The sequence below is a fragment of the Eptatretus burgeri genome, chromosome 1, assembly GCF_056783735.1.
Source record: "Eptatretus burgeri isolate ZD-2024b chromosome 1, Ebu_testis_v1, whole genome shotgun sequence".
NCBI classification, from domain to species: domain Eukaryota; kingdom Metazoa; phylum Chordata; class Myxini; order Myxiniformes; family Myxinidae; genus Eptatretus; species Eptatretus burgeri.
This window is the reverse complement of record NC_140961.1, coordinates 6,894,216-7,038,394: the sequence shown is the minus strand read 5'-3', so window position 1 is coordinate 7,038,394 and position 144,179 is coordinate 6,894,216. Positions and strand designations below refer to the sequence as shown.

The 144,179-nt window shown below is 43.9% G+C and overlaps 1 protein-coding gene and 1 long non-coding RNA gene across 2 annotated transcripts in view; both read left to right on the top strand.

The window, feature by feature from the left end:
- The window catches only part of LOC147033812 (uncharacterized), an 11,870-nt gene extending 10,832 nt beyond the window's left edge, over positions 1 to 1,038 (top strand). Inside the window, exon 3 of the long non-coding RNA XR_015058912.1 lies at positions 871 to 1,038. This is a non-coding gene — a long non-coding RNA (uncharacterized LOC147033812). The remainder of the gene's footprint in view (positions 1 to 870) is intronic.
- Positions 1,039 to 22,982: 21,944 nt separating this feature from the next.
- Positions 22,983 to 118,144, top strand: GABRP (gamma-aminobutyric acid type A receptor subunit pi; the record flags this gene model as incomplete). The annotated part of the gene is made up of 8 exons (XM_085883102.1): positions 22,983 to 23,055; positions 29,668 to 29,735; positions 37,992 to 38,209; positions 42,567 to 42,649; positions 66,101 to 66,238; positions 106,956 to 107,108; positions 108,622 to 108,815; positions 114,287 to 118,144. Coding segments are annotated over 8 exons (1,206 nt in total), but the record flags the coding sequence as incomplete, so codon positions are not given.
- Between the last annotated feature and the right edge of the window lie 26,035 nt (positions 118,145 to 144,179).

Below are 144,179 nucleotides of genomic sequence, written 5' to 3'. Positions count from 1 at the left end.
ATAATAGATGTAGCACATTTCAAGGAACTTAAACACAGGAGGAAGACATTTGGCCAAACAAGGCCGACAACACTATTGCCAACCTCTGGTTGTTTGACCGTGCTCTATCCAATTTCAATTATGATTGCCATCAAGAAAGCAGCACGTACCATTTTAAAAGTCTTTGGTGTTCGAACCGCGGCCGAGTCACCACCGAGCAGTTGCTCCAACCATTACACACCGAGGCTGTACATGGACAACGTTTTACACATTCGTGATTGCCTTCTCGCTATTGATTGAACGTGGAAATTCAAGTCAATAGTAACACGTCATTGTCTGTTCTGGAACATTCTTAGCAATAACATTATTTCTCTGTGATCGTCCCAAAGGTTAGTTCGGTTGGCGAGGGTTAAACCGGTCGGTTTATCTTCGCCTTCACAGCAATAATTATTGTGTCTGATTATAATCGGATTATAATCGGATTATAATCGGACACTACCTCATTTCGTCAGGAAAGGAATTTTGAATTTGTTTGGTGGTGCTGGCAATAACTCATTCACTCTCAGGAAAAAAAAAACAAGAGACACCATCAGAGCTTGAATTGGCATTCACCAACTAATACGAGCAGATGGGACATCCGGTTCAACGGCCATCTTTGCGACGCACCGCCCCGCCTGCAACGCACCAATCAAGCCGTTTACCACGAGGTTGAAAATTGAACCCACACTAAACAGCACCAAGGTACGTGCGCTACCTCTGAACCATCCTATCAGAATTAGCAACTACCACACAAAAACATGAACCATCGGCCTTGAGGCCATAATTTTTTTTCGAAGATGGACGGAGGTTATGTTCTCACTCCTGTTTGTTTGTTTGTTTGTTTGTGACCAGGATATCTCAAAAAGCGATGGACGGATTCGCACGAAACTCGGTGGACCGGTTGGGTGTGTGACAACAACGCGGCGATTCGATTTTCTTTCACGTCTGGATCGATCCAGATCCATATATCCAGAATAGCAGTATCCAGCAGTGGATACGAAACGTCCACTGTTCAACCTGGTGGAGGTACGTGCTCTATCGAGTACCGTTCTACTTCAAGATGTATCTTCCACATTTATCTTGCGCAGGAAGAGACATCCTCACTCATCCCCCTTATGATGGTTTGTTTTGATGAGGACCACCACCCCCCCCCCCCCAGCCAATCACCATATTAACATACTCCTCTCCTTCATCATCTAAGCCTGGTGTTGGCTTAGTGGTTAGGATGGTGGCTTGGGATCCCAGGGTCCTGAGTTCAATCCCTGTTGGCTACTGAATTAACACCAGGGGGTTGACTCAGCCTGTCATCCATCTGAGGTCGGCGAAATGAGTACCAGTGTACTGGTCCCGGTGTATGCCCCGGTTAGAATAGGTGTACCATATCCCTGTGTGTCGTAAGAGGCGACCAGCGTTGGCGTCAGGAAGGGCATCCGGCCATAAAACATTGCCTCAAGAAAAAGCCAAACCCCTGCACAGCAGGGAAAAATGGCTGTAAAAACGGTCATTTTTTTTTCTCCTTCATCATCTGTAACACACCTCAGGGGAAACCCCTCGTTTGTCTCTGAATATTTGCCTGGATGATATGAATCGAATCAAATATGATGATATCGAACCGAATATCTTCCCGATGAAAATTCTTTGAGGCTTCCAGGACAAAATGGAACCCCGGGACAGGACAATAAGGTTCTATTTTGAGCATGATTTTATCATAAATAAGCATGTGTTGCATTCCTGGTTTTGAAAGAGGAAACTTCCTGCCAACTGTCCCAATTTAAGGTAACAGGTATTTCTCTTTGAAGGTATATGCGGGGTTTGTCTTCACCTTGATGTGTCTGCTTTGCAGAGAGTGTCAACTTCGCGAGCTGTCAACTCTCTGAAATATGATCTACATTTATGATTCTATACATCCAGGCAATGATTGCTTTTAGCATATTTAACGTTTCCTGCAATTTCCACTGACTTTTGCGATGTTTTGTCACCATTTTCCCATCAGGCATTACACCCCTGAAAGCTGACTGCCTCGTTCGATGGGTGCCTAATTTTCGCTGTCCTGCAACTTTAACGTCTTGTTTACATCGTAAGCCATTCTTTCAGCATCTTGCACAAAATCAATCCCATGATGATGATGATTATGATGTACTCGCATCACATTCCTGTTGTTTAAAGATGCAACAGTTGGCACACAATGGTACATAGATAAAGTGCAATGAAAGTGTGTAATGTTTGCAGCACTCCAACACGATTGCATGCTCAACATACGGATGTAAAGTCACCGAAGTCCACAGGACGGTCAGCGTTTGAACGAGGTAGTGCATTCTACATGAACATCACTGCTTCGATCTCTGCAAAGCAGACACATCAAGGTGAAGACAAACCCCGCATATACCTTCAAAGAGAAATACCTGTTACCTTAAATTGGGACAGTTGGCAGGAAGTTTCCTCTTTCAAAACCAGGAATGCAACACATGCTTGTTTATGATAAAATCATGCTCAAAATAGAACCTTATTGTCCTGTCCCGGGGTTCCATTTTGTCCTGGAAGCCTCAAAGAATTTTCATCGGGAAGATATTCGGTTCGATATCATCATATTTGATTCGATTCATATCATCCAGGCAAATATTCAGAGACAAACGAGGGGTTTCCCCTGAGGTGTGTTACAGATGATGAAGGAGAAAAAAAAATGACCGTTTTTACAGCCATTTTTCCCTGCTGTGCAGGGGTTTGGCTTTTTCTTGAGGCAATGTTTTATGGCCGGATGCCCTTCCTGACGCCAACCCTGGTCGCCTCTTACGACACACAGGGATATGGTACACCTATTCTAACCGGGGCATACACCGGGACCAGTACACTGGTACTCATTTCGCCGACCTCAGAAGGATGACAGGCTGAGTCAACCCCCTGGTGTTAATTCAGTAGCCAACAGGGATTGAACTCAGGACCCTGGGATCCCAAGCCACCATCCTAACCACTAAGCCAACACCAGGCTTAGATGATGAAGGAGAGGAGTATGTTAATATGGTGATTGGCTGGGGGGGGGGTGGTGGTCCTCATCAAAACAAACCATCATAAGGGGGATGAGTGAGGGCGTCTCTTCCTGCGCAAGATAAATGTGGAAGATACATCTTGAAGTAGAACGGTACTCGATAGAGCACGTACCTCCACCAGGTTGAACAGTGGACGTTTCGTATCCACTGCTGGATACTGCTATTCTGGATATATGGATCTGGATCGATCCAGACGTGAAAGAAAATCGAATCGCCGCGTTGTTGTCACACACCCAACCGGTCCACCGAGTTTCGTGCGAATCCGTCCATCGCTTTTTGAGATATCCTGGTCACAAACAAACAAACAAACAAACAGGAGTGAGAACATAACCTCCGTCCATCTTCGAAAAAAAATTATGGCCTCAAGGCCGATGGTTCATGTTTTTGTGTGGTAGTTGCTAATTCTGATAGGATGGTTCAGAGGTAGCGCACGTACCTTGGTGCTGTTTAGTGTGGGTTCAATTTTCAACCTCGTGGTAAACGGCTTGATTGGTGCGTTGCAGGCGGGGCGGTGCGTCGCAAAGATGGCCGTTGAACCGGATGTCCCATCTGCTCGTATTAGTTGGTGAATGCCAATTCAAGCTCTGATGGTGTCTCTTGTTTTTTTTTCCTGAGAGTGAATGAGTTATTGCCAGCACCACCAAACAAATTCAAAATTCCTTTCCTGACGAAATGAGGTAGTGTCCGATTATAATCCGATTATAATCCGATTATAATCAGACACAATAATTATTGCTGTGAAGGCGAAGATAAACCGACCGGTTTAACCCTCGCCAACCGAACTAACCTTTGGGACGATCACAGAGAAATAATGTTATTGCTAAGAATGTTCCAGAACAGACAATGACGTGTTACTATTGACTTGAATTTCCACGTTCAATCAATAGCGAGAAGGCAATCACGAATGTGTAAAACGTTGTCCATGTACAGCCTCGGTGTGTAATGGTTGGAGCAACTGCTCGGTGGTGACTCGGCCGCGGTTCGAACACCAAAGACTTTTAAAATGGTACGTGCTGCTTTCTTGATGGCAATCATAATTGAAATTGGATAGAGCACGGTCAAACAACCAGAGGTTGGCAATAGTGTTGTCGGCCTTGTTTGGCCAAATGTCTTCCTCCTGTGTTTAAGTTCCTTGAAATGTGCTACATCTATTATTCCTGGTATAAGTACAATTTTAAATGGCATGCAGAAACACCATGAGAACAAATAATCAGATCATTGTAATTGAGGAATAAACGCCTGAACAAATTGATGTTAAAATCGGGTCAAGTCGAACGTGATGCCTGCTTAGTCTGTTGGTGAAATTCTTCGGCCAAACTCCCGTCTTCACAATCCCAGAACAAAGTCAGATCATTTGGGGTCATAACCCCTTTGAACCCTAAGCTACTTGAGCTTTCGGCTCCCCCAACCTGGGCTCGCTGGAGAAAAATCCGGCCGCTTGGGCATGTGTAGGTTTGAATAGCGGTCAGTGAACCGGCCACTCAGGTATATGGAGGTTTGAATAGCGGCTGGTAAACCGGCTGCTCGGGTATGTGGATGTTTGAAAAGCGGTCAGTAAACTAGCCGCTCGGGTAGAGGGAGGTTTGAATAGCGGTCAGTAAACTATCCGCTTGGGTGTATGGAGGTTTGAATAGTGGTCAGTAAACTCACCGCTCGGGTGGAGGGAGGTTTGAATAGCAGCTGGTAAACCGGCCGCTTAGATATATGGAGGTTTGAATGGCGGTCAGTAAACTAGCCAATCGGTGTCAGGAGGTTTGACTAGCGGTCAGTAAACTAGCCGCTTCAATATATGGAGGTTTGAATAGTGGCCAGTAAACTAGCCGCTCGGGTATATGGAGGTTTGAATAGCTGTCAGTAAACGCCGCTCGGTATCTGGAGGTTTGAATAGCGGCTGGTAACCTGGCTGCTTAGATATATGGAGGTTTGAATAATGGCTGGTAATCCGGCTGCTTAGATATATGGAGGTTTGAATTGCGGTCAGTGAACTAGCCGCTCAGTATCTGGAGGTTCGAATAACGGCGGGTAATCCAGCCGCTTAGATTATATGGAGGTTTGAATAGTGGCTAGTAAACTTGCCGCTCAGATAGAGGGAGGTTTGAATAGTGCTCAGTAAACTAGCCGCTCGGTTAGAGGGAGGTTTGAATAGTGGCTGGTAAACTTGCCGCTCAGGTATATGGAGGTTTGAATAGCGGTCAGTAAACTCGTCGCTCAGATATATGGAGGTTTGAATAGCCGTCAATAAACTCGTCGCTCGGGTGTATGGAGGTTTGAATTGCAGATGGTAAACCGGCCACTATGGTTCAAAGGGGTAAAATGAAAATCGTACCAGTAAAGGCTTCTTCCCAGAAATAAAATTGTCATCAGAGTGGTGAAGACTTTACAAGGAACCTCAAAAGCCTGTTGTTGGCTTCACAGTTCAGGTGGTTAGCTAAAGATCTTCAGGTCTTGAGTTGGAGCCCCCTGTCCTACCGTTGAAATAACACCAAGTGGGTTGACTCAGCTTGTCATCCTTCTGAGATCACCCAAATGAGTACCATCTTACTGGTAACAGGGGCACCGTATCAGCGGCACAGCCGCCACAGGCTGAATTTGAAACAACAAGGAACCTCAATGCAGAATAGTTGACGTATGGATGGTTAACTACTCTCTTATTAGAAAATGAAGATAAATGATTGGATAATGATATTCGTTTCTCCAGGGGATGTGAAAAAGAAAATGTGGGAATTCTATAATTCACAGCTATCTTCTGTTAATATATATTTTTACTTTTGATGTAGTTGAATCTCCTGTTACTCTTGAGTAGATAATTTCATTAATTAAAAGACCTTTTCATTCTTCCTGATTTCAATATCCTCGGTTCAAAGGGTTTACCCTGAAGCGAGGAAAAGCTTGTCAAATTAACTGTACGTAAGAATTATTCCAGAGTCGGACACGATGGGACCTGAGGTGGTGCACTCACCTTTTGGCTGCCGAGTCTGGGTTTGAGTCTCAACCTGTCCGACTGGTGCTTCGCGGACAGGGCGTAGCATCAACGAGCATTCCGTCCCTCGGAGGGACTGGGATCTGTTTGCTCGTGGTACTGAGTGGACAATGGAGATCCAATGGTGTCTTTTGACAAAGAGTAGGTGACTTATCACTGGTGTGACCTTTTCCAAATTTCTGCCCTATCTCAACAAAGTCCGATCCCTGAGTCAGGGCTCTGGGCCCACGTCTCACACCATGGACCAATGGCCAGGATAGGTAACCCCACGTGAATTATATCAAAATTATATACAACTTGTAAATATTTCCACCAAAGTGTCATCCTGAAGAGCAAATTAATCCCTGGTGAGAGTTAAATCCAAGGCTCTTCCAATTATTGGTATCTCTTGGCATAAGGTCAAATCACAGAGTCCATTGTGAGCAGGTCGGTGGCCTTTCAGTTTTCAAAAGACCTCTCATCAGGTCTTGCTCAACACGCGTACTCTTCTTTCTGCTCACCTACAGCCCACCGCAGGTCTTCCATGATGTGCTTCCAAATTCTCACAAACCTCATTATCCTGATGAAGTCCGAGCCCGACGCTCATCGATCTTTCAATTCACTTCTTTTACATCTTTGCAACTCCTACTCTTTACTCCGTTCCTTCAGGACTGCTGCTCGCCATCACTTCGTGGTCTTTCCAAAAACCAGTCCAGATTTGTCCTGCTCAACCTGACCCCTAACTCCATTTTCCTCGATGACATTCCCCTGGTCATGATGTAAACCTTCCCCCAGTGATGAACGATGTTTAAAATCCTATTTACATCCTACATGATGATGATGACGATGATGATTGTTGATCAAAACAGAACATGGATGGAAGGAAGCAAGGAAAACATCCCGGAGAGGGTTTGGAGAGCGGCCCCGTGCACTTGCCGAGGACACAAAGTTAAGTATTTTCTGGAGACTCTTGAATGATATTGGTTTGTAACTTGGAAGCCTTAGTTTACCATGTTAATCATTCGAGGAAATAATATTTACCTGTTTGTTGACCTCATTGGACGGGGCATTACCAACGATATCTGTGCCACTTGAACGACACCTATTAAAGTAGATCTACATGTACGTTGGCACAAAGTGATTACAGTGGTCTCTCCCAAACCTTCAAACAGGCGAAAATACATAAGTGGGATATATGTCGTTGACCGGCTTTATGCTAGCAGATGGGCCAGCCAGCTTTATGTGCATCTTAGGTATGGTGGTGTGTTTTGTGATGTAACGTCTGCATGTGAATCACTAGTCCGGCAGTTTACAGTCAGGTTGGCAACCAAACCCAGACGTGACAGCACAAAGTGATTTGTGCTCCCTCTCAGATATCCTGTTGGACGAATTGTCCCCAACCCAGCTCTGACAAAGTCGAAGACGGGAGGGGACATTGAAATTATGTCCGACCGATCATCCGTCCATGTACAACCAAACCCATACGTGACAGCACAAAGTCATTTGTGCTCCCTCTCAGATATCCTGTTGTACGAATTGTCCCCAACCCAGCTCTGACAACCTCGAAGACGGGAGGGGACATTGAAATGATCTCCGACCGATCATCCGTCCATGTACTTTTGTGAACGTGATATTTGAAAAACCGTTGAACATTTGGCTTTCATATCGCAGATCACTGTTCCTCATGACATCATCTCAACCTGATTAGATCACGGGTGTGATTGGCTGAAATCTGTTGCCATGGCAACCGTTTCGGTAATTGGGCTTGGGTGCAATATTTGTGAGGCTCTTCTTGCCTTGTCCCTTGTTAAATAGGCTGTGTAATGTGTATGTGACGTGTGACAACACCCCCAAAAGGTGGGAGACCTTGAATATTAGCTCCTTCATAGTTGCAAAAAGAAAACAAAATCAGGATTTGAAATGTGACATATGACACACTGTCGTTGACTAATAATTGTAATTATAAAAATAGTTTTAATGTGTGAAATGACATGAAGAATGAATGGTTCCTTGTGATGTATTATGGTCTTTCATTATATATATATATATATATATATATATATATATATATATATATATATATATATATATATATATATATATATATATTGTTGTGGGCCAGGGGGTCGGGTGAGAAGACCACTAGTTGGGGAAAGCTATGTCGGTTCCCAACAGGCTCCCCGGAATTGTAGGCAGTCGCACACGGATAATTCCATGATGCGGCGGGTCGCTTAACTGACCTTGGACGCCAATAACTCCACCGCGTGACCTAGGGTCCTCGCGTCTATGGGTTAATCGAGTTACCTAATTAATCACGTGGTTTAATTACCAGGGAACATGACCTCGGTACGCCTTGTCCGAACCAGATCACTCTACCGGACCAGATCACTTTACCGGATCGGATGCAGCCGAGCGACACTGCCCAGGACGTACCGGCTAGAAGGAACGGATTATCGGGAATAAAGACCTTGCTAAACTTAGATCCGAACCATGCTGGACCAATGGAGGAAAAGACAAAGACGAGCTGGGAACATTTCTACAATTATTTATTTTCAATAAAGCGAGGAAAAGCATGTGGTACAGGAACAAGGTTTATTCGGTATGTTACGCAGGAGAGGATGAGAGAGGTGTGATGCGGCAATTCACAAGCAACTTACAAAAGAGGACACAGTGCAGACTGAACGCGAGACTAATAAAGCAACAATCACAACAATAAAAAAAATCTTAAACAGATTTACCGAGCGGACAGGTGCCAACACACTCTGACACACACTCGAACAAAATAAACCCAATGAAAAGAAAAAGGTCTTCTGCAGCCAGGGTGGGAGGGAGTTGAGGACACCGTTTAGGGTACCTGAGCATTCTGGGGAAAGGGATGCTCCGTGGTGCGGCACCGGACAAAAGCTGTGCAGTTCAGTCCACAGCCGCACGTGTGGTAATCGTGTCTGGTGGAGTTCAAAGAGGCGAGAGATGAGTAGAAGGCAGGACCAGATTAGAGGCTTGGTCGAGGTCCTTCGCATCCACCAACTCCGACTTTTCCCTTTCAAAAACCAACCGCGACCGGAAAGGTAGTCGGTAGTTGGTAGAGTGATCCGGTTCGGACAAGGCGTACCGAGGGTGTGGTTCCCCGGTAGTCGAAACCGCGTGGTTAATTAGGTAACTTGTTTCTAGACAGGAGGACCCAACGCCACACGGTTGAGGTATTGGCATCTACGGTCGGTTCAGCGACCCGCCGCGTCACAGAATTATCCGTGAGCGACGGCCTACAATTTGGGGTGTCTGGTGGGAGTCAACGTAGTTTCCCACCTTGTGGTCGTTCTCTCCGCCGGACCCCCGGCCTGCAACAATATATTTAGAACCACAAAAGATACGACACCCTGTGCTTTATGCGATACAGAAACTCATAAAGTTTTTTGCACCACATCGATACACTTCAATGTGAGCTCAGTTTGTTGTGCACAGGTCATCAAGGCAGTACACGAGTTCTTGCCATGTTCCGCACAACATATTTACGTCCACCAGTGCGCATGCGGCTATGATCAGAGAACGAAGATTCTGAAGGTTTGCCACCTTGGTGTTGTTGCCAACATCTTTGACAAACCCCGACAGAAAAATGATATCGGGTTGCAGGTCTTCAATATTTGTGACGGCAAGTCCTTCTAACATGTTCATGTAAACTATTAAGATCACTGTATCCTCTGCAAAGAAAAACGGACTGACCAAGCAGTCGTGGAGAAGGCCACACCACACATTAACCTTTGGACTGTCACATATGTGCTCAAAGACCACGTGGGGGGTTTTCAGAGCCCCAGATCCTCACATTGTGTGGTTGACCTTCCCCGATACATGAAAGCAAGCTTGTCTGTGAACATGACCTTTTTCAGGAAACCCTCGTCATCCTCAATGTGACTGAGCATTTCCAAGGCAAACGCCTTGCATTTGTGTCCATCATTGCTTTGACTTCCTGCAGAATCTGCACCTTATAGGCACAAAGCTTCAGTCTTTTATGTAAAATCCTGTGTACACTGGTGGTTGGTGGTCCCAGTTCTCTGGATGCACGTCAATTTGATTTACTGGGACTTTGTTGAAATGATTCACACACTCGTTCAACGTCAGCTGTGTACTTGTGTTTGGTCGACCGGTACTTTTCTGTTTTTGACAACTTCCAGTCTCCTTAAACCTCTTGTACCACTCTCCAATGATAATCTGCGATGGCGGATTCCTTCCATACCTTGTACAGAAATTACGCTCAACTTGCGTGTCGGATCTCGTTTCAATGAACCATTCGATGGAATGAGCTTTCTTCTGTGGAGTCGCCATTTTCTTTTATATTAAACCACCAAACCTGAAAATACAGAAAACTTTATGAGTTTCTGTATCATATTAAACAAAGGGTATCATTGTATCATTTGAGGTACTAAATATATTTACAACCAAAGTCGTCCAGGTCTTTTTGGAACAAACTGTAGATCTCGTACTCGTCTGTTATCATCTTCTGTTGACTCGCCCTCTGGGATAGGATACCAAGATCCGAGTCGTAAGGTCCGGCATCATTCCCGTTTGTATTATTACCTCGTGCACACAAAGCGAAAAGCGGGGTTAGGCAATTTGTTCATGTCCGTCCGTCTGTCTGTCTAATTCAGTTTATGATCGAGGAATAGCTCATTTAAATTGAATGTTATATTTTGAACACAAGTCCAAACATGAACAGGTAGACAAGTTTGCCGTTTTTGGCGACAATATGCTGGCTGATGTGGAAGAAAAATAATTATATTCATGCACACTCAATTATAATTGTTGCTGGTACTTTATATATTTAATTTTTTATGCTACAAGTCGAATTGGCTGTCAGTTATGTTTCCCTTTACCCAAGAGTCTTTTGACCTACATATTTCTAAAAAGAATGTCTTACTTTGAAACAGGGTGACCTGGTTGATAACACTGCAAACTTTTGCCATGATTGTGTCATTCTCTCCCTTACACCCAAAGTGGACACGTATTGCAGTTTTGAGTTATTTTGCCTTATGCTTATCAGCTAATCCTGAAGTTGAATTGACAAATGTCTCACTCTCCCAATCTTTGGAATGTCAAATTGTGTATAAGAAGAATTGCTTCAGGCTTATGTTTCAGTGAATCATTCAATGTTCTTCCTCCGTATATACGAAATTTAAGATTCTCCTTTGGTATGCTGATCCAACTTGTGGAAATTGAGTTATTTTACACCACAATTTGAATTCATCCTGACCGCACATGTGCAGAGAAGAGTAAAGGTATAACTTTTACTCTGTCTGTCTGCTTGGCAGTCAAACAAAATTTAAAATCATTCCAAACTGGAAACCTAATGTTATTAAGTACGTTATAAAGGACACAAACAACACGCATGGAAAAATAATTTGACATGTTCGATGGGGTGTTGTAATAGTCAGTGGGGAAATGGCGGTGAAACCTGGAATTAATTTATTTATACACCTTTAAACCTTTATTTGGATTGAATTATAAACCTGAAGACTGGAAAACACAAATTGTCTTTGAAATACTTCCAAGAACCATTCTATGTACCGATTATTTCACGTGAGTGGGCATGGCATGTGAGAGGGTGCAGTTTCAGGGTGAAGAGGACGCCGCCAATATGGCTGGGTATGATGCCGATTGACGTGGTTGATGCTGCATCAACGAAGCCTCCATCTCCGAAACGTGTATAAGGGTGATGGATAAAACTGCTTCAGTAGCGCTAAACTTCTGGATTTTTTTAACCGATCTTTAAAATCATTACCATATTAAAATTGCGGTATATACTAAACACTGTGCGGAGTGTCGTGTTCTGTGAACTCTCTTGTTTATTCTTAAGCAAAAAATTTGAACTGATTTTGTTTATTTATAAATTACTGTGTTTTGGAATCTGGTTCTCAGGTTGATCTGCAGGAGGGTGTATCTATTCCAACTTAAACGGTCATCTGCCACGGTGCCAACAGAGGACATTGGATTGCACAGATTGTTGTCAGTCTGTCAAGGACATGAATTTTGCTGTCTGGTCTGTTGTCACTTGTTGTGATAATTATCAATTATAATGTGTCTTTCAAAAAGAGCATACCTTTAGACTAGTATACCTTGTCTAATGCTTCCTCTCTCCGGTCCTTCAAAAGTGCTGCCCATCGTCACCTTATGTCTTCTCGTACACCTTTCCCTGCTCTCTCTTTGTCCCATCTCAACACCATACCTGCCCACATTCTCTCTCTCTCTCTCTCTCTCTCTCTCTCTCTCTCTCTCTCTCTCTCTCTCTCTGTGTCTCTCTCTCTCTCTCTCTCTCTCTCTCTCTCTCTCTCTCTCTCTCTCTCTCTCTCACATGTGCTGTCTTTCACCTGTGCTCTCTTCTATTATCTCTGACCCCTTCCTTCTGCTGCTTTCCTGTTTGCCTCCATGTTCCCTGAAATCCTCTCCCTGTCTGTGAACTTGCTCTCATCTCTCATCCAGCACCTCCATTGCTGTGTTACTTCCTGGTTTTCTTCAACTTGTGCAGCTTGGCTGCATCTCAGTGTTGATGTAAGCAGGAAGCAAAATCGATTGTTCAATGTAGCTCAAATAGAGTCTGCAGCGCCTTGTTTGTGCGAAAAGCATCACTTTGAAAGGATTTCTTGATCTGAACAAATCTCCGTTTTTAATCCACATCGTAACAATGGGAAATCATCATCATCATCATCATCATCATCATCATCATCATCATCATCATCATCATCATCATCATCATCATCATCACCGATTTTCAGCCCACTGCTGGACGAAAGCCCCAGCATGTTGATGCCATGATGTCACCTTGGGAAATGGTACCGCAGAGATAATCTTCTTACTAAAATACGCAATTTGATGTCCGTCTGTCTTTCTGGCTGTATTTTTGACTGTGATACATCCGGTCGTGACTTATCCAATCTCAACCAAACTTGACAGGAGGAATAAGGATCACATGATGGAGGTTGTAGCGACTTCATTTGCCCCTTCCCCATGGGGGTTTTCCGTCATGGGTGAAATCTGTGTTAAGGTGTATATCCATGTTAAGATAGCTAATCATGGCATTTTTCCAAGGCACTTCTAATAACAAAGGTAATAACAAGAATCATAATATCATAATATTAATGTTATTACAAAACAATATTAATACAAAAAAATATGACCACTGGACCTGTAGCTTTTCTGGGCCCTGTCCTCATGTTGAAACCCAAATTTGGTAGCATTCTGATTGGTGGGTCTGGAAAAGATTTTTGAAGGAATTTACTAAGTCCGCCATTTTGATCTACTACTGCCGTTTAACACTGAACTGACATAAATCTGAAGGAATCCCGATGTTCTTGATGCATTCTCTGCTTATCACATACGCCACATACAAAGGGACCCGAGCCAAGACCTACTGTAATCTCCATACCCCACAGAGGACAATAACATGACCGTTCCTGCCGCTTCTGCAGGAAATGGGTGTACTAGTTCAACAAATGTGGATACTTTTCAGATTCACTGAATCAAAGAAGTGTACTCAGAACACCTTTGGGTCATGCCTGAAGGTTCGAGTTCACTTTAATTGCGGGTCGAACTGAATGTGACCGTAAAATTACCTGTTCGTTCAGGTGGTTAAAGACCAAGGTACTTTATCATTGGTCGCAGTTCAATTCCAGTATCCACCCACCAAGAGGGCACTCGTACAGCTCGGCACAGACAACGACAGTGAAAAGTGAAATCAGACACCATGGCTTGGACTGCACAACCGATATTTTGTTCATTGTCAGTGTTGTTCCAAATTTGCATCGCAAGCACGGTGTTGTAAATCCGATGATAATGCTTGCAAATGTTTATTTGTAAACCTCTGTTTATGGCGGCTCATTTACAATTACCAGGTGTGAGGAGAGGACAGCCGAACGAGCAGTTTCATGAGTACGGTGTGTCCAAATTACACCCCTGTAGCACAATGAAGCAGTGATTGCGTTTCCTTTGTACGGATTACAGCGATTTGTGGGGCTGGTTCGGCGTGTGTCCACTAGCTCAAGCGTGCCTTGACCAGTGCCAAATTCCGCCGTGCTTCGTCTTCCGTGCAAATGTTTTGCAATTCAAACCAAACCCGTGAGCCACCTTTCTCCAGGCATGATTTAAGGCGGACATGTTGTTTGTCTGCAAATGAAATTGAGAATCGGTTCGGTTTCTGTAGTGTGAGACGCGCAAACCCCACAGGGGACGCGGCTTGCGTGCCCTAAAGGTTGGCTTCGTGGTCGCATTCCATAGAAACACATAATAATCCTTTATCAAAGTATGATGTCATCATTAGATACATCATTGTGCCCAATTGTTTTCTCTCATTGTCTTCCTATTCTCAAAGATTCTGCGTTATGCGTCTATTGGCGACCCCCTTCTCAATGGCAACCCCATTCTCGACGATGAGTCGATGATCCATCCGAGGATCATGTGATGATGAAACAAAACACGGTGGAATATTGAGCTATTATTACGATCCCTACACCGATCATTACCTTATCTGTGGAGTCACTACAAGGAGGTCCACATGCAGGACGCGGGATGAGATGGTGCGAAAAGATGTCCGGAACAGTCAACCTTGTGACTTGAAGATCAAGCTGCAGGTGATCTCCGGCACCTTGGTGGAACTCTGTTGGCGGGAAAAAAACAAAACAGGGGACACACGTGTCCCGAGCTCGTGGTGCGAGAGTGGAGGGTGGAGAACCCCCAACCAAAGATCCTGTGGGTCCCGTTACTATTACCCCCTTCGACCCTCGTACGTCATGCGGATGTCGGGAGCTCGGGAGCATCGGCCGTGCTGCGCGCGTGCGCACGTCCGTGCTGGGCACACTCGGTGCAACACAAACGGACGGCGAGCACTGCACTGCAAGACACGATCGGGTGAGCACGGAATATGAGTTCAAGGAGAGAACAAATTTAGCACCGCAAAGCAGCGTACCTGGTCATGCATCGTTGCACCTGTGCGCAGGTGGGAGGGGCGATGGGGTTTCCCTGCACGGGCGGATGGTAGATCAGTTTGCGAGTGAGGATACTGCATAGTGTATAATGAGTGCAATGGAAAACTGTGGCAGGAGGTGGTTGGGAGGGTGCGTGGTGTGTGGAGGTAGGTAGGATGTCCGACATAGAGTTTTTCATAATACGGTGTCTGACCAGACCAAGTCCGACCTGGGGATTGTCCTAAGGGTATTTTCATCCACATCCTCAGCCTTTAAAGACCCTCGAAGACCCCAAGGATCCCCCCCATAAATGCTTTCACCATGCTTCAGAGATTATATCACATGCTTGAGAGAAGATTTTTCACATGATTGGGAGATACAGTCGTGGCCAAAATTATTGTTTCTCTTTTTTTCAAAGAATTCACCATTTCTTCCAGAAAATTGTTGAAATTCAAAATCTTTTCATGTAAAATCATCCACAAATGTATTTCTTTGTTTTGCAGTGGAAGAAAGGGGGAAAAAAAATCTGAAAAGATAACTTCATTTTCGCTTATTCCACACAGAAATCCTAAAACGGCCCTGACAATATTATTGTCACCTTTTAGAAGTTGTGAGAAATAATTAGATTTCAAGCAGGTGATTCTCCTTTACTTTGGAATTGAACTCACCTGTAGTGAGTTGCAGGTACCTGCAATATAAAAATCATTCATTCAACCAGTTTTAATGGAGAAAAGGAGTCATTCTGCTGTTTTGTGTCACTGTGTGTACCGCAACGAGCACGGAAAAAAGAAAGGAAACCAGGGAATTGTCGGAGTAGGTCAGACACAAGATTGTAGCCAATCATGGACAATCTCAAAGTTACTAGTCCATCTCCAGAGACCTTGACGTTCCTGTGTCCAACGTACGCAATGTAATCAGGAAGTTTAAGCCCCATGGCACTGTAGCCCACCTTCCTGGACGTGGCCACAAGAGAAATCGTGATGGAAGATTGCAGCGAAGGAGTGTTCAAATGGTGGAGAAAGCACCTCGAGCAACTGCCAAACAGATTCAAGCTGACCTTCAGACACAAGGTACAACAGTTTCAACTTGCACCATCCGTCACCAACTCAATGAAAGGGGGTTCTATGATAGGAGACCCAGGAGGACCCCACTGCTGAGAGAGAGAGAGAGAGAGAGAGAGAGAGAGAGAGAGAGAGAGAGAGAGAGAGAGAGAGAGAGAGAGAGAGAGAGAGAGAGAGAGAGAGAGAGAGAAAAGAAAAGAAAAGAAAAGAAAAGAAAAGAAAACATCACTGGAGTTTGCCAAAACACACCTGAACAAGCCAAAATCATCTGGGAGAATATCCTGCGGACAGATGAAATCAAATTAGACCTTTTTGGTAAAGCCCATCATCTCGATGTTTACAGACAACAAAATGAAGCCTTCAAAGAAAATAAAACCTTCCAGACAGTCAAATATGGAGGAGGTTCAGTGATGTTTTGGGGTTGCTGTGCTGCCTCTGGCACTGGGTACCTTGAATGTGTGCATGTCATCATGAAATCAGGAGATTACCAAGGAGTTTTGGAGTGCAATGTTCAACCCAGTGTCAGAAAGCTCGGTCTCATTCGAAGATCATGCGTCTTGCAGCAGCACAATGACCCAAAACACCATAACCCAAACCCAAACAAAACGGTGGACTGTTCTGAAGTGGCCAGCAATGAGTCCAGATCTAAATCCCATTGAACACCTGTGGAGAGATCTGAAAACAGCAGTTGGGAGAAGGAACCCTTCAAATCTGGGAGAACTGGAGTAGTTTGTACAAGAATCGTGGGACAAACTGTCAGGAGAGAGGGGTAGGATGCTCATTCATGGCTACAGGAAGTGCTTTACTGCAGTTATTTTAGCCAAAGACTCTGCTTCCAAATATTAAGTCGAGGTTGTGAATATTTTTATCAATGCCATTTATTTTTATTTTCTGATTTAAAAGGACATATTTAGTTCTGAATCAAAAACCAAGGTTCTGTAATATTAACAGTGAAATAGAGAATTGTGCAGACAAAATACTTTTGTCAATTTTAACTTGTTTTTAGAGAAAATTGTAAGTTATTTGAAAAAAGTGCAAGGGTGTCAATATTTTTGGCCAGGACTGTAAAACCCCTTAACATCCCGAAGGCCCCAAAGACCCATAAGACCCTCAAGACCATTGAATTCTCCAAACACCATTAAAACCCTTTAAAATCTCGAAAACCCCAAAGACCATTAAAATTCCTAAAGACACTTTAAGACCCCTAAGATCCTTAAGATACTTTTGATCCTCAAGACACTTTTAGACATTGAAGACCATAAAGATCCCAAAGACCCTGAAGACTTCAAAGACCCTTATGAACTGAAAGACCCCAAAGACCCTTTAAGACCTCAAAGACCCTTAACACCCAAATGACCTGTAAGACCTTTAAGACCTCAAAGACCCTTAATACCCAAATGACCTGTAAAGACCCTTAAGACCTCAAAGACACTTAAGACCCCAAGAACCTTGAAGACCCTTAAGACCCCTTTATCTACTGGAATTCCCATAAGACCCATTTACCCAATATTGTTCCCTTAAGACCCCTTTATCCACTGGTGTTCTGGCTCTCCTGGCCCCTACAAGGTTTCCCCCTCACCCCACCCCGTCGATTCTCATGCCCCTGATCTGCCTGCCCCATTCTCAGCCCTGCCAGCTCTCCTGCTTCTCTCAATAACCTTGCTGGTAACACAATACTTATTAAAAGTGCACTGAGAAAATCTCCGACAATTTCACATCTGCGATGATGGGATCTGCGAGAAATCTGATGATGTCATAATCTCATCGGTTGTCTTTGTACGGGTGTGGGGTTGGGTAGGGAGGGGGGAGTTACCCTTTAGCTCTAGTATGTCGATGAAAAATTTTGATGGTCCAATCACCGGATCAAAATCTGACTGAGTGGTTCAAAATAGTTGAGCAACAATTTGTTTAGTTTGGGGGGATAGTTCCACTTGGATCTCGATGCAACCAACACACACAACCTGTCATCCTGATGTTCAAAGGGGAGTGCATTGCATCATGTAGTTCTCTGTTGAATGATGGATTGCTATGGGTAGTTGGCTCGTCTTTGGGTTGTCTGCTCTTGGTTCTGATTTCTGCTCGAATTTGAACCAACTCAACATACTGTCTGCCGTCTGATGTACCGTGGTCTGTGGCACCCTCGTTCTCTCTGCGGAAGCCTAAAGCAATAGTGGGACATTGATGGGAATGCACATCGTGGTCAATCAAATAAGTTATATTCTCAGCAAGGAAAACAGATGCTGCCAAACTAGCTTGCTGGGCAAGGAACATGTTGGGTGGGTTGCCATTGCCTCACCGGGAGATGCCACGGGAAGAGAGTTGGATAAGGTACCGCCATAAAATGGCCTTCTGTGTTCCTCAGGCATCGTGGGATTCTTCAATATCCATAAGCAAGTCTAAGCATAGAAAATAACTGACAGGTGTAGGGAAAGTGATTGTGGACATTAAAGGATCCCATGTTACCTTCGGAAGTCGAGAGCAGGCCATCCTCCCACATAACACTGGATAATGAAAGTGATTGTGGCCATTAACGCATCCCACAATGCCTCGAGAAAAGAGCAGGCCATCCTCCTACGTTGCACCGCAGAGGGAAATTGATGAAAAAGCCAGTTGATGCAAATGTGTGTTATCAGCAGCTGTGTTGGGGTGCGTTGTCTACTCATGAGCAAAGCTGCATTTTGTGGGAGAGAGGTTCAAAGAAAACCATCAGATGACACTCTCAAATAATTTGTAGTTTGATTCTCCCAAATAAGAGATTCCGTTCAAATACAAAGGGAATCTAGAATGGCACTCGAGAGAGCGCATACCCGCGCTAGGTTGGTTGGTTTACATTTTGTATCCCACTGATAGGCCGGATCTGGATTCGGATCTGAACTGAAGTTTAATCGGCTTGTTCTCGTCACACAATGAACTCATCCACCAAGTTTTGTCCTAATTCATCCACAGCTTTTTGAGATATTTTGTCAATAAAAAAACAAACAGACAGACGGGGGTGAAAACATAACTTCCATCCACCTACGGTGGCCGAGATAACAACGTATTTACCGTTGCAAACAAACAGGTTCGTTGTCGCTTGGTCTTCCACCACCTATTTTCTGGTGTTTCATTCTCTGGTGTTTCTGTGCTTTGCCCTCCATCCTCTCCCCCCTGCCCTTCCACCACACTCCCCCAAGGGTTTCAGCAGGGCGCATGCGGTCCACCATCAAACCCCTTCTCGTGAAACTTCCAAAATCCAGAACCAACACTAACCTTCACTCATTAGTTCCTCTGAGTTACCTTTGCCACCGAAAGTGGACGAAGGTGATTGTTTCACCCCTGCCTGTTTGTCTGTCTGGGAGCAGGATATCTCAAAAAGTTGTGGACGAGTTATGACAAAACTCGGTGGATGTGTTGGGTCGGTGATAAGAACGAGGCGATTGGTTTTTTTTTTTCGGGTCCGGATCCAGATCTGGCCTATCGGCGGATACAAAATGTAAACTGTTCAGCCTGGTGGAGGAATGCGCTCCACCGAGTGCCGTTCTCGTTCCCACCTGTGAAACCAACTTCCACAGTCTCTTCAATCTCATTCGTCCCTCCAGGTATTTACGACAACTGTTCTCCACCATCTCAGATCGTCCCCAATCCAAAACCATGATCTTTGCTATCACCATCAACCTGTAGCCTGGTGTTGGCTTCGTGGTAAGGGTGGTGGCTTGGGATCCTTGGGTCCTGAGTTTGAGCCCCATTGGCCACTGAATTAACACCAGAGGGATGACTCAGCCTGTCATCCTTCCGAGGTCGGCAAAATGAGCTCCAGTATACTGGTAATATGGGCACTGCATCAGCGGCATAGCTGCGCCCCGAGCCAACGATGCAACCAGCAGCCAAAAAGGCAGCACACGATGGGGACCATCAACCCTCCCCAAATTTAGAGCAGTTTCAATGGAAATGATATGCAAATTTTTGCTTTTAATCCAATATGGCTGCCATACAATGTGACCTATGACCCTCATAAATTTAATTCTTCGCTTACATCGGGTCATAGATCAGATATATGAAGTTTCAGAATTTTCAGATAAGGATTTTAATTCAACCAATTATGTCTGGCATCACTGATGACATCATCGTTATCACCCTATATACCCCATGGGGAGTTGATCACATATGCCAAGTTTAATTTTTTTTCGTTGAGCGGTTTCGGAGAAAATGATGTCCAATTCTTTTTTCTTTAATCCAATATGGCTGCCATACCATGTGACCAATGTTGTCAGAGTAAGTAATAAAATTTTCTCCATGGGGAGTCCCTCCTATGTTTAAAGTTTTGCATCGATCGGAGAAGCGGTTGCAGAGAAAACCATTTTTAAAGCGAATATGTACATATGGGGGCACACACACACACACACACACACACACACACACACACACACACACACACACACACACACACACACACACACACACACACACACACACACACAGCAATCGTTTATCGTCTCACATTCCCTTTAAGGGTGAGGCTAATACAACGCATAACGGTTGATAGAACATTCAGAAAGCGGAGTGACCATTCAAATCGAACGTGTTTCCATTCCTTTCATCATTGTTTTTTTCATTATTATAATGCTCAAGGGACAACTCTCATGAGATGAGTCACCTGTCATGACTTCCTCATAACACCTGTAGTAACATTGCATGGACATCTGTCCATCAACAATGCATGCCTTGAACGTTTGCCTTCCACCCAAGGTGTACTGTCTCATTAAGGACATGGTGCTATGTCATATTAATACCCTGCCTCATCACCTCTGGAGTATACAACGGTGGGAGGAAAGAGGCACAGACTGCCCCCACCCTTTCCCCCACCCCGAGACAGCATTTTGGCCAAAAAAAGGTGTTTCTTCTTTGTATTGGTATACATGGTCGAGGATTATGGAGGAGCTAGTACAAGTACACTGAGCGGATCAAGATACAGCAGAACAAAAGGAACAACAGAGAGAGAGCTGGGGGAGGGGAGGGGGTATGCCAACAGCAGAACCGAAAGCTAAGACAGAGGGGCGGGGGACAAACAATGGGTGTAGAAAGGAATTGGGGGCAGGAGAGGATGCATGGGGTGGGCAGGATCGATGCAGAAGGAAACTCTTAGGAGGGAAAAGTGGAAATTTTGGAAGGAGGGATTGAGGTGGGAGGAGGGTTAATGAGGGTAGAAAAGATCATTGTTTTGGATAGAGGACGATTTGTGGTGGTGGTGAGCAGCTGTCTTGAAGACCTGCAAGGAAAAATGAGATTGAAGAGACTGTGGAAGTTGGGGTGGGGAAAAAACAGGAACAAACGAGAAGGGCACTCAGGAGAGCGCGTCCCTCTGCCACGTCATGCCTGATCCACGAGAACATATCGGACCGAATACATTTTTGAAATATCATTCTATATATTGTTTTTGGCATGATCTCTCAATGATGAAGATTCACTTTAAAATTAAATAATTCTTGTATCTGGATCCGCATTTAGACCTTCACCAAAATCGAATCAATTTGTCTTTGTCCAACACCCAACATGTCCACCAAGTTTTATCCGAATCGGTCCACAACTTTTTGAGATATCCTGCACACAAACAGACAGACAGAGTTGAGTGAAAACATAACCTCCACCTTTGGTGGCAAAGGTAATGAGTGTTGGTGAGCAGTGATCCTGGATTTTGGTCGTTTCAATTTCAATATTTTTACTATTTTGTGAAACAATTATCATTTTTATATCCATATTTTCTTTTAATCACTATTGAGAGTTGCAATCGTATATTGACCGATATCTAATTTTTGTTCCTTTTTCTGATTATTTTCACTTTTCTCTTAGTCCCAGACACCTTCCCTTTTGACCCCTGAACCCTGAACCTATCTGTCAAAGTCACCCATTCTCATCCCCATATGATCCACTCTGACCCACCCACTTCTGACTCATTCCGAGCCAACATTAACCCTCCCTCCCACCAATCATCTCCTCTCTTTCTCTTTCTCTTTCTCTTTCTCTTTCTCTTTCTCTTTCTCTCTTTCTCTTTCTCTCCCCTCTCTCTCTCTCTCTCCCTCTCCCTCTCCCTCTCTCTCTCTCTCTCTCTCTCTCTCTCTCTCTCTCTCTCTCTCTCTCTCTCTCTCTCTCTCTCTCTCTGTCTCCTCTCCCTCCCTCTCCCTCCCTCTCCCTCCCTCTCTCTCCGCCTCCCTCCCTCCCCTCCCTCTCCCTCCCTCTCTCTCCCTCTCCCTCCCCCTCCCTCCCTCCCTCTCCTTCCCCTATCTCTGTCTCTGTCTCCCTCCCCTCCCTCTCCCTCTCCCTCCCTCTCCCTCTCCCTCCCTCTCCCTCACCCTCCCTCTCCCTCCCCTCCCTCCCCCTCTATCCCCCCTCTCTCCCTCCCTCTCTCTCCCTCCTCTCTCCCTCCCTCTCCCTCCCTCTCCCTCCCTCTCCCTCCCTCTCCCCCTCCCTCCCTCCCTCTCCCCCTCCCTCCCTCCCTCTCCCCTCCCTCCCTCCCTCTCCCTCCCCTCTCTCTCCCTCCCTCTCCCTCCCTCTCCCTCCCCTCTCTCTCCCTCCCTCTCCCTCCCTCTCTCTCCCTCCCCTCTCTCCCCCTCTCCCCCTCCCTCCCTCTCCCTCCCATCTCTCTCCCCCTCTCCCCTCTCCCTCCTCTCTCTCTCTCTGTCTCTGTCTCTGTCTCTGTCTCTCTTCCCACAGTGGTTCGTGCACCAAAATCAAAATTCTGTTGGTTTCAACCAATTAACGGCTGCCATATTTTGAGTAGCTTTGCAGGGTCTTGATGGAAGAAGCAGGTAACACTACCTGCAGTGAGTTTGAGTAATCCAAGCACAACATGGTGAGGGCATGAAGCAGATTTTCATCGGTTCTCCAATTTAAGCACAAGCATATTTGTGCAATTTTTTTTTTTTTTAGATAGAAGGGACAAAGCAAACCATTGCGTTCATGGTGACACACACATTAAAAACCTTCACACTTCCGGTTCCGGGTATGGCGTGTCTGCACGTCTCCTTCACGGCTCCCTTCTGATGATCTCAGTTAAGTTTATGGTCGTTATCTGTTCCGTTTTAACTGTTTATTTTCTCACCTACATATTACTGTGTTCCTAGTTCGGTTTTGTTTAAAAAAATCGTGCTATTTTGTGAGATTTCGTCGAACTTGTCTTTCCCGGTGCTTGAGGCCTATCTTTGAGGCTTGAGGCCTACCCGTTCCCCTTGGTGTGCGATCGTGTTTATCTGTTTTTTCTCCCCATTATCTTCAATCTTTATCTTCCCCACTTGCTGAAAGTCCCCCATCCCTCCCAATTAATCTCTCTATTTCTTATCTTAAATCCAAAAAAAAACAAACAAAAAAAAAACGCTACCTTTCTCTGATTCTTCCTCTTCCTCCTCCTCCTCCTCCTCCTCCTCCTCCTCTTATTCTTCTTCTTCCTCGATTTTTTTCGACAACACTTCCATTACCTAATCTGTTGAAATCTCTCTCAAACATTAATAGTAATAACAAAAACGATCTCTAATAATGCTTCATCTTCCTCTTTCACTCGTTTGGTACTGTTTACTGTATCATAATGCACTATTCTACTATTTAAACAGACTGCTCTCAATTCGTCCTCTCCTTCATACCTTGCCTAAAAAATCCAACTGTGACAGCATTTCTTCTCTCCATTCTCTGAATTCGCCTTTATTGCATCCATCAAGAAATGTGTTAAATCGCATCTCTGACCTAAAACTTTTTAAAACCCCAGTTTGGTATGAATGTTCGCTTTCCATTAACCATTCTTTTTTTCCAACTTCAGTGCCAACTCACCCCTCTCACCCCTCACTCTCAAAGCAACCATCCCACTCTTCTCCCTCCAAGCTTCCCTCTCACCTCTCTCAAAAACTCCCCCACTCTTCTCCCTCCAAGCTTCCCTCTCACCTCTCTCAAAAACTCCCCCTCACCTTTCTCCCACCATTCATCCCCTCACTCATCCTTCTCAAAGTTCCCCCTTCCCATCCACAAATCTGCCTCCTTCCACTGCCCTCTCACCTCCATCTCTGCACTCCACCTCCTCAAATCCTCAACTGCCTTCTTCCTTGTCTCTTGTCCCCATTCTCCCCCAGCACCACAGAGCCTTTTCTCCTTCTCATTCAGCCCCCTCCCCTAGCTATTCTGCAATCCCCCACCCTCTTTCATTCACCCTCCTTACCTCCCCCCTCGTCCCTTGTCCTACCTCCTCCTCCCCTACCTCTTCATTAAAAGTGTGGACCTCAAATATCCGGGGCCTTCGCTCAAACCTTTCAGATCTTTCCATGCAGGTTGCCACTGACAAACCAGACATTATCTGCCTAACAGAAACTTTCCTCTCCCAAGACGTGTCTGACTCCCAAGTATCTCTCCCTGGTTACTCCCTCTTACGGTATGACAGACCTGAGCCTCGTCCTGGTGGAGGTGTTGCTCTCTTCATCAAAGACTCTATTCCTCACTCTCCATGCACTGCCCTCACTCCCCCACACACCCAGGAATACCTCTGGCTACGGCTTCCCTCCACTCCCACCTCATGTTTATATGTGTAATGTACCGTCCACCAAACAGTGATAACTCCATCTACACCTCGCTATCCGGAAACATGGACCAACTTCTATCTTCTCATCCAAACTCTCTCTTCCTCATATGTGGTGACTTCAATTGTCATCATGCCAGTTGGCGAGGTGTGGGTACCTCTCTCACCTGTCATGGCACCTCAGCAAAAGCTTTCTGCGACTCATTGGGACTGACTCAATCGGACAACTTCCCGACCCAGATCTCAACAAATGGTACTCAATCTCTTCTGGATCTGATTTTGACAAATTTCCCTGACAATATCTGCTGCTCTTCCCTCCGCTCCAATCGGTTATTCTGACCACGTCCATGTCAAAGTGGACATCTCTCTGGCTATTGTCAGAGAACCACCTCACCGCCGTCGAGTCCGGCATTTTACTCAAGCCGACTGGCAGGGTCTCCAAGCAGCCATGAAACTTATAGACTGGTCTCCTATCGCTACTTTCTCCAACATCAACTCATCCTGGGAATTATTTCAAAGAAACTTGCTCTCCCTCATGCACAGATTTATCCCCTCTCGTCTTCAGTTGTCCTCCCCTTCCTCCCACCCTTGGTTCACTGAAGCTTGTGGTGAGGCAGTTGTCCTGAAATAACTTGCCTTTGCCTCATGGAAAGCAAACCCAACTGAGGGCAATCTCAGTTCCTTCCATAAAACTCGGAACAAGTGTGTATCTACCCTCAGGAGAGCCAGAAAACAACATCTTATTATTCTCAAGTCTGAACTCTCAAACCTATCTCCCTCCTCAAAATCCTGGTGGCATCTTATCAAATCTGTTTCTGGTGTATGTTCCCCCTCCATCCCCTCCCTTACCTCAAATGGCGGCACTGCAGATACCGCACGTGAAAAAGCTGAATGCCTGAACTCGGTGTTTGCAGCTAAATCTTGTGTCCAAAACCCGTCACTTTCTCTACCCACCTTACCCAGTCGCACCCAACTGTCCCTTGACTCTTTGTCCTTTTCTCCTGACAAGGTGGAGAGCTTGCTGTGAAATCTCGACTCAGACTCTGCAACCGGTCCAGACGGCATCAGCCCACGTGTCCTCAAAGCCTGCTCTTCTGCTCTTGATCATCCTCTCTCTGTTCTATTCACCCTCTCATTTGCTCAAGGTCATCGGCCATCTGCTTCGAAATCAGCAAACATCACTGCCCTGCATAAAAAAGGTGCAAAAACAGATCCCTGCAACTTCAGACCAATCAGCCTTCTCTCGATCATCAGCAAGGTTATGGAATCCATCTTCGCTTCAGACATTAAATCCTCCTCTTCTCCAATGGCCTGATTTCCGATCATCAATTTGGTTTCAGATCAGGTCACTCTGCACTGGATATGCTGTTTCTGCTCTCCCAACAATGGATGGAGGTCCTCAATGCCAGACAGGAAATCCGAGCCGTATCCCTGGACATATCACGTGCTTTTGACACGGTCTGACACCCTGCCCTGCTCACCAAACTCTCTTCCTATGGTATCCAAGGCCATCTCCACTCATGTTTCGCAGACTTCCTCTCATGTCGCAGTCACCGTGTGGCCCCAAATGGTGTTCTTTCATCCCTTCTTCCTGTCCAGGCTGGAGTTCCTCAAGGTCGCGTTCTGGGCCCTGTTCTTTTTCTGGTTTTCATCAATGATCTCTCTGATTCTCTGGAAAATCCTCTATATCTCTTTGCTGATGACGCCACCCTCTGCCGTACCATTGGTCATCCCTCAGACCGGCAAGCAGCAGCTTCTTCACTTACTGCAGATCTGGATAAAATCACAAACTGGTCCAACATGTGGAACATGTCTTTCAATCTGGACAAATCTCACACTCTCACTTTGTCTCTTCGAAAGGACTGTTTTGAAAACCCCCCCATCCACTTTCTCAACAATCCTCTGGAAGAAGTCCTTTCTTTCAAGCTTCTGGGTCTCACTATCTGCCATGACCTTTCCTGGGAAAGCCACATTTCAAACCTCGCCTCCAAAGCCAGTCGCCGACTGTGAATCCTCCATCGTGCAAAGTCCTTCCTCGGCCCACCTGAGCTCCTGACCACTTACAAAGCTTTTGTCCACAGCCTGTTGGAGTACTGCTCTCCCCTCTGGGCTGGTGCTCCTGCCTCCCACCTTTCTCGGCTTCACGCTGTAGAAACCAAGGTATTTCGGATCACTGGCATCTCCCGCAATGAGGCTGAGTCTTTGGGCCTCTCACTCAATCACCGCAGGTTGGTCGGTGGTCTTTCTGTCTTCTACTGTCTCCTCTCCATCCTCGCCCCCCCCTTGCTCTCTCTCTGTGATTTGTCCCTACCACATTTCCACAGGGCGCTTAAGGTCCGCTAACGACCCCCTTCTGGTAAAACTACCAAAAATCACGAAGCACTGCTCACCTTAACTCTTTCATTCCTCTTTTTTCCCGCCTTTGGAATATACTCCCTCACTCTATTAATTCCCATTATTCCCTCCAGGCCTTCAAAACAGCTGTTCACCACCACCTCTTATCATCCCCCATTCAAATCCTCAATCTTTTCTTCCCCCGATAATCCACCCAAGCCCACCTCCTTCAAATTCCCTGCTTTCCTTCCTGAAAGTCCCTGTAATGTCCATCTTGTATTCCCCATGTTCCCCGTCCGATCCCTCTCCCTTCCACAGATCTCCTAATGTCTCTGTTCCCCAGTGTTTTGTCCTTCCCACTCCCCCCCTCTTGTCTCATGCCCCCCCTTGCTCTGTGTTGTGTGTTCGCTCTACACGAGCCTCGACAAGGTATACAAAAAAAAAAATAAAAAAACCTGAGATCAGACCAACAACCATTCGTTTTACTGCTTGGTGTCAAAGGTGAAAGAATATTCACCTGTTTAACCTTGTTGCCCAAAATGAAAACACGGTACAATGTTTCATCCATTCTGGTTTCCGCTATGTGGATTTGAATGTCACCACAATAATATTTTTGACGTCAATTGACAACAGATGAAATTGTTGATTGTGTGGGAAACTAACTTGGGCCCATGGCCTGAATGCTGAAACCCACTTTTCTTGTTACTCACCAAAGTTGGCCCATTTCCCATCATGCACAGACTTGAACATCTCAATAATGTTGTTGTTTTTTTTTAAATAATTTACAGTTTTCATCATTTTGCATGATTTGTGCTTATTTTTGTAATGATGTATAATCATGTGTGCTGGATATGGCCGAGAAGTCTCACCTTTCCTGCACTTTGCATCCACCGGGTCTCATCGGTCCTCTGATGTGAGGTAAGCACGTTTTCTGACAAACTACACACCCGCTTGTTTTGAAGATACGTACCTGTGTGCTTTCAGGATATATTTTGCTGATACGTGTGTGCAAACTTGACTCCATGGTGATGTTCAATCCCATTCTTCCATCCGTGGCTTCAAACAGGCAGTCATTACCATCTCCTGTCATCCCCATCCCTTCCCGTGATCTTATTGACCCCTTTTAACACGATCTAACCAATCCTCTTACTTTCAGGTCTCCTCTCTGTCTCTCTGTCTCTCTCTCTCCGTCTGTCTCTCTCTGTCTCTCTCTGTCTCTCTCTGTCTCTCTCTGTCTCTCTCTGTCTCTCTCTGTCTCTCTCTCCTCTCTCTCCTCTCTCTCCTCTCTCCTCTCTCCTCTCTCCCTCTCTCCCTCTCTCCCTCTCTCCCTCTCTCCCTCTCTCCCTCTCTCCCTCTCTCCCTCTCTCCCTCTCTCCCTCTCTCCCTCTCTCCCTCTCTCTCCTCTCTCTCCTCTCTCCGTCTCTCCTCTCTCTCCTCTCTCTCCTCTCTCTCCTGTCTCCATCTCTCTCCGTCTCTCTCCGTCTCTCTCCGTCTCTCTCCGTCTCTCTCCTCTCTCTCCTCTCTCCGTCTCTCTCTCTCTCTCTCTCCGTCTCTCTCCGTCTCTCTCTCCGTCTCTCTCTCCGTCTCTCTCTCCGTCTCTCTCTCCGTCTCTCTCTCCGTCTCTCTCTCCGTCTCTCTCTCCGTCTCTCTCTCCGTCTCTCTCTCCGTCTCTCTCCGTCTCTCTCCGTCTCTCTCTCTCTCTCTCTCTCTCTCTCTCTCTCTCTCTCTCTCTCTCTCTCTCTCTCTCTCTCTCTCTCTCTCTCTCTCTCCCTGTCTCTCTCCTGTCTCTCTCTCTCTCTCTCTCCTGTCTCTCTCCTGTCTCTCTCTCTCTCTCTCTCTCTCTCTCTCTCTCTCTCTCTCTCTCTCTCTCTCTCTCTCTCTCTCTCTCTCTCTCTCTCTCTCTCTCTCTCTCTCTCTCTCTCTCTCTCTCTCTCTCTCTCTCTCTCTCTCTCTCTCTCTCTCTCTCTCTCTCTCTCTCTCTCTCTCTCTCTCTCTCCCTCCTGTCTCTCTCTCCTGTCTCTCTCTCTGTCTCTGTCTCCTGTCTCTCTCTGTCCCTGTCTCTGTCTCTGTCTCTGTCTCTGTCTCTGTCTCTGTCTCTGTCTCTGTCTCTCTCTCTCTCTCTCTCTCTCTCTCTCTCTCTCTCTCTCTCTCTCTCTCTCTCTCTCTCCGTCTCTCTCTCTCTCTCTCCGTCTCTCCGTCTCTCCGTCTCTCCGTCTCTCCGTCTCTCCGTACAATAGAAATGTCCAGTCGAAAGCAAATCGTTGGGGTGCCATGTTGGTGTTTACATGGGTAAATTGACCCGGAGGTGCCCATCTCCTCTCTGGACTTGGTTCGGGCAGGAAGTTGGAATTTGTTCAGTCTGCTGGCGATAATTCGCCTCCTCTCCATCGATCTTTGTCGTTGACCATCGATCAATGTTTGAGGAGGGGACCCAAGCTTAGCATTCATCCTTTGGATGGCACACTCTTCGACGCAACGTCCTGCCCACGAAGCACCAGTCCGGCAGTTTATCACGTGCTTGAGAATCAAACCCAAGTGAGATAGCTTGGTGGCAAGTGTGCTGCCTTTGCACCATTCTTTAGGACCTTTGAAAGTTTAATCCTGTACTTTGAAATCTATTCCAATTGAAGTGACTGTCAAACAAAAATTGAGTGCGGTTCCATCCTGGGAAACCTTCCCCTGCTTGGTCATTTAAAACAAGCTTGAAGTGATATTTGCTACTTGACCAACAACTAAATATGATTGTGCTACATTTGGTCATGTTTTGTTCCAGGTGAACCAGTGGAAGTTGGAATGAGTCTTGATATTGCCAGCATAGACACCATCTCAGAAATTAACATGGTAAACTCTTATGTAATCTATGATGTCACAACATAAATGTCATTAAAGATGACTCGCATTGCTTTTTTTTTTTTTAAACAAAGTCAAGGCTCATGGAGAAGCAAAACCAACAGTCAAATCGACAAACAAGCGGAACAAGGAGACAACAAGTACAGCAGCAGAGGTGAATGGTAGCCCCCGGCAGCTTCCTTCACCACCGATTACATCATAGATTATCAGTGAAATATGTTAATATAAACATATTAAAACCAGAGGCTAAATTTTGAGAAAAAGGATCAGAAAAAAATTAAGACATACCTGGCAAGTTGGAGGCCACGAAAAGTGGGTTGGAAGGAATCAAAAGCTGGTTTTATTAGTCTTGCCCCAAAGGGGATGAGGGGCTAATGCATCGCCACTGTCTGTCTGTCTGTCTGTCTGTCTGTCTGTCTGTGTCTATATATTTCTGCGATAAAAATGCTTTTCTCTGCAACCGCTTCTTCGATCGATGCAAAACTTACATAGGAGGGACTCCTCATGGAGAATTTTTTTTTTTGCTAGCACTGATGTCATGCATCACATGGTATGGAAGCCATATTGGATTAAAGAAAAAATAATTGGACATCATTTTCTCCAAAACTGCTCAACGAAAAACAATGAAAACTTGGCAATGTGTCATCAACTCCCCATGGGAGATATAAGAGTGATAATGATGACATCATCAGTGAAGTGGTATTCCAGCCATAATTGGTTAAATTAACTTGGGGCTTGCGGAGGAATGTGGGGGGGGGGGTTGAGGACTTGAAGTCCCATTTTACATAACACAGAATTTCGGTCAACCATAATTGTTCTGTCACTAAAGGCAAAGCAGACTCACTGAGATATAGGAAATACGAGAAATATCTGTGGATGAGAGGTGTCGGGTTCGTATCATTTCCTGTTAATACAAATAGTAATCGGCGGCAGTGGTTTTTACACACACACACACACACACACACACACACACACACACACACACACACACACACACACACACACACACACCCTTGTAGATGGAGAGTTCAGGTGTGCGAAGGAAGGACTTTGTATTTTGTATGACTGAGGATGTACAGTCGGCGGCTACCTTTGGAGGCCAACGTTGAAATGTGGTTTGCCTAAGAAAGATCATGGCTGATGCCAAAACCCAGGAGTATGAGTAACTGAACTTCCTCAACAGGATTGTAAAGACAGTAGATAGGAGGGGGTTTCCAGACAGTCCTTTCAGAGAGAGACAGTGAGAGTGTAGGATTTCTCAGGTTTAAAAGACATATTGCAACTATTTGACAAGTTTGTGATTTTGTCAAGGTCTGAAGAGAGGGAAGAGGCTGCAACCTGCCCGTCTGAAGGAAGAGGGATATCACGGCAGAGGGTGAAATCATCAGCAAAATAGATAAAGAGGATTTTCCAGAGAGTCAGAGAGATTTGAACAAATGTCATCACTTCGAAACAGTTTCCTGAAATCCTTTCCTCTTTAAGTGTTTGTTACAAAATTCTCAGAGTCCCTCACAGTGATTCAGCAATGTTGGAACCAAAGTGTTTTTGATGCAGGTGATGTCAAGCAAAATGATCCCAGGAATAATCATCTTTTACTCCTCCACAATGACTGTCCAGAACCTAAAGAAGTTTGTATGCAGCATCCAGGGTCACCATGACAGAGTGTGACACAGATACGATCTCCTAAATTATCAGGCATATCATACTGTGGACACGTGATAAGATTGTCAAATCCATTAAATCTCATGAAATCACAGGATATTTTGATAAGCGAACACATTTCTTCATCATCGTTAAATCAGGAGTTTTTGGTGTATCTTGCAATTGAAAGAAGGCTGTGCTTGAATGTGTCCAGGCTTCGCATCCTGTTTGATTCCACATCCTTGGGGACAAATTTCAAAGTAACAAGGAGCTGATATTCCAGATCCTCCGCCGTTTGGGGAATAGATCTGTGTCCCATGAAAGAGAAATCTTGAACGTTTTTTGAAATATTACGTACACAAACCAAGTTACTGATATGGAACATGGACGGATGATCGGTTGGTCGGGTGGAGGTCAATTTAATGTCCCCTATCTTCGACATTGTTGGAGAGGCTGGGGACAATAAAATAAAGGTCTACCAATGTTGAAGGTGTGAAAAATAGCCTCATGTCACTAAATGTTCATTGAGGTGTAGATATCAGTCCTGTTAAGCAGTGGCATGCACGCACGCGCGCACACACACACACACACACACACACACACACACACACACACACACACACACACACACACACACACACACACACACACACACACACACAAAGAAACATCCTGATTAGCACTTGATACAAACTCTGAAGAACATAACTCGAAGGTGATCTCTCTCTCAATATATATATATATATATATATATATATATATATATATATATATATATATATATATATATATATATGTATATATATATATATGTATATATATATATATATATATATATATATATATATATATATATATATATATATATATATATATATATATATATATATATATATATATATACAGATGTACATTGACGTCATAATTCTGGTTCGAACTCCAGCAAGAGAACCGGATTGAGTGATGTCATCATTTGCATTCGCACAGAGACGTCATAATCCGCAAATGCATCCCAACCATGTGATCTGTGAGGTCACAATCAGTGGGGATGTCGTAGGAAACACCGGATCATGTGCCAAACAATCGGTCACATGACCTGCCCATTGTTCTCACGACGATATAATGCCCAGAAGAGGGAAAGAGCAGTCACTTCTTGTTGAGCTCTATTGTTCGGTGCCCCTTTCCGGAACTTGGGAATTGATGGGCTGGTGGCTTTGTAAACCGTCCTGGTGTCTTCACACTCTTCTCGGACCTACTTGGCTTATCCTACTTCTTGGAGCACAGTTTCAGTATCCTTCCATCCTCATCTTGCTAACGAGTGGTCGTGCTTCCTCATCTTCCCCATTGATGGTGGGATGAGTTGAAGGCCCTCCTCTTTCCTAGGATATAAGGGGAGTATATATCTATTTCCTCGCATGTCAGGAGGTAGAGATGGTTTATTGGCTGTGTTCTGCCTTTCTGCTCACCTGTGTGCTGTATTTGTGTGCTAACCTATTTGCGTTTGTGGCTTCTCTCCTTTCTTTCTTTTGTTTTTGTCTTTGTATATGTGTGTTTGTGTCTCATACGTGTACACTGTACATGAATGAATATATACACGTTTTGACCCCCATGGACCGTTATGCCCCAAAGTGAAATTGAGGATAATCAATCTATATATCTCTATCTCTATCTCTATCTCTATCTCTATCTCTATCTCTATCTCTATCTCTATCTCTATCTCTATCTCTATCTCTCTCTCTCTCTCTCTCTCTCTCTCTCTCTCTCTCTCTCTCTCTCTCTCTCTCTCTCTCTCTCTCTCTCTCTCTCTCTCTCTCTCTCTCTCTCTCTCTCTCTCTCTCTCCCTGTCCATATATATGGTGGTGACATCTGAACCGTGGTTATGTGCAGGCAGGGTATGTCTCCGTACGTGTCTGGATTGGAGTTTGTCTCTGGACGTGTCCGGATGTCATTTATGTCCGAATGGGAGTTTGTGTCCAGACATGTCCAAGCGATGTTTGTCTCCAGACAGCTTGGCACCCGACGTGTCCGGGTGGTGTTTGTCTCTGAACGTGTCCAGGCGGTGTTTGTCTCTGGGTGGTATTTATAGTATGACTGGTAGAAAATGTATTTGAGACATTATTTTGTTTCCATCTTCACTGTTATTCGATGCAGAATAATTGTTATGCAGAATAATTCACTATCATTTGATGCAGAATCACTTCCTCTCACCTCTCGCTGCCTTCCCTTCCCCTACCCCTCCTCACTCTCCTTCCCTCCTTGCTCCCCCACCCCTTGACACTTCCCCTTCTTCCTCTCTCTGTCCCCTCTCCCCTCTCTATATCCTTAATTTCCTCCCACTCCCCTCTATCTCCTCACTCTCCTACCACCCCTCTCTATTTCCCCATCTTTTCCCCCCCTCTCAGTGCTCCCATTAGCGAAGTGAAGGGGGGGCAGGGGGGACGGGGGGGGGGGTATTTGCCAATATTTTTGGAAGAAGCTGTGTGCGTTTGGTTGTTAATTTATGCTTTCAGACCTTGAAGGATCCAGTGCAACCAAACTTTGCATGGCCTCCTCTTTCATCCAGAGGAAGGTCGATGGCTGTTTGGATAAAAAAAAAATAGAACAATAAAAAAAAATTTTAACCACATAATTTGCCTTCAGGTCTCGATCAGGTCTTGTGTCGATACACTGCTTTGCTTTTCTTTTTTTTTTCCTGCGAGTGATCGAGTCATATGTTTTGTGAAGATCATATGTTGAGGTTGTAGTGATTTGTTGTCAACAACACAAATTGAATCAATACTAGACGACCGTGAACCCGTTGGGTTCCCGTTGTGACAGCAGTTGATGAGAAAAATCATTTCAAGAAAAAAAATAAACCAATGTCACCCGCATGGTGACCCGTATCTTGCCAAAAGGTGACCACGTGTGACTTCTTTAAGGTCACACTGAGGTGAACAGAGCTGCTATCCACCAGGAGCGACTCCTTGAGGAATATCTGCCGACGAGAGATTCCGATGAGAATCGTTCTACAGAGTAACCATGAAATATATGCTTTTGCCTCATAACGTCACCAAATGACGTCATAATGTCTCAAGCTTGACATATCTAGAAAGCACTCATAGAGGTGTTCAATTTGAGGTACTACACAATATGGTTCCTAAAACTTGAAAATTTGACCTTGGGGTCAAATATGTTTGACCTGAGGCGCTAACCATGAAGGTCAAGGCCAATCGCCACCAAAAATTAATCAGCTGAGCGCCAGACCATGAACTATATTCCCACGAAGTTTGAAGACGATCCGATCAAAATTACTTAAAAAATAAGGGTTTCGTCGACTCCCCTGATTTGCGACAAAGTGACCTTGACCTTTGACCTTGACCTTCAAATTTTTATGCGCTGAAAGGGACTTCTATAGGCCTCTGATATGCGAAGTTACAAAAATTTCCAATGATAACTGTGCTCTGCAGAGTGATTTATATGGGATTACAGACCAAAAAAAACAAAAAAACACATGAAGGTCAAGGCCAATCGCCACCAAAAATTAATCAGCTGAGCGTCAGACCATGAACTATATTCCCATGAAGTTTTAAGACGATCCGATCAAAATTACTCAAAAAATAAGGGTTTCGTCGACTCCCCTGATTTGCGACAAAGTGACCTTGACCTTTGACCTTGACCTTCAAAATTTTGTGCACTGAAAGGGACCTCTATAGGCCTCTGATATGCGAAGCTACAAAAATTTCCAATGATAACTGTGCTCTGCAGAATTTTTATACGTGATTACAGACAAACAAAAAAACAAACAAACAAAAAAAAACATACAAGCTGATGAACATATCTTGCAAAAACTTCGTTTTGGCAAGATAAAAAAGATAACTCCAGCGAACTCTACCGCTGAGGTTGTTTGCATTGATCAATTTCTCTCAAAGAGTACTTGACTGAATCGGGAATTGACTTTTTAATTATTTTTTCGTTGCCTGATTTGAACGAAGCTTGATACTGCACACCACTGAAGAATGGTGAGTAAGGTGTCCCTAAAATGTTTGCGCTATCGTTTACCGTTTTGGCTGTATTTCGGGAACATACATACATACATACATACATACATACATACATAGAGTTTTAGTAATATATAGATAGTGCTTACACGTGCACCTGTTATTAAAAAGATTGCTTTACACAGGTCTGTTATAACACCTCTGTGTTCAGGCCTCGAGTGAGTATGTTGCTTACGCACTTCCTGGGGTTTTCCCGGAATCGCTCGAGTAATGTGTTTTGTGAAGATCGTATGTTGAGGTTGCAGTGATTTGTTGTATTTTTAAAATAATATATATAAATATATATATATAAAAAGAAGTTAAAATAAGGGAAAGTGGTCCAAGCACATTTTGCAACACCAAATATTGGTAATTCATACGAAACCATTAGGTCAACATTCCTCAATTTGTCATGCAGGAAATATTTAAATACATATTTCATAGAATTTCCCCAGACAACGCCATGAACTTCAGCTCGTATGTTTATCCTGTCGGACTCGGTGCAGGTTCATGTACCTTCAGGGGAGATACGTTCCTGAAAAATGCCGCAAATTTTGAATCCATGACTGTTGGGGCATTGTTTTAATGGGGGAAAAGGGGGGATAGGTTCCCGGCGGTTCATGATTAAAAAGGGAAAATCAAAAAAACCGTGAATATGCCCAAGAAAAAAACTGCAAATACGCAAAGCACAAGGCCGTAAATGTAGAAGCAGGTGAGAAAAATGGCGAAAAACTGCGAATCCGTGAAAAGTATGATGACCTAATTCTTAGTTGTCCTCACCTCCAACATTCTGCAACAGAGTGGAAACCCGTCCATGGCTGGTTCTCAGCCACAGAAATGTACACCGTTTGTCATGGTCGTCCTGCTATGCTCCGTGTACAGATGCTCGTGAGTGTGCGAGTCCACTTGCACACCTAATTTCATGTTAGTCGTTCATTCTCAGATCGATTTGGAGATTATATATTTCTCAATGGAGGGAAAATAGAGCAGTGCATGTACATGTACAACATAATCCTGATGTTATTCTAACAAAGCATTACTTACTGTCTTAGTATTTGTCTGTACTCCATATCGAGTATGACCAATCTTTTCACTGCACTTAATTGATTGAGTAAATATTCAGGACAGTATCTGATCAAAATATCAATCCTGTGCGAAGCTTTTTTAACTTTGTCAAGGGCATGTATTCTTAGCTGCATGTCCCACCAAACGATAAAGCTTGCATTAAGAATTCCCATTGTCGAATTGTCTGCAGATTTGTCACATGAACTATTTGCTGTTGATTTTATCATTGACAGTTGATTCAAAGGCCGCATGAGTGTTTTGTTTCCAGTGCTTATTCTCGCAGATATAAGCTGTCACAATAACCAATGATGAATTGAGGGGAACGTAAATCAGAATGCATAATGGAGGGGCCACCAGGAACACATGAAGAAGGAGACGAAGCACTTTACAATGCAGAGCCTTGATGGAATGCGTAGGTGACAATGTCGATTCAAGTAAATCTGCATGTGGACACACACACACACACACACACACACACACACACACACACACACACACACACACACACACACACACACACACACACACACACACACACACACACACACACACACACACCACATTCCACCCCTCCCCCCTAGGTATCGCACTAGGTGATGAGTTTGTACCAGGCCACCCACAGAAAATCACCACTTGGACCGAACCACACAGCACGAAGCGGTATCATGAGTCTCCAGCTTTGCTTTGATGTGAACCACAGGTTCGCGAGGTTGACCGAGAGAATGAACACAGATCACATCCTGATCACTCCTCTGGACCCTGGTTGCTCCATCTAATAGTATACCTTATGTTGAGACTGGGTGAATCATCAGTGCATGAGCACCTTCCATCGGAAGGACATTAAGTCGGTGTCCCCATCTTCTAGCATTAGTTTGTGGATGCTACAAGTCCCACTGTGTCATTCATGAAAGTTAGGCAAGTTGTCACCAGAGCCCTGAACAAATTACAAATTCTTCTCCAGTCACCTTTGGTCGAACATCATTCCTGGCTCGCCAATTCATGAAAGATTTTGACCAAAAACATTCCCTGACTCATCACACAACAAAGAGGCAGTTGGGGCCATCAAAGTAGTGGTCATCTTCGAAGACAATGCCACCGCAATGAATGAAATACATCTGAAAGTTTCTGTTTGTTTTTGACCAACATGGATGGACACCATCAGTAATATTCAGACGAGTAATTAACATAAACTGTGTTCGATTCAGGTGAGGTTTTTGGAATCCTAAACAGCAACTCTTTCCACAACGACTTTTCGTCTCTTCTTTTGAGCGATGGTTCAATACTTATCGCTTGTTCATATAAAACACACAATTTTGGAAGAAATTTGAACCCTTTACAACCAAACACATATGGAGTTAACTTACACTAAGTACATCACAGTTGGGGATGGGAGGATTTGGTTATTTTATTTTATTTTAGTTTTTGTTGGACAGCATTAATAAAAAATAAAAAATAATTTTTTTTTGGGGGGGGGATAATCAATCAAAGGGATCAATAAGTATTTTGTGTCCTTATATCGGAACAGGATTACACGGCGACCATCTTTTTAAGGCAACGTTGGCAAGATGAGCGGTTACTTCTCATGGGAAACAGAAGCCTGAGTGTGGACGGGCGCCTAGTCGAAATGCTCTGGGTTCCAGATACATTTATCGTCGACTCCAAGAAGTCATTCTTACATGACATCACTGTTGACAACCGCCTCATCCGGATCTTTCCCAATGGAACGGTCCTATATGCCCTAAGGCAAGTATCCAATGTTTAAAGTGTGAACCTCTGGCCTACAGATCTGAGACTCTTCATACATGGGTTCACTCTTGCTGTGAGGAAGGAAGACTGAGCATGGGGTTATCCAGCTAAATTGCTTTACTGACTGCACTGGCACAGAACCGCGTAGCTTCTTGAGCAGGAATGTCACCTAGGCGGCACTCTGGAAAAATGCTATGAGACAACCTGCCCTGATTAAATTTGAAGCAGCCATATTTTTGATTACCGTGACTGCTCCAGTAAATTTCTCCTGGAAACATCGAAGTTGCTAATTTTGGTTCCGACAGCTCCATGCAGAGCATGGACCACATGGCAATGCTTACAATTTGTAATGCAAGACATGGGAAGATTTTGAGTGAACCAGCGGAATATTGTATTATAAGACCTTGGCCTTCAATGATCATCTATATTCTATATTATAAAGCAGAAGTGTCTGTCTGTCTGTCTGTCCCCGAAATACTCCCTCAGTTTTGGGGCTATCCCAGTCAAACCTTATTTGGAACGTTTTGGGGTCCCAGCGGTTGGCCTCAGGTGGGTGGAACATTTCATAAATACCTGAATGCAATTGTGATTTTGACTTTTGATCTGCACAAGGCTGCTCCCAATCCGGAAGTAAACACAATCATGGGTTCGGCCGAAACATTCGCTGCCTTGATAATATCTCAACACAATCGTGATTTTGAGTGGTTCCACCTGAACGACCCCACTTTTATCCATTCTAAAGTGGGAGGGAGGTTTCATAAATTTCTCAATGCAATTATGATTTCAATATTTGTTTTGAATGAAGTGTTTTTGTATCCACCTTTTCTCGTCGGCAGATTTGTCTGTATTGCGTGTCACCTGAGAACGGCATCTTTATTTGTTTACATCACGAGTGTTTGTATTTTCTAATATTAATGGTATCGTATACATTTGTGATTGGAATGATGTTGTTTGGAATTAATTAAAATATAGAGGGATAGAGTTTCAACCAGAATGAGGGAGGAAATTGTGTGAGGGGTTGCGGATTGACATTTGCGGATTCAGCACTGGCATACACCTTACTGCTGTTGGAGTCAGCTGCAGTAAGATTCTTTGCCAAAGTCCTTCACGAACCGGTTGTCCAGCCCCTTCCCGTGCATAGTACGGGTATCTTGATCGTGTTTTTATCATACAGGGTGTTCCAAAAAGACCTGGACAACTTTGGTTGTTAATAGCGAACGCAGTGAGCTTCATACTTAACACGTGCACATGAGAAAATAGGAAAGAACAACAACAACAACAACACAATACCCCTGACAATTTCGAATCCGTGTCGTTGGTAATGACCCTTTTGCTTCCGTTTTTTTTTTGCTTCCGGTTTTTTTTTTTGCTTCCGGTTTTTGTCATGGGGAATGATGCATGCTGGGAGATAAAGGCATCGTCGGAGACATGAAAGACCCAAATAATATCAGACACGGTGTATAGTTTCCTCCACTGATTTTAATACAGATATCTCCCGCATCATCAAAAATAATTTTTAATCGTGATTTACGTTATTTGATCGCTGATCCCGAATCCAGGCCGAAGTAACCGGAAATTGCATATACAGTTGTGAACAAGTTATTGGAAAAGTCAGAAGCGAATGTAAGAAGAATTCTCCGTTCGCTTCTCGTATTCATTTTTTTACATGAGATCCTGTTCCAGGCGGTGTAGTTGTTGTTGTGAAGATAATGTTGAGGTAATATTTCTTTATTTTTTTTAGATGCGATCCTGTTCTAGGTGGTGTAGCTGTCGTTGTGAAGGTAATGTTGAGGTAATATTAATTTTTTTACATGAGATACTGTTCTAGGTGGTGTAGTTGTTGTTGTAAAGGTAATGTTTAGGTATAATGTTAAGGTAATATTTATTTTTGCAGATGAGATCCTGTTCTAGGCAGGGTAGTTGTTGTTGTGAAGGTAATGTTGAGGTATAATGTTAAGGTAATATTTATTTTTGCAGATGAGATCCTGTTCTGGGCAGGGTAGTTGTTGTTGTGAAGGTAATGTTGAGGTATAATGTTAAGGTAATATTTATTTTTGCAGATGAGATCCTGTTCTAGGCGGTGCCATTGTTGTTGTGAAGGTAATGTTGAGGTAATATTAATTTTTGCAGATGAGATCCTGTTCTAGGCGGTGTAGTTGTTGTTGTGAAGGTAATGTTGAGGTATAATGTTGAGGTAATATTAATTTTTGCAGATGAGATCCTGTTCTAGGCGGTGTAGTTGTTGTTGTGAAGGTAATGCTTAGGAATATTAATTTTTTTCAGATGAGATTCTGTTCTGGGCAGTGTAGTTGTTGTGAAGGTAATGTTGACGTATAATGTTGAGGTAATTTATTTTTTTTAGGTGAGATCCTGTTCTAGGTGGTGTAGTTGTCGTTGTGAAGATAATGTGGAGGACTTTTTTTTTTCAGATAAGATCCTGTTCAAGGCGGTGTAGTTGTTGTGAAGGTAATGTTGAGGTATAATGTTGAGGTAAGATTAATTTTTTTAGATGAGATCCTGTTCCAGACGGTGTAGTTGTCGTTATGAAGGTAATGCTGAGGACTTTTTTTTCAGATGAGATCCTGTTCGAGGCGGTGTCGTTGTTGTTGTGAAGGTAATGTTGAGGTAATATTTATTTTTGCAGATGAGATCCTGTTCTAGGCGGTGTAGTTGTTGTGAAGGTAATGTTAAGGTAATATTTATTTTTGCAGATGAGATCCTGTTCTTGGCGGTGGAGTTGTTGTGAAGGTAATGTTTAGGTAATATTTATTTTTTCATAGCAAAAAGACTTTAATTTGATATAGTTAAGAAGCGAATGTAAGAAGAATTCTACGTTCGCTTCTCAGCTTTGCCTATTCCATATTATGTTTAGTACCACAAATGATACAACAATACCCTTTGTTTTATATGATACAGAAACTCAAAAAAGTTTCCTTAATTTTCAGGTCTGGTGGTTTAATGTAAGAAAAGGAGCTCAGCGCGTTAAATGGTTCAACGAGACAAGATACGACAGGCAAGTTCAGCGTAATTTCCGTACAAGGTCTGGAAGGAATCCGCCATCGCAGACTGGTATGAGAGAGTGCTACAAGAGATTTAAGGAGACTGGAAGTTGTCAGAAACAGAAGAGTACTGGTAAACCACAAACAAGTACAGCAGATGTTGAACGAGTACGTGAATAATTTCAACAAAGTCCCCAAAAATCAAATTGACGCGCATCCACAGAACTGGGACTACCAACCACCACTGTACACAGGATTTTGTAAAAAGACTGAAGCTTTGTGCCGATAAGGTGCAGATTTTGCAGGAACTCAAACCAAATGACGGACCCAAACGCAAGGTGTTTGCTTTGGAAATGCTCGGTCGCATAGAGGATGACGAGGGTTTCCTGTAAAAGGTCATGTTCACAGACGAAGCTTGTTTTGATGTCTCGGGGAAGGTCAACTGACACAATGTGAGGATCTGGGGCTCTGAAAATCCCTCACATGGTCATTTAACACATGCTTGATAGTCCAAAGATTAATGTGTGGTGTGGCCTTCTCCATGACCGCTTGGTGGGCCCATTTTTTTTCACGAAGGAGACAGTGATCTTAACAATTTACATGAGAACATGTTGGAAGGATTTGCCTTCCCACAGATTGAAGACCTGCAACCCGATATCATTTTTAACGGGATGGCGCTCCCCCTCATTGAGCCTTCGTCACTCGAGCCGTCCTGAATGAAAAATGTTCAGGTCGCTGGATTGACCGAGATGGACCACCGCCTGGTCCCCACAATCACCAGACATAATGCGCCTTGATTTTTACCTGTGGGAGTTGTCAAATATGTTGGCGACAACATCAAGATGGCAAACCTGCAGGATCTTTGTTCTCGGATCACAGCTGCATGCGCACTGGTGGACGTAAGCATGTTGTGCCGAACATGGCAAGAACTCGTGTACTGCCTTGATGTCCTGTGCACAACAAACAGAGCTCACATTGAAGTGTATCAATGGTGTGCACAAAACTTTATGAGTTTCTGTATCGTATAAACCAAAGGGTGTCGTCGTATCTTTTGTGGTTCTAAATATATTAACAACCAAAGTTGTCCGGGTGAACTCGAAATACCCTGTACATAACTGGAGACAAAACAGCCGGCTTAATGGCCCCCAATGTAAGCTAGCATACTTCAAGGTGCTGTCACTACTGTCAGGAGAACAGAACATAAGAAGTTATAATGAGGATATGACTCGACAGGAAATGGAATCCATTACACCTCAGAGGAAAGCATAGCATGACCTGTTACACATTAAATGAAATGAAATAAGACCGGTTTTGCTTTCAAAATAAGATGATTATATGCATCTCATTTATTGCAGAATCACAGCGACTGTTGCGTGCAATATGGATCTCACCAAGTACCCGATGGACAGGCAGACGTGCACCCTGCAGCTCGAGAGCTGTGAGTTTCGCTTTTCATCAACTTTTGGTTTGGCTTGGCTTGTCATGCTACCAAGAAAAATCATAACAGAGGAAGGTGCATCATGAAACTTACTTTTCCTGTGACATTGATTATTATGTGGAAATTTTGGGTGATATCTAATATTTTAAAAACACAAGACAAAACTGAGCATTTGGCCCATCTAAATGTGTGCGGCATTCAAAAAGTTTTTATGAAGAAGTTACTCACAGCAGTCCAACATATTTTTTTCCTACAGAACTTCTGAAGGGTAAAAGGTGGTATGTGGGGATGCAAGGGGATTTCAGGGGGTTTAAGAGGGGGAAAAAAAGGCAATGAACGGACAGTGAGTCGTGGGGCCTGAGTTGGGAAAACAGGCAATGAAATCCATGAACAGGAAACGATAGAGGAGGGAAGGGAAGAGTAACCTGCAAGTGAGAGAGAGAGAGAGAGTGTTTGGTTTGGTAGGGTTAATGGGGGTAAAAAGGATCACTAGTAAGGATGGGGGCAGGGGTGAGGTTGGTGGGGGGGGGGATTGATTACATGAAATGGTGGTGAACTGCCAACTTTTGAAGACCTGGAGGGAAAGGTGGGTTTGCACAGACTCAAAAGGCAGCTCCACAGATGGGAGCAAAGGGGAACAAAATAGTGGAGGTGTGCAGTCTGTCACGTTCTCTCAACCGTCAGTCAACTACTGGACGTGTGCGGAAACTGGTTGGCAGACGTTTGTCACACTATTCCCTGAACTGCTCTGACCACAGTGCATTTGCACCACCAAATGCATGGTTCCTGGCAGGCCATTGCATGGGCACTGCATCACTACATGTGACAGGTTGACTGGGAGGAAAGGGGTGGGAGGAGGCATACACACCAATGAAGGCATCCAGTGACCTTGAAAACTGGTACACAGCACACACCTTCTGTATGGACGATACATATCTACATTCTTAAACAACATGTTTTTATTTCTCTGCAAAATGCCCAATTTTAGCCACCTTTTCATTGTTCTCTATTGTAGTTAATTTCCACATCAGTCATCAAACCCATAATTAGACAAGTTCGAAGCCATCATGCTAAAGAGTCATTAAGCTATTACTGATCTGATGTGGTTGAACGGCTTACAAACAGGTCAATAAAAAAAATGAAGCAAGATGCAAGCAGTGATGAAGGAATGTCAATAGGTGGCATACCTGGCTGCATTGCAGAAGACAAACCTTGTCATCATGGCAACAAAGTGTAACAATGCAAAAATATGTCTGTTCATCATACCTGATGAGATCGTTGTCAAACTTCTCACTGATCTCATGATAAATTAATTATTGGAGATTTTGTAAGGTTAACTGAAAGATGTTTTTTTGTAATCGTTACTCCAAAGAAACTCGGGTGATTCATGAGGCCTTCGAAGGGTTGGTGATAAAATGTAAGCAAGTGTTTTACCAGGTGATCCGGCTGGATATAACATCATAAAACAAGAATTTCCTCGAGTTGGATTTCATGTTCCAGTTTTCAGGCCGTCTTTAATCTCACCTCAAGTTTGCTGTTACTGACAGTGATGCTGGTTGACTGCCTCTGCAATGTTTTAAAATGCAGGACAGAGTCATCCTCGAAACAGAATTGAGGGTTTTCAAAGGATGTTGACAGGTTGGCAATGCACACAGGAAGTTGACAGATGGCAACAACACAGACATATGATGCTATCATGTTGAACACTAACACCAGGGGAAGGATGGAAGAAAACAGACCCTCAAGGGCAGGACAATGCTTGTGAGTGTGGAATGAGGTTATCCTGAGTTGAGTGATAGAGTTAGTCTGTCTTAAACATGAAAAACAAGACAACTTCCTTGTCATTCTCCACTTTAGGCAAGCAAGGTGAATCCTGTATGTTTCACCTGACATTGGATTATTTCTTGCTTTACGTGTTTAATTTGTAACATGATTGCTGTAATCTTGTATCGTTAATGCCCCAGTCTCATTGAAAATTATATAGGATTATTTTGGTGAATGGTCAAGACCATGAAAATCTTGCTCATTCCGGTTTAGTTTACATTGTATGAATAAGCTGTTATGTTTTGCATAATATTAGCATTTCTCATCAATAATTGCAAGAAAGAGAAAACCCACTTTCTCCCACTGCAGGGTAGGTTGCAAAACTTTTATTCCCTTTACCATTAATCACCTCCTACACACTCATCAAAATTATGCAAAACTTGTTTTCCACCCTCACATATAATGTAATATAAAAAGCTCTTTATGATCACTCATTCACTGACTGACTCACTGATATGTGTTTTGTAATTTATAGATGGGCTTGAATGTTGGATTTTTGCATACTGATGTAACTCGAAGATGTGATTCCAGGAAAAACTAGAATGGCACTCAGGAGAGCACATACCTCCACCAGGCTGAACAGGTTATGTTTTGTATCACACTGATAGGCCCAATCCACATCTGGGAGCACATACCTCTGCCAGGCTGAACAGTTTACATTTTGTTTCCCACTGATAGGCCAGATCTCCATCCGGACCTGAACCAATATCTAATCAATTTGTCCTTGTTACACATACACGTCCACTAAGTTCCGTCCGCATCTGTCAATAACTTTTTGAAATATCGTGCTATATATTGTTTTTGTTCCCATCACTCAATATTGAAGAATCACTGAAAAATTCTCGGATCCAGATCCGGATTTAGATCTTCACCAATATCGAAGGAATTAATCCTTGTCAAACACCCAATATGTCAACCAAGTTTCATTCAAGTCTGTCTACAACTTTTTGAAATCCTGCTCATGAACAGACAGACAGACAGGAGTGAAAATGTAACCTCTATCCATCTTTGGTGGTGGAGGTAAAACTCACAAAACTCTGTAAGCAAAAATATCCTGAAATAGAAAGTCAGCTGGTGAAACTTTGCTCTCGTTCATGGAGGGGGGAGGGGGATTGGGACCATACTCTGTGCAGAGTGTTGGTGCTGCCTAAGCAGTCTCCTTGGCTATTGGGCATAATCCTGGATGAGTCGCCACTCCGACACAGTATACCAGCATGCTGGCACTCATTTTGCCAACCACGGAAGGATGACAGGCCGAGTTAACCCCACCTGGTATTAATTCAACAGCTGAGCGGGATTTGAACTCAGGACCCTCAGATCCAAAGTTCGCCACCCTAACCATTAAGCCAACACCAGGCATGTTCATGGAGGGTCATGTGTCCAATGACAATGCGCCTGCAGTAGATCACTGATCCAAAAGTTTATTGTCAGGTCAATAATTGAATCCAGCCCACACATTGAAAATAGCTATCTCTCTTGCAGATTCTTACCCAATCATTACTAATCTAAAGTCAATTAATGTGTCATAAAGGAAAAATGCTAACTTACCACGATGATAATTCAAATTGGTCTGCTCTTGATGTGCATTGTGTGAACAGCAACAATAATATAACAAATACTGTTTGTTACTGACTTCAGTTCATAAGCTCCACACATCAATGTTTGTCTTTAACTTAAAAATATAAACTCTGCCCCTTGGCATAACCAAGAAACCTAAACCAATGTAAACTAAAGTTTAATTTCAGAACTTTTCACCTATTTACATTAAAATTACTGTTCCTGTAAACTGCTAAAGAGCTCATTCTGATCACTCATTCTTGATTTAATTGATTTGTTTATTTGTTTGCAGAACACAACCAAAATTCACGACATCAAATTTATAAAGCTCTCTAGCAATTCCACTTCATCAAATATATAAAACTCTTTAATTCCATTTAATCAAATATATAAAAGTCTTTAACAAATCCATTTCATCAAATACATAAAACTCTTTAACAATTCCATTTTTATCAAGCTCTTTGACAATTCCATTTCATCAAATATATAAAACTCTTTTATATTTCCATTTCGTCAAATATATGAAACTCTTCAACAATTGCATTTCATCAAATGTATAAAATGATAGCAATTCCATTTCATCATACCTATATTGCTCTTTCACAATTCCATTTCAACAAACATATAAAACTCTAACAATTCCATTTCAACAAACATATAAAACTCTTTAACAATTCCATCTCAACAAACATATCAAACTCTAACAATTCCATGTCATGAAATACATAAAACTCTCTAACAATTCCATTTCATCAAATATATGGAGCTCATGAACAATTCCATTTCATCAAATATATAAAGCTCTAACAATTCCATTTCATCAAATATATGGAGCTCATTAACAATTTCATTTCATCAAATATATAAAGCTCCAACAATTCCATTTCATCAAACATATCTTTAACGATTCCATTTCATCAAATATATAAAACTCTTATAAAACAATTCCATTTCAACAAACATATAAAACTCCAACAATTCCATGTCATGAAATACATAAAACCCTTTAACAAATCCATTTCATCAAATATATGGAGCTCATTAACAATTCCATTTCATCAAATATATAAAGCTCTAACAATTCCATTTCATCAAACATATATTGAACGATTCCATTTCATCAAATATATAAAACTCTTAAAAAATTCTATTTCATCAAACATATCCAAACTCTTTAACAATTCCATATCATCAAATATATAAAACTGTTTAACAATTCCATTTCAACAAATATTTAGAGCTCATTAAAAAAATCCATTTCATCAAATACATAAAACTCTTTAACAATTCCATTTTTATTAAACGTCTAAAGCTCTTTAACAATTCCATTTTATCAAATATATAACTCTTTAACAATTCCATTTCCTCAAATATATAAAACTCCAACAATGCCATTTCATCATACCTTGAATGCTCTTTAACAATTCCATTTCAACAAACATATAAAACTCTAACAATTCCATTTCCTGAAATATGTAAAGCCCTTCAACACCTACAATTCATCAAACATATAAAGCTCTTTAACAATTCCATTTCATCAAATATTTAGAGCTCATAAAAAAATCCATTTCATCAAATACATAAAACTCTTGAACAATTCCATTTGTTAATCAAATTTATCAAGCTCTTTCACAATTCCATTTCCTCAAATATGTAAAGCTCTGCAACAACTGTAATTCATCAAATACATAAAGCTCTTTCACAATTCCATTTCAATATATGTATATATATATATATATATATATATATATATATATATATATATATATATATATATATATATATATATATATATATATATATATATATATATATATATATCCAACAATTCCATTTCATCATACCCAGAAAGCTCTTTAACAATTCCAGTTCAACAAACATATAAGACTAACAATTCCATTTCTTAAAATATGTAAAGCCCTTCAACAACTTCAATTCATCAAACATATAAAGCTCTTTAACAATTCCATTTCATCAAGTATATAAAGCTCTTTAACAATTCCATTTCATCATACCGATATAGCTCCTTAACAATTACATTTCAACAAACATATAAACTCGAACAATTCCATTCCTCAAATATGTAAAGCTCTTCAACAACGACAATTCATCAATCATAGAAAGCTCTTCAACAATTCCATTCCATCAAATATATAGAGCTCATTAACAATTCCATTTCTTTAAATATATAAAGCTCGAACAATTCCACTTCATCAAATTTATAAAATTAATTCCATTTCATCATACTGAAATAGCATCAAATATAAAACAATTCCATTTCAACAAATATGTAAAAGTCTTTCACAATTCCATTTTTTATCAAACTTACCAAGCTCTTTAACAATTCCATTTCATCAAATATATGAAGCTCTTTAACAATTCCATTTCATCACAAATATAAAACTCTTCAATAATTCCATTTCATCAAATATATGAAGCTCTTTAACAATTCAATTTCCTAAAATATGTAAAGCTCAACAATTGCAATTCATCAAATATATAAAGCTCTTTAACAATTCCATTTCATCAAGTATATAAAGCTCTTTAACAATTCCATTTCATCATACCGATATAGCTCCTTAACAATTCCATTTCAACAAACATATAAACTCGAACAATTCCATTCCTCAAATATGTAAAGCTCTTCAACAACAACAATTCATCAATCATAGAAAGCTCTTCAACAATTCCATTCCATCAAATATATAGAGCTCATTAACAATTCCATTTCTTTAAATATATAAAGCTTGAACAATTCCACTTCATCAAATATATAAAACTAATTCCATTTCATCATACCAAAATAGCATCGAATATAAAACAATTCCATTTCAACAAACATATAAAAGTCTTTCACAATTCCATTTTTTATCAAACTTACCAAGCTCTTTAACAATTCCATTTCATCAAATATATGAAGCTCTTTAACAATTCCATTTCATCAGAAATATAAAACTCTTCAACAATTCCATTTCCTAAAATATGTAAAGCTCAACAATTGCAATTCATCAAATACATAAAGCTCTTTAACAATTCCATTTCATCATACCGATATAGGTCCTTAACAATTCCATTTCAACAAACATATAAACTCGAACAATTCCATTCCTCAAATATGTAAAGCTCTTCAACAACGACAATTCATCAATCATAGAAAGCTCTTCAACAATTCCATTCCATCAAATATATAGAGCTCATTAACAATTCCATTTCTTTAAATATATAAAGCTCAAACAATTCGAATTCATCAAATATATAAAACTAATTCCATTTCATCATACCGAAATAGCATCGAATATAAAACAATTCCATTTCAACAAACATATAAAAGTCTTTCACAATTCCATTTTTTACCGAACTTACCAAGCTCTTTAACAATTCCATTTCATCAAATATATGAAGCTCTTTAACAATTCCATTTCATCACAAATATGAAACTCTTCAACAATTCCATTTCATCAAATATATGAAGCTCTTTAACAATTCCATTCCCTAAAATATGTAAAGCTCAACAATTGCAATTCATCAAATATATAAAGCTCTTTAACAATTCCATTTCATCCAATATATAAAACTCTTTAACAATTCCATTACATAAAATATAAAAAAAACTCTTAAATAATTCCATTTTATCAAATACGTAAAGCCCTTGAACAATTCCATGTCATGAAATACATAAAGCTCATTAACAATTCCATTTCATCAAACATATATAACTCTTTAACAATTCCATTTCATCAAACATCTAAAGCTCTTTAACAATCGCATTTCATCAAACTTCTAAAACTCTTTATCAATTCCATTTCATCAAATATATAAAGCTCTTCAACAATTACAATTCATCAGATATTTAAAACTAACAATTTCATTTCATCAAATTTATAGAGCTTATCATTTCTGCATGGAAGATGCTACTATGCTCCAGGTTATTCCAGAGATAATTGTGCCGATATCAGTCAAAGGCAAAATGGCACACGGACCGTAACAATTTGATGATTGGACCACATGTGCCCACAATGTTTTTGCTGTAATTTTTGCCAGAACAAAACGAACAGTAAAGGAGAGGAAGGAAACACACCAACAGCAGGGTTGAATGACAAAATAGAGGGAGACTTGGAGACAGAAGGGATGTGGGGAAGGATGAGAGTTAAGGGAGGACACACATGATGAACAAGATGGGTACAGAAACAAACTCTTGAGAAAAACTGGAAAGAAGTGGCTTGAGGAGGGTTACTGATTTTAGAAAAGATCATGGTTTTGGTTGAGGGATGATCTGAGATGGTGATGAACAGCTGTCTTGAAGATCTGAAGTTAAGAATGGGATTGAAGAGAATGTGGAAGTTAGTTCCTCAGATGGAGAAAAAGGAGGAAAAAGAGAAGTAGAGTTGAGCAGTGATTCTGGATTTTGGTAGTTCCACAAGAAGGGGGGTTGCTGGCACACCATGTGTACCATACAGAAACCTGAGGTGGAGGGACGAAGCAATAAAAGAGCAGAGGGTGCAAGACCAGAAAGGAGGCAGTAGAATACAGAAAGACAACTGACTTGTCTGCAATGTGGAAGTGATATGCCCATAGACTCAGCTACATTATCAGGGATTCCAATGATCTTGAAGGCCTTGGTTTCCACAGCATAAGGCTGAGAAAGGTGAGAGGTGGGAGCTCCAGCCCAGAGAGGAGAGCAGTATTCCATTAGGCTGCAGATGAAAGCCTTGGAGTTGGTGGATAAGTGTTCACGTGTGCCAAGGAAGGACTCTGCACGATGGAGGATGTCCAGTCTGTGACTGACTTTGGAGGCCAAATTTGAAGTGTGTCTTTTCAAAGAAAGATCATGTCTGATAGTGAGGCCTGAAATTTGAGTGATGACCAGTTTTGTCCTCATTGAAGCTCATCAGGGCAACACAGCACTGCTGCAGCTGCTTTATATTGCAATTTAGGTTTTACATTCAAAGATGACAGTAGAGATGATTTTCAGAATTTTTAATCTCCTATCTTCGGTAATTGCTAAAGGGAGGGATAAGTAATTGAGGGAAGTGTTCTCAAAAACCACCTTGTCATCTCACTGTTCTGGAACATTCTTGTGAAAAATAATAAGGCAAAATGAATGTTTGATTAAAGATAATGAACATGCATTATAAGCTGGATGTATACATGCTGACCATGTAGAGGTGGTCTTTGAACAAATCATGCAGCTAACAATGATCAAAATTGATGCCAAAGACATATTTATGTTGATGTTATGCAATATGTTAAATTACATGCAAGCGACATATTTTAACCAATTTTGGAACCAGGTAGATTGTGATCCTTTTTTGTAGATATTGTTACATTGCTACTTGGGGGTTGGGGAGTGGGGTGTGGGAAGGGAGTAGATCAATCTCAATAATGAAGTACAATGAAGGGTAACCCTGACTTCCAAGGTAAGGGTTCAGCAAAACCATGCCCTGGAAAATCTTGTGAGACCCTTTAATGGGCCTGGATTTCCGAGCGATTAAAATGTTCAATGAACTACTGTAGTTACCCTGGAAAAACTGCTACACTGCCAGTTTAATGTTTAATTTTTTTTTTTTTTTAGATTTAACAGCAGAAATGACTGTATGTGACCGAAACTTATCAAACTGAATCTTATCCTTAACAAACAGCACTTAACTCCACAAGAGCTGTGGAAAGCTCTCTCAAAATATCCAGTCCAATACTTGAGGTTCTGAGATAGTGGCTAAAACCCAACTGGGAAGCCAGAATAAAAAGGGAATAGAAAATCAAATGGTTCTTTGAAAGCCTCACAGCATCATGTGCGACAGTAAAAGCAGTTTCAACTGAAGCATCAGCAACCAGCAAAGATAAATGACGAAAAGGTATCGGAGGATGAAAATGTATTTTTATTTATGAGACTGCAAAGAGAGGGTTCAACCAACACTTTGTAAAGACTGGTAGTGGCAAAGCATGTCAGATGAAGGCCAGACAATGATGCTTTCCATTCGCCTCGTGTTCTGCACCCACGACAAAAAAGAATAATCTAGAACGGCACGGGGTGGAGTATGTCCCTCCACCAGGCTGAACAGTTTATGTTTGGTATCCCACTGATAGGCCAGATCTAGATCTGGAACTGAACGAAAGTCGAATCAACGTGTTCTTGTCACCTATCCAAGTCATCCACCAAGTTTTGTAATAACCCATCCACCATTATTTGAGATGTTGTGCTAGATACTGACCCCCCCTTCTCTCAATGGTGACAAATCACCTTGTCGGTGGATAAGAGCATTCAGATCTTCACGAAAATTGAATCAATTTGTCCTTGTCACCCACCCAACCTGTCCACCAAGTTTCGGCCAAATCCGTCCATAACTTTTTGAGATATCCTGCTCATATACAAACACACAGACAGACAAGCACATAAACGGATGAATACGCAACCTGCATCCATCTTCAGTGGTGGAGGTGAGAAAAAAGAGAGAAAGTGCCCACATCATCGCTGGAGAACAATTAATATTGAATACTGTGCGTCTCCATACAAGGCCACTGCAACAGTGCACAAACGTCATCATCAGTCATGCTGACCACCTGATTGGTCCTCGGACCATGTCCAAAAGCCTGTTCAACATGGCGGCTGCAATTCCAGCAGCTGGCATGTTCATTCTGTACATTTCATTTGTCTACTTGGTTTAGGTCACACATTGTCACACGAGGCCACCCCACTGATGAAGAGATTTCATATAAACAAGGCTGATGATGTACTTGGTGCCGTGGAGATACAGTATGTGTCTGGTCACAGAAAGACATTAAATTGCAAGGGGTTTGCCAGATTCAAAGGAAACGCCAAGGCTCCGAGAAAAGCTAATCAACAGAAACTAAACGGCTATGACACAAAAAAATATACAAATAGAGAAGTAGTGCAGAACATGTGTCATATACACCATAAAAGTCAACAAGCATACAAATAATTCTTGGGAGGAACAGGGTATTAGAATCACATGTGATGGTTATGAGCTGACACCTTCAAAGATGAAAGTAAAGAACATGATTGGACAGACTATTTTTGTGGAACGGGAGTTGGGGGGAGAGGGGATTCAAGAGGTCAAAGCAAAAAGGGGGGCGGGGGAAACGAGGAAAGTTCAGCAAGTGCATGAAGGTAATGTTGATGTTGACTTGTCATGGGTTATTGCATGAACATGCATGGTGTGATATGATTATGATGGAGATTGTTCGGGTCAGACTGAAAATAATGATGAGGATAATGGAATAGCAGAAGAACAGGAGGCAATGGTCAACCAACAAAATGGGGCAAAGAAAACAAACGGTGGGAAAACAACTAAAATATCCACTACTTCACGAAGAGAATTGTCAGGAACAGGGTCTCAGCAGGTGTAGCAAAGCTCAGTAGTGGAAATGAGAGAGACCATAATGTCGTGGTTCTGTTCTTGCATATGGCAGCTATCATTTCTTGGAAGCACGGCTGTGCCCCTTTACCAGGATACTGGTACTCATTTCGCGAACCTCAGAAGGATGGTAGGCTGAGTCAACCCCACCTGGTGTTGATTCAGCAGCCAATGGGGCTTGAACTCAGGACCCTAGGATCCTAAGCCAGCCACCCAAGCCACTTAGCCAATACCAGGCTTAATGCAGTGGTGAGCAGCAAACATGAAATCCTCTATGGAAGACAATGGAGTCTCAGGAAGACAGTTGGACAAGTGAGAAACGAACGTGATGAAAGTATGGAAGCAAGTGTTGAATTTACACTTGGTTATGGATCAAGCAAATAGTTTCTGGCAAAATGCATGAAACCTGGAGGGGCTGGTGCTGGGCATGGAAGCGAGAAGGCAGGAGAAGGAAGAGCAGGAATAGAGAAAGTAAAATAACTCAAGGCCACCAACCTGCTTTTAGAAATCCAGGACAAATAGGGCAGTTTAAGTTAAGTCTGACCCTGTCAAGTACAAGATGCAGACCGACAGTGAAATGACAAGTAAAATACCAACAGAGTTGTCTTGCAGTTCCTATGAAGTCTTCTGCAGACAGCATAAAGAGTGCATCTCTATTACCAGAGCCAAATTTAATGGCCTGATAGGTTTAGGCCTCAGGCAGGCAATGCGTAGTAAAACAGGTCGAAAAATAGCTGGTATCCCATGTTGTAGGTTTGCCTTCGTCAGCCAACATCAAGCAGATTGGTGCCGGTAAGACCCCAGCACCATAACACTCACATTTCACTGTAACCTAAGGGCCTATTTACTGATTTGCAAAATGTTTCAGACTACATTTGGAAAGATTCTAAGTAAAAGAGTGTAATGTTTATGCCTGAGGGCCATTGACATATTTCATATATGTGGGGTGGAGAGGCAGGGGATATGAAAGAGAATAATGAGGGATGTAACAGATGAAAGAGTTGGGTAAGATGGGGCGAGGATGGAATAAATTATTTCTGTTTAAAACTTGCTGCATTCCTCATTAGAAACCAACGGGCAAAGGAGCAATTACATTTAATCATTAACAAACAAGTAAAGGTCAGAGTTCAGGATGCACAGCGTTATCTTCATTCCCAACCAAAATTATTTTGCATTTCTGGTCTTTAAATAAATCCAACCGTGGAAGCTTGGTATTTCGGCTTTTGCTTTGTACTTTCGCTAACCAAGTATCATGATCGGGCATGCATTTCCTCATTTGCTGTGAAATGTGCAATCAAAGTGTGACATTGGAAATGCTCATTTAATTTCTTCCCACAAATCATTTGTCTCAAGGTGACACTGTCCTTGAAACTTACTGCGACTGAGGACAGTGCCTCCAGAAAATGTCAATCACTTATGAGCTGAACTACCCTTGTGAATGGAGATCGTTTCCACTTACTGTGAATCAAACATCAAGCACAATCATGACTCGGCTCAAACCTCTGTGTTCGACCGCCCCAAAATGGCTTTATCCCTCCAAGGTTTCTGAAGGGCGCACACGGTCTGCCAGTAACCTCCTTGTTAAACTCCCAAAATCCAGGCTCACTGCTCACCTCCTCACCTGTTCCTCTTTTCTCTCACGTGTGGAAGCAACTTCCCCAGTCTGTTCAATCCCATTCTTCCCTCCCGGGCTTCCAGCTGTTCACCACTACCTGAATTCATTCCCCATTCACACTCACGATCTCTTCCACCGCAAATTATCCCATTTCCAAGCACTGCCTTTTCCAGCTTGTATGCAGCTTGTTCATCCCCATGTATCCTTCTCCAGTTCCCATAGAACTCACTATATATATATATATATATATATATATATATATATATATATATATATATATATATATATATATATATATATATATATATATATATATATATATATATATATATATATATATATATATATATATATATATATATATATATATATATATATATATATGACAACGTTTTACTTTTCATTCTAGTGCAGTAACTACAACACAATGCTTCAACCTTTCAAATGAATTAAGGATTAAACTCAAGGGAAGACTTCCAGGAGCTGACTGTTTGGTCAAGTGGTTCAAGGCTTGTTCCTTTCTCAACTAATGTCAATTTGATTCCCATGGCTGCTCACTCTCAAGGACCTGAACATGGCCAGCATGCAGAGGGTACCAAACACCTCTTAGGATGAGTTGAGGGAGGCCATTGCCTTGCAGTGGAGGAAAATATATTGTTGCGGGTAGGGGGTCAGGTGAGAAGACCACGGGGGGGGGGGAGGGGGGGAGGGAAGCTATTTCAGGTTCCCACCAGACTTCCCAGAATTACAGGCTATCGCACATGGATAATTCCATGACGCGGCGGGTCGCAAACCGACCGTGAACGGCAATAACTCAACCACGTGACCTCAGGTCCTCCATCTATGGGTTAACCGGGTTACCTAACTAATCACATGACCTAATTACCGGGGGACACGCCCTCGGTACGCCTTGTCCGAACGGGATCACTTTACCGGATCAGATGTAGCGAAGCGACGCAGCCAATGACTTACCAGCTAAAAGGAACGGATCATCGGGAATAAAGTCCCGGCTAAGTTAGGACATGGACCATGCTGGATCAATGAAAGAAGAGACAAAAACGAGCTGGAAACATTGATACCAATAATTCATGAACAGGCAGGTGAGGAAAGATATGTGGCACAGTGAATATAGCTTTTATTGTTGTGTGTGAGCAGAGATAGGAAGAAATATGAAAGGTGCGGCAATAATACAAGCAACTTACAAAAGCAGACATAGAGCAGAGTTATCCCGATATAATTCTTTTACAAACTTAACTTAAGCGAGGATCGGTGCCATGACACCACACACACACACACATGCATGCGCATGCGCACACACACACACATGCATGCGCGCGCGCACACACACACACATGCATGCGCGCGCGCACACACACACACATGCATGCGCGCGCACACACACACACACACACACATGCATGCGCGCGCACACACACACACACACACTCACACACACACACATATACACACACACACACACACCAATGAAGAGGAGTTAAGGAAGAGAAAAAGGAGAGATGAGGTGAATGGTCTCAATACCTCACACGATTTCCTGACCGCGCTAATAGTACGTTTTGGGGAGATGCTCCACTGGGCAATACCTCCCTGACATCTGGCACATCGTCTCTTGCTTCTTGGCACTTCTTGCAGCAGGCGTCGGTCCAGAGAATGAGAAGCGACCATCGGGCGTGAAGGGAGGGACTTGGGTGGAGTCAGAAATCAGTGTGTGGAGAGAGGCGGAGTCAAAAGCCAGGATCAGGTGGGTGGGTAGAGTCAGCGATGAGGCGTTGAAGAAAGGCGGAGTCATCAGACGACTTGGTGAAGAAAGGCGGAGTCAGCAGGTGAATTGTTGAAGAAAGGCAGAGTCAGCAGGTGAATTGGTGAAGAAAGGCGGAGTCAGCAGGCGAATTTGGTGAGAAAGGCGGAGTCAGCAGGTGAATTGGTGAAGAAAGGCGGAATCAGCAGGTGAATTGGTGAAGAAAGGCGGAATCAGCAGGTGAATTGGTGAAGAAAGGCGGAATCAGCAGGTGAATTGGTGAAGAAAGGCGGAATCAGCAGGTGAATTGGTAAAGAAAAGCGGAATCAGCAGGTGAATTTGTGAAGAAAGGCGGAGTCAGCAAGCGACTTGGTGAAGAAAGGCGGAGTCAGCAGGTGAATTGGTGAAGAAAGGTGGAGTCAGCAGGCGACTTGGTAAAGAAAGGCGGAGTCAGCAGGTGTATTGGTGAAGAAAGGTGGAGTCAGCAGGTGACTTGGTGAAGAAAGGAGGAGTCAGCAGGTGAATTGTTGAAGAAAGGCGGAGTCAGCAGGTGAATTGGTGAAGAAAGGCGGAATCAGCAGGTGAATTGGTGAAGAAAGGCGGAATCAGCAGGCGAATTGGTGAAGAAAGGCAGAGTCAGCAGGGGAATTGGTGAAGAAAGGCGGAGTCAGCAGGTGAATTGGTAAAGAAAGGCGGAATCAGCAGGTGAATTTGTGAAGAAAGGCGGAGTCAGCAGGCGACTTGGTGAAGAAAGGTGGAGTCAGCAGGTGAATTGGTAAAGAAAGGAGGAATCAGCAGGCGAATTGGTGAAGAAAGGCGGAGTCAGCAGGTGAATTGGTGAAGAAAGGTGGAGTCAGCAGGTGAATTGGTAAAGAAAGGAGGAATCAGCAGGCGAATTGGTGAAGAAAGGCGGAGTCAGCAGGTGAATTGGTGAAGAAAGGCGGAGTCAGCAGGTGACTTGGTGAAGAAAGGTGGAGTCAGCAGGTGAATTGTTGAAGAAAGGCGGAGTCAGCAGGTGAATTGGTGAAGAAAGGCAGAATCAGCAGGTGAATTGGTGAAGAAAGGAGGAATCAGCAGGCGAATTGGTGAAGAAAGGCGGAGTCAGCAGGTGAATTGGTGAAGAAAGGCGGAGTCAGCAGGTGACTTGGTGAAGAAAGGTGGAGTCAGCAGGTGAATTGGTGAAGAAGGGCGGAGTCAGCAGGTGAATTGGTGAAGAAAGGCAGAATCAGCAGGTGAATTGGTGAAGAAAGGCGGAATCAGCTGGTGAATTGGTGAAGAAAGGCAGAATCAGCAGGTGAATTGGTGAAGAAAGACGGAATCAGCAGGTGAATTGTTGAAGAAAGGCAGAATCAGCAGGTGAATTGGTGAAGAAAGCCGGAATCAGCAGGTGAATTGGTGAAGAAAGGCGGAATCAGCAGGTGAATTGGTGAAGAAAGGCAGAATCAGCAGGTGAATTGGTGAAGAAAGGCGGAATCAGCAGCGGAATTGGTGAAGAAAGGCGGAGTCAGCAGGTGAATTGGTGAAGAAAGGTGGAGTCAGCAGGTGAATTGGTAAAGAAAGGCGGAGTCAGCAGGTGAATTGGTAAAGAAAGGCGGAATCAGCAGTTGAATTCGAGAAGAAAGGCAGAGTCAGCAGGTGACTAGGTGAAGAAAGGCGGAGTCAGCAGGCGAATTGGTGAAGAAAGGCGGAGTCAGCAGGCGACTTGGTGAAGAAAGGCAGAGTCAGCAGGGGAATTGGTGAAGAAAGGCGGAGTCAGCAGGTGAATTGGTGAAGAAAGGCGGAGTCAGCAGGCGAATTGGTGAAGAAAGGCGGAGTCAGCAGGCGAATTGTTGAAGAAAGGCGGAATCAGCAGGTGAATTGGTGAAGAAAGGCGGAATCAGCAGGTGAATTGGTGAAGAAAGGCGGAGTCAGCAGGCGACTTGGTGAAGAAAGGCGGAGTCAGCAGGTGAATTGGTGAAGAAAGGCGGAGTCAGCAGGCGAATTGTTGAAGAAAGGCGAAATCAGCAGGTGAATTGGTGAAGAAAGGCGGAATCAGCAGGTGAATTGGTGAAGAAAGGCGGAGTCAGCAGGCGACTTGGTGAAGAAAGGCGGAGTCAGCAGGCGACTTGGTGAAGAAAGGCGGAGTCAGCAGGCGACTTGGTGAAGAAAGGCGGAGTCAGCAGGCGACTTGGTGAAGAAAGGCGGAGTCAGCAGGCGACTTGGTGAAGAAAGGCGGTGTCAGCAGGTGAATTGGTGAAGAAAGGCAGAGTCTGCAGGTGAATTGGTGAAGAAAGGCGGAGTCAGCAGGCGACTTGGTGAAGAAAGGCGGAGTCAGCAGGTGAATTGGTGAAGAAAGACGGAGTCACCAGGCGACTTGGTGAAGAAAGGTGGAGTCAGGAGGCGAATTGGTAAAGAAAGGCGGAGTCAGCAGGCGAATTGGTAAAGAAAGGCAGAGTCAGCAGGCGAGTTCGTGAAGAAAGGCGGAGTCAGCAGGTGAATTGGGGAAGAAAGGCGGAGTCAGCAGGTGAATTTGTGAAGAAAGGCGGAGTCAGCAGGCGAATTGGTAAAGAAAGGCGGAGTCAGCAGGCGAATTGGTCAAGAAAGGCAGAGTCAGCAGGTGAATTGGTGAAGAAAGGCGGAGTCAGCAGGAGAGTTCGTGAAGAAAGGCGGAGTCAGCAGGTGACTTGGTGAAGAAAGGCGGAATCAGCAGGCGAATTGGTGAAGAAAGGCGGAGTCTGCAGGCGACTTGGTGAAGAAAGGCGGAGTCAGCAGGGGAATTGGTGAAGAAAGGCGGAGTCAGCAGGCGAATTGGTGAAGAAAGGCGGAGTCAGCAGGCAACTTGGTGAAGAAAGGCGGAGTCAGCAGGTGAATTGGTGAAGAAAGGCGGAGTCAGCAGGCAACTTGGTGAAGAAAGGCGGAGTCAGCAGGGGAATTGGTGAAGAAAGGCGGAATCAGCTGGTGAATTGGTGAAGAAAGGCGGAATCAGCAGGTGAATTGGTGAAGAAAGGCAGAATCAGCAGGTGAATTGGTGAAGAAAGCCGGAATCAGCAGGTGAATTGGTGAAGAAAGGCGGAATCAGCAGGTGAATTGGTGAAGAAAGGCGGAATCAGCAGGTGAATTGGTGAAGAAAGGCAGAATCAGCAGGTGAATTGGTGAAGAAAGGCGGAATCAGCAGCGGAATTGGTGAAGAAAGGCGGAGTCAGCAGGTGAATTGGTGAAGAAAGGTGGAGTCAGCAGGTGAATTGGTAAAAAAAGGCGGAGTCAGCAGGTGAATTGGTAAAGAAAGGCGGAATCAGCAGTTGAATTCGAGAAGAAAGGCAGAGTCAGCAGGTGACTTGGTGAAGAAAGGCGGAGTCAGCAGGCGACTTGGTGAAGAAAGGCGGAGTCAGCAGTTGAATTCGAGAAGAAAGGCAGAGTCAGCAGGTGACTTGGTGAAGAAAGGCAGAGTCAGCAGGCGAATTGGTGAAGAAAGGCAGAGTCAGCAGGGGAATTGGTGAAGAAAGGCGGAGTCAGCAGGTGAATTGGTGAAGAAAGGCGGAGTCAGCAGGTGAATTGGTGAAGAAAGGCGGAGTCAGCAGGCGACTTGGTGAAGAAAGGCGGAGTCAGCAGGCAACTTGGTGAAGAAAGGCGGAGTCAGCAGGCGAATTGGTGAAGAAAGGTGGAGTCAGCAGGCAACTTGGTGAAGAAAGGCGGAGTCAGCAGGCAACTTGGTGAAGAAAGGCGGAGTCAGCAGGTGAATTGGTGAAGAAAGGCGGAGTCAGCAGGCAACTTGGTGAAGAAAGGCGGAGTCAACAGGCGAATTGGTGAAGAAAGGCGAGTCAGCAGGCAACTTGGTGAAGAAAGGCGGAGTCAGCAGGTGAATTGGTGAAGAAAGGCGGAGTCAGCAGGCAACTTGGTGAAGAAAGGCGGAGTCAGCAGGTGAATTGGTGAAGAAAGGCGGAGTCAGCAGGCAACTTGGTGAAGAAAGGCGGAGTCAGCAGGCGACTTGGTGAAGAAAGGCGAGTCAGCAGGCGACTTGGTGAAGAAAGGCGGAGTCAGCAGGCGACTTGGTGAAGAAAGGCGGTGTCAGCAGGTGAATTGGTGAAGAAAGGCAGAGTCTGCAGGTGAATTGGTGAAGAAAGGCGGAGTCAGCAGGCGACTTGGTGAAGAAAGGCGGAGTCAGCAGGTGAATTGGTGAAGAAAGACGGAGTCACCAGGCGACTTGGTGAAGAAAGGTGGAGTCAGGAGGCGAATTGGTAAAGAAAGGCAGAGTCAGCAGGCGAGTTCGTGAAGAAAGGCGGAGTCAGCAGGCGAGTTCGTGAAGAAAGGCGGAGTCAGCAGGCGAATTGGTAAAGAAAGGCGGAGTCAGCAGGCGAATTGGTCAAGAAAGGCAGAGTCAGCAGGTGAATTGGTGAAGAAAGGCGGAGTCAGCAGGCGACTTGGTGAAGAAAGGCGGAGTCAGCAGGCGACTTGGTGAAGAAAGGCGGAGTCAGCAGGCGACTTGGTGAAGAAAGGCGGAGTCAGCAGGCGACTTGGTGAAGAAAGGCGGAGTCAGCAGGGGAATTGGTGAAGAAAGGCGGAGTCAGCAGGCGAATTGGTGAAGAAAGGCGGAGTCAGCAGGCAACTTGGTGAAGAAAGGCGGAGTCAGCAGGTGAATTGGTGAAGAAAGGCGGAGTCAGCAGGCAACTTGGTGAAGAAAGGCGGAGTCAGCAGGGGAATTGGTGAAGAAAGGCGGAATCAGCTGGTGAATTGGTGAAGAAAGGCGGAATCAGCAGGTGAATTGGTGAAGAAAGGCAGAATCAGCAGGTGAATTGGTGAAGAAAGCCGGAATCAGCAGGTGAATTGGTGAAGAAAGGCGGAATCAGCAGGTGAATTGGTGAAGAAAGGCGGAATCAGCAGGTGAATTGGTGAAGAAAGGCAGAATCAGCAGGTGAATTGGTGAAGAAAGGCGGAATCAGCAGCGGAATTGGTGAAGAAAGGCGGAGTCAGCAGGTGAATTGGTGAAGAAAGGTGGAGTCAGCAGGTGAATTGGTAAAAAAAGGCGGAGTCAGCAGGTGAATTGGTAAAGAAAGGCGGAATCAGCAGTTGAATTCGAGAAGAAAGGCAGAGTCAGCAGGTGACTTGGTGAAGAAAGGCGGAGTCAGCAGGCGACTTGGTGAAGAAAGGCGGAGTCAGCAGTTGAATTCGAGAAGAAAGGCAGAGTCAGCAGGTGACTTGGTGAAGAAAGGCAGAGTCAGCAGGCGAATTGGTGAAGAAAGGCAGAGTCAGCAGGGGAATTGGTGAAGAAAGGCGGAGTCAGCAGGTGAATTGGTGAAGAAAGGCGGAGTCAGCAGGCGAATTGTTGAAGAAAGGCGGAATCAGCAGGTGAATTGGTGAAGAAAGGCGGAGTCAGCAGGCGACTTGGTGAAGAAAGGCGGAGTCAGCAGGCAACTTGGTGAAGAAAGGCGGAGTCAGCAGGCGAATTGGTGAAGAAAGGTGGAGTCAGCAGGCAACTTGGTGAAGAAAGGCGGAGTCAGCAGGCAACTTGGTGAAGAAAGGCGGAGTCAGCAGGTGAATTGGTGAAGAAAGGCGGAGTCAGCAGGCAACTTGGTGAAGAAAGGCGGAGTCAACAGGCGAATTGGTGAAGAAAGGCGAGTCAGCAGGCAACTTGGTGAAGAAAGGCGGAGTCAGCAGGTGAATTGGTGAAGAAAGGCGGAGTCAGCAGGCAACTTGGTGAAGAAAGGCGGAGTCAGCAGGTGAATTGGTGAAGAAAGGCGGAGTCAGCAGGCAACTTGGTGAAGAAAGGCGGAGTCAGCAGGCGACTTGGTGAAGAAAGGCGAGTCAGCAGGCGACTTGGTGAAGAAAGGCGGAGTCAGCAGGCGACTTGGTGAAGAAAGGCGGTGTCAGCAGGTGAATTGGTGAAGAAAGGCAGAGTCTGCAGGTGAATTGGTGAAGAAAGGCGGAGTCAGCAGGCGACTTGGTGAAGAAAGGCGGAGTCAGCAGGTGAATTGGTGAAGAAAGACGGAGTCACCAGGCGACTTGGTGAAGAAAGGTGGAGTCAGGAGGCGAATTGGTAAAGAAAGGCAGAGTCAGCAGGCGAGTTCGTGAAGAAAGGCGGAGTCAGCAGGCGAGTTCGTGAAGAAAGGCGGAGTCAGCAGGCGAATTGGTAAAGAAAGGCGGAGTCAGCAGGCGAATTGGTCAAGAAAGGCAGAGTCAGCAGGTGAATTGGTGAAGAAAGGCGGAGTCAGCAGGCGACTTGGTGAAGAAAGGCGGAGTCAGCAGGGGAATTGGTGAAGAAAGGCGGAGTCAGCAGGCGACTTGGTGAAGAAAGGCGGAGTCAGCAGGCGAATTGGTGAAGAAAGGCGGAGTCAGCAGGGGAATTGGTGAAGAAAGGCGGAGTCAGCAGGCGACTTGGTGAAGAAAGGCGGAGTCAGCAGGGGAATTCGTGAAGAAAGGCGGAGTCAGCAGGCGACTTGGTGAAGAAACGCGGAGTCAGCAGGCAAATTGGTAAAGAAAGGCGGAGTCAGCAGGCAAATTGGTCAAGAAAGGCAGAGTCAGCAGGTGAATTGGTGAAGAAAGGCGGAATCAGCAGGCGACTTGGTGAAGAAAGGCGGAGTCAGCAGGCGAATTGGTGAAGAAAGGCGGAGTCAGCAGGGGAATTGGTGAAGAAAGGCGGAGTCAGCAGGCGACTTGGTGAAGAAAGGCGGAGTCAGCAGGGGAATTCGTGAAGAAAGGCGGAGTCAGCAGGCGACTTGGTGAAGAAACGCGGAGTCAGCAGGCAAATTGGTAAAGAAAGGCGGAGTCAGCAGGCAAATTGGTCAAGAAAGGCAGAGTCAGCAGGTGAATTGGTGAAGAAAGGCGTAGTAGGCAGGGGAATTGCTGAAGAAAGGCGGAGTCAGCAGGCGAATTGGTGAAGAAAGGCGGAGTCAGCAGGCGACTTGGTGAAGAAAGGCGGAATCAGCAGGCGAATTGGTGAAGAAAGGCGGAGTCAGCAGGGGAATTGGTGAAGAAAGGCGGAGTCAGCAGGCGACTTGGTGAAGAAAGGCGGAGTCAGCAGGCGACTTGGTGAAGAAAGGCGGAGTCAGCAGGCGAATTGGTGAAGAAAGGTGGAGTCAGCAGGCGACTTGGTGAAGAAAGGTGGAGTCAGCAGGGGAATTGGTGAAAAAAGGCGGAGTCAGCAGGTGAATTGGTGAAGAAAGGCGGAGTCAGCAGGCGAATTGTTGAGAGAGAGAGAGAGAGAGAGAGAGAGAGAGAGAGAGAGAGAGAGAGAGAGAGAGAGAGAGAGAGAGAGAGAGAGAGATACCCACCTTTTATAAACCCCGCGGTGCAGAGTGGGGGCGCCACCCCGAAGCTATGTGTCGTCACCTAAATCGGGCACTCTGATTGGCCCCGGTCACTGTGCAGCCCGGCCGTGATGGCCGGAATTGGAGTGGAGCCGCTTCCGGCAAGATGGTTTCAATCTGCGGAATTGTCTCGCTCCGAACCCCATGATATGAATCGCCTTGCACCGCAATATATATATATATATATATATATATATATATATATATATATATATATATATATATATATATATATATATATATATATATATATATATATATATATATATATATATATTGTGTTCATAAAGCATAACATTTTCTCTCTGCTAACTCCGCTCCCCCCATCTCTCCCTCTCTCTGTGCCATCCTCGCTGCGCCCCCTCATAATAGAAGTTCAGCACCCTGCCACACATCTCTCTGTCTCTCTCTCTTTCTGGACATGTCTCAGTGGTGTTTATGTTTGGCGGTGTTTGTCTCCAGACATGCCTGGGCAGTGTTTGTCTCCACACATGTCTGGGCGGTTTTTGTCTCCAGACATGTCTGGGCGGTGTTTGTCTCCAGACATGTCTGGGCGGTGTTTGTCTCCAGACATGTCTGGGCGGTGTTTGTCTCCAGACATGCCTGGGCGGTGTTTGTCTCCAGACATGTCTGGGCGGTTTTTGTCTCCAGACATGTCTGGGCGGTGTTTGTCTCCAGACATTCCTGGGCGGTGTTTGTCTCCAGACATGCCTGGGCGGTGTTTGTCTCCAGACATGCCTGGGCGGTGTTTGTCTCCAGACATGCCTGGGCGGTGTTTGTCTCCAGACATGCCTGGGCAGTGTTTGGCTCCAGACATGTCTGGGCGGTGTTTGCCTCCAGACATGTCTGGGTGGTGTTTTTCTACAGACGGCTTAGCTCCGGACACGTCCATGTGGTGTTTATCCCTCGACGTGTCTGGGTGGTGTTTATCTCGGGACATGTCTGGTGGTGTTTATCTCCGGGTGGTATTTATAGTATGACCGGTAGAAAATAGATTTCAGACATTATTTTGTTTCCATCTTCACTGTTATTCTCTGCAGAAGCATTTTGATGAGACAGTATGAATCGTAATTAATGCTTCACCACATGTCTCCATTCCCTTCCCTCATCTCACTCTCAATCCCTCTTCACTTTCCCTCCCCCCTCTGTCTCTTCCCCACTCCACCTCCTCACTCTCCCCTACCCCCTCTCTCTCTCTCTCCCCCTTCTTCCCCCCCTCCCCTCCCCCTTAGTCTTTCCGTCAGTAAAGCATTGGGTGGCATTTCCTGGTTTATAATAAGTCTGTGCCTCTCTCCCTCAATTTGAAATCGGTGAACCTGTCCTCACTCGGTATGCTCGAGACCTCCATTATTGTTTTCACCACACAAGTCAAGCTCGGGTGACCCGGTCTCATGAGAATAAATAACGGACACTCAAGCAGGAGTGAAAAGGGCTGCTGTATGCTCCCCTTGCAGGGTGAAGGAGCGGTGCCCTCTGGAGGGATCAGGGGGTGAAGCGTCCTGAAGCGATGGAGGTTTTAACTATATAAATAAACTGTGAGGTTAAAGTACTGGATTTAAATATGCCTGAGATGACTGCGAGAGCTTGCTGAGATCACACTGTGTATGTACAAGCCAGCCATGTCATGGTAATCGGCATCATGACCGAAATAAGCCAAAGTACTAAGAAAACGGCACAAATGGCATCCCAGGAAGCTTTGAAACGAAACGCAAGACACTTCACTATAAAACGGGACATTGCCATAAAATATGGGATGGCTGGTCACAGGGAGTCAAACAGGAGCACACTGAATATGAAGAACATTTGTACTTATCATGCCATTAACATGTGTAACTTCATCTGTTCAATGAATCTCTGTGCCTGCAGTGTTAACTTGGTGAAGACATTCCTGCAGGTTTAATTTCCACTATATATCAGAGGAATATGTCACCATTGCTTCACATAAATCTAATCAGAATGAAATAAGATTGTTCTTGTATGGCATTTTAATGCGGTGGGGTTGGGTGTGTTTAATATTTCATGACGTGGCCTCATGTTCTTTTGCAGGGGGTTACAACACAGATGACATGGTTTTCTACTGGACACGGGGGAATGATTCCGTCAGAGGTTTAGACTCCCTGAAGCTGGCCCAGTACACTGTTGAGAAATTCTACACATCCGTTTCGGAGGCCGTGTACGAGACAGGTAACGTGAACATCAGGTGACATTTACGAGTGGAAATTACATATGGAGCATCTGCTCCTTAGTGCTATCCCATGGATGACATCATCTTTATTACCATTGTTGCATCCCTTCAAGGAAGAGCTGCTAAACCAGATGTCTCATTTGCAGTGTGCACATCCATCAGTCTTAAGGAACCAATGGTATCGTTTACAAGAACAGGCTTTGAGCTGGGACTTTGTCGAATTTACATGTACATTTATCAGTAAAGTTTTGGCACGCACATATTTGTCACCTGAAGGCTTTTCCGGTTTTTAAACCCATGTCATGTGACCTTATTTAGCTTTCACAATAATGAGCCTCCAACAGGAGCTCAGTTTGGATCACCGCTACTCTATTCTACGGTTACACGTCCCTGCTTTCTTCTGTGACTGTAATGACCAAGCATCTAATTATATTCACTTATAATCACAACTGCAAATGGGATAACACTATCCTTCTGGTTTTTATTTGGTTTATGGGGATTTTGGGGTGGAACTGCCTTTTTCTAGGAAGCATTTTAATGGCCAGATCAAGTAGCCCCGCCATGGTGACATGAAGTGTCAAACAATATGTAGACTTCTTCATTCGTAAGCGAAGCATCATTTGCTGGGGTCACAGCTGTGATGATGATGCAGTGCCCCCTATATGTTCGAGTAGGAAATTAGAACTTGTTTATGGTTCCAGCGATAGCTTGCTTACTCTTCTCAAAAGACAGCATGGCAAATTTAACGTCCATCTCATGCCAGCAGATGGGAAGCCCAGTTTAACGTCCATCTCAGGGCTAGCACTCACATCGATGACTCGCCCTGTCTGAAAAACACCAGGATGAGAGTTCAAAGTTGGGCTGAAATTCAAACCCAGGCTAGAAAGCTCAGAGGGGAGTGTGTGTATACTCCATGGCTATCATTCCAGCCCCATGTGTAGACTTTAATCACATGTAGACCATGTAGGGGCAAGGCAGATCAACCCACTCCCTGAAGGTTATTGATGATCCAGCTGGGTTTTTATTGACAATCCAAAAGCAACTTGCCAATTCTCCTATGACTATCTTGCTCTGCTGAAGCTCAGAATCCCACTACATAGGTAGCATTTTAATTCCTTAAGTTGACTATCAGTCCACAATTGCTGGGATGACACACTCTGCACAACTTCATTGTTCCACCACTGAACCTATTTACTTTCAATTGATTTGTAAAATTATCTTGTTTGCCATCATATCATTTGGAGTAATGCGAAATGGGAAATATTTTTGAAAAAAAGCATGTTGTCATATGACTCTATCTTCCTTGTTAATCCATAAAAAATATTTAAGATACATTTTTTTACCTTTCATTAGGTTACTGTGGTATGAAAACTGACAGGTTCAGTCTTACCAATAGAAATCCTCATTATCATTACCTGAACAATAAGGGTTGTTACCATGATCCAGAAATTTACCATCCAAGACAGCTTCCTACCAATGGCCAATTGTGTTCGTGCAGGCTGCTTTACTGGGCTGCAGACTCACATTTGTGTGTGACGTGTGTGGGTGTGCACACACACACACACACACACACACACACACACACACACACACTGAAGGACATCAATACTGTGTGCTTTGCATCTCGACCCAAGTATACTGCTCATTCAGGGGAAAGGGAATAGGAAAGCAACACTGCAAGAAGAACAAACCAGGCCATGCAGAGAGCAAGGTCCACTCTGGAAACAGAGACGGATGACACAGTGAGAACAACTGAAAAAGGAAATGGGACAAATACGACAATTAAACACTACAAGGGCTCTCGGAGGAGCACATACCTCAGCCATGCAACGCCTGATCCACGAGAACATATTGGGCCCAATACATTTTTGAAATATCATCCTATATATCGTTTTGGCCTGATCTCTCAATGGTGAAGAATCACTTGAAAATTCTCGTTGCCGGATCTGGATCTTCACTAAAAACGAATCAGTTTGTCCTTGTCACACACCCAACCTGCCCACCAAATTTAATCTGAATCTGTCTCCAAGTTTTTGAGATATCATGCACACAGACAAACAGACAGACAATCAAACAGACAGAGAGGCGTGAAAACATAACCTCCTTCCATCTTCAGTGGTGGAGGTAATAAGAAACCGAAGCCCAAAGCTAATGAAGAGAATCCAACAAATAAAAAACAACGATAAAAACGAGGACAAAGGCGTACAGGAAATGGTGGCTGAAAACAAACAAATATAGAAATTATAGAATGGAGGAAAACGAAGTCAACAGCGGGAGAAAACAAAACCACATATTTGAAAATAACGTGTAAAGATTCGACCTCAAACAAGGGAAACAAAATCGAAATGTATCAAATCCCCCTGAAAAAGATAAACTTGAAGATTTCTGGAAAATAATTTATGAAAACCCAAAAGAGCACAATGGAGGTGGCGGAATGCATCCAACAATTGGAAAAGAATAAACAATAAAGCAAAACACCCACAGTGATCTACACTATAAGAGAGCTGTGTGTGTGTGTGTGTGTGTGTGTGTGTGTGTGTGTGTGTGTGTGTGTGACCATTTTTCTCAGAGATGGTTGAACAGATCTTCACACACTTTCAGCGGTTCATCCGTGAGTGCCTGTGTGTGTTTGAATCAAAAACAAATTTGAAAATTTTGATTAAAAAAGTTGAATTTTTTTTAGCCTTTTGTACATTGCCTTTGCCTTTGTAACTATGTGAAAGGAAATACAACACAAACTCGAACTACATTGTCGATGGCACACCATCGCATTTTCCCATGCGCACTGCTTTGTCCCATTAACGCTCAGTGAAATTTTATCTTGCAAAATGGATTGACTATTCTTTTCTATTTGATGTGCTTTATCACCAAAGACTTAAGATGTTTCTTAAATCAGAAGTCATTGCAAGCATGTCAACATTTCATAAAACATTAATTTAACACTGTCCAGCAATATAGAACTGTGCATCGATTTAATCATAGGAATGAAGTGTATAATATTATTTATAATTATTCATAATCAATTAGATAAATACAGTAAAACCTGTGACTGTTTGTCACTCATGGGGGCCACATAAGTAAGTTCTGTATAAAAGAATTTACCATATACAATGGTAAATACACTTTAAAACTAGAGGGGGAGCACTTGGTGGAGTGCAAAACCTCCGCCGCCAATACTGCTTGGTCACTGAAGTGAACCTGATAACCTATTCATTGTAGGTCAAAACGGATCAGACTCTACTGAACCACGATTGAATAAACTAAACTAGATCGATGCGCATGTAGAAATGCCCAAAAAAAATCGAAATTTTTTTGAAAAAAAAGTTGCAAAATTTGTAATTTTTTTTCTCTAACAAATTTTTTTTGGGGGGGAGGTGGGGGGGGTTGGAAATCACTTAAAACATGTAGAAATGCAAAAACAAAAATTCAAATATTTTTTCAAAATGGCCGCCATAGCGGCCATATTGGATTTTGGACTCGGTCCAAAATCTAATGGCATGATCCTTGGACCATACTTAATCCCCCCACCAAGTTTCGTTGAAATCTGTCCAGGAGTTTTTCGATAATACTGTTCACAAACAAACAAACAAACAAACAAACAGGGGTGAAAACAGTAACCTCCGTCCATCTTTGATGGCGGAGGTTAAAAATCGACCCCCATGACCCCAACCCCTCTGGCCCGGCTCCTGGGGGTCATATCAAAAATCCGAATGTGTTGTGCACTTCCCCATTCATTTTTCTACTATGTCCCTAAGTTTCAAGTTCCTATTTCAAATGGTGTAGGAGTTACAGGGTAAGACAGACGGACGTACGGACGTACGTACGGACGGACGGACGTACGGACGGACGGACGGACGGCGGAGACAATCACAATATTCCCGCTTTTCTTCGAAAGCGCAGGAATAATCAAAAGGAAGACCAAACAGGTACAGTCAGTCCTGCATCGGAGTAATCAGAAGGAACCCAAACAACCAAAAAGCAAAGATGAAGTCATTAGAAGGAACCTGCAGAGGATTCACATTTCAGCTGCTACTCCTCTACCCTCAAACCCATCCAGGCACAGCCAAGTGAGCCTTATTAATATATATATATATATATATATATATATATATATATATATATATATATATATATATATATTAAAAAAAACAAAAAACAACCCATATCGAAAAATTAAATAATTCTAGCTGCCAGATCATGCATCCGATCAAGTTGAAATTTAAAACCTGTATTCTACATAACTACTCGATCCCAATTAGGAGGTTTCATGTCGATTGATTAAGCGGTTCCAGAGAAAACACCATTTAATATTTTTCATCAATCTCATATGGCTGCCAAACCATGTGACCTATCAATTATTCCTCAACAGACTTGTACACCTATGGCTCGGGGAACATTGGTGTGAAGCTTCCCCTCGATTTTTACATTCGTTCTGGAGAAGATTTTTAGAGATTTTAGGGTAAATCCAATATGGCTGCCAATATGGCTGCCAAATGTGACCTATGACATCATATGTGTGAACCTTTTGTTAGGGTTGGGCATACAACCATACTTTTTTTGAAAGGAGCGTTTTTTATGGCCAAATTTCACACTGATCACAAATCCGTTGAACTTTTTGACATAGGATGATATCTTAGGTTGGTAAAATGCAAAAATTCAAAATGGCCGCCAAATTTACCCACTTTTCAGGTAAAATTTGATAATTATGGCTTACTAGGGCATGTAATATTAGGGTTGGGCACACATCGACTTTTTCTCTGTTGTCCCGTTAAAAGGAGTGTTTTTTATGGCCATTTTTCATGCTTATCACGAATCTGTAGAAATGTTTGACGTAGGATGATGTCTTTGGTTGGTAAAATGCAAAAATTCAAAATGGCCAGCAAATTTACCCACTTTTCATGTAAAATTTGATAATTATGGTTTACTTGGGCATGTAATATTAGGGTTGGGCACACATCGACTTTTTCTCTGTTGTCCCATTGAAAGGAGTGTTTTTTTATGGCCATTTTTCATGCTGATCACGAATCTGTTGAAAATTTTGACCTCGGATGATGTCTTAGTAATACTATTACATGCCCTAGTAAGCCATAATTATCAAATTTTACATGAAAAGTGGGTAAATTTGGCGGCCATTTTGAATTTTTGCATTTTACCAACCGAAGACATCATCCTACGTCAAAAATTTCACGGATTTGTGATCAGCGTGAAAAATGGCCACAAAAAACACTCCTTTCAATGGGAAAACAGAGAAAAAGTCGATGTGTGCCCAACCCTACTTTTGTTCTTCATGGATAGGTGGTCATAGGTGTAAAGTTTTGCCTCAATCTGTTGAGCCACTTCAGAGAAGAAGATTTTTGAAGGTTGAGGGGAAAAAAAAATGGCTGTCAAATCATGTGACCGATGACGCCATCAAAATGTTTTCTGTGGGCCATTTTGTCTCTTGATGGCCCTCAAATTTTTATACTGAGCAGATGTAGCATTCAACATATGCAATTATTTCATAATGATGGCATCTATGACATCACCCAGAAATAAGTCTCATTCCCCATGAGGAGTTCTTGCTTTATGCCAAGTTTCAATTATTTCCTTTGTGTAGTTTCAGAGATACAGAGGTCCAAATTTTTCCCATTTTTCCAACATGGCTGCCACACCATGTGACCTATGACATCATAATTATGATTATAACATTCTACATGAGTCGTCACACATCTGGTGAAAATTTCGTCTTAATCTGACAACTGGTTGCAGAGAAAAACATGAAAGTTCTGTGCGGACAAACAAACAGACAGACAGACAGACAAACAAATGGAACCAAACGCAATACCCTCTTCCACGGCGAGGGTACAAATGTGGAATTTTTAAAGCCCAGGCCCAGATGGAATTCCAGACTTCTGGCGAAAGCAACTCGATGCTCTCCACAATCACCACAATTGAACATTCAACAAACTTATCCAAGAAGCCAAGTTAATAGACGAGCACCACACAAGTATGGACCAATTACATGTCTCAACATCATACAAACTTCTCGTGGGAATCACAGAAATAATAAACCACCACCTAACACAACATTCATGGATGATAAAATCAGTACGCCAAGGGACGCATGATAAAATGCACGCAATTGTACATGATTAACCCCCAAATAATCAAAGTGATTAAGAAAGAAATGGATCTACGGAATACCGCATTGATATGACAACACTCGTGAGGAAAGATCGAAATACCAGGAGTGAATATACGTCGTGAGATCTTCCAGGGAGACAGCCTTTCACCGCTGCTGTTTTACCTGGCCGTGGACCCACTGAGCAACCTTATTAATGAGCAAGGATGTGGATACACCCTCACATCCAATAAGAGAACGTCCAAGGAGATAGGGAAAGCGACACATCTATTGTACATGGATGATTTGAAACTCTATGCACCAAGCGACAACAAATTGGCAGAACAACTCAAATTAGTGAAAGGGTATTCTGACGACATCAAAATGGAATTTGGCTGAAATAAATGTGCCATGTTTTTTAGTTACAATGCAGGAGTAACATTTTAACATAGGCCGAGTTACAATGCAGGAGCAAGACAATAAAGCATCTTCCAAATACCTTGGAGTAGAAGAAGGCCACCAAATATGTCACAAAAAATGCACAAAATAATTACCAAAGAATACCTGTGCAGAACAAAGCTGATCCTGAAAAAGTCTCTCCCCAAGGAACACAATCCAAGTCATCAACCAACTCGCAGTACCAGTGTTCCAATCCAGCTGCGGAATAGTAAACTGGCCACAAGCAGAAATCGATTAGCCAGATATTAAAATAAGGAAACTCCCCACCATCCACAAAATGTTTCACAAAAGTCAGTGCACCCCAAAGAATGTGTTTCACATCCCAGGTCAGTCAGGTTTGGAAGCATGTGCCGGAGCAGCGAGTTGCTGCATCCGCTTTCCGCCTGTACTTGAGGAGCCTCTGTCTGGCCATCCCCCAGGCAGATGCCTGGCCCATCCACATCTCCTTGAGATGCCGATCAACCTGCTGCAACCACCACGAGGCACGTAGTCAGCCAGTTGACCTCCTCCACTCACGAGGCTCCCTCACTGAGAGAAACTTGTGAGCATGATCAGCATCAGGAAAACGAGACACATGTCCATGAGGCCACAGCTGATGCTCGTGGACAATACAGGAAACAAATCTCATCTGAGTCTCTCTCAGCAACCACTCTATGGACACATAATCTGACCAGGGATGGCCACGGATTCTCCGAAGAGATACGTTACTGAAGATGTTAAATCTGAAGAAGTTAAGAAGTCTCAGATCCTCAGTCAGAAACCAAATCCGCATCTGAAGAACAAGACTGGAAAGACCAAGGACTTAGACTCGCATTTTCCTCATCCTGCATTAGTACCGACAGCATCACACCCCGTGATCCAGTGAACCCATGACTCCCCAGGCCCGACCCAGATGTTTAACGACGTCTGGCTCACAACATGCGGAGACATGAATGTGCCACTGCTAAGGTGATATTCTGAGCCTCATCTGACTGCCAAGGTGAGACCCAAAGACTCAGCCTCATCGCGGGAGATACCAATGATTCTAAATGCCTTGGATTCCACAGCGTGAAGAAAGGTGAGAGGTGGGAGCACCAGCATAGAGGGTAGGGCACAACTCCATCAGGCTGCAGATGAAAGCTTTGTACGTCATCAGGAGCTCAGGTGTGCAAAGGAAGGACTTTGCACGATGGAGGATGCTCAGTCAGCGACTGGCTTTGGAGGCAGGTTCGGAAATATGGCTTTCCCAGGAAAAATCATCGCAGATAGTGAGGCCCAAAAGTTTGAATGAAAGGACTTCTTCAAGGGGGTTATTGAGAAAGTAGATTGGGGGGGGGGGGGTTCCAGACGGTCCTTTTTGAGAGACATAGTGAGATTGTGAGATTTGTCAGGATTGAAATATAAGTTCCAAGTTTTGGACCACCTTGTGATTTTATCCAGATCTGCAGAGAGTGAAGAGGCTGCTGCCTGCTGATCAGAGGGTTAACAGATGGTACGACAGAGGATGGAGTCATCAACAAATTGATAAACAGGATTTTCCAGAGAGTCGGAGAGATCGTTGCTCATAAACAGAAATAGCTCAGGGCCCAGAACACTGCCTTGAGGAACTCCATCCTGGACAGGAAGAGGGGATGAGAGAATTCCATTAAGGGCAAGAACAAGAGAGGATGTCTGGGAGCCATGTGTGAAGAATGCCTTGGATACCATGGGAAGAGAGTTTCTTGGGCAGTGCAGGATGCCAGACGGCATCAAAAGCTTGCGATATGTCTTGGGAAATGGCTCTGATCTCATGTCTGGCATTAAGGACCTCCAGGCATTGTTTGCAAAGCTGGAGCAGCATGTCCAGGGTAGAGTGACCTGGTCTGAACCTAAATTGATGATCGGAAGTCAGGCCAATGGAGAAGAGGAAGGATTTAATGTCTGAAGCGATGATTGATTCCATAACCTTGCTGATGATTGGGAGAAGGTCGATTGGTCTGAAGTTGCAAGGATCTATTTTTGCACCTTTTTATGCAAAGTGGTCATGTTAGCCAATTTCAAATCAGAGGGCAGATGACCTTGAGCAAATGAGGGGGTGAACAGAACAGAGAGAGGGTGAGCAACAGAGCAGCAGATCAGGCTTTTTGAACACATGGGCTGATGCCAACTGGACCGGTTGCAGAATCAGAGTTGAATTTTGACACAAAGCTGTCCACCATGTTGAGACAAGGAACATCTGGGTGTGACTCGGTAAGGTGGGGACAGAAACTGATGGGTTTGGGACACAAGATTTATAAGCAAACGCATAGTTTTGGCATTCAGCATTTTCACGTGCAGTGTCAGCTGTGAGGCCATTTGTATTAAGGGAGGGGATGGAGGGGGAAACATACACCAGAAACAGACTTAACTCGCTGCCACCAGGATTTGGAGGAGGGAGACAGGTTTGAGGGTCCAGATTTGAAATAAGAAAGATGTTGTTTCCTGGCTCTCCTCAGGTTACACACACACTTGTTCTGAGCTTTGTGGAGGAAACTGAGATTGCCTTGCATTTGCTTTCCATGAGGTGAAGGCAAGTTGTTCCAGGACAATTCCCTCGTCACAAGCTTCAGTGTACCATGGGCGGGAGGAAAGGTATGACAACTGAAGATGAGATGCATAAATCTGTGCATGAGGGAGAGCAAGTTTCTATGAAAGAATTCCCAGGATGAGTTGATGTTAGAGAAAGTAGAGATGGGAGACCAGTCTAGAAGTTTGATGGCTGCTTGGAGACCCTGCCAATCAGCCTGAGTGAAATGCCTGAGTCAACGGCACTGAGGAGGTTCTCCAATAACAGCCGGAGAGATGTTGACTTTGACAAGGACGTGGTCAGATGAACCGATTGGAGCAGAGGAAAAAAAGCTGATATTTTCAGGGAAATTGTTCTTAATCAGATCCAGAAGAGATGGAGTACCATTGGTTGAGATCCAGGTCGGGAAGTTGACAGATTGTGTCAGTCCCAATGAGTCGCAGAAGTCTTTTACTGAAGTTCCATGGCAGGTGAGAGAGGTACCCACATCGAACCAACTGGCATGATGACAGTTGAAGTCACCACATATGGGGAAGAGAGAGTTGGGATGAGAGGAGAGAAGTTGGTCCATGTTTTTGAAGAGCGAGATCACTGTTTGGTGAATTGAGTCATCACTGTTTGGTGAACGGTGCAACACTCATGTAAACATGAGCTGGGAGTGGAGGGGAAGCCGTAGCCAGAGGTATTCCTGGGGGTGTGGGGTGTGAAAGTGCATGGAGAGTGAGAAATAGAGTTTTTGATGAAGAGAGCAACTCCTCCACCAGGACGAGGCTCAGGTCTGTCAAACCGGAGGAGGGAATAATGAGGGAGAGAAATGAAGGAGTCAGAAACGTATTGAAGGAAGAAAGTTTCTGTTAAACAGAATATGTCTAGTTTGTCAGTGGCAACCTGTGTGGAAAGAGGTCAGGTTTGAGTGAAGGCCCCGGATGTTATATGTCCACACCTTTAAGGAAGAGGGAGGGGAGGAGGCTTTGGATACAGGGGAGGGGAGCGTGGATGGCAGCACAAGGGAGGAAGGGGAAGGGGGAGGTGGGGAGAGATGTTGACTGACAGTGTGGGGGATTGCAGAAGAGCTTGGTGAGAAGGCCGGATGTGGAAGAGAAAAGGCTCGGTGGTGATGGGATGAGGCACAAAGACACCGTTTTTTTTTAAGATTAGGTAAGATAGGTAAAGGAAAAGTTGAGGAAAAAAGCTATGAAGGTGTATGGTGAATTTGGATTGGCTAAAGTAGGAGGAAGATGGTAGGTCAGCAAAAGTTACAGGTAGAGAAAGAGGGGGTAGAGAGAGAGCACGTGGTTAGAGGAGGTGTGAGATGAGAAGTGAAAAGAATAAATAATTTTTTTTTGTTGTTGTTGAAGATTACGTGAAGGAAAGTTTGAAGAAAAATCGTCAATGTGTATGGTGAATGTGGGTCAGTAAAAGTAGAAGGAAGATGGTAGATCGGAAGAAGAAGGAGGAAGAAGAGTTGATAGAGAAAGTCACGTGGTTATGTGAGGTATGAGGAGGAGGAGGAGGAGGAGGAGATTGGGACCATACTTCATGCAGAGCGATGATGCTGTCTCACCAGTCTCCTTGGCTATTGGGCACAATCCTGGACGGGTCGCCACTCCGACACAGTAGACCAGGATGCTGGCACTCATTTTGCCGACCTCAGAAGGATGACAGGTCGAGTTAACCCCACCTGGTATTAATTCAACAGTGAGCGGGATTTGAACTCAGGACCCTTGGATCCAAAGCCCACCACTCTCCCCATTAAGCGAACACCAGGCATTTCCACAAAGCCTGGCACTCTGACTCTGGTCAATGGTATCCAGTTTCCCTTGGTATAAGGAGGAGGAGGGAAAAGGTTTTTTTTTTGTTATATTTATCATATTTTAAGACATGAAACAGAGGGAGGGATAGGAGGGTGGTGGGAAAAGCGACGAAAATAAAAACTTCTGGTAGTGAGGAGAAAATACATTAAACACGATGGTGCACACAAATGTGAAGAAGGGTAGACCTCAAGGAAATCTGATATGAAAAGACAACGAATACTCAACAATTAGCACAAGTTTTAACACAAGACCAACTGAGAAACACACAGTAAACACAGAGATAACAAAATAACAGTAAAAACGTGACAAAAACGACTGGAAAACTTATCTTTGAGAAAGTTGGCAGAGACCTTGAAGAGGAACCGCCACTGTCACTCAAGAACCAGAACTGGAAGTTAATTATGGTGCCAAACCCGATCAAGAATTATCCGAGCAAAGACTTTGCCCAGCACTCAGAGCAGTGTCACCCCTCAGTAGGGGTTGCTCCTGGTGTTGGCTTAGTGGTTAGGGTGGTGGCTTGGGATCCTAGGGTCCTGAGTTCAAGCCCCATTGGCCGCTGAATTAATATACACCAGGAGGTTGACTCAGGCTGTCATCCTTCCGAGGTCGGCAAAATGAGCACCAGTGTACTCATAAGGGGGACACTGCATCAGCGGCATAGTCACGTCCCAACCAGTGATGCAACCAGCAGCCACAGGCTGCACTCGATAGAGAGAGAGGGGTTGCTGGCCTGGCGATCACTATTCCCTTTCTGGAGAGGAACAACAGAGCCCATCTTTCAGTCAGTTGGGATGATGCTTGTGCTCCAAAAAGAGCACAGAACTGCATGCAACGACATGAGTATAGCATGTCCACCAGCCTTGAGAAGTTCAGCATGGATGCCACAGATCCCAGAAGCTTCACCCCCTTTCAACTGGTTCACCACAGCCTGTGTTTCCACAAATGAAGGTGGTTCACAATTGGTTGGAGGATCAGAAATAGGGATAGTTATACCCCTGGCATCAAACTCAACAGCTGGTGGGTCAGTCTGGTACAGCCACTCAAAGTAACCGGCCCAGCAGATCTTCATTTCAGACTCCTCTGTGTAAGCAGAGCAGGATTTCGCTGGAAGCCGGACGAGAATCACATGACCACAGGTGATGCTCTACCCCTTCACAGATTCCTTGCACATATGCAGCTTGTCCACCCTCAGTACACATACAGTTTTACTCTTCAACTTCCTGAACAGCTTAGCTTTGTCGTTAAGCCTGGCACCGCGACTCTGGTCAATGGTATCCAGTGTCCCTTGGGAGACAAAGTTCTTTGCCTGACAGTGGGTTCCAATACATCCACCGGCAACATCAAGGATGGTAGTCTTGAAGGCACTCCACAACCCTTTAGGATTCCCCAAAACACCCAGACCCCCTCCCCCTCCCCCCAAAAAAAAAATTCCCACTCAGTCTGGTCACAAACTCCTCAGCAACTCTCTCATTATTGAGCTTGCCAACATCTAGCCTAGGCTGGGATGGTACCATTCTCCTGTATTTCAACTGCAACTTCAGAGTTGCTGCAACAAGCTTGTGGTTGGTATTGAGGAACTGAGCACGCTGGTCGACCCCGCAGTCCTGAATCGTCCTCCATTGACCATCAACAAACACATGGTCAATCTCCTTTGCCACACTACCAGTGTTGGAATACCAAGTCCAGCGATGAGTCTGTGGATGCTGAAACCATGAACCAGCCATCCAAATTCCATGACTTCTTGCAAAGTCAAAGAACTTAGTGCTCTTCTGCTTCGCAGTTTCAGACTCATTGGGACCAACACGTCTCATAACCATCTCTAGCATTGCCAGTCGATGCAATGAAATCCCCCAAGACATGAAGAGTATCTCGCTTGGGGCACCGATTAACCACAGACTCGACTACAGCATATAATGCCTCCTTCACCTCAGTCAGAGAATTTAGAGAGACTATGGAAATGACACCCAAGGATTGACAAATCCTTAGTCTCATCATACGCTTGCTGACCGATGTTACCTCTATTATCATTTTAATTACCTGATTGGACACAGTTACACAAACTCTTTGTGCATGTTAACCATCAGAGTTACCAGAGCAGTAGAAGGTGTAACCACCTGCCATGATCTCACCACCATACGGTCTCGGAACATCAGAGAGTGCTGCAATACCAATGTTCAATTGCTGGAGCTCAGATGAGAGCAGAGACAGGTGATCATCCTCACTTCACAATCGGCCATTCCAGGCACCCACCCGAAGGGACCACCTCAGGTTATCCCGAAGAGACTGCTGTCTGATGGACGACATTGTCAGAATGTAGCTACCGAGGAAAAAAGGAAGTAGTGGCCTGATGGAACTCAAGCAAGTGCACAGAATGAAAACTGTAGGATTGGCCGAGTACATGAAAAGTTGTTTGTCAGAAATACTGAAGGCATGAAGTACCGAATGCAATTTATATGCAAACATGAAGGCAGCAAGTCAGAGAAGGTATCCCTAACCCACCAAGGAAAAAGTTTCCAAAACCAGGTGTGAATAGAAGACATCAACCATGAAACCGAAACAGAAATGAATTTAGTCCCAATTACAAAAAATGACAAAATAAAAATAAAAAGCAAATTATCAACAGTTATATACCAACTCCGAGGAAATAGCAGGAAGATACTGCATATAAAAATAAATAGCTCCGCAAAGTGGGCGTAACCCCTCAGCCCATGCATTGTAAAAGGAAGCAGTGATATCACGATGATGCAGTTAGTTAGAGAACGTTGGACGTCATATCGAAAATCAATCAGACTTCAAGATGGCTACCGTGGCGGCGAGTGAAAATTTCAGCGCGCCCATTTTTGAAATGAACCTTCCTCTACTCAACTCGAACACACACACACACACACACACACACACACACACACACACACACACACACACACACACACACACACACACACACACACTGCAAAAATGCATTTAATCGGACAAGCCAAGCCGTTCTCGAAATTGATGAAAACCAATTTCAAGACCACTGCCGTGGCGGCCACATTGAAAATCACAGCGCGCCCATTTTCGAAAGGAACCCTCCTCTACTCAACCCCAACACACTCTGCAAAAATGGATTTAATCGGACAAGGTGTTCTCCTCGAAATTGACGGAAACCAAAAGTTGACAGACGGACGCCCGAACACCGAAGTATGAACTTTGACCACTGTGACCTTGAAAAGAAGGTCAACTCAAAAACCCGGGTTATATATCATGTATCCTCATCAGATATACCTGTGATAAAAATTTGGTAATGATCCAGCCATTCTTTCAGGAAAATAGCCATTTCTAGGTTTTCAGTTTTGGCCCCCTGGTGGCCAAGCCGAGAACTAAATTGCGCGCATTTTCGAAAGGAACCTTCCTCTACTCAACCTCAACACACCCTGCAAAAATGGATTTAATCGGACAAGGCGTTCTCCTCGAAATCGACGGAAACCAATTTCAAGATGGCTGCCATGGAGGCCACATTGAAAATCGCAGCGCGCCCATTTTCGAAAGGAACCCTCCTCAACTCAACCCCAACATATCCTGCAAAAATGGATTTAATCGGACAAGGCGTTCTCCTCGAAATCGACGGCAACCAAAAGTTGACAGACGGACGCCCGCCCGAACAACGCCTATGACGACAATACCCCTAAGCCAATTCAGGATGAGGGGTAAAAAGGAGAAGAAGTCAGACCATATATATAGAAGGATCATTGGATTGGTTAAGAAGACCTCAGTTCTCCTGGGATGGAGAAGCAATTAAAACAAATACCCAAGACCAAAGACACTGTGCCAATGGTTTATCAGAAAATGGCAGGACTGAGTTAATCAGATGGGTGTATATTTTGCAAGGTAGAAACAAAGCACAAGCCACCTCCTATCGGGATGTAAAAAACTCATGTCAGAACAGCTGTACACACATTGACACAACAGAGTATGTGGAGTAATCCACTGGCAAATCTGCAAAAGTCTCAATATCCCAGTTCCAGAAAACTCATGGAAACATGAACCAAAATCAATTACTGAAACCAAGAAAATAATGCTCACGTCCAACCTAGTGATCCCATCAAGTGTGAACATGGTAAATAAAGCATTGTGACCAGATATAGTACTTAGGTACAAAAAAGGAAAAGACAGTTTTGCTAATTGAGGTGTGAATACCCAGCGATTTTAGCCTGATTCAATGCAGATATCAAGATAATTACCAAACCTAAATATCTCAAAAATGAAGTCAAAAGAGCCTGGAAGATGAAGAGTGCCGAAATTGTACCAATGATTATTGGAGCAACGGGAGTGATGAGGAAGAATCTCACAGAAATCTTAAAACACATCCCTTGAAATATTACTACAAATGAACGACAGTTGGAAGCTGTCCGGGACAGAGTGATCATCATGAAACATCGAGTCCCTTGAAACAAAACTTTGAGACGAGAAAACTTCACAGCTTGGTCCATGAATCATGATCCATTATTGAAAGGGAGGTGGATTCTTCAAGACCTGGGAGGACTCCGTTCCACCTTTGGAAACCTGCATATGGGCATGGACAAAAACACACCACACACACACACACACACACACACACACACACACACACACACACACACACACACACACACACACACACACACACACACACACACACACACTACATTGTTGTCAGTCCAAGATATCAAAAGCATACCTCCGCCGGGATGAACAGTTTACGTTTTGTATCCCACTGATAGGCCGGATCTGCATCCAAACCTGAACCGAAATCTAAAGGCCCAGTCACACCTTGACGTTTTAGCCAGCTTATGCCGATTTTTGGAAAATTTGTGTAAAACGCTGGTACACGTCGAATACGTTATGGGTAAGTTTTGATAACATTGAGAGCACGCTGAAAAACACTGCCATATGTCGTAGTACGCTGGCTTTAAACGTTGAACTTTTGGGTTTTCCTCGAATTTTTTCATGCTTGAAATTTTACGACGTATGCCGGCGTATGACCCACACGTTCTGCTACGCTGGCCATAAGTTGTCGGCACGTTATGCAATCGTTGACAGACGTTGAAACACGTTACTTGTAAGTTACTCATAAGTCGAAACACGTCGAGGTAATGTTTAGCGTACCCGAAACTTATTTCTAACCTATGAGTAACGTTTTGTAAGCACGCTACACGAACGTTGTTCACACTTTGCAACACGTTACTTGAAAGTACTACTACTACTACTACTACTACTACCAACATCGACATCAGTAAATTCTCTCGAACTACAATTACTACTACTAATAACATCGACATCACTAAATTCTCTCGAACTACTACTACTACTACCAACATCGACATCACTAAATTCTCTCGAACTACTACTACTGATACCACTACTACTACTATTAACATCGACATCACTAAATTCTCGCGAACTACTACTACAATAACATCGACATCACTAAATTCTCTCGAACTACTACTTCTACTACTACTGCTACTGCCACTGCTTCTGACATTGACATCTACTCAACATGGAGTCTGGAACACTGACGGGTTCCTCTTGTGAAGCCCATTTGTATATACCAATTCCCCGAAACGCTGCCAATACGCCATTATATGGTAGCTGTAAGTTAGAAACACGTTCAGTAAGTTCTGTGGTCGTGCGAAAGACGTCAATCAAATTCGTCTACATACGCCAATGTGCGTTTGAGATACGTTACATATAGGTTCAAAGCACGCTACTAATAGGTTCAAAGCACGTTACTCGTAGGCTAAAAATTAAGTTTCGGGTATGCTAAACATTACCTCGACGTGTTTCGACTTATGAGTAACTTACAAGTAACGTGTGGCCGACGTGTGTAAATGATTGCGCAGCGTGCCGAGAACTTATGCCAGCGTATGCGGAACTTGTGAGCCATACCTCGAGTACGTTGTAAAATTTTCAGCATGCTTGAAATTTCACAACGTACTAGACGTACCACGTAATATGCCAGCGTACTTCATTGTTTTTCATCATACTCCTAACCTCTACACATCTTACCCATACCATATTCGACGTGTCCCAGCGTTTTAGACACATTTTTCAGAGGTCGGCATACGCTGGCTAAATCGTCAAAGTGTGACTGCGATTTTGACACTTCCAATTTTCAGGCGGTTATGATTTAAATCTGCGTGCGGCAGGTTTTTAACAGAGAACGCCACGAGTTCGTCGGCGATACGTGCAGCGCGCTATGACTAAGTTAAACTATCGTTGGGCATAGGTTGTGAACGCCGATAACAGGCTAAGCATTCGTTGGTATAAGTTATCTTTAACACAACGAAACGTTCTGTGCCCGTGACTAATCCGTTATGCATACGACCAACACGTTATGAATACGATCAAAACTTTTTAAAAAACCTCAAAACTTCAGCGTACGCCAACGTTTTACGTGCATTTTTATACGTTGCCATTCCTGGCTAAAACGTCAAGGTGTGACTGGGCCTTAATCGGCTTCTTCTCGTCACGAACCAACCTCGTCGGCAAACTTTTTTCATAATTCGTCCACAACTTTTTTCAACATTGCTCTACATGTTGTTTTGGCCCTATCCCTCAATGATGAAGGATCACTGAAATTTCTCGTGTCTGGATTTGAATTCGTCCATGTCACAACCAAACTGTTGACCAAGTTTTGTCTGAATCCGTTTATAACTTTTTGAGATATCCTGCTCAAAGACAGACAGACAGACAGACAGATAGGGTTGACAACATGACCAACATTGACCTTCAGTGGCAGTGGTAACCAACACAGATATGCTTCACATTTACTTGTTTCACGAGACATTTAACACAATGTTGCAGATTTTAGCACACTTCGAATGAGTAAAAAACCCCTCAGGTAAGACCTACCTCTGAGCTATCTAATCTGAGTTCGATTCTGAGCCTGTGGAGATCGGTGCTTCACAGGCAAGCGATACATCACAAAGTGCATTGAGCTGAGTATCTCATCTGCTAAGATGACCTGGTGGGCGTTAAAGATGCCACGGCGTCCTTCTCAAAGTGTACATGAGTCATCACTGGCAATCCTGACCAAATTCCAGAAATTCCTGCCCTAAACTCATGTGAATCACAAGTGATATGATGTTCTCGGATGTTTCTTGACACCGTGTTACACGGCTTGCCACCTTCAGGTATTCTTGCTTTGTGGGTAGCAGCTCATTAAACTATGAACAAATTAAGACACCCAGGTGTCCACATATAATTTGTGAATCACCACCTTTATCTACAAAGGGCCTTCACCATTTTCTAGCTTTTCCTGGACAAAACCCACTCAGTATGATTAAACCAGATTCGGTGGCATATTGGTGAGTCTGGGAGGTCGTTGATTCGACCCCTCTCCCTTTGTTAAGTCATACCAAAGACTTAAAATGAGCTGCGCTGCTTCTTGCTTGATGCTCAGCATTTAACAAGCATATAGCAAGGACAAGCAACCATACGTTGGTTACACAAGTGCAGACTTTGATGAGCCTCTTCCTGCATAAACAATCCTTGTAAGGGGAACTCATATTATTACTATTACTTCGATTCTCTTTGGTGCTATAGAACTTCCTCAAATGGAATTATTTGCTCTGCTTTAGTGCTACTTTTCCAGATTTTCTTGGACAAAACCCCCTCATTAAGATAAAGTGCGGAGGATCGAACTACGTGCAGCTGTTATGCTTTTTCCATTTGATCAATCTCGGACTCATGGTGAAAGTGGCAGTATAGTGGGGAAACTTAGCTAAATATAGCATAACAATTGTGCATTTTGTGAGGAAAGCACCAAATTTGGCACACTAGTAGCCTATCATATTATGAACACATTTGGATATTGGGCCATCTCAAAATTTTTGATGGCAGGGGAAAATGGCTGCCACAGCCATCAGCGGCAGAATTTGAGATGGCCCACTATCCAAATCTGTTCATAATATGATAGGCTACTAGTGTGCCAAATTTGGTACTTTCCTCACAAAATGCACAATTGTTATGCTAAGTTGCCCCACTAGTACAGTATTGTGGAATGATGCTTGGATCGGCAAAGGGAATTGAATAAATTCTCCGGATTTTTGGAGAGCACAGATGAGAAAGAGCTGAGATCAGGAAGACATAGTCTGAGCAATTGGGCAAGTGACTTCGATTCTTAGCACAGGCCTTGTGGATTGGTAGTGCCAGCACTGATTACATTTTTTTTTAACCAAACGCTTACACGTGATGAAAGTGCTCGGCCAGGTGGTTCCAGGAACTGATAAAGGCAGCAATTGTCTTGCCAGCACGACTTATTGTTTAACCTTTCCGTTGCTGAAAGAGGGATTACATGAAAATAAGATTGTGTCTGCTTGCGATGTCATACAATAGACTTGCGAGCAAAGGAAGACTTGTTTTAAATACCTGAGAAGATTCGAAGCACATTTTGTTTGTGTGTGTGTGTGTGAGTTTTTCTTTTAGAAAGTTGTACTGTGTGATTTGGGCTGGCAGGATAGCCTCGAGGTATGCACACTCACCTTTGAGCTGTCTCGTCTGGGTTTGAATCTCAGTCCAGGTATAAACCATCACCCTGATGTTTCGCATGCGGGGCGAGGCATCGATGTGTGTGTCGTCTGTCAGGAGGACGTTAATCCAGAGGACGTGTCTGCCAGCAATGGTCGTTGGAAGAGGCGAGTTATCGCGAGCACCCTAATCTCAAATTCCTTACCTGAGTGCCTCTTGGGAAGGTAACGGGAAACCACCCAGCAATAACACTTGCCAAGAGAGTGCTTTGGCAGCACCGACACTCCGTAAAGAGTATGAGTTCTTTGAAGTTTTGGCCAAAAACGTTTTCAACTATTTTTTTGACGAAGTAGTAGGGGGGCACGATGCATTCAGCAATGATATATCTTAACGATTCAGAAGAGTTGGAAATGTAATTGAAATGCCTTCAATTTGTGCTTAATAAATAAATGAAAAATCCCAGTGTAATTCACTGGGACGACTTAAAAATGAGATTTAACTCCACTGAAATGTCTGATCAATGGGTCCACTTCTCCACGAAGCTTGGTTCTCATCGGTCTACGTTCTCTTGTTCAATCCCTCCTCTGTCATCCAGTGTTATGCTGTTCCATCGAACAATTTTAGAGATCTGCAAACCTAAAAAAGTATCATCAGAATACCAAATTTGTCAGTTTTGAAAACTTTTCTAATCATTTAAATATTAAGCCATTCTGTTTGTACCGGCAAAGTAATGCTTTCGATGTCTCGATGTCAAATAATGAGGAAACGTGAGCACCAAAAAATATCCACGACACCAAAGCAAATGCCTTGGTTTGTCACGTACGTTAGTAGGCACCACACCGGAATTGTGGATGTTGAACCGCAAGCTCATAATCATCGCGCTCATGCGGTGTGGTTCACAGGCAATGGGTCGGTGAATGACAAGTCCCTCGATTTACACGAACATGTCTGTGATTAATAGTTTCCTTTACGATGACATCTGCCCATCTCGATGATGGCCTTGGGTGTTCGGAGAACATCTGTTGTTATTGGTTTGAGATGACCATCTGTGTCCTAATGGAAGCCATTCTGTAGCAAATCCAGGAACCACCTGCTGAGCAGGGCTTGCATGACCCAATACTCTCATGTGGATGGGCACTTCTCGAAGAGAACCGTACGTTTATGTGTTCGCTTGTCACAAAGCCATACTTTTCCACAAGACGTATCATCACAGTTCAGACATACTCCGAACATGGATAAAATGTGGGCCATAATCATTCCACAAAAATCCATCCAAAGTGTATACGAGATCTTCTGGCACTTCAGCATTTTCAGAAAGCATCTCCAGGGTCTTTATATCATCATCGTTCTGCACGTATCGCTGTTTACGTTATATCTGGAGAACACCCCATTCCGTCGAGATTTCTCAGCAAGAAATAACATGCTATTGTAAGGACCAGAATGCCAGCTATCCGAGGAGAGAAATGCCAGCTGTGCATCACCTGGGCTCCACTGTGATGCAGAGAAGGCTCGACACATCATTAAAGTGTCGGATTCAACATGGTTGTTCTTTTCAAAGTGCAGATTGCTGTTGCTCATGATACAATCAGATGCCGAAACAACATACCAACTTCGAAGAGCCTCTACTGTAATCAAGGATTTTCTTTGCTCGCTGCTGCTTCATAATCGGCCATACTTTAACCGCGAGGCATCAACTGCCTCATGATGAGTTTGCTCGATATTGGTCATCATCTACAAATAACCTTGCTCATTTCTGAAGGAACAGGGGGAGCTATTGTTGTTCGTGTGTGCGTAGATAAGCTTTAATGGTCTCCTCCAGCATGCCAGGGTGTGTGTGTGTGTGTGAAAGGGTCCACCGAGACAATTACCATGGTGAGGCTGTGCATTACAAAATACTTTGACTTGTTGGATATTGTTTTGGATCTTTTTCTTTGATGTCTTATTTCTCTCGTTGTGCTCCGAAGCAAATCGATCTTGGAAAAGTCCAAAAACGGGAATCATCTTGTCATATCCTCTGATCAATCTCATCAATTTGTCATGACTGAATTTACTGATATCATTGACTGTCTCCACTGTCGCTGGTCTATACTAACAGTTGAATCTGGCCAACCAATACTGCAATCATCCGAGTGGGATAGAGATCGGAGACGAGTGGATGCTGAGTCGTTGTCTTCTGCTTTGACTCATCCTTAGACCCTCTTGTAAATGGAAATGATGGCGGATCATCCACGGACATTTCCTTACTTGCCGACTTCTCAATAACATGGACTAACTCGGACTGATCAGTGCCTGACAACAATGAATTACTCAATGCATACAACAATGTCAAACATGAGAGCGAACTCAATTGCCAGTTGGACATTTCTGATCAACGTATTGGCTCGTCCTTGTGTAAGAACCATCATACACCCACACAGACATTTGGTTTATTTGATTTATTTTTTAGATATATAGTCGAGGCTCATGGAAGAGCTCATACACTGAACTAATCAGGACGTAACAGGCCAAAAGGAACAGTCGGGAGAGGTGGGGGTGGGGTGGGAGGGAAAAGAAACACCTTCTGGGAGAATTGAAGGCAAGATAGAGACTTTGACAAACATCTGGATGTGGGGAGGAATTGGGGGGGGGGCAGGAAAGGACAAGATGGAAGCTCACATGAGGGAAAAACTGGAAATTTGGAAGGAGAAGGGCTTGGGGTGAGGTGTGAGGGTTAGCGAGGGAAATAAAGATCATGGTTTTGGATTGGGGACGACCTGAGATTGTGGTGTAAAGCTGTCTTTAAGACTGGAAGGAAAGAATAAGGTTGAAGAGAATGTGGAAGATGGTTTCACAGATGGCAAAAAAACAGGAACGAATGAGTGGAGGTGAGTGGTGATCCAGGATTTAGGTAGTTTCACTCGAAGGGGGTTGATGGTGCACCGTGCGCGCCGAGCAGAAACGCACGGAAAGAGCAGAGGGAACCAGACCAGAGGTGAGAGCAGTACTCCATCAAGCTGAGGTCGAAGGCCTTGTAGGTGGATAGGAGTTCAGGTGTGCTAAGGAAGGACTTTGTACAACAGAGGATACCTAGATGGCGACTGGTTTTGGAGGCCAACTTTGAAATATGGTTTGCTCAAGAATGATCACAGCTGAGAGTGAGACACAGAAGTTTGAATGACTGAACTTCCTCAAGAGGATTGTTAAAAGGGAAACCCAAACACAATTTTTTTTCTTCTGAAAACCATGGAGAATCATGAATCGCGATCCAATTTGAAGGGGGAAAATTTTTGAAATTTTATTGCCAATCTAAAAGTGCCAAAAAGCTCTTGAGTGTGGATTTTCAATTTCGCCAGTGACGTCACATCAAGGAAGCCATATTGATCCGAACAGTGTATGTCGAGCTTGGATTCAGATACCGATTCCACCATCAGCAACTCTGATGGTTCTCAAAATGTTGAAAGTGATCAGTGGGATTTTGAAGAAACGATTGGAGACAAAATTAGTGATGGAAGCGCTTTCGGGGGAATTGTGGAGAAGTATCGTTTCGCGCCTTGTGTGAGCGATTCAGAGTGATCAGGCGAAAGTGTTTGTGAGGAAGAAAACGCTCGTCACATGATCACTTCAGCTCAGTGGGGTTTGATTTTCTGTTCACTCGAGGGTTGACAAAGGAAAGATTTTGTATTGATTGATAAATCGGTTTATAGTGCTACGGCCCAGGGTTCGAGTTTCGCCTTGAGGGGAAGCACTCAAGTTCCTCCCGAACACCAGGTCCTGACGCCACGAGTCGCAGATAGCTCCGCGGCTTGGCAGGTTGTTGAGCAACCATGAACGCCGATTGGTACTGCCAATCCTGGCAGGGTGTCAATACTTTGTGTGGTTACCTTTTCTATGGACGACCTCACCAAGTGGGTTTCATTCCGTCAGTACACAACCGGACAACTGACAACGATACAGTGTGTGCGCGCTGGCTAACAGAGCACATCACGTGGAGTAGAACTTCCCAGCTCACAGTATGTGTGGACTTTGCTGGATCAAGGAGGAAAAGTGTTACGAACTGGGTACATTTATAATACAAGCAATGAGTATATTTACAGCAAGGGTGAGTAAAGGTACACGGCACAAACAATGGTTTTAAGACAACAGAAAACACATGCAGCGGGGAAAGCAAGGATGGGTGAAGTGCTGCAAAAATGCAATTACTTCCAAAAGCAAAGAGACAGTACAGAGTTAAACCGATCTAAAAGTTCTAAAATCATATCTTACACGGACATGACATCAGAAACACTCCTGATGAAAGTTAGATAGTTCAGAAAGAGGAGAGAAAGTTTGAGGTGTTTGTGACCTTTTATTTACCAGGCACAGTTGAAGGACCTGCGCAAACCCAGTCGCAAAGTATGGGGGAAGGAGGAGGAAAACTGATGGTGTCTATTGAGCATAGTCAGAGGAGGTGCGGTGATTGGCAGGTGATATGTGGAGAAGAAAATGTAAAAGATGTGGATCAGTGGACCCGGAAAATCACTGATGCCCTTTTATTGCATCCACAGTGGACAAGTCGGAAATAATGAGAGGAATGTGAGGAGATAGGCTTAACGAAGTGTAACGAGGTCTGTAAATGCTATTCTGTCTAATACTCATGCGAAACTGTCTAATACTGCACTTGGTCTGGCGCCTGGCTATTCTGCTCATTTTGTGGAGTCCGTTCACAAACAGTCCGCTCCGCCAAGCTCCATTGTCTGTCGACCAGGAACGTACTACGACCACCAGAACATCAAGAACTAGAATGCGCAGAACAAAAATGAACTGCAGCAGCCCCTCTGTGCGGAATCTATGACACTTTTATAATCCCCTGGTGGGGGTGGAGATTGGAAAAAGATCAGGTGGTGCGGTAGATGTTTTCCAGTGCCCCCATTGGCATACAGTTGATTACCTTGACGGTGGCCCTGCCCATGCGAGAGTCCAGCAGCGGAAATGGCCTCACTCACCCTGAGCTCTTCGACACAGCTGAGCTCTTTGACACAGCTGAGCTCTGCAATTACCATGGGGCGGAGTATTTGGTTGTGCGCTTCGGCCTTGAATGTGTGCCAAACACGCAATGGAGGCCATAATTGAGCAGAGCTCTAGCGCTACCGACATGATGTGAAACGGAGCCGAGCGCACACTCGTGCTCAAAGTTACATATCCGTATGTCCAGACCCGAGCATCGGCAATGGCGTGCCACACTTCCCCATTCCCTGTCGGTCCCAAAAGGCAATGGCGGTCATTGGCGGTGACCGTGGTTGAGTGATGGCAGCATTGGCATTGCAGTGAGCAGTGTGCTGAGTTCTGGCATGGTGGTGGTGGTTGTTGTCATGGTTGTGGCGTCAATAGTGAATGTAAGCAAGCTTGAGTTGTGACTTGATGGTGTCGTGATTATACTGAAGGAGTCCTGTTGGTGGATGAAATGTTGTTGCGTTTGGGTTTGAGTATGGTGAGGGCTGAGGTGAAATGTCCACTGAGTAATGGCATGTGATTTGAATGGGAATTGGCGTGCGGATGCTGTGACTGCTCTTTGTTATGATCTGCATGCTTGTGCGAAGAAAGGCTCATGTGTGCAACAAAGCAAAATAAGTAAAGAAGGGGCAGAAAAACCAACCTCAAGCCCATGTAACGCATCTTGACCCATAAACCCGTGACACATAAGGTAAGGGCAGGCTAAAGTGAACACTAATGAAATAACTATCCTGGGAACCATGATATGTCGTGTGCCATTGCCTTGGGGAGTAATGCTTTCGCAGAACCGTCACAATATATTACTCAAGCGGAAATTCCCATCATCGTCCAATAGCACGGGCACTGCCCAGGCAAACTCGGACAATGTGGCCAAAATGGACGACGGATGCTTTGTCACACCGTAACAGGCTGGCCAGATGTCTTGTATGTTACGGGATCGTCGGGTTTCATACTTTTTCCAAATTCCATTTGTGTCCATCCCGTGTCCCACAGTCATGTCCGTGAGGTACCGATGTACCTCGCCAATGGATGTGGGATTGAGGAGAAGGGAGGAGAGTCAGGTCAGGTTCAAGTTAGGTCAGGTTCGATCTGTGACCTGCTACAGGTACCATGTAAACCTGTACTAACCTGTTCCATGGTCGGGTTGTCGGCGACTAAACCGTCTCCCCCACCAGGTTTTCTGGTGAGGAGGGTGTTTGGATATGGACACCCAGCAGGATTAAAAACAAAACCTGTCAAAGGGCGGAGGAGCTCCTTGTGAGCCAACGGCCATCCATATCTAGTGCCCAACTGTGTCTGCGGACGTCCTCCTGCAGTTGGGTCACTTCTTATTAGGAGGTTGGTGGCAGGATTTGCACTCCAGCCACCGTAAAACCCTTCATTCCGCAAAACGCAAAAACGCAAAAAAATCTGAAAACCCACTCCGTGGGAGTACCTCTTGTGCAGCTTCCCTTCACAGGGCAGCTCACCAGATGACGGGATTGGGGCAAAGCCTTCGGGACCCCCAATCTTTGATAGGAGGGAAACCACGGGGTAACATCCCTGGGTCAGATTGCGGGAGAGTGTGTCGGAGTGATGCTGAGGTGTCGTCCACCAGACGGCGGTCTCCTTGAGTTAACCTGAGGCGGTCCCTTCGGGTGGGTGCCTGGAATGTCCTATTCCTAATAGAGGATGATCAGCTGTCTCTGTTATCATCTGAGCTCAAGCGTTTGGACATCGGGATTGCAGTTCTCTCTGAGGTTCGGAGACCGGATTGCGGCGAGATAATGGTGGGTGGTTACACCTACTATTGGTCTGGTCGCTCTGATGGTTACCATACCCAAGGAGTTGCTGTAGCTGTGTCCAATAACCTGACCCCAATGATTATTGAGGTAACACCGGTCAACGAGCGTATTATGAGATTAAGGATTCGTCACTCCTTAGATGTCATTTCCCTGGTCTCTGTTTATGCTCCGACTGAGGCGAGTGATCTCACCGTGAAGGATGCATTCTACGCCACACTCGAGTCTGTGGTTGATCAGTGCCCCAGACGAGATACACTTCTAGTCTTGGGGGATTTCAATGCATCGACTGGAACTGATAGGGATGGTTATGAGGTGTGTGTTGGTCCCCATGGGTCAGGAACTATGAACCAGAATAGCACTAAGTTCCTTGACTTTGCAAGAAGTCATGGACTTAGGGTGGCTGGTTCATGGTTTCAGCGCCCACAAGCTCATCGCTGGACTTGGTATTCCAACGCTGGCGGTGTGGCAAAGGAGATTGACCATGTCCTCATTGACGGTCGTTGGAGGATGATCCAGAACTGCAGGGTCTACCGGAGTGCTCAGTTCCTCAATACTGACCACAGGCTTGTTGTAGCAACTCTAAAGCTGCACCTTAAATCCTGGAGAATGGTACCATCCCAGCCTAGGCTGGATGTTGCCAAGCTCAGGGATGAGAGAGTAGCTGAGGAGTTTGCGAACAGGCTGAGTGGACACTTGGGGGGGTCTGGGTGCTTTGGGGGGTCCTGAAGAGTTGTGGAGCGCCTTCAAGACCACCGTCCTTGATGTTGCCGGTGGATGCCTTGGAGCTCACTGCAGGGCAAAGAAGAATTTTGTCTTTCAAAGGGACACTAGATACTATTGACCAGAGTCGCAGGGCCAGGCTGAATGGCAGAGCTGAGCTGTTCAGGGAGCTGAGGCGTAAAACTGTACGTGCACTGAGGGTGGACAAGGAGGCCTATGTGCGAGGAATCTGTGAGGGGGTAGAGCATCACCTGTGGACAGGTGATTCTTGTCCCACTTACAGGGGAATTCGCGCATTACGTTCATCCAAGCCCATCCCTCGGAGCACTACAGTTCGAGCAGAGAGTGGTAGGCTCTTGACAGAGGAGTCTGAAGTGAAGGCCCGCTGGGCCGGTTACTTTGAGCGGTTGTACCAGGCTGATCCCCCAACTGTCGAGTTGGACGTCAAGGGTGTTACAATCCCTGTTGCTGACCCTCGAATCAACTCTGGTCCACATACGCTTGTAGAAACACGGGCTGCGGTGAACCAGTTGAAACGGGGCAAAGCTCCAGGGATCTGTGGCATCCATGCCGAACTTCTCAAGGCTGGTGGAAATGCTGCACTCGTGTCGTTGCATGCAGTTTTGTGCTCTGCCTGGAACACAGGCATCATCCCAACTGACTCAAAGAGGGGCCTTGTTGTCCCTCTCTGGAAAGGGAAGGGTGATCGCCAAGACTGCAACAACTACCGAGGGGTGACGCTGCTCTCAGTGCCGGGCAAGGTCTTTGCTCGGATAATTCTCGATAGGGTTCGCCACCATCTGCTTGAGCACCAGCGTCCAGAGCAGTCAGGCTTTACACCAAAGAGGTCAACGATTGACCGTATCCTTGCACTTCGTGTCCTCACCGAACGCAGACGAGAGTTTCGGCAGGGGCTGCTTGCAGCCTATGTTGATCTCTGTAAAGCGTTTGATTCAGTGAATCGGGATGTCCTCTGGAGGATTCTTGGTCTTCGTGGGGTGCGACCAAAACTGATCGATCTGATGTCTGAACTCTACTCTGGTACTGAGAGTGCTGTGAAGTGTGGTGGTACCATCTCTGACTTATTTCCAGTTGTTACTGGAGTTCGTCAGGGATGTGTACTTGCCCCCACACTTTTCAGCACTTGTATGGACTGGATTCTAGGGAGGATGTCGGAGAGATCAAGTTGCGGTGCGTCATTTGGGAATGTCAAGATCTCGGACCTTGACTTTGCAGATGATGCAGTCATCTTTGCGGAGACTTTAGACATCCTCTTGGGGGCCCTCGAGGTTCTGAATGAGGAGTCGGAGCCGTTGGGATTACGGGTTTCTTGGGTCAAAACTAAGATCCAGGCTTTCGGTGACATCTTGGATGCTGCTGTCCTGTCTGTGTCTGTTTGTGGTGAGGATGTTGAGGTCGTGGAGAGATTCACTTACCTTGGCAGTGATATTCATGTCTCTGCTGGCTGCGAGTCAGAGGTCAATAGACGTCTGGGTCGGGCCTGGGGAGTCATGGATTCACTGGATCATGGGGTGTGGCACTGCCGGTACCTGTGCGGGAGGACGAAAGTCCGAGTCTTCAGGTCCTTGGTACTTCCAGTCTTGCTCTATGGGTGCGAGACTTGGACTCTGACCAAGGATCTGAGACGGAGACTTAATTCCTTTGGTACCAGGTCTCTTCGGAGAATCCTTGGCTATCGCTGGTCGGATTTTGTGTCCAACGAGCGGTTGCTGAGAGAGACTCGGATGAGATTTGTTACCTACATAGTCCGTGAGCGTCAGTTGCGGCTGTATGGACATGTGGCTCGTTTTCCTGACTCTGTTCCTGCTCACCAGATTCTCTCAGCGAGGGAGTCTCATGAGTGGAGGAGGCCAGTGGGTCGACCACGTGCCTCATGGTTGCAACAGGTTGACCATAATCTCAAGGAGATGGGGATGGGCCTGGCATCTGCCTGGGGGATGGCCAGATGGAGGCCCCTGGAGTACCGGCGGAAAGTGGACTCAGCGACGTGCTGTTCTGGCACATGCTCCCATACCTGACCTGACCTGAGGAGAGTGGAGGGGTGGCATGGTGGTGGGTATTGTGAGGGTGATGATTGATGAGGTGATGGTGGAGGGGGGGGATGGTGGTGGGTATTGTGAGGGTGATGATTGATGAGGGATGGTGGACGGGGGGACCTTGAAAGTTTAGAGTCCTTGGTGCAATCCTCTCAGAGTATATGATACGTTCATAACACTTTCTCTCCACTATAAATAGACAGTGGTTCATTTGATTTATAGAAATTTGTGTTCAGATTGGATTATTATTTACAGGTGCTCTCATGGTAACTGACAGGCAATGGCAACAGGTGTTTGATTCACCACTCAAATCGTCCATGTACATATGCTGGTAGCTGGGTGGAGATGGTGTTACAGTTTCAAGCGACGGCTGTTTCTTCCACTTAATCGTGGAGATGGCATCCTCTCTCAATCATGGTGGACAACCACAAGATCGAGCCATCTTTGTTGTTTCATACCAGTGCTCTGTCACATGTTACGAGCACAAAAGGGAACATTTTTTCAGCCCAATCCACTCGGGTATTTCGGACAAACCTCGTCCAATTTCTGGCAAACTAAAGATGTCTCGGCCATTGGTGTCCCATGAAACCATCTCGGTTTGTATTACTGCAAGCACCAAGGACGCATCGACTCGGCATACTTGTGGAAAATCAAAAATTATTCGTCGTTTGAGTTAAATCCTCCCGCGATGTAACGGGTATACAGTACGAACCTGCTGGTCTCCTTCCGTTTGTGACGTCATGGTTAATCTGAAGAAGATTTCGACTTTGAATCACAAATTTACCCACATTATAATTCGGAAATTGGAAAAAGACACATCATATCTATTTTGGAGGGTGTCAAGGGATGTATTCATGTCAAATTGGTCTGAGCGTTTGGGTTCCCCTTTCAGAAATTGGATAGGATGGTTTTCCAGATGGTCCTTTAGGAGAGAGACAGAGAGGGAGCGAGAGCGAGAGAGGGAGCGAGAGCGAGAGCGAGAGCGAGAGCGAGAGCGAGAGCGAGAGCGAGAGAGAGAGAGAGAGAGAGAGAGAGAGAGAGAGAGAGAGAGAGAGAGAGAGAGAGAGAGAGAGAGAGAGAGAGAGAGAGAGAGAGAGAGAGAGAGAGAGAGAGAGAGAGAGAGAGAGATTTTTCAGGATTGAAAGACAAATTCCAAGTGTTTGACCATCTTGTTATTTTGTCAAGGTCTTAAAAGAAGGAAGAGGCTGCTGTCTGTCTGTCTCTGTCTGTCTGTCTGTCTGAAAGATGAGGGATATCATGCCAAATAGTGGAGTCATTAGGAACTAGATAAAGGTTTTTTTTTTCAGAGTCAGAGAGATCATTAATGATGATCAGGAATAGGACTGGGCCCAGTCAGGAATAGAACGCAGTCTTGTGGTCTTCTCTCAAAACCTGGACACATGCTTCTTCTTAACGGACATATATAAATATATCTTTCTTACTTTCTTCAACAGTGCCCAATAGACTGGCATCCACATTAATCCACCATGATCGTACACTTCATACAAATTCTGTCCAGTGTTATTCCAACTTCAATGCTGTTACCTGTATTTGAGACATTATGCAGTACTCTAAGGTGTGTACCAGAAAACTGTCATCCATTTTGTTTGAAAGACGGCTGACTCTTTTCCTTAATTGCTCAAGACAGAGGTCGAACTAACATGCAGTCACATGGGTTGTTTGTACATTCGGGTGCAGGTTTTTATTACCTCTGCCACCGAGGTTATGTTTTTGGTGAACATCCAAATCCGGATCTGGATACGATAATTATTTAATTTATAAAGTGATTCTTCACCATTGTGAGATTGAGCCTACAACGATATAGTACTGTAAAGCATGACATTACGAGAATGTATTGGGCCTGATATGTTCTCCTGGATCAGGCATTGTGTGGTGGAGGCATGCACTCAACCGAGTGCCCTTCTAGTTAATTACTGTTATTCTGCTCCCACTCCTTGTTAACTTCCTCTGCTTCACGTTCCTATAATCTGCTCACTGGAACGAATGAAAAAAAAAAAACAAATTCCTGGAGCAGAAACCGAGCTTAACAAGAGCAGAAACAGTATACCGGTATGTTTGAAAGATAATTATCAATGCAAGAAAGTCTTCCATCCCTTCAATCCCCATGGATTCCAGCAAATCATCTTGATCTTCTGCTTGAGATCTCTCACGTCAAATCCACTGTCTCCATAACACTGCTCACTTTCAGCTGAAATGTTAATAATGCTGAAAAATTGTAAAAAGGACACTTTATTCACTCAATTTTGTACAAATTTCCATCACCCCAATGATCAACACTTTGTAGCATCACTGGTCATTAACCTGGATACATTGAGAAAGTCGTTCAAAACCTGGAACACTACAATTAACGCAAACATTTTAGCCTGTGTTTCGAGAAAGACTGGTTTGTAAGACCTCCGAGATCAAGTAAAATCGGTCTTGTTCAGAAGCCTTTGTCTGAATCCATTCCTTTGCTACATAATCATTCTCGACGTGGACCTAAAGGATGCAGGAATCAATCCCAAATATTGGAAAAAGAAAAGAAAAAACAAATCCATTATACAAGCCGGGAGGCGACGATGGTTCACGAGTGGTATTTGACGATGTAGATTGCTTCAGAAGTCAAGGATGAGACAATGTGATAATTTTTGACCAAGTTATTAAAATGATAAACATGATGTGGTACGATTGACGGGTTATTAGCTGCAAAATGTCGAAAACCCGGTTTCATTCAACAATTTTCAAAATTTGACCTTTGCATAACCTTTAAAGGTCACAAAACAATGTTGTGGACATTAAAATATGGAAACAGGATATGTGCTATAGCTTATTGGAGTTAGTTCGTCGAAGGTCGAAAACCCGGTTCGATTCCCACAACTTTGAAAATTTGACCTTTGCATAACCTTTAAAGGTCACAACACAATGTTGTGGACATTAAAATAAGGAAACAGGATACGTGCTAGAGCTTATTGGGGTTAGTTCGTCAAACAAGGTCGAAAACCCGGTTTGATTCCCACAACTTTGAAAATTTGACCTTTGTGGCCTTTAAAGGTCAAAGGTCAAGTATTATGACCTTTGGTGCAAAACTTCCTCTTGAACATTCCAGGAACAATATAACGTCATATAGGCTATATGGCATTTCGCACTCCTCGGATAATTATCCATACTTTGATGAAATCAGCGTAAAAACAAACTTGAAGGGGGCGCCACGGGCAAGGTGTTCGAGATAGAGAAAAATGGTTTCAAGACTTCAGGTGGGGAATGACCTCAAGATTATGTATAAAAAATATTGTCATCCTAGCTCTCAAAGTTTGGGCGGTCGTATGATTTTTATGTCAAAATTCGAAATTTTCTAAGTTTTTGACCTTGTGACCTTGACCTTGGGATGAAAATCAAAAATTGCACAATGACAAGTTTTAGATAATTAGGGTACCCTGTCAGTACAGGGTACCCTATTGTTTTTCTTCTGTTTATTATTACGCATTATTATTATTATTTTTCCGCCGGCATTTTGCACCCTTTTTCGCTTTAAAAATCATTTTCTCTGGGACACTAAGTCCGATCGACAGGAGATTTTCACCATAGTATGTATCTTTTTTGATAGCACAATAACGTTATAATTATGACGTCATTGGTCACGTGGTACGGTCGCCATCTTGAAAAAAGCGAGAAACTTTGGACATCTGTATCTCGGAAATCGAGCAATGGAAAAATTTTTCGTTTGATACATTTTACTCAGCTCCCTATGGGGAACACGTGTGATTTTTCCTGACGTCATAGGTGAAGCGATATACCGGTGAAAATTCGTCAAGTAGAACGCTGTATAGGAAAAATCTGAAAAATTTTGAGCATCATCTACGCCTAAAATCACCAACGAAAATGTTTTTCTTGACGTCATCGATGACGTATTTCGGCCGCCATCTTGTTTTTTAGTGTTTTTTTTTAAAAAAATCTTCTTCTCCAGAACGGCTGTGCAGATTGAGGCGAAACTTTACAGGCACATTCCCCCTGAGGTCCTCTTTCAAGTTTGTTAATTTGTTGTTGATACGTCACATGGTTTGGCGGCCATCTTGAAAAAACCCTAAAACCTTCAAACATCTTCTTCTCCAGAAGCGCTGGTCCAATGAAGGCGAGATTTCAGAACTGTATTCGTGATATGTATGCGATGCAAGTTTGTTAATTTCGAAGTGATAGGTCACATGGTTTGGCCGCCATGTTGGATTTAAGAAAAATATTAAATAATGTTTTCTCTGGTATTTCATAAGCCATCGAAGCGAAAATTTGCAAGTGCCTTCCTCGCTCAACTCAGCATACAGGGTAAAAAATTTTTTACCTCAGAAGTCACATGGTTTGGCGGCCATCTTGGATAGAAAAATAGACCTTATCCGATTTTCACGAAACTTCACACACTTGTTCGGGTCGACGATGGAAAGCAGAATTTAAATTTATGATATCATAGGTCACAAGGTTCGGCAGCCATCTTGGATTGAAAATGAATAAATTTTAAAAATCTTCTTCTCCAGAAGGGCAAGACAGATCAAGACGAAACTTAACACATATATTCCCCATGAGGTCCTTTCTCAAGTTTGTTAATTTGTTCTTGATCGGTCACATGGTTTGGCGGCCATCTTGAAAAAACCCGAAAACCTTCAAACATCTTCTTCTCCAGAAGCGCTGGCCCAATGAAGGGGAGATTTCAGAACTGTATTCGGGACAGGAAGGCGATATAAGTTTGTTAATTTCGAATTGATAAGTCACATGGTTTGGCCGCCATCTTGGATTTAAGAAAAATATTAAATAATGTTTTCTCGGGAACCGCTTAACCAAATGAATCGAAAATTTGTAATTATCATCGAGAGGGCAGTATGCACGCATGGTAAAATTATGACGTCTCACGTCACATGGTTTGGTGGCCATCTTGGATAGAAAAACGCACCTTTACCGATTAACACGAAACTTCACAAACGTGTTCCAATACCCAGTTGGAAGCAGAATATAAATTTCTGATGTCATAGGTCACATGGTTCGTCAGCCATCTTGGATTGAAAAACAATATCTTCAAACGTCTTTTTCTCTGAAACAGCTGAACAGATCCAGGCGAAACTCCACCACTATGACCGCCTCTCCATGACGAATAAAAAGTTCTCACCCCCTTTTGAGGTACGATGCAACGTTTGGCAGCCATATTGGATTGAAGGAAAAATATTAATTAATGTTTACTCTGGAACTACTGCATCAATAAATGTGAAACATCAAGTTTATGGTGGAACGCTCATGCGGAATGAGGGTTTGAAATTTCAACGGGATCGGGCCCAGGGTTTGGCAGCCATGTTGGTTTTAAGAAAAATATTAAATAATGTTTTCTCTGGAACTGCTTAACCAAGCGAAGCGAAAATTTGCACTTATCGTCGCCGATTGTGCTTGCACATGTGGTGAAAATTATGACATCACAAGTCACATGGTTTGGCCGCCATCTTGGATTTAAGGATAAATATTAATTCATGTTTAGACTGGAACCGCTGCTTCTATATATACGAAACTTCAGATTTGTAATTTAGCCGACATGCGAAACAAAAGTTTAAAATTTCAACCTGATCGGTCACGCGGTTTGGCAGCCAGAATTATTTAATTATTTGAATCTGTTCGTCAGTAATAAGGAAATTGAACGCTTTGTGCTGCCCGGTTCGTAACTCGTCTGTTCCGCGCCGTCTCGAAGCAGGCCTGTGTTTGTATCACCATTAAATAATGTTTTCTCTGGCACCGCTTATCCGATAAATGCGAAACTTTGCGACGATGATTTAAGTCTCATGTTGTATCAGTTGTGTCAAAGGCGGACGGACTGGGTACCCGGTCATCACTGCCAGCAGTTATAAAGTGGCAGTTCTAGTTCATTTTGCTATTCAAATACCGAAGAATCCATTCCATTTAGTCAATTCCGTCGGAGAACATAGATTTTTAATCCGCCTACCCCATAAAAATGGCTATTTTTGGGCGTGGCTCCGCCCACAATGGGCGTATAGCACGCCCTCATCCAGGAAAACACAACTCGACATTGATATCGAACACATAACCAAGTTTCATCAAGATCGGATCAAAGTCCATGGAGTTATGCTCTGGACAGACAGACACACAGACACACAGACACACAAGCCGGTAGGCGGACATGGGTAGTCGCCTACCCAATAGAACCTGACGCGATGGGCCCGTTCGATGGGGAATGACCTGAGGATTAAGCACAAGAAAATTCATGAATCGAGCTTCAAGGGTTAATGCTGCAGATTGTTTTTTCGTTAAAATACCCCCACATTTAGAGGTTTTTCGGCCGTTGCTCGGCAACGGAGGGGTCCAAAAGCGACGGTTCTTTCTCACACATAACTAGGACATACCATGAACCTACCATACCAGTTTCATGTATATCTGCCTCATAGTCTCTGAGATATAACGAACTTCGTTTTTTTATTGTTTTCGACCAGGGTTCATTCAAAGTCTATCTTCTCCGACAGTTTTCATAGGATCCGGCTGGAAATTTTTGACAATATGGCTGAATGTACTGCCCACAGTCACTCATGGCCCGATTTTTGATTTTCGAAAAAATAAATTTTTTATGATTTTTCAAAAATTTCAAAGTCCCATTGCTAGGCAACGGTGGTGTCCATAGCAACGGTTCTCATTTGCACACAACTCGGTCATGGTATGAACCTACCAACCAAGTTTCATCGAAATCTCCATTGTATTAACGGAGCACTGGACCGAACAGAGGGATAGACAGGCAGACAGACAAACATATCGACGGCAATACTGATAATAAGGGTAGACAAAAAAAAAATTTGAGAATTTTTTTTCCGACTAGATCGACTACCCAACAGACATACGGAATATAGTGGTCACTCTGGCTGGCGCTCGTGAACCAATAATTAAGTAAAAATGTATCAAGTGACTTGGTGCAGATGGTAAATCAACAAGTAAACTCACTCTATAAGCCAATGCAATGCGATGCGACTTCTCGGCCCGAAGACTGCAGACCATATACAACACCATTGAGGTTGAAGTTACACTCATTCAACATTCTCAGCACAAATTAAGCCTGTTTTGAATGGCGGGCGAGGAGTTCGATTCTGATCGTTTGTAAAATGGTTCAAACATCCCCTACCAATACAATGTTTATTAGCTCGGCCACCGAAGGTGGATAGAGTTTGTGTTTTCACCCCTGTGTCTGTCTGTCTGTGAGGAGGATATATCTCAAAAAGTTATCCACTGATTCAGACGAAACATGGTGGACAGGTTGGGTGTGTGATGAGGACAAAATGATTCGATTTTTGTTTAAGATTTTAATCTGGATCCAGACACAACAATTTAAAAACAAGGACAAATGTGTCCAAGAGCCACGTCCTAACGGCAATAACAACAACAACAACTTCCGATATTTCGTCACGTGCCTTTTTTGGAGCCAATAGCGAGACCCGTCATGGAGGCTCCTCGTTCATGACGAGAAAATCGTGTATTTACGAAATTACAACACATAAATGGAATAACCTTTAAATAGTAACGTGAACTTTTCGAAACTTTAAAGCAAATGTCCGAATATATTTAAAAGTTGATGATAGACGCTCTCAAAAGGCACCCTCAATGCGAGGATGTGTACAGGTGTTTAGTATTTAAGGAGATCCGGATCCTGCATATAAAAGAGCCGAGTCCTAAAGATTTTGTCTTCAGAAGAAGAAGAAGAAGAAGAAGAAGAAGAAGAAGAAGAAGAAGAAGAAGAAGAAGAAGAAGAAGAAGAAGGAGAAGAAGAAGAAGAAGAAGAAGAAGAAGAAGAAGACAACACGGAGCTCTCTTGGAGCCAGCGTTCGCGACGCGAGACGTGGCTAAAAATTACTTTTGAAGCGATTCTTCACCATTAAGAGATCAAGCTAACAGTGACATACACTGATGAGCCAAAACATTATGACCACCTGCCGAATATGCTGTTGGTCCTCTATGTGCTGCCAAAACATCGCCGACCCGCCGAGGCATGTACTCCACAAGACCCCTGAAGGTGTCCTGTGATATCTGGCACCAAAACATTCGCAGCAGATCATTCAAGTCCTGTAAGTTGTGAGGTGGAGCTGCCGTGGATCGGACTTGTCGGTCCAGCACATCCCACAGATGCTCAATTGGATTGAGATCTGGAGAATTTGGAGGCCAGGTCAACACCGTGAACACTTCCTCATGTTCCTCAAACCATTCCCAAACAATGTGTGCAGTGTGGCAGGGCACATTATCCTGCTGAAAGAGGCCACTGCCATCAGGGAATACCATTGCCATGAAGGGATGTACCTGGTCTGCAACGATGTTTCGGTAGGTGACACGTGTCAAATTGACATCCACATGAATAGCCGGACCCAAGGTTTCCCAGCAGAACATTGCCCAGAGCATTACACTTCCTCCACCGGCTTGTCGTCTTCCCACAGTGAATCCTGGTGCCATAACTTCCCCTGGTAAACGGCGCACACGTACACGGCCATCCACCTGATCTAAAAGAAAACGGGACTCATCGGACCAGGTCTCCTTCTTCCACTGCTCCAAGGTCCAGTTCTGACGCTCGCGTGTCCATTGTAGGTGCTTTCAGCGGTGGACAGGGGTCATAATGGGCACTCTGACCAGTCTGCGGCTACGCAGCCCCATACGCAGCAGGGTGCAATGCACTGTGGATTTGACACATTCCTCCAGTGACCACCATTACAATTTTCTGTAACTTGTGCCACAGTCGACCATCTGTCAGTTTGGACCAGACGGGATAGCCTTCGTTTCCTTCGCACATTGATGAGCCTTGGGCGCCCAACACCCTGTCACCGGTTTGTGGTTTGTCCCTCCTCGGACCACTGTCGATAGGTACTCACCACTGCTGACCGGGAGCGCCCCACAAGCCTTGCCATTTCAGAGATGCTCTGACCCAGTCGTCTGGCCATAACAATTTGGGTCTTGTCAAAGTCGCTCAGGTCTTTACTCCTGCCCATTTACCCTGCATCCAACACGTCAACTTCAAGAACTGACTGTTTACTTGCTGTCTAATATATCCCACCCCTTGACAGGTTCCATTGAAACAAGAAAATCAATGTTATTCACTTCACCTGCCAGTGGTCGTAATGTTTTGGCTCATCAGTGTTTACATATAGCACGATATTTCAAAACGTTGTGGACTAATTATGACCACACTGGGTGGATGAGTCGGGTAGATGACAAGAACAAGGCGATTAGACTTTAGTTGTGGTCCAGATGCAGATCTGGCTCATCAGTGGGATACAAAATGTGAACTGTTTAGTTTGCGCTCTGCTGAGTGCCTTTCCAGTTCCCAACTATGATGCTTCAATCCTAATGGCCATACACAACTCCCTCTGATGGACTGACCACGTCATTGTGCTGAGACGACAATGCGTTCTCCATGACGACGAAATTGTGGATAATTAAACAAGATTACGTTTTGTACTTGGGATAACGCATCATTTTTCTAACGCACGATATAATGCAGATAAGGAAAACAAACAACGATTCCAGTTCCATTCATTACATGTTTTATCAACATGTTATGATTCCAGGAAATTCCCAGAAAATATTTGCCTTATTATTTCGTTGATATGAATATCTAAAAGTTAGACAATTTGGTCAATGTACTGTATTTCAAGGTTTCTATGTGGAATTTTAAAAAGCAAGATTCAAAGGGTCATTTCCTTGTTATGAGTACACAATAACACTAATTTAACTTCTCCTCCCTCTGCACCATCTTTTTTCAAGGTATATGTAACATTGGACTCAATATGATGATATAATCGTAAATGCATACATTCACGTAAATTCAAAAAGGGTGCGTCACATCCTTTACATGTTAGCATTAAACATGTGAATTGAATTCGGCACAAATGATCATCGAAAACGACAGGAGAATGAAGGCAAATTCCTGAATGATGACAACATGATTGCGTTGTTCCTGTTCCCGTTCGTTAAGAACAATGTTAATTATTTTTTTAAACTAAAAAAAAGCATGTTTCAATTCACAATCTCATGAGATTCCGTCATCTCACAATATCTTCAGTAAAAATCGCGGTGATGATTTATGGAAAATGAAACAAAGAAAAAATGCAGTGATAAAAAAATCACAAACATGTAAGGTCATTCAGAATGGAAGAAAAAACAACAAACGAACAGGAAGATAAAAAAAAAGACCTTGACAGGATAGGGATCGATAAGCAAGGTTCCTTGGAATGGCTAAGAAGAGGTCAAATGAGTTGGGATGGAAAACGAGTCACCAATGTCCAAGACCAAGGACACGACACTAAAGCTTTTGTGAAAATGGTGGGATTGAGTCAAACGGACAAATGCAGGTTTTGTTGGGAAGAAACAGAAAGTACCAGTCGTCACCACCTTTTGGGATTTAAAAAACTCATGTACGAACAGCTGTACACAGAATGACATGACAGCGTCTGCAGAGTAATCCACTGGCACGTCTGAATACATTTCAACATCCCGGTCCCAGAACAATCATGGAAACACAAACCAAATCCGATCCTTGAAAATGAATATACAATGCTCACGTATGACAAGATGATCCCATCAAGTATGGACATCGCAAACAAAGCATGGTGCTCAACCACAAAAAGGAAAAGTCAGCATCGTTGATCGAGGTTTCAGTTTCCATTGACTTTGGACGAAATGAAACAGAAATCAGGAAAATGACCAAATACCAGGATCTAAAAAATGAGGTCAAGAGGATGTGGAAATTGAAGAAAGCTGAAATTGTACCAGTCATAGTCGAAGCTCCAGAAATGATGTAGAAAACCCTCACTGAGTAATTGAAAATCATTCCTGGGAATATCACTCCAAACGAGCTACAAGTGGAGGCTGCCACAGGTTCAGTGAAGATTTTGAAAAGAGCCCTTGGAACGAGGCTTTGAGAACGAAGTTTCACACTTTGGTTCATGAATCATGATCTTTTTCCAAAAAATAGGAGGTGGAGGTTATGATTTCTGGGAGAACTTCCTCTTGCCTCCTGAAACCCAGAAATGAAGAAAACGACGAACAACAACAACAAAAAAAAATATGCAACCGGAACTCCTCGGAGGAAGACATTTATAATGACATGGGTTTATGGTCCCTGGTCGAGTAGTTTAAGAGAAAATCGTCGGAAAGACAGACAGAGAAACAAATATAACTAGAAGGGCACTCGCTCGAGCACATACCCCTGCCATACAATGTCTGAACCACGAGAACATATCGGGCCCAATACATTTTTGAAATATCATGCTGGACAGTACGATATCGTTGTTGGCCCAATCTCTCAATGGTGAAGAATCACATAAAAAATTAAATAATTCTCATATCCACATCAGGATTTTGATCTTCACCAAAATCGAATCAATTCGTCCTTCCTACAGACCCAACATGCCCACCAAATTTCATCCAAATCCATCAACATCTCTTTGATATATCGTGCTATATACCCATATCTTCACCAAAATTGAATTACCTCGTCCTCGTCACACACCGAACCTGTCCAGCAAATTTCATCCGGATTCGTCCCCAACTTTTTGAGATATCCTGCACACAAACAGATAAACAGACAGAAAGGGGTGAAAACATAACCTCCTTCACCTTCGGTGGTGGAGGTAATAAGCAGATTATCACACAGGATAACACACGGGATATTGCCCCGCCTTACATGTAGTTTAAAATAACGAATAGATCTTGTAATGTTCGTGAGACAATTCACCATGTGAAGGCTTTTCAAACTTGTTTTCCACTCGTCTGACCCCGATTGCCCCCGAAGGTCATTACCCGAAGTTGGTGGTGTTTTTTGAGCTGCAAAGAAACGTCCTGTACTTCATCCTGGAGACCTACATCCCTTCTATTCTCCTGGTCGTTCTCTCTTGGATTTCATTCTGGATCAGCCAGTCCTCCGTACCTGCTCGCATCTGCATTGGTGTGTGTGTGTGTGTGTGTGTGTGTGTGTGTGTGTGTGTGTGTGTGTGTGTGTGTGTGTGTGTGTGTTTCCAGTTATCTCTGCTTTACTACATTTACTTTCTGCGTGGCAAACAAACCACATGTGACATTGCTTCTCTTCATTGCTGCTAATGTAACCTGAAAGTGAACCACAAATCGAATTTTAACAAACTGAGAATTACTAAACATGATCATGATGAATCCTTTCACTTTTCATCCTTTTCATAAAATATAAAATACAATGTACACCATTATCCAAATGTATATTCAGTTCATGTTTCCCAGATGTTAAACAAGTTGAGAGCAGCCACGTCGGATCCACGATTGGCTGCGATACATCACTTTCAGCACAATTAGCTTTGTGATCAGATTTTTATTTTTAATTGAAAAATGAGTTCTCAAATGATTTTTCCTGAAAATATTACAAATTTCTTCCATTTTTACGACTCCAGAATCGAATGGCAATAATTGATGGTATTTGTCACGCTTTGAGGAAAATGCACGTCCAGGGTATCATGTGTCCATTTGTTGCATGAACATTGTGGAATTACAACACAAAACTACCGACTCCTCCTTTCTCCCTCCAATCGACCCCTCCCGGGAACCTCTTTCACCCCTCTCCCATTCGTACATGATTAATAGATGACTTCCTCCAATGGGTCACAGAGGAAGGGGTATATAATGAAGAGTTACACTGATAAATGCTTCACACAATTGAGAGGGAGGGATTTGTGACAACAAGTTGGGGGTGGGGGGGCGTGGGGGGGGTGAGTGTGGGAGCCCATGCAGTTCAGCGAATGACGAGTATTCGTGACGTCAAACCTGCAGGGCAAAGACTCACAAGGAAGTGACGTCATTGGAAACTCATCCATTCTTTAAAGGGTTGATTCAGATGTTCTTCCTGCAATGAAACAAAGTTTGGGAATGGATTCGAATAATTTCAAGGCCCGTCCACAGCTGCCATCCGTTCTGATGGACTAATAATAATAATAATAATAATGATAATAATTCATCTCCTTCCAGTGGATAAAAGGATGGGTGGAGGGAGGAAAGATCCTGAATATCACTGCATGCCATTTACAATTTTGTGGAATTTGTCGTACATTTTCCCGTTACCGTTCATGCCAACAATGTGTAAATCCACTTAACGAGTAATATGGAAGCCTACAGCACCATGTGAGCAAGCCACACCAATTAAAGACTCTTAAGCACAAAAATTGGGCAATACTAGATGTACAAATACCTCAAAAAGGAACACATCACTCAACTAGTGATGGGGCCTGTTCATGTAGCAACAAAAAGCAAAAGGAAATTTAATCTAAAGGAGATATTGTAATCATGTTCTTCAATACCTTGAATTTGACACTGATTTTGTTGCATTCAAACTATGGCCGGAAGGCGGCGATATTTAGCCTGTCAAATGGTCCAGTGTGATGGTCGTGCGTTTCAAGCCCTCTCTTCCCTCCCGGGCCCCTTCCCCACCATCCCAGTAGGCATGACAACAGTCTTGACAATGACCACACTCATGATGGGATCGCGTACATCGCTGCCCACTGGCAACTGCTCCATCAAGGCAATAGACGTATACCTGGGCATCTGTTTCAGCTTCATCTTCGGCGCTCTTGTTGAATACGCTGTCGCACACTTCTACACCCTGCAACAGCCAACGCTGTTTGAGATCCAACGGGTGAGCCCTTGCTCTTGCTTTGTTTATGGGGTCGAGCGAACTCTACAAGTTTACACACTTTGCTTTGACACCCGGAGGAATTGTAGCCCTAGTTGTGATGAAATTCTGTGGCCCAAAGCTGACAATCGAGGTTATTTCAGAGATCTAAAACTCAATGAAAGAACGAATTGTCCAGTTCTACACGTTATTACTCAGCATGTTTGTTTTGTGATTTATTATCTTTTTTTTCCACTCGGCCCAATATTGTGCACATGACACTCTCTTTGCTTTCGCGATCCAGCTGCACGCACTTCACCAAGCGATGAAGAAGTCTCAATTTGAATGGTACTTATTCTCTTCCTTCTCTTATCCAAGGCTTATTAAAATAACCACATCGATCGCATCTACGATAAGGACATGAGGAGACTTTCATATACTTTTCCACAAATTAAAAGGAATTTGGAGATTATGTGCAAAATTACGAAGTATATCTGATGCAGGTGGATTTACAGAGGTTGGAGTTGGGAGGAAGTGACATTTGCACAGGTGTGTGTGTGTGTGTGTGTGTGTGTGTGTGTGTGTGTGTGTGTGTGTGTGTGTGTGTGTGTGTGTGTGTGTGTGTGTGTGTGTGTGTGTGTGTGTGTGTGTGTGTGTGTGTGTGCAAGAGAAAGGAGAGGGTCGCAACGCACCCACTTTTCTGGAGCCGCCACTGATTACGGGGATTTAACCTGAGATCCAAAAATCAGGACTCAGGAGGAAAGTACTCAAACGGGAATATGAGGGACAAATGGTCGCTCGACCTCAACTTTTTGTTTTGTACTAAACCCAAAAACAGCATTATTTACATCACAAAGGTAGTCTTGGGCTGTGTGCTCAGAGGTGAGACGTCACACCTTTGTAATGTGACCTTCAATAATGAAATTTAGTTGACATGCAGTGCTATGGGAAAATAAATTAAAGTTTTCCAAAAAAAATCTTCTATTAGAATTCAAAATCAACAATCGCAACAAGTGGAGTGTGACGAGTCATGATCACCACACTGGCTTGAAAAGAAGCCGTGCGCAAATATGACCAAGCACTGTTGACCTCTTTGCTTAGATTGTGCAAAGAAAAATTGACAAATTTACTGAGGTTTTTAGTCGGTTCATTGTCTCGAGGGACCATGACGATGCCCTCATTTCAAAGAATGAGGCTTGTTTGCACCACCACTCAGGGCACGAGGAAGCGGGGCAGGCCTGCCTTGTTGGAACATTTACACCACCTATGGCACTGCAGAAAGCAGCCCAAAAGATAGCTTGATACAACAACTCAAAGACCAGGGCCCAGCAGGTTTCCTGGAGCCAAACTGGATGAAGTCATCAAGCTGACGTCATCACATTAGACACATTGTTCGGCTCTGGTCTACGGTCAAATGAATCTGTGCAGCGGTGTTTACAGTTGAGCAAAGGTCATGAGGTTATTTTTGAAATTTGTCATGAGAATTGAAATCAAAAGAGATTAATAATTTGGTGGCTCAATGTTGGAAAAGAACGAGTCTGAAATTTCACTCAAGCATCTTGGTAGGGACTGCGAGCAGCCACCTTATCTTCCTGGAAGGCAAATCCGACTGAAAGCAATCTCAGTGCATTCCAAAAAGGTTGCAGCAAGTGTGTCCACTCCAAGGAGAGCCAGAAAACAGCATTTGTCCAACATCAAGAATGGAACTTTCAAACTTCTCTCCTTCCTCTAAATCCTAGTGGTGCCTTATTCAATCTATCTCTTGAGTATACTCTCATGCCCATCCCTTCTCTCTCTTCAAAATGGCACCACAGCTGACACCACCCACGAGAAGGCTGAATGCCTCAATTCTGTGTTTGCGTCCAAATCTTGTGTCTCCAACATCCTCACTCTCAGTACCCATCCTCCCCTGTTGTACCCAACTGCCCTGGACTCTGTGTTGTTTGCACCTGAGAAGGTTCTTTCAACCCTTGACTCTGACTCTGCAACTGGACCAGAAGGCCTCAGTTCACATGTCCAAAAACCTGCTCTGCTGTTCTTACATATCCTCTCTGTGCCCTTTTCACCCTGTCATTTGTGCTCGGTCATCTTCCATCTGCTGGGAAATCTGCCAACATCACTGCATAACATAAAAAGGTGCAAAATTCGATCCCCTTAACAACAGACCAATTAGCTGACTTCAAATCGTCAGCCACGGTCATGGAATCCATTATTGCAGTTGACATGAAATCCTCCCTTTTCTCCAAACAACCTCATCTCGTATCACCAATTTGGTTTCAGACCAAGTCACTCCACATTGAACATGATACTTCGACTCACCCAACAATGGATGGAAGCCTTCGATGTCAGAAATGAGATCGGGGCCATCTCTATGGACATATCTCGTGCTTTTGATATTGTCGGGCATTCTGCCTTTCTCTCCAAACTCCACCCACGGCATCCAAGGCCAACTCCACACATGGCTTACTGACTTCCTCTACTCTCGTAGCCAACGTGTGGCACTCAACGGAATCCTTTCATCCCCTCTTCCTGTTAAAGTGAGAGTGCCCTGAGGCAGTGTCCTGTGTCCAGTTCTAAACCTGATCTTCATCAATGATCTCTCTGACTTTCTGGAAAATCCTCTTTATTTATATTTTTCTGATGACCGCACCCTCTGCGGTGACATCCCTCATATTTCTGACAGCTCATAACGGCGAACCCAGGTTGGAAGCTCTGCATTCATTTACTTGTGAGCATAAAACTTGGTCTTTAAAAGACCCGTGTATCTCAGGGAGGTTATCACTGTCCGGAGGAGTTGTGTTGGTATCCTTATGCGAATGATGTCAGCGTCAGAAGAGTTATTATTGTGATGCTGTATGTACACACACACACACACACACACACACACACACACACACACACACACACACACACACACACACACACACGTTTTTTTTCTTTTTTTGAATACAGAGTCAAGGCTCGTGGAGGAGCTTGCACACTGAAAAGGATCAGGATGTAACAGACAAAAACAGCATGCAAAACACGCACGCAAGGGGTGGACAAGATGGACACAGAAGGAAACTCCAAGGAGGGAAAACTAGAAATTTTGAAGGAGGGATTTAGATTGGGTTAACGAGGACAGAAAAGATCATGGTTTTGGATTGCGGACGATCTGATATGGTGGTGAACATGTGTCTTGAAGACCTGGAGGAAAGGATGACATTGAAGAGGATGTGGAAGTTGGTTCCACAGGTGGGAATAAAGAGGAACAAATGAGTGGAGATTAGTATTGATCCTGGATTTAGGTCGTGTCACCAGAAGGGGGTTCATGGTGGACCATGTGTGCTTTGCTGAAACCCGGGGGAACACAGCACAGAAAGAGCAGAAGGTGCAAGATTAGAAAGTAGGCAGTAGAAAACAGAGAGACCACCGACCTGTCTGTGATGGCTAAGTGGCTGACCCGTCGACTCAGCTTCAGCGTTGGAGATTCCAATGATCTTGAAGGCCTTGGTTTCCACAGTGTCCTACTGAGCAAGATGTGAGGCAGGGGAGCCAACCCAGAGGGGAGAGCAGTACTCCATAAAGCTGCGGATGAAGGCCTTGTCTGTAGATAGGAGTTCAGGTGAGCCAAGGAAGGACTTTGTACGACGGAGGATGCCCAATCAGCAGCCGGCTTTGGAGTCCAACTTTAAAATGTGGTTTGCCCAAGAAAAATCATGGCCGACAGTGAGACCCAGGAGTTTGAATGACTGAACTTCCTCAAGAGGAATGTAAAGAAAGTAGATGGGGTTGGGGCAGGTTTTGCCAGACGGTCCTTTTGGAGAGAGATAGTGAGAGTGTGAGATTTGTCAGGATTGAAAGACATAATCCAAGTGTTTTACCAATTTGTGATTTTTTTTTCAAGGTGTGGAGAGAAGGACGTGGCTGCAGCCTGCCTGTCTGAAGGATGAGGAATGCCACGGCAGAGGGTGGAGTAATCAGCGAGTCGAAAAAGAGGATTTTCCAGAGAGTCAGAGAAATCATTGATGAAGATCAGGAATCGGACTGGGCCCAGAACAATGCTTTGGGGCATTCCAGCCTTGACAGGGAGAGGAGATTAAAGGATTTTGGTGAGTGCCACATGGCTATGAGAGTGGAGGAAGTCAGTCAGACATGTGTGGAGTTGGCCTTGGATGCCATCGTCAGAGAGTTTGGAGAGTAAGGCAGTATTCCAAACTGTATCAAGGCACAAGATATGTCCAGATGGCCCTGATCTCAGGTTTAGTATTGAGGACCTCCATCCATTGTTGAGCGAGTCAAAGCAGATTGACCTGGTCTGAAACCAAATTGGTGACGTGAGATGAGGTTATTGGAGAAAAAGGTTTTCATATCAACTGCGATGATGGATTCCATTTCACAAGAGGCAAGCGATGGAAGGGGAGCATATTCCAGAGACAGATTTTAAAAGGTATCACTATGTTTTAGAGGAGGGAGAAGTTTTAAAGTTCAATCTTGAGGTTGGACAGATGTTGTTTTCTGGCTCTCTTACGAGTAGACACACATTTGTTGTGGACTTTTTTTGAATGCAATGAGATTGCCTTCAGTCATATTTGCCTTCCAGGAAAAGAAGGAAATTATTTCAAAGCAACTGCCTCACCACAATTTGCAGTGCATCATGGGTGGGAAAAACTGTAGGATAATTGATGAGAAGATGGGATGAATCTGTGCATGAGAGAGAGAGATTCCCAGGCTGAGTTAACGTCAGGGCAGTCGATATGGGAGTCCAGTCCTGAAGAGAGATGGCTGCTTGCAGTCCCTGCCGTTCTGCCTGAGTGAACTGCCAGACTTGGCAGTGTTGAGGTAGCTCTTTGAGAATAGCCAGAGGGATGTTTACTTTCACAAGCACATGATCAGATGAACCAATTTGAGCAGAGGAAGAGCAGGAGACATTTGCAGGAAAGTTTGTCATCACCAAGTCTAGAAGGGAGGATTTGCCATTGGGAGAAATCCGAGTTGGAAAGTTCACAGATTGAGTCAGTCCCATTGAGGAATAAAATCCTTTGCTGAAGTGTCATGGTTGGTGAGAGAGAGAGAGACCAACACCCAGCCAAGTTCCATGATGATAACTGAAATCACCACTTTTGAGTTGGAGTAAGTTGGGATGAGTGGTTGAAAGTTTGTGCATGTTGTGTGTATGAGAGAGAGAGAGAGAGAGAGAGAGAGAGAGAGAGAGAGAGAGAGAGAGAGAGAGAGAGAGAGAGAGAGAGAGAGAGAGAGAGAGAGAGAGAGAGAGAGAGAGAGAGAGAGAGAGAGAGAGAGAGAGAGAGAGAGAGAGAGAGAGATAGATAGATAGATGGAGTAGTCACTGTTAGGATGACAGTACAACACATAAATGACCAAGCGGTGGGAGCGGAGGGGAAGTCGCAGCCAGAGGTACTCCGAGTTTAATAATGAAATAAAAAACCGAAATATTGCTCACACCAACATATATGTCTAGTTGTGTATAGTGTCTGGGGCCTTCATACCTTCATCAGGAATTGCAGAAGGAGAGTGATGAAACCTCTGCAGCTCCACCAAGTGCACAGGCTGAGTCCAGCAATACAAGCAGCGGCCTCAGAAATGGACACACGACTGCAGAGCCCAAGAACAAAGAGCCGGCTGGCACTCGCATCTCAGGAACTACACGCATTACAAAGCTGGCCTGTGGATTTATTAGTAACCCCCACCATATTGACAACTACTCCCGCTTGGCTTTCCCCCTGTCCTTCATTGCCATAAATTTCCTCTATTGGGCCTACTATTTGTATGTGTGAGCACCTTTCCGTGGCCAAATCAGGAGAAAAGAACAAAATTTAAAGCTGTGTGATGGTTTGCTGGCATTGAGGTTGAATGAATTGTGAGCCACTGACGAGGAATAATGCCGTGGAGCTATATATCTATCCGAATACCTATAAGGCACTTTAACATATTATTGAACAACAAAGTTATTATGATGTTCATTTTTCAATTACAGAGGTTGTATGATGTTTTAAGTACCGGATTATACAGTTATCTCTCATTAATAAAATTCAACGAGTGTTTGGTTTATGATACGAGAGGAACACGAGAGGCTGCACAACTGTTCTGAGTCATTCGCTTGAGCAAGTTACACATTTACGCGCAGCAAGGTGCTTTCAGAATATCATTTGGTGTGTCATGATGAAGCCAGAAAGTACCTGTTTACATCCAAAGAAGATTTGTTTTGTTAATGAAAGTGAAACACCTGAGCAACGTCAACATAGAGTGAATGGAAAAACAAGCTTATGACCTGGCAGGTGAATGATGAATGGGATTCCTTTGGATGGTTTATCCATAAGAAAATTCCTACCAACAAGTGAGCTCATCTATTAACATATAAATCACAACGAAGGAGCATCTTGGCTGAGTTACCCGCAACATGGGAAGGTGGGGAAGATTGGATGCAGCCCGTGAAAGATTCCAACATCATGAGTCTCCACGTGGAGAATGTGAAAAGCAAGAATGATCTGTTGAGCTTTATACAATCATGGAGAGTCTTTGTCACTCACATAAGCTCATGCTGATACATATAATGTTGTTGTTGTTAGTCTTTCGCCTGCTCCCGTTAGGGGTCGCCACAGCGGATCATCCGTTATGATCCACGTAATGATTTGGCACAGGTTTTTTGCCGGATGCCCTTCCTGACGCAACCCTGGTCGCCTCTTACGACACAGGGATAAGGATTGGGTTTCGCCATGATTCCGGGCTGCCCTACACCCTCTCATAGCACGGCCCAGCACAGAGCTCCCGTCCTCAAGCGATCCTCCAACCCAAGCCTCCGAGTAGCCGGATTACAGGTGCACGCCACTACGCCCGGTGCTGATAAATCTAATGTATTAAGCTCATTATAACCACTGACTGATGTTAAAGACCGTTACCTTCCGGGCGATGTAGAAAGCTGAAATTTTAGGTGCCGATGGACATCGAAACCGACACACCGGGACCCACTGCGCCACCACGGCTGGCACACACATTGGCCTGAGATATCGTAATCGGCCGATGTGCCTCTGCGATGGGAAGTCCTCACCTCGCCCCACCTACAAGATGTTTTTCCATACATATTATTAATTAATCTGTCTACCCTGTCAATAAATTTCATACGCAGTCTTCTCAGCAACACGTGTAACAAATGACTTACCCTGACAAATCCCTGTTAATTGGCAATCTAACAAACTCGAAACACACAGACCACACGACACTTACCACAGTCTAGCTATGGATCCCTCCCCCCAGCCACGTAACAACATGGCACAAGATTGAGCTGGTTGGGATTACATATTTTTAAAGAAGAAGAAGGCACTTCTAACCAAAAACAAACTAGGTCTACTCTGCTAATTTGAGAAATAAGCAACAGCAGACCCAGTCTTAGGTGACATTTCGCCAGCTTCACAGCAGGCTTCCTCAGGCCAACAGACCCCAAGCCTCGGCACGTGTCTGTTTTTTAATCAGATGACATTTTAATGGCTAGCTGCACCCAACTTTCTCACAAACGCAGTGTCGCACGGACCTTGGCAGCTGGGACATGGATGGTGTCATCGTCAAAAGCCGATGCAATTAACAAACGACACAGGTTGATACTGGAAGCATGTCATGTGAAGAGCCGAGAGGGTGGTCTAACTCGGGAGACTGTGGATATACCCACACAATACACACCTCTGATGCAAATGGTGAAAACTGGGTGGTGCAAAGGGCTGGATAAGGTGAGCAACAAACAAGACTCAATCTCAAACACCACATCCGCATGTGTACAACACCCAAGGGGAACCCCAACACTCATACAACCAACACCTCATCACGTCCAACATGGACACGAAACAAGCCATGTTTGTGCCCTGGAAACACAAAAACAACAAAACTTAAAACACCAGATCCCGTGCAAGTAAAAACAAAAAGAGAGCAATGTAGCCCATCAACGATTTGATTTGACGTTTATTTTCCTTGAGTTTTACAAAAAAACAAAAAAACATGGGCGATCCTATCGCGAATCAAAACCGGGAACGTGTCGAGGCTCGGGGTCTATTGGCCCGAGGAAGCCGGCTGTGAATCTGTTGAAACGCTGCCCGAAACCGGGCCTGCTCTTGATTATTGCTCAAATTAGCGAAGTGGATCGAGTTTCACTTATTGTTGGAAGCCCCTTGACTTCTTTTCAAAGTACATGTAAAATATTTTGTTATTTGTCATTTTTAATTTCCGTATTCTTTTACTTTAATCCGTTTGTATATCATTGCTTAAGCTTCCAAGTCACGTGATTTACAATTGACATTCAAAGTGCTACTTTGGGGGGGAGAGCCTGCCACTGCCAGCTAGCAGTTTGCCACCGTGACAATTTAAATGGCTGGTTTGGCACGGTAGCATTAGTTGTTATAGATCCTCCAGGACATTCAAAGAGGTTCTGACCTTAATAGGTTGGAAATTGGACATTGGGCACTCAGCTCTGGATGGCTCAGAGAGTCCAATGCTTGTGCAATTACATTTTCTTCAATACATCATGCAACACCTTAAAACTGCAAATACAAATCAACGTTTCAGCAAAAGCAGAATCTCACACTTCAATGTTGCACTCAACTGGCACGAGGGGGAATTAATGCAATCGGAACATTTGCTCTCATTTTTTATGAAAATAAAACTTTTTGGGGTAATTTTCTTTTCTTTTATTTTCTGAAAAAGTTCCATTCACTCTTATCAAGTCCGTGACTCTTCCCTCTTTCTCCTTCCCCCCCGTATTCTCATCCCACTCTTCACATTTCTCCTTTCCTTTTTCCCGTGAAACCGGTAAAGTGCGGTTTTAATAACCTGGAGATTTTACAACAATGATCCAAGTTAAGAACCTGAGCTACTCTTAACGAAAAAGATTCATGGATGAAATTTTTAATAATTTTTTTTTTTTAAAAATAACACATCCAGAAAGGTTCATCACTATTTTAATGAATTGCATGCTGATTTGAGCGGTGAAGTACAACAATACAATTCGAGACACAATGTTTGGTCGATTCTGCCGCACATCCAGTCATTATAAAAAGGGTCTGCTTTTGGAAAACCATGCATTGCACCACAAATTCATCACAATTCCCCTTCCTATTCAGCATATCCTTGCGTCTCCAGCTTGGCATGTCATTTGCACGGACGGTCGAGACACCCAATTTTGTATTCTATTGAAACGTCGTGCCATGGTGAAAATAACAAAATAAAAAAATAAAAAAATTCGGATGCAATGATGGTCTTGCGTTTGTACAGGCATGCATCTTGTCAAAAAATATGTCCCACGACGGAAACTTGTCCACGCACATATTTATTTGTATCCAGAATGATTAGGAAAACAATAAATCTTTTCTCGAGTTGGGGTTGTGTTTTTTTGTTTTTTATTGATTAAATGTTGTTTCGTCTTTTTCTGTTGATGTTTAAAGCTTGCTGCAGTCATTAAACCTTTGACATGAGAATTAATGTGATTTATGTTTGCGACACCATTTTAAATATTCACCGATCTTTCTGCCACACGCACGCTGTAAATTGCTTCGTATCGATCAAACTGCATAACAGGTAAGCATTTTAAAGTTTACAACAAAGTTTGAACGTTCATCATGGATATGTATACATATATACATATATACATATACATATGAATGCATATTGTTATGGCACCGGGGAAGGGAGGGGTAGAGGGGGTGGATGGGTGAGGGAAGGTTCTTCGGACTAGTCTCCTGACCCCTGGCCCTGTAGCCACCGGCCACAGATAAATCCGCGGTCCAACAGGCTGTAGATGTTACACAACCACAGCCGCTTGACTTTGAGTTACCGGCCTACCAGGGTTATGTTCTGCTGTTACTAGGTACCTTTCCATTGGCATGGCAACTAAACTAGGGGCTACTCCCTCAGCAACTACGCATCTACTAATTCTAGTACACTTTATTCAGCAAGCAAGCAATCATTAAAGCAAGCAAAAGACACAACAGAAAAGATTTACAACCAACACGTATTCTTAAGCAATCTTAACACACAAAGACATGCACCCATCACTCAAATCGTGGGAAAATAGACAAGGGAGATTTGAGAAGGAAGAAAAGAATGGGCCATGGGGGTCGATTCCTTATCTCACGTCACACAACATAACGGGGCTGTGCCGGTCCAAATATGCAGGGGAGGAAAGACGGGAAAGATTGGCAGTGGAGTGGTGATGGGATGTGCAGCTGTGCTTGAGGCATCGAGAACAAGTAGGCAAATCTTCCCAGGCATTCCCGGTATGCCAACAACAAGCAGCTCTGTTTCTGCTACGCACACGGGACAAGCAGCTCCACCAAGAATGCTGGCTCTGGTGTGTTCCATCCCTCAAGCTGCTTAAGCTCAACCTCATACTCTCCACCATGAACCAAGTCGCATTCTCGGCTTTTTATACTGCCCTCAAGCCCACACCCTCCCAAGTCTTCAATCCCCATCCCCACCTCAAGTCCTGACCCCCACTCCCCACTCCAAGTCCTCAATCACCCTCCCCTCACCTCAACCCACCTCTGCTCGCAATCTGCTCCCCACCCCAACTATATGTCCTACCCTCCCCTTTCTTTTTCATTTCCTCAACTCTGCTCCCCTCCCCCAAACCTCAAGTCCTCAAGCGCACACCAGCCCAAGACTTCAATTCCCACCCCACCCTTTCTTTGAATGCGCTCCCCACAACAAGTCTTAAATTCCTCTCCCCACCCAAAGTCCTGACTCCTCCCCCACCCCAACTGCAAGTCCTCAACCCCTCCTCTCTTCCAATTCTTGTTCCATCTCTCTGCCCCACCCTCACACCAGCACTGTCCTCCCCTTCCCCTTTCTTCTTCAAGTCTGCAACCCCCCTCCCAACCTCAAGTCCTCAACACCCTCTATCCCAATGCCTCAACCTCCCTCTCCCAACTACCAACTCTCTGTCCTCCCCTCCCCCTTTAGTGGGGCAAGTTAGCATAACAATTGTGCATTTTGTGAGGAAAGCACCAAATTTGGCACACTCGTAGCCTAACATATTATGAACAGATTTGGAAATTGGGCCATCTCAAATTCAGCCGCTGATGGCTGTGGCAGCCATTTTCCACTGTCATCAAAAATTTGAGATGGCCCAATATCCAAATCTGTTCATAATATGTTTGGCTACTAGTGTGCCAAATTTGGTGCTTTCCTCACAAAATGCACAATTGTTATGCTATATTTAGCTAAGTTGCCCCACTACTTTCTTCCCATTCTTAATAATGTTACACAAGGATACACAAGGAATTTTGGCGCAAGAAGAGGCCATTCACCCATCATTTCATTTCAATACTTTTTTATTGTCCACGTGAAACGTGGAAATTTTTCATCCACTGGCAATTCAATTCAAAAAGAGTGGGTCACATCCTTTTCACATTCGCATTAAACATGGGAATTTAATTTGGCACAATTGATCGTCTAAAATGACAGACGAATGAAGGGAAATACCTGAACGATTAAAACACACCTGGGTTGTTCCTGCGTTGTTCCTGCATTGTTGCTATTCCAAAATGGCGAAAATCTGGAAAAAAACAAAACAAAAGTGATACTAAGAAACAGGGAGAGACAGAAACAAAGGGGGACAGATGGTATTCCGAACCGAGCTGGCAGGACATTGTACGAAAGCTGTGAAAAAGCCCAAGATGGTCGTAGATGGGGTAGTTTCATCATTGATGTCACGATTACTTTGTAATGAGCAGTATGACAATCTGTCTGTTTAATGTTGCATTTTTTTTTTTTAAACCTGTACATCTGATTCCATATTTAAACGAGACTGCCTGACTTTTCTTCGAGGCCAACGTCTTGAATTTACTCCATTATTTCACCTGATAACATAACAAGTTAGGGCTCCTCTGAAGCTTTAAATACAGGAGTAAAAACACTATAAGTTAGCATGGAATATACCTTGACGAAAACTCGATAAGCTTACCTTATCTTGTCAGGGTAAGCCATAAAATATTTCATTCCCTTCACCATACTATGTAATCCAATTCAGCAATATCTCTGGAGCAATATCATGCAGATTATGGGAAGTACATGCTATTAGTTGTTGCTTTGAAAGCGGCGTGAGATGGGGAAGGGAGGTGTTGTTGGAAATATTTTTGGTCTTGAATGATGTGAGAGTATCGAGCATTTGCTGGAAGTGGCAGAATCTCAAATGTTCTCAGCATGTTAAGCGCTGTAACCACTCTTGGACCATCGAGTTACTTACCACACCTGTCACTGGGCAAAATAGAAAGCTTTCGAGAAGATGTTGGGCTGCCAGCTATCTCAGAGGTAGTGTACTCGCATTTGCCCCGTCTCGTTTGGGTTCAATTTCTGACATGACGATTAACTGTCACACTGTTTCGCTGGTACGATGTTGCATCAATGAGACTGTCAGGTGGGATGCCAATCAAGCTGAATGTATTTGCTGGTGAGCGTGAAGGATCCCACGGTGCCTTTCAAAAAAGTCATTCAATCGGTCATTGTCGCAGGTTTGGTGGCCAAACTCCAAACTGCTGCCCGAATGGGCAGGTGCACCTCATCAGTGGCACAGCTCCACCTCAGCCACGATGCCACCAGCGGGGCGAATTACTAAACGAGTCCCGAGAACAATTATCCATTTGCTGCAAAAAAAAATAAAAAAAAATGATAAATTTATATCACGTACAGTTGCACGCATGACTCGTGGCACATCTCAATGAAAGAGCTCGATATTTGCCTCATAAAGAACAAAATGGTTTTAAAACTTGCATTCCTGAATTGTCCTTCAAAGAAAATTGGATATCAAGGAAGGCACATTTGGATATTATCTCCGAATGCATTTCGTAACCGCTTTGCTGAAGATTTTGCAAAATGGTGTAAGTGATACGATACAAGATGCCCATAGCAGAGGAAAATTGTCTTGAATTTATTACATTTTGCCAGGAATCATGGAAAAAAGTGCTTTCATGTACCGGCACCTGGGCTGTGCATACATATGTGCACATACACACACACACACACACACACACACACACACACACACACACACACACACACACACACACACACACACACACACACACACACACACACACACACACACACACGTGTATTATGAAAGGTATACAAAAACAAAATGAACACATTATATCATGCATTGTTAGTTAGTGAGCCCTTTTTGCTTTATATAGAGGTTAATATACACCATGTTTTCATGATCCCCAGATAGTTTACAGGATATTAAGGTATGGCTGTGGAATGTTGTTCCAAATACCGTCGGATCCCCACTATTCGCGGGGGATACATTCCTGGAAAATGCTGCGAATAGTGGGGCATTCTTTCAATGGAAAAAGGGGGGATAGGTTCCCGGCAGAAAGTAATTCATGAGGGAAAATCAAAAATCCCATGACAAAAAAAAAGCCCGCGAAAAACTACCAAAAAACCAAAAAACCGGAGAATACTCCCCCCCCCCCCGTAAAAATGCAAAAAAACCCCGAGAAAAAAAGAAAACGTGAATAGGTGAAGCACAGGGCTGCGGATGTCGAAGCAGGCCGCATTTTATAAACCGCGAATGTGCAGGGTCCACGAATAGCGAATCCGTGAATAGCCGGCTCAGACAGAGTACACCATTCCTCCAAAATGTTTGTTTTCCATTTGACTTTTTCAGTCTCCATCTTCATATCGCCTCATTGATGATAATAGGACATCATGCAGGACAAGGCATCTTTGTAAGTGTTCCATCAGCCTCGATGTACAAGATCGTTCTTCACCACATTGCCTGTATGCTTTGGGTCAACGGTCATGTTGGAAGATGAATCCCCACCCAATGAGATGCGTTCCTGAGAGAATGGCATGATGGATCAGACAGAACCTGTCTTTACCATCGCAAAAAAGTCTGCCATATGTGCTTTTGTTAGGACGAGGCAAATGGTTGGCCATATTACCTTATAGGACGGTGTTAGCGTTTTGGGTGCAACCCCGAACGAGGCCAGGAGTGTTGGAGGCATAGCACAGATCCTTACAGAGACCGTCGTCTTGCCGTAGACCAATATCCCACTGGTGTACAAACACCAGGGATGCACCGACGGGATGAGGATGGAGACAAAGAGCGGTATGATCGGCTGTTCATGACTTTGCATTTGTTATAAATCCCAATGATCCAATTTATAATGCCAAATGGGGGTTATTGGTTGTTTTGAGCCCCTCTCCCCCAATTTTGTCCACACCATCCTTCCTCTAGCCCACACACAGCCCTTCCATTCACACTTTCCCACAATCATCACTTTCCCCCCTTCCCATGCTCTACATTGAGTCACTTCGTTCATTTCCCCAAATTATCCACATATCCACACCCATTCCTGACTTATTCGACCCCACCACGTATCCTTATTTTCCCCAGTCGCTCCCAAACCCTTTTTTTCCATTTTCCACACCAGAGGTTTGTTTGGTGATTATTATTGGATCAATGGTCACGTGTTATTTTCATATTTGAGGTTTATGTTCGTTTAACGTTTTCCTGTTATGTCATTTATTCGTGTGGTTTCCTTTTATAGACCTTATTACCCTCGCCTAAGGCGAGGCTATTGCGTTTGGATCCCTCTGTCTGTCTGTTTGTTAGTTTGTCCGCACAGAACTTTCGTGTTTTTCTCTGCAACCGCTTGTCAGATTGAGACAAAATTTTCATCATTGGTGCAACTACTCATGTTGAATGTTTTAATCATAATTATGACGTCATAGGTTACGTAGTGTAGCTGCCATGTTGAAAAACGGAAAAAAACTTTGCATCTCCATCTCTGAAACCGAACCAAGGAAAAAAAAATAAACTTGGCACATGGAAATACTCCTCATGGGGGAATAAGAGTGATGCTTTGATGACATCATATATGTGCCTTTGTTAGGACGTCGTAATTGCACGTGTACAATGCTACATCTGACCAGTATGAAAATTTTTGAGGGTCATCTCAGGATAAAATGGTCCACAGAAATGTTTTTGATGATGTCATTGATCACGTGATTTGGCAGCCATATTGTTAAAAAAAAAACTTTCAAAAATCTTCTCTGAAGTGGCTTTACAGATCGAGGCGAAATTTTATACGTATGATCGCCTATCCATGAGGAACAATAGGTTCACACATATGATGTCATGGGTCACATGGTTTGGCAGCATAATGGATTTTTTTTTTTTGGATGCAATGTCGAGGCTCGGATGAGAGCTAACATACAAAATGTACAACAAGGGGAGCAGGAGACAAGAGTGGCGGGAGAGGGAAGGCAAAAACAGTGTGGAACAGAGACATAAGGAGATCTGTGGAGGGATGGGGCGGGGTACACAGGGTAAACAAGATGGACACCACAGGGACTATCAGGTCCTTACACGACAGGGACGTTCAGGAAGGAAAGTAGGGAATTTGAAGGAGGTGGGTTTGGACTGGATTAACAGGGGTAGAAAAAAGAAAAAAAAAATCTTCTCCAGAACAGCTTGACAAATTTAAGAGAAATTTCACAAAAATGTTCCCTCACCCTTGCATATACAAGTTTAAGGAAAAATTGATTGGTCACATGGTTTGGCAGCCATTTTGGATTCAAGAAAATATGAAGTATTGTTTTCTCCAGAACCGCTTTGTCAATCAGCATGAAAGTTCAGTTATAATCTTGTAATAATGGGGAATACATGTTTTAAATTTCAACTTGGTCAGACACAAGGTCTGAAAGCCAGGATTCTTAAATTTTTTATCGAGGTTCTTTTGAAAATTTTTTGATAAAGGCTCACTTGTCTGTGCGTGGATGTGTTTGAGGGTAGAGGAGTAGCAGCTGAAATGTGAATCCTATCCAGGTTCCACCTGATGACTTCATGTTTGCTTTTTTGCTTGTTTGGGTTCCTTCTGATGATTCCAATGCAGGACTGTACCTATTTTCTCTTCCATTTAATTTGAATTGAATTTATTTTAACAACATTCTAAATTCAATTGAGTAATAATAAACATCATGGGTCATGTTCAGGTGTATAATCAAAGCGCGGGTTGCATCAAAGCAGGACGTCTTTGTACCCGGTCATCACTTCCAGCAGTTATAAAGTGGCAGGTCTAATTACATCATTTATTAATTACACTCGAAGCACCTGCTCCCTACGGGAGCCATCAAGGGGGTCATGTTATTATATTTATGCCTATTTTACTCCAAGGGGTCCCAGGATTACACATCCAAAAAATGGTTGCAATCGGCTCAGCCGTTTTTGCTGTACCTGGGAACAGACAGAAAGACAGTGAATAATAGTAAGAGAACACATCAGTGCACAAACACCACACAAAACAAGTCCTGGCAAGGGCCTGCAATCTCTGATTACTCTTTCTAGTTTTATGATTACATGCAAGGTGATTAAAATTAATTAACACAACGCTTTGATGGGCTTCATGGATCGCCTCAAGGTCCTCATACTGTCTAGCTTGTCGAGTGTAAGCCGGTTAGCCTGTCTTGTGTAAGCTGTCTAGCCTGGGTTCGAATCCCGACCTAGCTATAAACTGGCATCCCATTGTTTCATAGAAAGGGTGATTCGTCAGCGTATCGCTCAGATGGACGTTAAACTCTGCATCACGTCTGCCGGCATTTTGTGGACGTGAAAGACTCCACGGTGTCCTTTGCGAAGAGTAGGCCAAGTTATCACCAGTACCATGGCCAAACTACAAATTCCTGGTCGAACTACTGCTCAGAAGGCAATGGCAAACCATCCAGCATAACCCAGGGTCGGGAGCACGAAAGCTCTGCAACAGAGTATCGGTATCATGTAACTAACACACACGCATGCACACACATTCAGTCGAGCGCTCACCAGGTGGTTTAAGCAGTCAAGCGAACACTCCATTTGAAACCGTTCATTAGGAACGCCTGGCTTGGCAAGTGCTAGCTATCTGCATGACATCTGACCACACTCCTGGTTGGAGAACATTTTATAAGAAACATTGACCATGTTATTTTCTATTATAACCTTCGATATCCATGAACTGTCCAATATGTCCACCATTGCTGGTCATCATGGAACCAATGTCCTACCTTCCAACCTTCTCTTCTGGAGACAGCAGTTTTAAACTTGTTGTGGATGTAGTGTAGGACAGAAAAGGTTGTGCTTTTCAACATTTCACTTTGTTTGTTTGTTTGTTTTTTGTCATTGGGGGTTCAAAGTGTTGTACCCATCTTTCATACAGGGTCACAATATGGTCAATTTAGATCTTGGTGCTTTTCTCTCTGGTGCGAAATGTTTGGGCAACTGACTTTCCAAGACCTTGTTCGTGTTAAGCTTTTCATGCAAAATTCGATCAACTGATGTTTTGCTTCTGCCATGGACACAGGCAAAATCGCTTCATGGTGATACGTCTTTCTGTCATCAGTATGTCAAGAAAAACATTCGCCATCTCACAAGAGGTCACCTCAGTGGGCCATCCTGACCTTGGGAGATCTTCGGTGATCTATATGCCATGCTCGAATTCAAGACCACTCCTCAACTGCGCTGCATCCTGATCTGATGTTTTCATCATTCCAGTGCAAATCCTCTTGGGTGTCATTCCCGTGAGATGAAAGTCTTTGATCATGGCTCGATATTCCATGTGCTCCATTAATTCATAAAACTGGTGCTGAAAGCCACCCCCCCCCCCGCTCCGCCTCATATATGCCACGGCCACCTGTCATACGCTTCCTCATCTGGCTCCATGGGCCGTCTCATCTATGTAGATGTCATTATCCAGGTGGGAAAAGAAACCAATGAATAAAGGTGGAGGAGGGATGAAAACTCTCACGGCTGGTCGTAACCATCGGATTCATTTGCTCAGACATGACGTACTGCAGGAAGAGGAGATGGGATGGAGTTCAGACACACATACACAACCCTCAATTTATTCACAAAATTCTTTGCCAAGTGGATGGCATGAAACACGTTTCTTGTCTTCGTATTTCAGTCACGGGAACGAACCATTACCATGGAATTCAACAGAAACTGTGTGATTCGGGAATGGCAGATTAAGCACCAGGATACCTTCGATGCAATGCAGCACATGGTGGCTATGGATCTCCATAAAAAAAGGTTTTTCTGGGAGCAAAGAAGAGTGTACTTAGACTTTGGGCCACATTAATTATTATGATTACTGTCATTTTCATTGTTATGAATTAACAGCAGACAACTCACGACTGGCGGTATCCTGGGTGCCAATCAAATATGACCAAAACTGGTGTCTGGTGCAATTCCAAAAGTGTAACTCTGCAACTTCCTGTGAAAGGATACATTGAACTGGCTGAATTATCCCAAACCTGGATGTTGCAGATTTGCATGGCAAAGAGTATGTCTTGTGTCCGGTACTCAGACCAAAATTCCAAAGCCTGATGTTGGCTTAATGGTTAAGGTGGCTGCCTTGAGATCAAGGCCCTGTTCTCCTGTTAAAATAACACCAAGTGGGTTGCTCAGCCTGTACTCCTTCCAAGGTCTGCGAAATGAGTACCAGCTTACCTGTAACGGGCACTGCATCAGTGGCACAGCCGCACTTCCAGAAAGTGATGCAACCAGCAGCCACAGACTGCATACAAACAACAACCAAAGTTCGATGTAGAGGTCAAGCATACACTTGAAAACTTTGCCTCATTGTAAGCTCATTACTGATCATTTACAACCACAGGAGCATCAGGATGCTGAATGAATGAATGATGGACCTCAATAATGGTAAATAATCCATACAAATAAATGTCAGTGTGTATCAGTCCATCCATCAGTCTCCTCCATAACCTCAAAACCATGAAACCTCACGACCCCAAACTTTGCATGCACACCAAGGGAATGCCAAGGAAGTGCGTGAATGAAAATCGGGTGTTTGAGTTAATTAAAACACCCTTTTTGAAGATAATTAACGGCCATATTTAATTATTCTTTATCAAGGCATCATCTTTGGTCACCTCGCTGGGGTCTTAATTCACCATTTGTTTGGCCTGCTCAACAATGCCTTGACTTGGAACAGGCCACACAGGTTTCTTCACGATAAAGTTTTTAATCCCCCCCCCCACTTTCCTCACTCATATCATTGAATGCCTGATCATCATATCTACAAATTGATGGACACATTGCAATGAATAAAAATGCCAGGATACGCCAGCATTCGTACCGTGGCTTTATTTCATTTCCGCACATGCCATAACCTCGAGAATCTCTTCATCAGAACCGATTTTCTAAATTTAAACTTCTTTATTGGCTTCAACAGTAGTTGCGACTGCTAAAGAAAAAGTGTTCATTTGTCCAATTCGAACATTACTTGACATTCTGGGCGTCTCCTGGTGCATAGTGTTAATATGATCGATTGGCGATCGTTCATCGCTTGCCAAGCCAGCCGTTCCGCATCAACCATTTTGTTGAACTGCTTGCTTGAATGCTTAAGCCACTTGATGAGCAGTAAACAAACTGCTTGGTTGTTTGTTTCCAAACTGTGCCATACACGGCAAAAGTGTTGGCACTGTCACTGAATATATCGATCGACTTGAACAAAGTTCAGGAACTACTCGCCTGCATTTGGCCCCACATTATCGTGCGATCCCTTGGGCAGTGGCTGACTCACTGAAAATGTGCAATTTTATTTCGACATTTTCCCTTTTCATCTGATCTTCTTTCATTCTGCGACCCGTCACTTTGACAGAGATAAATACATATATATGTAAAAAAAAGTTAAACATTTAGTTTTTAAAAGTTTCTTCAACCATTTTGTTGAAGTGCTTGCTTCAAGCTACAATCATTTCAAGCTTCCATGGCGTTATGTCCATGGGGACATCTCCGGAGTTAGGAAGGTAAAATAAATGAGATGATTAAAATGAGTAAAAAAATGTTTTCAGTTGTAACAAAGCAATGAATCACCACATCATGGAACGATAGCCGAAATTTGCACAGGCTTGCTCGAAGCTGTCTCGACTGCGTTTGAATCCAAACCCAGCTACACACTGTCATCCTGGTGTTTCACACACATGATGATTCATCAATGTGTATGCAGTCTCTCAGATTGTCATTAAACTGATCGTCGCATCTCCCTCTCCCTCTCTCCCTCCCTCCCCCTCCCCCTCTTCTTACTTTCTCTCTCTCTCTCCCCCCCCCTCATCTCTTTATCTCTATTTCGCTCTCACCTCTATTTCTCTCTTCTCCTCTCCTCTCCACTCCTCTCACTCCTCTCCCTCTCACCTCTCCCCTCCTAGCTCCCTCACCCCTCTGAGCTCCCTCACCCCTCCTCCTCTCTCTCCATTTCCGCTCTCTCTTCCCCCTTCTCCCCTTTAATATTCCCATCAGTGAAACGACGGGTTGGTTGTATTTGCTAGTACAAACAACAATTCAATGAGATTTCATATAATGAATTAAAACATAAGGAAACATTGGTTTTAATTACCGGACTAGCGATTATTCTTCCCCTTACGAGAAGCATCCGCTCCCTAAGTGAGCCATCAAGGGGGTCATGCTATTATATGTATGCCTATTTTACTGCAAGGGGTCCCAGGATTACACACCCAAAAAATGGTTGCGATCGGTTCAGCCGTTTTTGCGGTACCTGGGAACAGACAGATTAGATGGACAGACGGTGAATTATAGTAAGATAACAGGACACAATGTCCTGCTTTTTTTTTTGAGTTTTCTTTAACATGTCCAAGCAATCATTAGTGGAGGGTGCTAAACTCTCCCCCACACCTTCATAATGCTCAGATAATCTCCTTACAGTGGTGTTGGTGTCTGTTCAAAAATCTTCCCTGCAGCCCCTGCCAATACCTGCTCCCTCATTCCCTGACACCACGGAGTACATTCGTGGTTGTGTGTCTTTCCATAACAAGTAACGTGTATGCCTGTGTTGGCTTAACCTTTGGGGTGGTGGGCTAAAGATATTCGGGTCCCGAGTTCGAGCCCCAATTGGTGCCATTAAGATGACACCACTTGGGGTGACTTTGCCTGTCATCCTTCAAGGTCGGCAAAATGAGTACCAGTTTCCTGAGAAGAATGAGCCAAAGTCGAGTACCCTGCATCAGAATGGCGACCCATCAAGGATTGTAACTCCGTACCAGCCAAGGAAAAACTGCCTCGGCAGCCCAATGCATCTCAAGACGTAAAATGAGTGGTTCTTCTTATTCTTATTCTTCTTACTTGTGTGTGTGGTTTCATGTCCCTCTAACCTGCTTCACTCACAAGCCCATTCTCTCTTTATAATGTGTATAGATTTGAAATGCCACCGTGCTACCTGTCTGGGACTCGGTGCTCAAATTAGTCTCGACGGTATTGCAGATGAGGCCTATTTCAAAATTGCATCTCACTCAGCCAGTCTCTTTTCCAACTCGGCTTCCTCCACGTGAGTCATTTTTTAGTCAAACATGTCCTAATCCGTCTGAGTCTCCACTGTTCTTGTGATCATGACCATGAGAAGGTGATTGCTAAGTTGGCGGTCTGCAGGGAGCCGCCAAGTTGTCGACGTCCATCAGTTGGGCAAGACAGATTTACCCATATCTCTCTGATGGTGTAATCCAAAATCATATTGGCTCCTGACAACTCCTTCCTCAAATTCACCAGTTAATCCCATCAGGCCTCAAAATTTCCAGGTCACAATGTCTATTCTGGCAAACCAGGACTGTTTCAAAGCAATCGTGAAAAATAAAACCCGGCATTCGTTCTCCACCTGGACCGCAAACCCAGGTGATGAGAACCAAAATTTCCTCCGAATACCCCGCATCCTGCATGTATCAGTCCTTTGATGAGCCAGATCCCGAAGTGAAGCTTCTCAACATCCTCCTTAGTCTTGTGCCAGCTGGTCATCTGTCTCTGATATGTATTCTCCTAAATGGAGTCATGTCTGACTGCGCAGGAAAAAGCTGAATCGATCAACACCGTATCAACTGAAAAGACCAAGGTCCTCAATTCCTCTCTTCTCTTCTCTCTTCCTCCACCCACCTTCCCACAGTAATAGACTGCAAATGGAAATCTCTCCCACCAAGGTTGAGAAGTTGCGAGTCAATCTTGACACTTATTCTGCAACTGGTCCAGGTATGGCATAAGCAGCGGAATCCTCCCTCAATTAGTATTCTTCTGCAATTCACTCCCCTCTAGCTTATTTTCAAATGGTCTCAGGTGTTCTTCTTGGAAAATTGCAAATGCCACCCATTTCACAGGAAGGGGTTGTGTCAACTGCAGACCAGTCATCCATCTCATCATCATGAGCGAAGTGATGGAACTCGTCAGTGCTGTACACTGCAAGCATCAATTATATGGTCTCATGTCCCCACTCCCCATATTCATTCTCATAACACTGGGACTCAACATCCTCAGATGACAGATTATAGCTGGGTTGGGATTCGAAGCCAGGTTAGACAGCTTACACTAGACAGGCTCGACAGTGTAGGGACCTTGAGGCGATCCTTGAAGCCCATCAAAGCATTGTGTTAAATTTTCATCACCGTGCATGTAATAAAAAACTAGAAAGAGCAATTAGAGATTGCAGACCCTCGCCAGAACTTGTTTTGGGTGGTGTTTGTGTCGTTTTGTGTACGGTTTGTGTACTGATGTGTTCTGTAATTCACGAGACATAACTATAACTGCCACTATATAACTGCTGGTGGTGATGACTGTACACCAAGACGTCCCACTTTGATCGGACACCTGACGCTGACCAATGACGTTTAAAATTTTTATATTATTCAATTGACTTTAGAATGGGATTAAAATAAATTCAATTCAAATCAAATGGAAGACCGAAAAGGTACAAGTCCTGCATTGTAGTGATCAGAAGGAACCTAAACAAGCAAAAAGCAAAGATTACGTCATCAGGAGCAACGTGGATAGGATTTGCATTTCAGCTGCTACTCCTCTACCCTCAAAACCACCCAGGCACAGAAAAGTGAACTTTATTTAAAAAAAAAAATAATAACAATAATAATGAAAAAAAACATATCGGAAAATTAAATAACTCTGGCCGCCAGACCATGCATCCGATCAAGTTGAAATTTATAACATGTATTTGCTATCACCACTCGATCATAATTGTGATGTTTCGCGTCGATTGATGAAGTGGTACCAGAGAAAACAATAAATAATTTTTTTTTCAACCCAATATGGCTGCCAAACCTTGTGACCTATGACGTCATGTGTGAACCATTTATTCCTCATGGATCGGCAGTCATATGTGTAAAGTTTCATCTTGATCTGTTCAGCCATTTCATGGAATATTTTTGAAGGTTTTTCATTATTTTTTTATGTTGGAAACCATATGGCAGCCGAATCACATGACCGATGATGTCATGTTTTAAAATTATTTTTCCCGTGGGCCATTTTATCCCGAGATGACCCTCAAAAATTTTCATACTGATCAGATGTATCGATCTACATATGCAATTATGACGTCATAATGAAGGCACCTACAGCATTACATTTTATGTTTTTTTTAAATCTGAAGTTCCCCATGAGTACTTGCAACGTGCCAAGTTTCAAAATTTTTTTCCTTGGTGGGGTTTCGGATTATAGTGGTCCAAAGTTTTTCCAACGTGGCTGCCACACCACGTGACTTCTGACGTCATCATTATCATTAAAACATTCTCCACGAGTAGTCGCACTTACGGTGAAAATTTTGTCTCAAATCCGACAAGCGGTTGCGGAGAAAAACACGAAAGTTCTGTGCGGACAGACAGACTCAAACACAACACCCTCTCCTGTTTAAATGACGTCATCCTACTTTTGATTTGCGATTGGTCACCAGTTTTGAAGTCAAGACAAATTTCTGTCACGGACATTACAGGCATCAAAGAGGAACATGTATCGATGAAACGGTTTGAAGTGGAGCAGCTCGCCGCCTTTAGAGCTTTTAAACCGCATCAGATGCGGCGATTAGTGGGACTCGTTGCTCCCAGCTCGCCGGCTCGATGACGGAAGGCACCATCCCGACCCCGTTTAGAATCTGGTACGGACATGGACACACTCGCTGGTTCACAGAAACAAGTCTGGCAGGACGGCCGAACCCTAGAGGTACGCACGCCCAGCGGTGAGCAGTCTAACGTGGCTTCAAACCTCAACCCAACTACAAACCGTCGTCCTGGTGCCTCACAGGCAGGGTCATTCATCAACGTGGGTGTGCCGGACCTCGGATGGACGTTCAACCTCGTCTCCCGTCTGCCCACATCAGTTGGTGGACGTGAAAGATCGCACGGTGTCCTTTGCGGAGAGTAGGCGAGCCATCACCGGCATCCTGAACACGTTTACCGATTCCTACCCAACAGGGATTTGTGCATGAGCGGCACAGCCACTCCTTCACCACATGGCGACCTTTGCGAAGTGTTAATGAGCAGCAGAACGATGGGAACGTTCATCGGTCGTGGCTCAAACGGATACGAAACACCTGTAAAGGTGATTTCATTTGAAATGACTGGTTTGGGGGGGAGGGATGCCCACTTTGAGAAGGATAAAACAGGACGACGAAGGAAACATATGCCCCCCTTTCGGTGCCTCGTCTTACCGGCGTCAGCAGCTGGTTAACAAGCACCACGGCACTACAAGTTTAATATGAACTGATTAGCCTCAAGCTGGGCCACCTGCTCACTAACTTATTTAATTATTTCTCAGAGTTTGCATGTGTTAACAATCCTGTCCCGTACGTCACATTTCATGATCAGCTCAACCCATTAATATCTGCCGGTTGTCCTCAAATCCCCGTTTCGGATCATTGTGATTAATCGTCATCGTATTACGTATCACTGAGTATGCAGAGAAGCCTGGTGTTGGCTTCACGGTCAAGGCGGCTGTCTTCAAATATTAGGGTCTTCAGTCGGAGCCCCTGGTGAAACCGTTGAATTAACACTCGGTGGGGTTGATTCAACCTGTCATCCTTCCGAGGTCATCGAGAATGAGTACCAGTGCGCTGATAAGAGAGGGCACTGCATCGGTGACACAGCTGCACCCCAAGGAAGCGATGCCACCAGCAAGGAACAGACTGCACCTGATGATCGCTGCACTGTGCATTTTCTCTTGCTTGCTGCGTGTTGTTTGGAATGTCAAAAATTAAAGATCTTTTTCACACGTCATCCCTTTGAGAGTCGTCCCCTTGCTGTGTCGCACATTCAGTTGGGGATTTTGAAATGAGAAACGGAATTACGAACCGATTCGCTTGGAATGATTGTGGAGGAGTTCGGACACCCCTTTCATGATGTTAATGACAGAGCACAATTGGCACAAGGGAAACTATTCAAATCTCAACAACGGACACTCATGGTGTTCACACATATCGGTCACGGTGTTATGATGAGGAAGGGTTCTAATGAGGTGAGATGGTGAAAACATTTGATGATACATCCCTGAAGGAACAGGCAAATTTGTTTGGCATGCAAAATCAAATCCACATTCCAACCGATGGAACGGCCATGTCATACCCCCCAAGACCTGCAACTGTCAGCTCATTCATTCCCCCCATGACCTGCAACTGTCTCGTCATCATACCCACCAAGACCTGCAACTGTCAGCTCATTCATTCCCCCCATGACCTGCAACTGTCTCGTCATCATACCCACCATGACCTGCAACTGTCAGCGCATACATACCCACCATGACCTGCAACTGTCTACTCATTCATTCCCCCCATGACCTGCAACTGTCTCGTCATCATACCCACCATGACCTACAACTGTCAGCGCATTCATACCCACCATAACCTGCAACTGTCTCGTCACACCCACCATGACTTGCAACTGTCTCCTCATTCATTCCCACCATGACCTGCAACTGTCTCCTCATTCATTCCCACCATGACCTGCAACTGTCTCCTCATTCATTCCCACCATGACCTGCAACTGTCTCCTCATTCATTCCCACCATGACCTGCAACTGTCTCCTCATTCATTCCCACCATGACCTGCAACTGTCTCCTCATTCATTCCCACCATGACCTGCAACTGTCTCCTCATTCATTCCCACCATGACCTGCAACTGTCTCCTCATCACACCCACAATTGTCTCCTCGTCGAACGCACCATGACCTGCAACTGTCTCGTCATCATACCCACCATGACCTGCAACTGTCTACTCATTCATACCCACCATGACCAGCAATTGTCTCTTCATTCATTCCCACCATGACCTGCAACTGTCTCCTCATTCATTTTCACCATGACCTGCAACTGTCACCTCATTCATTCCCACCATGACCTGCAACTGTCCACTCATTCATACCCACCATGACGTACAACTGTCTTCTCCTCCTCCTCCTCCTCCCACACTAGGATATTTTACAGCCGCAATTAATCCCATCATCTGTTAGGATCAACCAGGGAACATTTTTGGTCCAAGACTTTCACGAACTGGTCAGGCAGGCCTGACGTTCGACTGAAGGTGTGATTTGTGTGGGGTGCCAGAGATAACTCACCTATTTTTCATGAAAGACAATGTGGGAACTTGCTCTAGAATCACTGCTCACCTCCACTCTTTTGTTACTCGTTTTTTTCCCACCTGTGGAACAAACTCCCACATTGTCTTCAATCTCATCCTTTCCTCCAGGTATTCAAGGCAGCTGTTCATCACCATCTCAAATCATCCCCCATCCCAAACCATGATCTTTTCTCCACCCATTAAACCATCCCCACCCTTCCCAAAATTCTTCTTCTGTGACCATCTTGTCCACCCCTTGCGTTCTTCCCCAAAGCTCGTCGTTACCTGCATCCCTCGTTTGTTCATCTCCGTTGACCGTCTACCTCTGCCCTGCTATTGACGTTTCCCCTTTCTCCTGATGTTCCCTTTATTATATTGTGTCCTGGTCTGTTCTGTATCCGAGCTCTTCCATGAGCCTCGACCATATATTAAAATTATTTTAAAATACCCATGCACCTATTAGCAGGTGATCTTGCGACTACATCAGTGATCTTGCGGTCATGGAGCGCCGTTCTTCGTAAACTTTTTTTCTCTGTCTTCTCGAATGGCATCTCATAAGCATGGATGAGCGTTGTGTTATGCTCAGCAATCCAATCGTCGACTTAGCTGTCACCTTCAGAATCCGTTCTGAGTCCGAGTCGGTGGTCTCCTGGTTGAACACGGTCTCTCCCAAAGAAGAGGTCACGTGGGGAATATCCTGTGCCGAAATGAGGAGGACCGTTGTACACGTACACTAACTCTGGTACTACTCAGGACACTTGTTTCCTCTCGGGAGGTAGGGCACACATTCTACTCGTTTTCTATTTTTAATTAATTTGCTGAAATTTGTAGAATTTGTTTTTCACTCTGAAGTTGCGGGTTACGATGTGTACATAAATGTGGGAAACGTCCGATTTCATACAATTAAATTCCAGGCTATAAGGCAACAAAAGGTGAAAATTTTGAAAGAGGGTGTAGACTTACTGTAGGCACTGTATACATTGTGGGAGGATGGGGTGCGATAGAGATAGCGAGGGGGAGGTGTTGTTAGCAAACAGAAAGATACGATATGCTTAAACACAAACACAAAAACAAACTCATGTCAGAACATCTGTACAAACAACGACACAACAGAGTTTACAATGTAATCCGCTGGCACATCTGCAAAAACTTTGATGTCACAGTTCCAGAAAATTTGTGGGAACTTGTACCAAAATTAATCACTGAAAACATGGAAGTACCTACCGCTCACGTACGACCTAATGATCCCATCGAGCGTGAACATCAAAAACAAACCGTTGCGACCAGATATCAAACTTCGGTAAGAGAAGAAGGCATTGCTAAGTGAGGTGTAATAGTGATTTTGGACTAAATGATGCAGAAATCAAAAAAATGACCAAATACCAAGACCTCAAGAATGAAGTGAGAAGATCCTGGAAGCTGAAGAATGCCAAAGCTGTTCCAGTGATAGTTGGAGCTGTGGGAATGATGACAAAGAAATTCACAGAGATATTAAAAACCATCCCTGGGAATATTATAACAAACGAACTACATTTGGAAGCTGTCTGGGCTCGGTGACAATTCTGACAGAGAGCCCTCGGCACAAAACTTTGAAAACAGAAAACTTCATGGCTTGGTCCATGAATCGTGACCCCTTACTAAAATGAAGGTGGATACTTTGAGCCGGCCATGGGAGGACTCCCTTCCACATTCTGAAACTCACATATGAAGACACCAATTAATATCACTCACACACATACACACACACACACACACACACACACACACACACACACACACACACACACACACACACACACACACACACACACACACACACACACACACTTTGACACCTGGAAGGTCTCCATTTCACCTCCTGAAACCCACCCACATGTGGAGAAAGCAGGCACCAACTCAACTTGCACGTATACACACACACACGCACGAATGTGGATACTTTTTGAGCTGGTGTGGGAGCATTTATAACCCAAGCTATCGACCTGGCTAGGGTCTGCCCACATGCATGCTCGTCCATGCTGCGACCTTTGCACCGCTCCAGCCGGCTCATTCTGAATCTGATTTGTACATGCTACAGTCCGCTCAATAGAGGGGGAGGTGTTGCGGAGTAGGGGGGGAGTGGGAGAGAGATAAAAGGGTGGAGAGAGAAAGGAGATGGGAGGGGTCGGAGAGAGTGAGAGGGGTGGGAGAGAAGAGGGTAGGGTTGGGAGGGAGAGGGAGGCATGGGATAGGGGTGAGAGAGGCAGAGGGGTGAGAGAGTCAGAGAGGGGTGAGAGACGGAGAGGGGTGAGGTGAGGGAGGGAGGGGTTTAAGGGAGGGAGAGTGGTGAGGAATTCCGGCAGATGTGACACCCAGTTTCTCATCCATCCAAGAGATGGCACACACATTTATGAATCACCATGCCTGTGAAACACTGAGATGAGAGTTTATATCTGGATCAGGATTCAAATCCAGGCTAGACAGAGCGAGCATGCATACCTCTCTGCTTTTCTGCCTTGATGTAGCTATTCATGACCTCATAATAACTGAAAACATTTTTTACTCATTGTGGTTACACAATTTATTTTGCCTTCCTACCTCCGGTATCAAACCGCAGTATCACTATTGAAGCTTGAAGGATGCGCACCAAGTAACTTCACCAATCACTCCACGAAATGGTTGAAGAAACTTTTAAAAGTGAAATGTTTAATTCTTATTTGTATTTATCTGTGCCGAAGTGACGAGTTGTATAATGGGCGATCGTACAAAATGGGGAAACATCGCGTGAAATTTTATTTCACATCTTAAGTGAGCCAGCCACTGCCCGTTGCACCGCAGAAAACAATACGTGGCCAATGCAGACAAGTGACCCTGACCTTTGTTCAAGTCAATCGATATACAGTATTCAGTGATCATGCGGATATTGTAGGGTGCTTGCCAAGCAGCTTTAGCACTCAAGCAAGCACTCCGATGAAACGGTTGATGATAAACGGCTGGCATGGCAAGCAATAATTCGTGATATTAAACATCTCCCGGAGACGCCCAAGCAATGTCCGAATTGGACAAATGAACACTTTTTTTTTTTAGAAGCAGAAACTGCTGCGAAGTTCAATTCTGGAGCTTAAATTCTGCAATGTAAAACCCTCTTCTGCACATGCCGACTCCCTGAGAAGGTGCGTTTGACACAAAAAAAATGTAACAAGAAACATTGTATATAAAGAAGTTATATAAATCACATTGTGAACACTGGATATATTGATGTCCGAATGAACCGTCACTCTAGAAACTTCGCACGGAGCGCGGGTTTGGCGAGTGTATACAATTAAATCAGGCCATGAATTATCTTCAAAAGTGGTGTTTTAATGAACCCATACTACAAATTTTCACTCGTGCACTTCCTTGGCATTTTCTTAGTATGCATGCAAAGTCTCAGGCTCCTCGGTTTCATGGTTTTGGAGTGATGGAGGAGACACACACACCCACACACAAACACACTGACATTTATTGGTATAGATGAGGGATTCGTGGAGGGAAGCCACGGCCCCCTTTTCAGGGGTCATATTGTTACGAATCTGGAAGCCATAAGCACTCAACATACAGGTCCTTTCGAACAGTTATATCGGTATGTGTTTTTAGGTAGGGTCCCCATCCTTCGTTTAATGAGTGAATAAATGTACATGCGCTGTGAGTTATTTTGATAGTCAGGGTTTTCTTTTATTTTTACATCACCAACATCAACTACAACATGCCAGCATCACCCTCACCTTCACCTCGCTCTGGCCGACGCTATGGTGGGCGGTGTTCAAGGAGGAGCCACGCGGCGACCCTCGACCAATCAGCGTGCTATGAGTGAGATGGCTGCCGCTCAGCCAATCAGACCCCGCGACGGTGAGAAAGGCGGTCCGCGTGATGTCACCACGCCCCCGGGCAAATCAATGGACTTGACGGTCGTTTTGGCCAATGACAGGGTGACAAGTGATTCTGCACACCAAAATCGTCCACTGAGGGAGAGTGGGGAGGGCGGAGGCATCCCCTACCCCCCTGGACGGGGGTGAATAAGGTTGCAGCATGATCGGACGAGGAGAGATTCCACCTCCACAAGAACAGCAAGTCGGTTGCATGCCGTCTCTCTGTCGGTGAACAAGAGAGAGTTTTTGAGATAGTTGATGACCATCGAGCAGGCAAGGTTGTTGTCAACCTGATGGGCAGGTTGAACAAGTGTGGAGTTATCAGCCCTCGCTTTGACGTTCAACTCAAAGACTTGGAGAAGTGGCAGAGAAACCTCCTGCCTTCTGGACAGTTTGGGATACAGAGGAGAGTTTTTGATTACCCGGACGAGCGCTGAAGGGAGCTCTGGATTCTATCATCACATCTCGATGCTGGCCTGGTTCGCCCATGTCAGCCGAACCACATGAGGTGGACAGGTCCATGTCCTTCTTGGTATCTGTGTGTGTGTGTGTGTGTGTGTGTGTGTGTGTGTGTGTGTGTGTGTGTGTGTGTGTGTGTGTGTGTGTGTGTGTGTGTGTGTGTGTCTGTCGGTGGGCCCGTCTGTAAGTAGGAATTGTTTAAGTGCTCTTTGCTGTACAAACTTGCATCTCTATAGTCGGATAACTCTGCTTCTTGCGTGCTCCCCCCCCCTTTCCCCCATTATAAATAAATACATTTGTTAAATGTATCAGCTCGTTTCTGTGTTTCTTCCATTGGCTTGGCATGGCACGTATTGGTGAATTACAAAGGCTGTTGCCGCTGTAAATGTACATTTGGACTGACGGGACTTCGGAAACCATCCGCTCGGGTTGCAAACGGGTCGGGCACGCTAACGGCTCAACTCGTTCGAGTGCCGTCGTTGGTGTGAATACTCAGTAACTCGCCACGTGGATCTCTAGTTATGTTGAAGATTGGCAAATAACCCTGTACCACATGGTGGAATTATTGACGATTCACGGTCCGGTAAGGGACCCGTACCCTCGGAGTTTTCCAAAAGGTACGATCTAGATTCCGGGTGTTCGGTAGAGTCGACCCCACCACCCCACCTAGCGGTCGTGATCGCAGCCGATAACCGGCTCAGCAATAATATGGCTCTGGAGAACACAACTTAAGGTTAGGGCATGGACACGATATGCCGTATGGCCAGTTGGGTCTGGATCCAGTTGTCAGCTTCTGAGAAGATTTTTGAATACAACACAAATATTTGGGGCAAACCCCCCCATTAATGCCCTTTAATGGGTGGATCTGAATGGGGAGTCCAATCCCATGAAACCTTACTGTCCTGATGCATTGTACCAAACTTGATCTGCATCACTAAGGTACAGTGACTTCAGAAGTATTCACACCCCTTGACTTTTTCACATTTTCTTGTGTTACGACCTGAATTTAAAATGGGTTTAATTGAGATTTTTTTTTTGTCACTGATCAACTTGTGGAGTGCATAATATGCCATAATGTCAAAGTGGAATAGATTTTTCTTTCGAAATTCTCACGAATTAATTAAAAATGAAAAGCTGAAATGTCTTGAGTCAATAATCATTCAACCCCTTTGCTATGACACACTAAATTGAGCTCAGGTTCCACCGATTTACTTTGATTATCCTTGAGATGACTATACATCTTGATTGGAGTACATCTGTAGCCAATTTAATTGATTGGACATGATTAATAAAGAAACACCTTTCTGTATAAGGTCCCACAGTTGACAGTACATGTCAGAGCAGAAACTCCACCATGAAGACCAAGGACCTGTCCGTCGAACTCCGAGATATAATTTTGAGGAGGCAGAGATCTCAGGAAGGTTAGAAAACAATTTCTAGAGTGTTGAAAGTTCCCAAGAGCACAGTGAGCTCCATTAATAGAAAATGGAAATAACATTGAACGACCCAGATGCTACCTAAAGCAGGCCGTCCGACTAAACTGAGCAACTGGGAAAGAAGGACCTTGGTTAGGGAGGTGGGAAAGACCCCAATGACCACTCTGCTGGAACTACAGAGTTCCTTGGCTGAGATGGGAGAACCTGCCGGAAGGACAACAGTCCCTACAGCACTTCACCAATCTTGGCTTTTTGGGAGAGTGGCCAGACAGAAGCTACTCCTGAGAAAAAGGCGCATGACAGCACACCTGGAGTTTGCAAACAGGCACATGAAAGACTCTGAGAGCATGAGGGAAATGATTCTGTGGTCTGATGAGACAAAAATTGAACTCCTTGGCTGAAATGCAAAGTGCTATGTCTGGTGGAAACAGAGCATTGCTCATCACCCATCTAACACCATCCCTACCATAAAGCATGGTGGTGGCAGCATCATGCTGTGGGGATGCTTTTCAGCAGCAGGGACTGGAAGACTTGTAAGGATAGAGCCAAACACAGGGAAATCCTTGAGGATAACCTGCTTCAGAGTGCAAAAGACCTGACTGCAGTGAAGATTTATGTTCTAACAGGATAAAGACCTCCAAGCATAGAGCCAGAGTAACACTGGAATGGATTCAGAACAAGAATGTGAAAGTCCTTGAGTGGCCTTGCCAAAGCCCAGACTTAAATCCAATTGATAATTTGTGGAAAGACTTGAAGATTGATGTTCACCGACACTCCCCCATCCAACTCAACAGAGCTTGAGCAAATCTGCAAGGAAGAATGGGAGAAAATCCCCAAATCCAGATGTGGAAAGCTCATGCAGACATACCCAAGACGTCTTGAACCTGTAATCACTGCCAAAGGTGCTTCTACAATGTATTGACTCAGGGGGTTGAATACTTATTGACTCAAGACATTTCAATTATTTATTTTAAATTAATATGTAAAAATTTCTAAAATCATGTTTTCACTTTGTCATTATGGGGTATTTTGTGTATATCAGTGAGAAAATATTTTTTAATTTAATGCATTTTGAATTCAGGCTGTAACACAACAAAACGTGACAAAAGTTGAGGGGTGTCAATACTTTCGGAAGGTATTGTCGATAACAAATCTGAGCTGGCCAAACGCCTCAGCAGTCTTACGCCGCTATCAGAATAGACAGAATTAGCCAGGACATGGTTTCTTAAAGAAACCTTCTCACCAGGCCTCGATATTTAAGTAAAGGCACGTGTTTAAAAATGAAATCTTATCAGGTTCGTGAAATCACCATTTGAAACAACCATGTTTGAAAGAATTTACTGAGCAAAAGAAAGTTGTTGACTTTGCAATGCAAAAACAATTACTTTTTGAAATTTTCTGCAAAAGTCCAAATTGGACTGAATATTAATATTTCCTGCACGCGGCTCGTAAAGCAAAGTGACCTTCAGGTTGACGGGCAGTTCAATGTGATTGTCAAATGTATGAAAGCGATTTGAAATTGAATATACCATGAATTAAAACGTAAGTTTCAATAATAATAATAAAAAATAGAGTTCCCTTTAAAGGAACTTCAACGCCAGAGAAAGCCATGAGGACCATGAAAGTCTGCACAACGGTTGCCAACATACGGTTGTTTGTCCGTGCTGTATAATTTTTAAATGCTTAAGAGTTAAGCAAGGAAAGCTGCACATCCCATTTTAAAAGTCTGGTGTAGCTCGGCTTGGGGTCGGTTTCAATCCCACGACCTCCCAGAATCAGAACAGACGCTACAACCATTATGCCACTGAGTCTGGTTAAACATACAGCAAGCAACCTGATGGAAACCAAGGACCTGTTGACCTGCAGTCAAATTCTGTTCCATTGAGCCACAGTCCAGAACTCAAAAAATAAAAACAACTAGAACGGGCACTCGGTGGAGCGCATACCTCCGCCGCCGCAACTTTTTTTCCGGGCACATTTGAAAAACGTCATTTTAAAACGTCCATGACATGACAACCGTCAGTCTGATTGACGTCAAATTTGGTGTGTAACCTCCTTGAAGGCAGTCCAACAAAATGGAATGATAAACACTGAAAAATAAAAAAGTTGAAAAATGACGTCATCTTTTGACGTCATTTTGACGCACTTCCGAGGACGTCACGTCAAATTGGGGACTACGATTCTGAAAGCTCGTAGTTCACTGAACGTTTTAACGTTGGTTTCATGTCAATAGCTCTATTAGATCTGAAGCTATGCCTACAAGTATATTTTGACCTTGAGTGTGACCTTGACCTTGACTACAAAGTTAATTGGCAAAACCTGTACATCAATAAACAGATATTTTGGTACTGATCGAAATACCTGGATTTGGGAGATTTTGCTTTATAAATTATATCGATATTTGAATGTAAAATATCAGGACATTTTAGCCACAATTGAAAAACGTCATGTTCAAACGTCAATGACGTCATAACAGTCAATCCGATCGAAGTCAAATGTGGTGTGTGGCGTCCTTAAGGTAAGTCCTACAAAACGGTATGATCAAAACTGATGAGATCGAAAATTTACGTCATCTTGTGACGTCGTTTAGACGCACTTCCGATGATGTTACGTCAAATCCGACACTACATATGCGAAAGGTATCTCGTCATGGAACAATATGGCGGGAATTGCATGTCGATAGCTGTATTATGAAGGAAGTTATGCTCAAAAGAGTGTTTTTGACCTTTTCATGACCTTGACCTTGACCTTTGACCCGATCGCTCGCAAAATCTAATCAAATCGTCCTTGGATACTCACGAATCATCCCACCAAATTTCATGCAATTCGGTTTAATACTTTCTGAGTTATGTGAATAACAAACAAACACACATATTCACAAATAAATAAATACACAGCGACCAAAACATAACCTTTCGCAGAATGCGAAGGTAATTATCTTACAAGGAACTTCAATGCAGGAGGAGACCATTAGGCCCACCAAAGCCGGTGCTGGCATCACGTGAAGATGCGTCCTTGAACAATGCATTTATGAAAATGACAAACTTACAAGATTACAAGTTTCCCTTGACTTGAGATGTCATAGAATTAGCACCATATATGACCATTGAGAAAGGGATCATCTTGTTCTTCTTTTGTATGCAGCACAAGGCTGTGGGGTGTCATAATAGGCTGTGGGCGTGGCTGTGCCACTGATGCAATGCCCTCTGTAGGATATCACAAGAATTTGTAATTTGTT